The 144,179-nt window shown below is 41.6% G+C and overlaps 1 protein-coding gene and 1 non-coding gene across 3 annotated transcripts; one reads left to right on the top strand and one right to left on the bottom strand.

Moving 5' to 3' along the window:
• The first annotated feature begins 52,484 nt into the window (after positions 1-52,484).
• Nab1 (NGFI-A binding protein 1) lies at positions 52,485-102,509 on the top strand. 2 transcript variants are annotated; one of them, XM_045147895.1, is made up of 9 exons: positions 52,485-52,562; positions 52,880-52,983; positions 64,167-65,004; positions 79,085-79,218; positions 80,843-80,894; positions 90,603-90,692; positions 92,287-92,446; positions 94,944-95,060; positions 100,005-102,509. In XM_045147895.1, the coding sequence occupies exons 3-9, from the start codon at positions 64,186-64,188 to the stop codon at positions 100,091-100,093; spliced, it is 1,461 nt and encodes a 486-aa protein (XP_045003830.1). In that variant the 5' UTR covers positions 52,485-52,562; positions 52,880-52,983; positions 64,167-64,185; the 3' UTR covers positions 100,094-102,509. The 2 variants fall into 2 exon arrangements, with proteins under 2 accessions (XP_045003830.1, XP_045003831.1); XM_045147896.1 differs by lacking the exon at positions 52,880-52,983 and having other exon boundaries at positions 52,488-52,562.
• Positions 102,510-105,561: 3,052 nt separating this feature from the next.
• LOC123460417 lies at positions 105,562-105,664 on the bottom strand. Its single transcript, XR_006636982.1, has one exon. It is a non-coding gene; the product is annotated as a U6 spliceosomal RNA (small nuclear RNA).
• Between the last annotated feature and the right edge of the window lie 38,515 nt (positions 105,665-144,179).

Here is a 144,179-nt window from a genome sequence, read left to right as displayed (position 1 = left end):
CCCACCACACAGGGTGATGTCCCCCTCCACTATGGCTGATTGACAGCAGTCTCCTTTCGATTTCCCCCAGGGCTATGCAGGGGCTCACTGCTGCTGACACTCTTACAGGGTATGGTTTTCTGTTCCTGTGTCATCAGTCAGCTTTGGCCACAAGACTGTGGTCCTTGGAAGCAACCCATTTCATCTTTCTGCATGTCTGAACCGAATGCAGTCTGACATCGTTTATCACAAAAGTCATTCCATAATGGACCCAACGTCTAGGTGTTTGATGAACGTTTTGTGCTTCCCATGGATAAGTGATACTGCAGAGGCTGATGCTGGCCTTCTGAATGATATTTCCAGTTCTCCTCCCCTGACCTCCTCCTCATCCTCACACCTTAGTAAGACAACTCGATCACTGAACACAACGCTATGCAGAGTGGAGTCATTTGCTCTCCATCGCCTTCTGCATGATGATTGGGTGTAAAGTTGTAAAGACCTACTTGAAAATTCAGATCTCTACTCAAGCCAGTCCTAGGCATGATGCTTGGAGGTCCCCCCCACCCCCGACGGCAATGCCATGCCATCCTGGATGATGTGCTTCCTGTCACTGTGAGTTATGAGCCACGGTTTGTCCTTAGGCTTTCTATGTGCTTGTTTTTTTTTCCTCTGGAATCCACAGGATATCACACTCTTCACAATTCTTGACATAATCCCCACACTGAAAAATAGTCGGTGTAAAACAAGTGCAGTACAGAGCCCTACAGAAAGCTTTTTTCGTTTGTATCTGATCTTTGTGCCAGTGCTGTGGAAACCAATAGCGATAACTATGATGCTACGGACTCAGCAAGGGGAGACCAAAGACATTTTTTTGTAAAAGGGAAAAAGTTTGGCTAAGTGACTGTGGCCATCAAATTTGCCTCTAAATATTTATGTTTATGCCCATAGATTAGTGCTACCTTTGGTCAGAGAAACTTCTCTTTGCAGATGGTGGTGACTATCAGAGAGACTCAAAATTTCACCAAAATGCTGAGAATAAGTGACTGCTAAGTGATCAGTGCTAAAGGAGGCATCTTTATCACACTCTCCAAGGCTCAGGGAAAATTGTAGAAGAAGCAGAGGAAGGAATATAAGAGTTAAAAGATGGGGTGGAGTGCTCTGGAATGCTGTCTAGACACAAAATAGCCACAGCAGTTGTTACCTGCACTAGACCTGCATAACTTTGGTCCAGCAACATTTATTCAAAAATGATAGAGGATGAAAGAAGAGGAGGAAGAGGAAAAAAAAGGGGTTCAGTGGAAGGGGTAAGGGAAGGGAGAACAAAAGAAGGCAATGAGAAGGGATTATGATCTGAATAATTATATTTATAAAAATTATCCATAAAAAGCTGAATAAAAAAGAGAGAGGTGTCTTAGTGGCTAAGGCAATTCCATAAAAGCCAAAGGACCTCAGTTCGATTCCCCAATACCCACGTAAGCCAGATGTACAAGGTGGGGCATACATCTGGAGTTCATTTGCAGTGACTGGAAGTCCCGGCACGTGCTCTTGCACATGCATTCTCTCTCTCTCTCTCTCTCCCCCCTCTCATATAAAGAAATAAAAATATTTTTTTTTTTAAAAAAGAGAGAGGCAAAGAAAACTAGGGATGGATTTACTTACTTATTTTATTTTTTTTTACAATATCAATATCTTTCCTTACTCTTTACCTGCAGTATTTAAAATGGTATGGCACTCTTCCCTTAACTCTGAATTCCTAAATTCCTTTTTATCAATTTCAATTACCTGTGGTCCACCACAGTCTGGAACTATTATGTGAAAAATTCCAGAAATAAACAAGTCATGAACTTGTTTAAAAAATAAATAAATAAAGGAAAGGAAATGAGTAGGATTGAGGCACTATTCACTCCCGTTGCATTACCACGCAGGGGAAGAAATTTTGTAGTTTCTTTGTCAGTTGCTATCATAAGGCAAAAGGTCCAGGGTGTGATTACCTGTGGGAGAGTGTGCCTCCTAATGACCTTTCCTTAGTAGTGACACAATGTGTACAACAAAGAAACTAATTACAGTAAAGATTATATGCGGCCCAAATCAGTGTTGCCTAATTGAATCCAGTATTGTTGCTGATAGCTATGAATATATTTAAAGAATTTGTTGTGAAAGCTGCTCTCATGTTTACTATTGTGATTCAGCCTCCATGCAGGGAGATTACAAGCCAGGAAGTTCCTGGTACTATAGGGATAATGTTAGCTTAAAGAGTGTGTGTGTGTGTGTGTGTGTGTGTGTGTGTGTGTGTGTGTGTACATGCTTTCTGAGCCTTTTCATGCACTCAACCCCAGGCAGAGTGAAAGAGCTGTTTTCTTATTTAATAACAAAGCTTTCTGTGGTTGCTATAAAGCACAACCCCCAAAGGTCTTCCTTTATTCTAGTTGATGTGTGATCTTTCTAATATATAGGGGTTTTGTTGTTGTTGTTTTGCTTTGAGATGGAGTCTCACTCTGTAGCCCGTACTGGCTTTGAACTTTCAATTCTTCTGCCTCAGCCTCTCAAGTGCTGGGATTCTGGGCCTAGGCCAATATCCTCAGCTTTAACATAGAATTTTACTCTTGTCTTCACAAACCTATGACAGCTTATGGAAACTGAAGAGGTTTAGGGTCTGGAGACTGAAGACAGCTCAAAGATATACCTAGAAATCGCCATGACTAACTGCTCAGCAACTATATTTTGACTGTTTTTAGGGAATTTGTGGATGATTTAGTAAATATTTGTTGAGTGCCTACTATCTGCATGGATTATTCTAGACACTAAGGATGCACAGAGGCAAAAATATTTGCTCACAAAAAAACCCAACCACCTGGTGACAGGAAACCTCAAATAGGCCAATATACCAATAATTATTCTCTATGAGGTAATGTATATAAAATATAAAATGTTAATTGGGAATACACTGAGGGAAATGATTAATTTTCCTTAAAATTCAAAAGACTAAAAAGTTGAATATAATTTTGGTATTCACTATCATGTGCAAGAATGCTGCACATAACTCTATAGTCTATGCACCATGAAGCTCAGACTTCCCCAGAGGTGTTCCACGGGGAAGGGCAAGCTTCAGTGTTCTACCCTACAACGTAGATTCCAGCTCTTCCTTCAGTAACCATTTACCAGTTCCGTGACTGAGCAAAGTTGAAAGCCAAATAATTGCTCGAGTACAGGAAAAGGAGAAAGTAACAATTACAGGTTTTGCTGAATGCTTTACATGTGTTCTCTTTGTGTGTGTGTGAAGGAGGGTTATGGGTGTATGTGTGGGCATGCATGTGAACGTGGGGGTCAGAGGATGCTCTGTTGTTCCTTTGACATCATCCACCTTAGGCACGGTGGTGGTTTGAATCAGGTGCCCTCCATAAACTTATGTGTTCTGAATGCTTGTTTCTCAGCTGATGGCAATTTGGGAGGTGTAGTCCTACTGGAGGAGGTGTGTTATTGGGGTGATCTTGTGGGTGTTCTAGCCAGCTTCTCCTTGCACGAACTTGATTCATTCCCCTGCTACTGTTCCCACCTGCTGGGGCTGAGGTGCTATCCAGCCCCGCTCGTGCCCGGCTTTCCCCTGCGGTCAGGGAGCTTCCCCTGGAGGCTGCAAGCCCAAGTAAACGGACTTTTTCCCCATCAGCTGCTTTGGGTTGGGTGACTGTGTCTGCAAAAATGAGAAGACAACTATAACAGACACCTGCCCTTGCTCATTTCTCACTACTCAGAACTGGGAAATAACTTCACTCCTCATCACAAGGTAAGCTGGGAATGTGTCTAGCTAGAGCTCCAGGAGTTCTGTTTTAGACATAAGCATGAATAGGCACCGAGAGACAGATGCCATCAGCAGCACTCCTGGACGGAAAGGGAACCATAGTTGCACATAGACAAATGGAACACTCCCCCTCCCCCAGGAGTCAAATTTCTGAGCTTCATGTTTAGTATTTTCTCATCAGCCTTCCCTTTCTTTGGGGGGGGGGTTCAAGATAGGGTCTCACTGTAGCTCAGGCTGACCTGGAATTCACTATGTAGTCTCAGGTGGCCTCGAACTCATGGTGATCCTCCTACCTCTGCATCCCAAGTGCTGGGATTAAAGGTGTGTGACACCACACCCTTCTTATTTAGCAGCTCTGGACATACCTTCAGACACAGCCTGATTTTTGTTCCTGTCTTTGTCTCCCGCAACCTGCCATTAACTCAGAGTCAGCAGGACCTTTACTAAGTGTAAACTGAGCTCCATCACTTAGTAATGACTTCTCACTGATGGGGACCAGCACCAAACCTACACTCCCCCATGGCCTTGGGCTTCTTTCCCTTTTCTCCTACTGTCTTCGTTGACCTTTCTTCCTAGCATATACTCAGATGGTTCTCATCTAGGTTACTCCCTCTGTGGACATACATTTTACAACACTGGTATATCATGCATGCAGCTTTAATAGTTAATTTGCCAAGTATACTTGCCAAGGAATAATACTTATCTTAAAGTATAAAGAACATTGAAATAAACTAGGCTTGCACTTTCCTTACATATTTTAGGTGGTGATTATGGAAAGCACAGAATAAGGTTTGCATAGAGATGATCTCTCACCAGCTGCAGCGATGCCCTGTGCCAGGGACCGTCAGCACAGTGTGCGGGGAGAGGAGGGGAGATTCTCTAGAAAAGCTTATCAAGCCTGAAATGCTCTTATTTTTATTTAGGTCATCATTTCCATAGAAAAGCATAAATTGCTTCTTGTCTATCTTTTTTAGAAAAGCATGATTATTACTGGAAGGAAGCTATTAACATATATATTTTTACCTGTGCCGTAAGCATGTGCACACACACACACCTCATGATGGAATTGTGTGGTTATGGCTAGGCAGTCAAGATGTCAGAGCTGCATCTGTCTTTCTGGGTGGTGAGGGGAAAACCTGGATTTGGAAGTCTGGCATATATGTATAGGAATATACAAATGACAGTGACAGAGTCCAACATGCTCATGAATACACAGAGTTGGCATTTTCGCAAAATTTTAATGCTGTGAGCACTTACAACTTTTATTTTTTTGAAGAAATAGTGTTTACATTTCAAAAAAAGAGTCTCCTAATTCCCAAACAGTACTTGGTTAAGGAGTTAGAATCTTTCTTTCTGGCTTCAGACCCCACCCTGCTATCTGTGATCCGCTGCTACGACTCTTCCTAATAAAGTTCACATCCTCACAGGCATTTCACCTCAGCACCTCTTATCAAACCAGCCTACTCCCCTCCCTCTCCTTACGTATCTACCAGGGGCCATGAGCCCATTCAGTCTGCAGCTTTGGCAGGTGGGACAGGGGACTGTATGGGGAACTGACATACACCTTGTGATTTTTTTTAATTAATTAATTTATTTATTTGAGAGCGACAGACATAGAGAGAAAGACAGATAGAGGGAGAGAGAGAGAATGGGCGCGCCAGGGCTTCCAGCCTCTGCAAAGGAACTCCAGACGCGTGCGCCCCCTTGTGCATCTGGCTAACGTGAGACCTGGGGAACCGAGCTTCGAACAGGGGTCCTTAGGCTTCTCAGGCAAGCGCTGAACCGCTAAGCCATCTCTCCAGCCCCACCTTGTGATTTTTAAGACAGAAAAAAGTATTTGCCCAAACTGTGGTGGTATGTGAAAATAAACTTTTTCTGAAGTCCCTTGGAGCCCAGGAATGAGAGAGATTCATTGTCATCCTCAAAACAGAATTAATGAAAGGGAAAAACATTACCTGAAAAATATCTGCTATCCAGAATAAGGACCTGGAGAGTGAGAGAGAAAAAAGTAAAACCAAACAAACAATAAAAAACAGTTGTGGAGTCTGGAGAGATGGCTCCAGTGGTTAAGGCATTTGCCTACAAAGCCAAAGGACCCAGGTTTGATTCCCCAGGACCTACATAAGCCAGATGCACAAAGTAGCAAATGCATCTGGAGTTTGTTTGCAGCAGCTGAAGGCCCTGGCATGACCATTTTCTCTTTCTCCCTCTCTGTCTCTCTCTCTCTCCCTCTCTCTGCTTGCAAATAAATAAATGAATTTTTAAAAAATTAAATAATACACAGAACTTTTGAGGACCATGGGAAAAACTCACAGAAGTGCCTGACAGAGTCACCAAGAGCCCCAGATCAAGGTAACCCTACTTGGAAAACCCTTAGGATAAAATAAACAATCCCTTGATTATTTACCACAATACCTTGTACGACTTTACTTGAGATGGCTTGGGGAATGAATCAAACCCTGTCTGAGCTTTCCTCATATGTCCAATCTGAAAGCTGAATTTCTTTATTGGAACTGCAGATCTGTAGGGCTGCTGGGGATCACTTATGAAAATGTTCTATTTGTTTGTGTGCCAAGACACCCCTTTCCCATTTATTCCACTAGGCCAGCATTTCTCCACTTCTGCACTGTTGCTATTCGTCCACATGACTCTGTCATGGCCCCCTGTGTGTGAAGAATGTTCAGCAGCCTCGCTGGCCTCACCTGGACTCACTACAAGCCAGTAGTGCCTTGCCCCTCACCCTCTCCTCCCATGGGACAGTAATGCCGGTGGACATTGCCGAATGTCTCCTGAGGCCCAAATCACCCTCCAGATGAAAAACAGGGCTTCAGGATGAGATGAGGAGCCTTCATTGAGGGAAGGAGGAACAAGAGGTTTTTCTCTAGAATTCAGACATTTATTCTCCAAACCACTCTTTTTATGGAAGCTATTCAAAGACACTGGCAAGTTTGTAGGAAATTGATCTTATTCTTAGGTAAGTCAATATTACACATATTGTTTTAATCTGTGTATTATAGCCACTTGTCTACAGAATAGCCCTACCACCAAGAGTGAGCCAGAGCCTGTCGTTTTCATCGCCTCTGAGAAGTGCAGCAGAATGTGTGGCGTCATCACTCAGACCTTGCAAAGCATTCTGATACATGGGTTGGAGACAAGTTTAGTAGATAAGCTGTGTTTTGCTGTGATTCTCAGACCAAAGGGACCACCTTTTCTAGTGAGAGTAACAACTTTTTGCTCTTTTTTTAATTTTACAACTTCCATAATTGTAAACAATATTCCATGGTAATTCCCTCCCTTCCCCTCTTTCCCCTTTGAAACTCCACTCTCCATCATATCCCCTCCCCTCTCAATCACTCTCTCCTTTATTTTGATGTGATGATCTTTTCCTCTTTTTATAATGGTCTTGTGTAGGTAGTGTCAGGGACTGTGAGGTCATGGTTATGCAGGCCATTTTGTGTCTGGAGGAGCACGTAGTAAGGAGTCCTTTGGCTCTTACATTCTTTCTGCCACCTCTTCCGCAATGGACCCTGAGCCTTGGAAGGTGTGATAGAGATATTGCAGTGCTGAACACTCCTCTGTCACTTCTTCTCAGCAAACTATTTTTAAATGTAATCAACAGTTGACTGGATCCACTTTATCACTCTGCCACATAAGCTTAAAATGTTTTGCTACCTGACAAATTGTAATTTGCACACAATATTGTCTTTGCCAAATAACCTTATGACCAAATCTGATATCTTAAGAGAGATTAAAAATTAGTATACCTTGATCTGAAACTTACAAAGACACCTTATAGAGTTGATGCAGTCAGGTTCAAATTGCTGACAGAAATCACCCAACCAAGAGCAGCATTTTGGGGAAAAAAGGGTTTATTTTGGCCTTCAGGCTCAAGGGGAAGCTCCATGATGGTAGGGGGAAACGATGGCATGATCAGAGGGTGGACATCACCCCCTGGCCAACATAAGGTGGACAATAGCAACAGGAGAGTGTGCCAACCACTGGCATGGGGACACTGGCTATAATACCCATAAGCCCACCCCCAACAATACACTCCCTCCATCAGATGGGAATTTAGCATTCAGAACACCTAAGTTTATGGGGGACACCTGAATCAAACCAGCACAAGGGTTTATATCTTATCTTGATATTTTGCAAACTTTCAGATAGTAGAGAAACAGTACAAATGGTGAGTCGTTATGTTTTGTTTTTAGGACTGCTCTAAGCCTCACATTTCTACAATTTATCTTAGCTGATAGTTATTGAACATCATATGGCCGAGGCCATGGACCTATTTTAAGCGGATTTTTATTTTTATATTAAAAACAGATATATAGTTCTAATAATCATGCTACAACTTATATTTTCTCTATTATTTTGGTTTTAATGGAGATTATTATTGACTCCTCCCTTGATACATGCAGGCCAGAAGTAAGAGATAGAGAGGAAAGTCACAAAGGCTGGATTTTTTTTTTTTAAAGCTAAGCATTTAGCTTATATGATTCAAATATGCAATGAGATGTCTATTTCCCATCTCGTGACTATTTGGCATAAGGTAGAACAAATACAAAAAGCTAGGGCTGGGTTCTAGAGAGATGGCTCAGAGGTTAAAGGTGCCAACTTGTAAAGCCTAACAGCTTAGGTTTAATTCCCCAGTACCCACGCAAAGCCAGATGCACAAAGTAGTTTGTGCTTCTGGAGTCCCTTTGTAGGAGCAAGAGGCTCTGGCGCACCCATTTCTCCCCTCCCTTCCCCCTCCCCCACTTGAAAATGAGTACATAATTTTTTGGCTTGAAAATTTTTTTACTTGTTACAACAGGTTAGACTCTTATCTCCTCGTCCCTGCTCCCATTGCCCTAGTAACCCTCATCAGTGGGGTGATGGTCTTCACTGTGGGGTTATGAAGGCTCTGATCAGTCCCTGTGAGGTAGCAGAGGAGAGGGATACATTCCTCAGGGTATTCCTACCCACTCTGTGGCTCTTACAATCTTTCCATCCCCTCTTTTGCAATGTTCCTTGAACCATGGCAGGCCTGTTGGCAGTCTGATTTCATGATAAGTTCTCTGTAGCCTCTGGATCTCTGCTTTGATGGGTTTTGATTGATCACTGTGTCTGTCATCATTGCCCTGGAGCTGATTGTTAGGCTAGCAGTGAGAGCAGTATTCATGTTGACACTTGCTCTGCAATTTCTCCCGGGCCCTGGCAGATGTGGTAGAGGTGGTGCATCTCACGATGAGCAGCCAGCTATCTTCTTGTCTTATTGATGAATCTTGGCCCGCCTCTGTTTTCTCTGACATCTTCATATTTTGAGAAATTCTTGAAAATAAATATGTAAATATATGTTTGGGGTGTTGGAGAGATTGCTCACTGGTTAAGGCACTTGTTTGCAAAGCCTAAGGACCAGAGTTTGATTCCCTAGTACCCACATAAAGCCAGATACACAAGGTGGTGGGGCATGCATCTGGAATTTGTTTGCAGTGGCTGGAGGCACTGAAGCACCCATTTTTCTTCTATTTCTCTCTCTCTCTCTCTGCTTGCAAATAAAAATTTAAAAAATATATTTTATAAAGCTAAGGCTTTTTGGCTTACCTTTTCTTATTCAATGGATTCAGGCATAGAGAAAGAGGCCACAGGTAAACTCCTGGGAGGTCTGTCATTTCAGATCAGATCTGTACAAAACATATTCTTTCTGATCCACTATATTCACTACATTTTATATTTTTCTGAATTTGTTACTGAATCCTTAATACCAGGTATCTGTCAGTAGTGATATGCTACTATTGCCAAGACATTTATTTATTTTTTAAATTTTAACTTGGAATCTTCCTTGCTTTTAGATTCTGTGTCTTTTATGCTAGGTGCTGGGCCTCTGATCTGGTATTGATTTACTTGGCTGTGTGGGTGTTATGTAAAACTACCCAGATGATATAAGCCAGGTGTTCACAGATCTTCATGCATCAGGGACTGTGCTGGAAGCATTCCAAGAGTGGGTGTGTGTGACCTATAGCAAGCATGGCAAAGATAACACATGTCCCTCAGGCATGTTGTCTCCACACACTCCCTCACCTCCTCACACTGCCCCATCCTCTCCATCCTGACCACTCCCTCTCCTCACTTACCTGGGGGACTCTCTTTGTTTGGCAAGAATGAGACCTGAGGGCTAGAGAGATGGCTTAGTGGCTAAAGCATTTGTCTGTTAAGCCAAAGACCCAGATTCAATTCCCCAGAACCTATGTAAGCCAGATGCACAAGATAGTACATGCACCTGGAGTTCATTTGCAGTGGCTGGAGGCCCTTGTGCACCCATTCTCCCCACCCCCACCTCTTTCTGTCTCTCTCACACAAATTTAAATAAATACATAAAATGAATGAGATCTGATTCACAGAGTTCACAGCAGCATGGTGTTCCTCATGTTCTCTGCGGCGTGTCATCTTGGCTAAGTAGAACAAAGCAACTAGAACCTGAGGAAATCACCTTCTATGGCTTAGCTCTACATGTCACAGGAAATAATACATTTGTCATTTTTAAGAAAAAACAAATTTCTTTTTACTTATTTGAAAGAGGCAGAGAGAAAGAAAGAATGGGCATGTCAGGGCCTCTGGCTTCTGGTAATGAACTGAGACACATGCATCACATTGTGTATCTGGCTTACATGTGTACTGAGGAATCAAACCTGGGTCCTTTGACTTTGCAGGCAAGTGCCTTAACCACTAAGCCATCTCTCCAGCCCCACATTTGTCATTTTCTTTTTTTTGTTGTTGCTGTTTATTTTTATTTATTTATTTGAAAGTGACAGACAGAGAGAGAAAGGGAGAGAGAAAGAGAGAGAATGAGCACACCAGGGCCTCCAGCCACTGCAAATGAACTCCAGATGTATGCGCCCCCTTGTGCATCTGGCTTATGTGGGTCCTAGGGAACTGAGCCTTGAAGCGGGGTCCTTAGGCTTCACAGGCAAGAGCCTAACCACTAAGCCATCTCTCCAGCCCCACATTTGTCATTTTCAACAGTGCTATTTTAAAAATAGCACTGCTTTTTACTTTATTTTTTTAAAAAGTGTGTGTGTGTGTGTGTGTGTGTGTGTGTGTGTGTGTGTGTGTGTTCAGGCCAATGAACAACCTTGGGTGTCATTCCTCAGAAATTTGCCTATTTTTTTTTTTAGACAGATCTTTCTCATTGGCCTTGAGCTCACCAGTATAGCTAGAGTGGTTAGACAGCCACAGGGATCCCTACCTCCCCCTCCCCAGACTGGGCACACAGGTGCACACCACTAACCTGGCTTTCTGAAGTGGGATCAGGGAATTCAGCTCAGGTCCTCATGGCCGCAGGGAAAGCACTTTTCCAATGACCTGACTGCGCTTCTTCCTTGCATTTTCTGTTGTTTCTAGTTCGTGTGTCTTAGTTATATGGTCTTCACGAAGGCAGAATAAATAAGCTAAACACCAACTAGAAAATACTGGTGAAGGAAAGGGGACTCACTAGAGAAAGGTAGGAAGCGGGGTGGCATCAGCACCAGCCTTGGAACTTGCTGGCACAGGAATGCGCAGCAACAGTCTCGGAGCAGAGCCATGGCAGGATCTCAGCAGCATGCTCCCTTGATCTGGAAGCCAGCACACCCTCCCTCCCGTCACTCACAGCTCTGGGCTTCCTGTGAATGTTGTTTGGGATGTTGTAGAATTACTAGCACTTGTTAGGAGTTGTATTGTCTCTAATCAAAGTTCATGTTAAAGTCCTGCCTTGAGTATCCCAGAAGGTGTTTTATTATTTGGAAATAGGATCAATGAAAATGCAATTACATAAGATGTAGCTATGCTGTAGCTGTGTAGGCCAGTAATCCAATATTACTGCTGTCCCTACAGAAAATGGAATTTGTAGATAGCCACATTGTATTAGTAATGTTTGACGTCATTAGGAGCACATTCCTGACAGAAACAACTTAAAGGAGAGATTTATTTGTGTTTGTGGTTTCAGCCCAGGGTCCTTGGTTCCCTGGATTCTGAGCAGCATGACAGCAGAAGTGTGTGGCAGAAGCTATTCATCTGTGGCAGACAGGAAGCAGACAAAGGGACAGGAAGGGACCAGGGACAAGATAACTCCAAGGACTTGTCTCAGTGACCCCTTTCCTCTGGCTAGGAGTCACCTTCTAAAGTTCTCAGAGCCTCCCAAGATAATGCCCCCAGCATGAGGCTGTGGGGGACATTACACATCAAACCCTAACTTGTGCACAGAGAATACCATAGAAGTGTGTTTTGAATTAGAGTTACGTTGCCACAAGCAAGGCATCACCAGAAATCAGGAGAAAGGCTTAGAAACGACATTCCTGTAATCTTTCAGAGGAGGTATGGTCTTGGGTTTCTAGCATCCTGAACTGTGGTGCAATAGATTTCTGTTGTCTTCAGAGTGCCAGGGATGGGTCTGTGAGGGTCATGATGAAAGAGTCCAGAAGAGCCCTAGTTTGATGAAGCTAATGACACCCGTGCATACTTATAATAGAAATATGCACATAAGGACATTAGTACAAACATATTGGGGCTGGAGAGATGCCTCAGCAGTCAAGGGACTTGCCTGTAAAGTCTAAAAACCTGAGTCAGATTCCCTAGTACTCACATAAACCAGATGCACAAAGTGGCACGTGAATCTGGAGTTTGTTTGCAAGGGCTGGAGGTCTTGGCATGCCCATTCTCTCTGTCTGTCTGTCTCTCTTTTATCTCTTTCTCTCTGCTTGCAAATAGGTAAATTAAAATATTTTAAAAATATATACTTCAAGGAATTCTATACTACATACTGTTACACTTAGTCCAAACAAAGAACATCTATTGGGCTTCATCAGTGTCAAGGGATCTATATCTCCAAACAGAAGTGTAATTCCAATCATGGGATATTCCAGGTCCTACCCTTCTAAAGTTGAACTAATCCAACATTAATTATCCTAGCCAAGTACCCAGAGTTCTAAGCAATGGCTATAGAAGGTACCCGACACACTCCATGCTTTCAAGTACTTTGTGATGTAGTAACAAATAGTGACGGCAGGGCTTTGGGAGACTCCTTCACTTATTAGACTATAGGGATCCACTCATGCTCAGACCCGTCTAAGACACTTTAGTAATTGCTTATTGTATTAGTTCAGATGCTAGCACTGCATGTGCTGTGCATATTCTGATTTTAGTAAAATAAAGAGTTGAACTGCAAAAAAAAAAAAAGAAGACACTTTAATTTCAGACTGGCTAAACGAACACACAGATAAAATGCTGGGTACTCCAAGGATGAAAATATGGAATATGTCTAGTGTATTAGTCAGGGTTCTCTAGAGAAATGGAATCACTAACAGAGGGAAAGTTAGGACAGGTGAGAGAGAGAGAGAAAGGAAGACAGAAACACACAGAGAAAGACAGTCTTAAAGCATCGGGAACACACCTGTCATCCCCTTTCTACTGTGCTTCTTCCTTGGCAGAGGCTGTGACTGACATGCCTGAACCAACCAATTGCAATGGCCAAGAGAATGGGGAGAAGAGATGTGTTAGATAAGAGATACTGTTCGTTAAAAGGAGCCCACTAACCAGAGGCAGAGGGTGGTGGGGAGAGTGGACTTTCTGTCTGTGTGTATGTGAGTGCATGTGTGTGTAGAAGCCAGAAGACAATCTTGAGTATTGTCGCTTCAGGTGCATACATCCTTTTTTAAATTTTATTTAACTGTCAACATTGCTAATGTTGCTTTAAAGGCCCCACTGTGCTGATTTCTTGCAGTTTCCACTGGAGAAGGAAAACTGAGGCAGGAGGGTAGATGACAGAGACATGGGGAACTCAAGGAAAGGTGAGGAGGGGCAGAGGGAAGGAGGGGCAGAAGGGTGGGGTGGTATGCAATGGTGGATTCTGGATAGACACCCACCCCACGCAGAGGCGAAGACCATGGACGCTGATCTCTGCTTCCATTCAGCGGCCACAGGATCATCGAGGAAAGACCATGGGCCTGGTAGACATTTCGGTCTTTCCTGTCATGAAGCAGCTGCCAAGGGGGTCCCGCCAATGAAGGCCTGGGGACTCTGACTTCGGGGTTCACTGGCACTGAGCCAGGGCGACTTGAATGGCAGCAAATAGCTTCCAAAACTTGCTCTCGGTGTCCACAAAGCCATCACCTTCCTTCATGGAGTGAACCAACTTCCCAGCTACCACCAGTTCAAAGAACCTGGTTCTTTGGGGAGTCCCTTAGCCACAGATGTCCAGGAACCCCAGGAACTCACTTTCTAGCTTACAGCCTCAAGCATCACAATACATGACTGGGATGGCGGGATGGCGGCTGCAGACGCACGACCCCGCCAGCTCTGCTAACCGCCCATACATTCTTTCCTTCTTCCTTCCTTCCTTCCTTCCTTCCTTCCTTCCTTCCTTCCTTCCTTCCTTCCTTCCTTCCTCCTTCCCTCCCTCCCTCCCTCCTTCCCTCCCTTCCTCCCTCCCTGCCTGCCTGCCTGCCTGCCTGCCTTCTTTTTTTTCTCTCTATATCTCTTTTTCTTTCTTTCTTTCTTTCTTTCTTTCTTTCTTTCTTTCTTTCTTTCTTTCTTTCTTTCTTTCTTTCTTTTGAGGGAGAGGGAGAGAGACTTTGGGCATGCCAGGGCCTTTAGCCATTGCAAACAAACTCCAGACGCATGCACCACCTTAGGCATCTGGCTTACATGGGTCCTGGGGAATCAAACCTGGGTCTTCTGGCTTTGCAGGCAAATGCCTGAGCCATCTCTCCATCTCCATACATCCTTTTCTTGAGACAGGGTCTCTCACTGGCCTGGAGCTCACCAAGTAGGGTAGACTGGCTGCTGACTTGCCTCCATGTGTGACTTTTTCACATGGGCTATGGGGATCAAATGCAGGTCCTCAAGCTCACACTTTACTGACTGAGGTATCTCCCCAGCTCTGGAGTATAGTTTTATAGGAAACAAAAACATGTTGTGGAAAATGCAGCCTTGGGTACTTAACAGTAGGAAGGAGGAGGAAGGAAGGAAAGATGTGGAGAAACATGTTCTTGCTAGAATATTCCATATACTCCTGCCACTGGAAGCTGTAAAGATATCATCAGACAGCTCCAGGGAACACATGTAAACAAATGGGTTTGCAGCCATTAGGTTGATCTAAATCATCGTTGAATTTCATGAAATTCTCCTTTGAGGAAAATTAATCTTTCTCATTGATTTGAAGTCAGTAATTTCTGTTCTTCCAAGTGTAGAATTGCTTTTAATAATAAATGCATGACATTTAAAAATTATTTAAATACAAATATTTTTATACTGAGGGGTGTGGAATGTGGGGTGTGGGATGTGAGGATGGAGGCAATAAATTTTTTTTCCCTGTGCAAAAAACCCTGCTCGAAAATATTTTCCCTTAGTCATCGTTCTGAAAGTCATCCCTCTCAGGCATGCTTGTTATTTAAAATCAAAAGGAATTGGCATTTGGGGCTGTTTGAATAATTCAGCTGGACTTGTTTCAGAGATTACATAAACTGCAAACAGGTCAAGGCCCCAGTTATTTGGGGAAATAAATAAGGATGCCTACTTTCGTGGCTATTGTGCATCTTCCCCCCCCACACACACACTTCCCGCCACCCCGTCTTCTAAAGGCACATGCACTGGAAGGCCGTCCTGGAAGACAGGGCTGCCTCTGGTCCATCTTACTCCTGGTGTGGTGTCTGGCATCTTGATCAGACACATCACTGGGCACTGAACTGCACCGAACGTGGGTGTTTGGAAGGTCGGGGCTTCTGGAGCAGTGCTGCCGATTCCCAGGAAATGACGCTCACTGGGAACAAAGCAGCATAAGCTTTACTAACTTCTAGATGTATGCCCACCACTCTGGGCAGCCACACACAGCAAAGTCTTCCATCATCCCTGTGGAGGGAAGGTATATGTGGATAGATTTCTCTGAATGGGCAAAAGATATAAAGATGCTTATATCCCAATAAATGCTCGTCCAAAGGTGACCTCATCAGAGGATGACTTTAATAATTAAGTAGATAGGCTGACCATTCTGTGGATAGTAGTCAACCTCTTTCCTCAGCCATTCCTGTCATTGCCCAGTGGACCCATGAATAAAGTGGCCATGGCAGTAGAGATGCATGAGCCCTACAATACGGACTTCTACTTACTAAGGCTGACCTGGCTATGGCTGCTGCTAGTGCCAAATTGGCCAGCAGCTGAGACCAGCTCTGAGCTTCTAATATGACAGCTTTTCTCAGCGTGACCAGTCAGCAATCTGGTAGTAGGTTAACTACATTGGACACCTTCTATCATGGTAAGGGCCATGTTTTATCCTTATTGGAAATAGATACTTATTCTGGGTATGGAGTTGACTTTCTTGTATGCAGTGCTTCTGCCAAAACTACTAACTATTGATGCCTTGGGCCCACCATCCTGGTATTCTGCACAGCACTGCTTCTAACCAAGAAATTCACTGCCCAGCCAAGGAAGTGTGGTCATGGGTTCATGTTCATGCTCATGATTATGGAATTCATTGATCTTATCACGTGCCCCACCATCCTGCATCGGCTGGCTTGATAGAATGGTAGAATAATCTCTTAAAGAAACTGTTACAGTGCCAAGTATGTTGCAATAGTCTGGAGGGCTAGGTTAGAGTTCACCAGAATTCTAGACAGGCTCTCAATCAGTGACCTGTATATGGTATTGTTTCTCCTATAGCTAAGAGACATGAGTCCAGAAACCAAGGGGTAGAGATGGTACCACTTACCATCACCACAGGTGACCCATTAGCCAAATGTTTGCTTCCTGTCCCCACAACCTTATGCTTTGCTGGCCAGAGGTCTTCTTGGTTCCAGGAGTGCTTTTGCCAGGAGGAACCAAAAACATCCCATCAACCTGGAAGCTAAGACATACCCCTAGCCATATTTAGGTCCCTGATGCCCTTGAATGAACAGGCAAAAAAAGGAGTTATACTTTTAGCAGGGTTGATTGATCCAGACTACGGGGGAAATTGAACAGCTCCTCTACAGTGGAGATAAGGAAGAGTATGTCTGGAGTTCAGGAGATCTTTCAGGGTGCCTCTTAGTGTTAACATGTACTGTGGTGATAATCAAAGAGAAACTACAACAACCAAATCAAGGCAGTATGATAAATGGCCCAGACCCTTCAGGAATGAAGGTATGAATAACCCCTCCAGGTAAAGAACCAAGAGCAACTGAGGAGCTTGCTATGGGTAGAGGAAATACAGAATGGGTAGTAGAAGAAGGTACTTACAAACACCAGCTAAGGCCACATGACCAGTAACAGAAATGAGACTTATAATTGCCATGACTGTTTCCATCCTACTTTGTTAAGAGTATATGTTCATATTATGCAAATATTAAGATGCCTTTATTTCTTTCTTATACTTCTCTATTATGCAATTAATATTGATTAAGATTATATCAATAATTGTGGTTATTCAAATACTTTATTTATTTGAGAAGAAAGGAGGGAGAGAGAATGGACCCTCCAGGGCTTCTAGCCACTGCAAGCTCCAGATGCATGTGCCATCTTGTGCATCTGGCTTATGTGGGTACTGGAGAATTGAACCTGGGTCCATAGGTTTTGCCAGCAAATGCTAAGCCATCTCCCCCGCCCATTAGTAGTTGAAGTATTTTTGAAATTTTATTTACATTATTGGATATTAGAGACTAAGCATTCCTCAAGGGGCCTTGCTGTGTGTTTGTGGGGAAAGAGTGTGCATATCTGGTTGTATGTGGGGTAGTTACATCATGTTAGGGGGAATTGTGACCTTGTTATTGTCTTCACTTGAAAATTAAGCATGGTACAAGGAACTATGATTTGGTGTCAAGCTGATAAGGTGTGGATTTGTGATTGCTAAAGTCTGTCGTCAACTTGATCAGATTAGGAATCCATCAGCTTTCCCTTAAGTGGGTCTCTGAGGCTGCTTCCAGGAAGGAGTGCCTGGAGGAGGAAGTCCTTCCTCTACAGTGGGTGGTCCTTCTGGTGGTGGGCAATTCATCATCCAATAAGTTTCCTTTTTAATATCAGTTCATTATATCCATTCCATTCCTCTAGAGAATCCTAATTAATACACAACATAAGGTGACCGAGAAGACCAGCTCTACCCCTATGCATAGTGATTTCAATCTCTTAGGGTGCCATAGAAATCTTCCTCTTTCCAATGTTCCTTTGCCCTTCTACCTTCCACCCTAGGATGGAACAGCAAGAAGGGGCCTTAACTATGGTCTTTGGAACTAAAGTAGACTTCCATTTTTTTAAAGAGAGTTGCTAATTTTCTTTGCTTTTTTAAAATATTTTATTATTTATTTATGTATTTGATAGAAAAAGGAGAGAAAGAGAGAATGGAAGTGCCAGAGCCTCCAGACATTACAAATGAATTCCAGACATGTGCACCCCCTTGTGTATCTGGCTAATGTGAGTCCTGGGGAATCGAACCTGGGTCCTTTGGTTTTGCAAGCAAAGGCCTTAACTGTTAAGCCAGCCCCCCAGCCCGACTCCCATTTTTTAATATCAATGTTTCCACCTCAGAGCTGTGTAATGCAGCCCAGGACAGACTGTGCCCTGCCATGACTCTGGCTTCCTGGTAGGTTCCCAACTTAGTAGTCTGAGCTTCTGCAACACTGAATTGTTTAGTTTCTTTTTTTGAGTGGACATCTGTTCACACACTGAGGCCAGGTTCAAATGGCAGTTCCACTGTAAAACTTTGGTGACTTTTCTGGAGAATTAGTTAATACTTCTACAGATTTTTTTTTAATTTTTTTTTTTTTTTTAATTTGAGAGAGACAGACACAGAGAGAAAGACAGGTAGAGGGAGAGAGAGAGAGCGCCAGGGCTTCCAGCCTCTGAAAACGAACTCCAGATGCGTGCACCCCCTTGTGCATCTGGCTAATGTGGGACCTGGGGAACTGAGCCTTGAACCGGGGTCCTTAGGCTTCACAGGCAAGCGCTTAACCGCTAAGCCATCTCTCCAGCCCACTTCTACAGATTTTAACAGATACTTGGGTGATAAGAACATGTGCCATTGTGTTTGGAGTGTCTGCTGGGGGCGTTCCTGTCATCACCTCTAGAGTCGGAGCCTGATGGGAGGATATTGTACTTCGTCTGTGACTGGAATTCTGAGACATCTTGCACTGTTTCTGGCCTCCACAGCCCGTCAGCAGTAACTATCCAGTTGAATGTAGTTGAAATGGATCTGAAGAACAGGAATTTTCTAGTGTCCTCCTTCCAGCCTTGTGCTTGTGATCTTGGTGCCCACTCACAGGCAAGCTGAGGCCTGAGTAAAATAGGAAGACTGCAAAGTTTTTCTTTTCTGCCTCTGCCCTTTTCTTCTTTTCCTTCATTTTCTCGTGTTTGGGTTCTAGTGCCCTCTTCCATTTGGGCCTTGTGCCCTCACCAAAATTGAGAAAGTTCTAGAAAGTTCTATCCCTGTCCCATGTTCAGCTCTATTGCACACTGGCTGTGGTCCCAGGCAAGTTCTTGACCTGCCTACAAGGATTTCCCCATGCTGAACATGCAGGTGATAACACCTGCCTCTCAGGGCTGTTGTGAGATCCCTCCTTTCTTCTCAAATAAAAACTCCAGGGGAAGCATTAGCACAGCCTGGAATATAATAATGACTCAATTCACATTTTTCTCTCCTTTCTTTTTATTTTGTATGTGTGTGTGGTGTGCATGATATTTGTATGTATGTGGGCACACGTGTACTGGAAGGTGTCAAGGCAGAGAAGTGTCTTCCTCAATTGCTTGTCTTATTTATTTTTTATGTTCAAAAAAATATTACATTTATTTATGTATTTGAGAGAGAGGGGGGCAGAGAGAGAAAATGGATGCACCAGAGCCTCTAGTCACTGCAAATTAACTCCAGACTCATGTCTGCATCTGGTTTATGTGGGTCCTAGGGAATTAGGCTTGGCAGGAAAGAGCCTTAACCTCTAAGCCATCTATCCAGCTCCATCTTATTTTTTGAGACTGGCTCACTCACTGAACCTGGAGCTCGCCCATTCAGCTATATGAGATTTGTTGTGAGCCCCAGAGATCCCATCTCCACCTCCCCTGAACTGAGATGAGAGGCACACACTACCTAACTGACAACTTTATCAGAGCCTGGCCTTCTACCTTGTATCAGGAAGGTATGGCTGAAGATCCCCTCTATGTTGGCAAGTGCACAGATCTACAGAGCCCAAAGCACAGGGGCTTCCCCATGGAGTGCGTAGAGTTCAGGGCAGACACCTGTGACCTGTGTTGAGGGCAAGTTTCCCAAGAAGGCTGTGCTACGGCTGGAATCCAGGAGAGGAGGGCAGTTTTGTCAGAGGAAAATAAATCAACCGAGGGACAGAAGTCAGACCAGGTTTGATAGAAGAGAGTGACATGTCATTTGGTTCAGCCTAGCTCGGCTGTGTGTAGGAGGAGAGAGTCAGAAAGCTGAGGCTAGAGAGATAAGTGGGGTCCAATTCTCAGTGGCAACAACAAGTGGGTGGAGAAGGTATGAGCTACATTCTTCCAGCTGCTGAATCTCAACTGTTTGCATGTCCCTGTAAGTGGGGAGCTTTTCAAAATCCCAAGTCGTGGATAACCAAATAGGAATTTCTAAGTGATTTCTTTGAAAAATGGAAGTAAAGAGCTTCCTGCCTTGTTGTAATGTGCAAACAATATTGACAACTGCTATAATTTAATCCTTGAAGTTATATTAATCCATATGAAGACACTCAACATAATTATGGACTTTTAGGGAAAAAAATGGGCTGATGAGATGACATCACGAGTAACATGCTTATCCCCAAGCATGAGGACCTACATTCAGATCCCCAGCACCCATGGAAAGCCCTGTGTGGTGACAAATCATCTGTAGTCACAGTGCCGTGAAGCAGAGAGCAGAGGATTCCTGGGCCTTGCTGGCTGGCTAGTTTAGCAGAATCCGTGAGTTCCAGGTTCAATGAGTGACCCTTTCTCAACAGATAAGGTAGAGAGCAATCGAGGAAGCTGCTTGACACTTTCCTCTGCCTGCACGAGCACACACATGCATGTGTACATGCCACGCACACTCACACCACACACAAGCATGCAAACTTTAAACATTTGGGGAGAAAATGGAAAGCCCATCTCATTTTACTCTTGTACTTTTTAAGTTTAAAAAATATGTGACATGAAAGTGAACCTCTTGATTCTAAGTGTGCAGTGCAGGGGCATTGAGTGTGCTCACATCATTGTACAAACATCAACAGCCCATTTTCAAAGCTTGTCATTATCTCCAACTAGAAGTCCATTCCCACGGAACACTAGGCATTCTCTTCTCCCCGGCCCAAGGCAGGCATCATTCTACTTCCTGTTTCTACACATTCGACTTTTCTAGATAGCTCATACAATTACAATCACACACTGTTTATCATTTGGTGGTTAACCTAAATGATTCTCTTAGCCTACTATCTTCAGGGTTGAATATATTGCAGCATGTGCCAGAAGTTCCTCCCTTCCTGAGGCTGAATAATATTCCACTGTATGTACCTATTATATCTTGTTTATCCATTCATCTGTCAATGGACGTTTGAGCTATTTCTGTCTGTTGATATCACAAATAATTTTATTGTGAAATTAATATACAAGTATCTGTTTTAGACTCTCTTTTATTGTTTTAGTATTTTTATTGATTTACTTGAGAGAGAGGAGAGAGAATGTGTGTGTATGGGCACATCAGGGCCTCCTACCATTGCAAACAAACTCCACACACTTGCACTACTTTGTGCATCTGGTTTTATGTGAGTCCTGGGGAATTAAACCAGGTCATTAGGCTTTGCAAGACATGACTTTAACTGATGAATCATCTCTCCAGTCCTTTCCCTATTTTAAATATTTATTTTAATTTTTTATTTATTTATTTGAGAGAGAGGGGGAGAGAGAGAGTGAGAGAGAATGGGCATGCTATGGCCTTCTGCCTCGGCAAACAAATTCCAGATGCATGTGCATCTGGGTTACATGGGGGAATTGAACCTGGGTTCTTTGGCTCTGGGTCAAGCACATTGACCACTAAGCCATCTCTACATCCTGAAGCTTGTCCCTACTTTAAATTCTTTGGGTTAATATATCCAGAAATAGAATTGCTAGATGATTTAGTAATTCTGATTTTTGTCTTGTAGAGCTTTCATATTGTAGTAGCTGCATTATTTTACATTCCTAACACATGAACAAGAGTTCCAATTTCTCCATATCCTCACCAATGTTTATTTTCTGGCTATTTCTATGGATATGATTGCTATGTCTTAGGGCTTTATGTTACACTTCCCTAGTGCTTAGTGATCTTTTTATGTGCTGACGGACATATTGTATATTTTATTTGGAAAAATGGACTATTCAAGTCTTTTTTGTCCATTTTTAAGTGGGTGATTTTTCTATTGCTGAGTTTCAAGAGTTCTTCATATATTCTGGATATTATTCTCTTATCAGATATATGGTGCAGTGGTTTCCATGTAAAATGTCCCCCATAGCCTCATGTGTCTTTGATTAATCACTAGCCAGCAATGCCTTAGGGAGGTGGAGCCTTGGTGGAGGAGGTATGTCACTGGGGTTGGGCCTTGGGATCTTATAGCCCAGTGCCATTTGCAGAACTTAGCTTGCTGTCTCTCCTTCCTCCATGTGGATGAGAAGATATGATGCCCAGCTGTATGCTCCTGCCATGTTTTCCCACCAGGATGAGACTTTCCATTGAAATTGTAAGCTAGAAATAAACCCACTCCTTCCATAAGCTGTTTCTGGTTTGATGTTTTTCTCCCAGTCTCTGGCTTGCCGTTTTGTTTTGTTGATAGTGTCCATTGGTGTACAAAGGTGTTTGTTTGTTTGTTTGTTTGTTTTGAAGACCAATCCACATATTGTTATAGGTATATTCTCTCCTGCTATCATTTAAACACCAGACACAGGCTGGAGAGATTGCTTAGTGTTTAAGGCATTTGCCTGCAAAGCCAAAGGATCCCGGTTCAATTCTCCAGGACCCACGTAAGCCAGATGCATAAAGTAGCAAATGCATCTGTGTCAGAGACCATGACCTGATCGCCCTAGGACAAAAGAAGAACTAACAGCCTTCATATGGCCCCTCACTGCCCTGGGGACAAAAGAGAACTAGCAGCCCCCATGCAGCCCTTCCCCCGAGAACAAACAGCTGCTCTGGGAGACGTCACAAGAGAGATTCTGAGAAGATGCTCCAGAAGATTACAGCCAGGTGGCCCTACTTCCTCCTTCCTTGTACCCCCTTCCCCCTTTTCCCCCCCTTATTACCCTACCTGCTGGTTGATTATAAAAGAGCTAAAAAATCCAACATTAAACGAGACCTTGACTAAACCTCCGCTTGGTCTCCTTCTTCTTTCCTGCCCGTTCTTTCAGGTTGCAGCCCTCCTCGACCACCCCGCGTAACATCGGCCCCGCAGGTTGGGGGCACATCTGGAGTTTGTTTGCAGTGGCTGGAGGCCTTGGTGCTCCTATTCTCTCCCTCTCTCTCTCTCTGCCTCTTTCTCTCTCAAATAAATAAATAAATTATATTTTTAAAACTTTAAACATGAGACACTTCTGGTCACCAAAATATCTGGGTCTTCTTTTTCCCCAATGGACCAATTATAGGGCCAATTGGTTATCTTCATTTTAACTCTTTTTTTTTTTTTCACCCAAGGTATGGTCTCCTTCTAGCCCAGCACCTGGAATTCACTATGTAGTCTCAGTCTAGCCTGTAACTCAAGGCAATCCTCCTACTTCTGCCCCCCGAATGCTGGGATTAAAGGTGTGAGCCAACTATACCCAGCTTGACCCAGTTTTGACACTAACTTGACTCTATGGGTCAAGGACTCAGTTCTACAAGACTTCCCTGCACTTTAGATGCTAGTCACCATGCTCAGGCTGCCATCGTGCTTTGGCAGAGGCTCCCGACACCCCTCCTTGGGTTTAGTTTTTTACCATGATGACTTACAGAGGGTACTTACTTGTTCACATGTTTACTAGGGAAACTGTTGTGTTGAGTGTTATAAAACACACTGCAGGGCTGTAGAGATGGCTTAGCCGTTAAGGTGCTTGCCTGCAAAGCCAAAGGACCCAGGTTAGATTCCCTAATACCCATGTAAGCCTGATGCACAAGGTGGCACATGCTTCTGGAGTTTGTTTGCAGTGGCTGGAAGCCCTGGCATGCCCATTCCTTCTTTGCCTCTTTCCCTCTCTCAAATAAATAAATAATAAAATATTTTTAAAAATAATAAAAACACACGACAAAAAATACAGACCAGGGCTGGAGAGATGGCCTAGTGGTCAAGGCATTTGCCTGTGAAACCTAAGGAACCAGGTTCCATTCCCCAGTACCCATGTAAGTCAGATGCACAATAGGGTATGTAGAGTTTGTTTGCAGTGGCTAGAGGCCCTCGTGTGCACATTCTCTCCCTCTCTCTTTCTCCCCTTTCCTCTCTCTCTGCCTCTTTCTGTCTCAAATAAATAAAGAAAAAATATGTTTTAGAAAAGATACAGATCAGCGGGCATCTAGAAGTGATGACTAGTGCAGGCGTGGAGGGGGTCATGAAGCTTGTTTGCCCTCTTGGGTGTGCCAGCTTCCCAGCTCTTCATGAAGCTCTCCAGATAATCCTTTTGGGGTTTTATTAAGACTTCCTTACATAGGCATGGTTGACTAAGTCACTAACATAGTGACTAGCTCCACCTTTACTCTTAATCCTTTCTCCATGAGGGAGGCCAAAGATTATCCATCCTTCTAATCACAGAGTTGATTCTTCTGGCAATCAAACCCCACCCAGAGTTTATCAATAAGACGCTAGCAATCAGTCATCTCTTGCTTTGGTCTCCTGAAGCTGGGGGGCTTTAAGGGCATGTCCATAATTTGGAGAGGAATAAGTTCTCCATGTGCCAATCTATTCTCTCCAGATCCACTTCCCACTTCACTTCCCCTTTGCACCCCATCTCTCTTACCCATCCACAACTTTGCACTCTTACTCTTGGCTCTCTATTGAAGTTTGCGACCTTACTTTGTGCTCCAGAGTTTTAGCCACCTTTCTTGCATTACCCAAATCACAATGAGCAGAATGAGGGCAGAAAGGAAATGCTGAAGGCTTCAAGGGTGGGTAGCTTGGGTGAGATGAAGTAGTGGGCTATTGGGGTAAAATTTGCAGACAGAAAGCCCCAGCCCGAGAGTACAGGTTCAGGAATGAAGGGGAGTTGTAGTCAGCTTCATGTTGCTGTGATGGACCTCCAGACCAGACACAGTTTATAGGAGGAAGGAATTTATTTGAAGCTTACAGATCCAGGGGAAGTTCCATAATTGTAAAAAAGAGAAAACCCACCACTGAAAGCAAGAGCAAAAGCCATCAGTCAAACAGGGAACCCAGGTGGAACTCCGGATCTGCTCCAAATGCACCTTAGGGCTGGACCCCAGGATCTACCCACACTGACACCTCCTCCAAGTTACAAGCTTGAGTAAAACTTCTGGATCTATTGGGGAACATAGATTCAAATTACCAGGAGGGACAGGCACTGATTCATGTGCATGATAAGGATCTGGGTCCAGCCCCACAACATCAGAGAAAAATCAGAGAAATGTATCCTCTTTTGAATAGAGGAAAACTGCACTTTTAGATCCATCTTGTTCTCCTTGGAGCTTAAAGATCTAGAATACATATTCTAAGTTTCCATCCTAAACTCTGAGTCTTGGTTATCATAAAAACTTCTTGCTACTAATTGTAATAGTGTACTATAAATATAAATATAAATAAATAAATATATATATATATGTATTTTCAAGGTAGGGTCTCACTCTAGCCAAGGCTAATGGCTAACTGTAATTCATTATGTAGTCTCACTCTCCAGTGCTGGGATTAAAGGTATGTACCACCAAGCCCAGCTGTAATTATATTTGGTGCCATTTATTCCTAAATATGTTTCCTAAAAATACAATTAAATATAAGTATTTAATTCATTGCACTTATAAACACCTTTATTCCTCACCCTTAAGAAGACTATGAATGTTCAGTTTTGATATGTACACTACCTAAGGATACTCCCATGTCATCTGAAGTCAGGCTCTACTAGGGGAATGAGTAATCTTTTCTTCTGAAAAGCAATTTTCTATTTGGAAATGGTTTCAGATATAAGCATTTTTCTTTTGCCTCCATCCTTCCCTACCCCAATTCTATTCCTACCTCAAATTAAATTATGTTGGAGAGATGAGAAATGTTCACTGAGCTGAAAAAATTTGCTTCCCGGCCCTATCTCATCTCTGAGCATCATTTCCAAGTCTTTCTTCTTTATACTCTCTGCATCTCCAGACACTTCTCTACGGAAATGTAGCCAGAAACAAAAAAGCACAGTCATTAAAAATAACTTAAAAATATAAGCTTGACCTTTCCTTTGGGCCAGGACCGCACTTCTCCTAGGACAGCCATGGCCATGAGATGATTGTCTCAGTGGTGTTGGCTCCATCCTCATCATCATCCTCATCACCACTGTGAAGCATTTCACTTACATTCTTATGATTCAGTATTGGAACTGGTTTTCAGAGCTATGTGACCATTTCCTTAATTGCTTCTTTTTTCAGGCTTTTACTACATTAGCTTCTGCTCCTTCTTTAAACTAACTGAAAATTAGGATCTGAATTGTATTGTCAAGTAGCTAAGCCAAAAATTCCTTCCTACGATTGTTAGGAGGGTGCAAGAAGTACCTTGGAGGATGTGCTGCCCTGTCATAGAGCTACCTCAAAACCCATGGCCCAAGCAGGTTCTGCACTTGGCTCACATCTGTCCAGGATAACACTCATCAAGCCCTTAGGGGGAAAAAATAATCACACTGTCTTGGCTTGCTTGCTTCATTGGTGGGCACAGATCAAATGGTAGGTCTCATCTCAGCTCCTGTGGTGCTGTGAGTCAGTTCCAATCACTTCTGTTCCCCCATTCCTTTCCCCCTCCTTCACTTTCTCTTTCCTTCCTTCCAGCAGTAATTAATATCTAGGGATAACTAATACCATCTTTGGGCAAAGAAGATGATTCCCAATGCCCTAACTTTTGTTGTTGTTGTTTTTCCAGTTAGGGTCTAGCTCTTGCCTATGGCCTGTAATTTACTATACAGTTTCCAGGTGGCTTCAAACTCATGGAGATCCTTCTGCCTCTGCCTCCTGAGTGCTGGGATTAAAGGCGTGCACCACCACACCCTGCATGCCTTAACTTTTAATTTACTCTGCATGGTGGTTTGAACATAAAATGTCCTTCATAGGCTTCTGTGTTTAAATGCTTGGTCCCCAGCTGGTGGTGCTATGTGATAAGTTTCTGGAGCCTTTAGAAGGTGGAGCTTTGTTGGAAGAAGTGCGTCATTGGAGGCGGACTATGAGGTGTTATAGTCCAGCCCTGCTTGGTGCTCTCTAGACTTTCTACTTCTTCCATGCTGCTGTGAAGATATGATGCCAGCTGCCTGCTCCTACCACGCTAGGAACTTCCCCTTGAAACCTAAGCCAAAACAAATCCTTTTCTTCCATAACATTCTTTTGGTTGGGTATTTTGTCCCAGCAATGAGAAAGTAACTACTGTAGTCTGTTATTGAATTATAGTTTCATCTGAAATAAGGAAGCTTTATTTTCATCCCTACAATTCTTGACTGGAACATAGGAATTGGTGGAATGGAAATAAGCAGAGAATAGTTTCTCTTCTACCATACCCAGCAGTGTCAGTCTCAATTCAAAGAACAAAGCAAGGCTTGCTATTATGACTCACAGCAACCCATGAATTCTTGGCTTTGAAATCACATAAGATGGACTTTTAAAAGATTTTTATAAATGTGGTTCACTTGTCGAATTGAGATTGTCATACACAAATAACACAAGGCAGAGCAGAGCTGAACCTGCAGTGTACAGAGGGCTAGTTCCTGAAAAAAGGAGTCATGTTGTGTTTTTATTCTGCCATCTAAGGGAGAGATTCATGGGCAGCCAGGAGCAGCATTCATTGGTCTCTGGGCTTTACATAAAACTGCAAGCAAAGTGTTGAAAGTTGAGAGTGGGAGATGAATACAGGCTGCTGGGGAAAATGGCATGCTGATGGCACTAGTGAATTGGAAAATAGTCAACAAAGCCATTCAACTAATTCTGCCATGCTGTGGTTTTCTTGGCTAGAACTGTTTTTACCTGACTGGTCAGGCTGCCTGATTGGCTCTTGGGTCTTAGCTTCTTAAAGGTAATACTTAGTACCTGAGAGCTCTTATTCTATAAACTGATGCATCATCACCATCATCATCATTTCATCAATTCTGTCTTCCAGAATTCAGACCAACTCCTAGAGAGCCAGATGTCCCAGGAACTAAGCTCTCAGTTGGATTTAGTAAATGTCTTCCTTTTACAAATTTGTTGAAATTATTTTCTGGAGTTGACACCTTTAGTGACTTCCTGAAGCATGTTTTATGGAACAGCAATGGCACAGGTGCTATAAAAATTCATGCACAGCCCACAAGCACAGAGCTAGCACAGAAAGATGCTTTGGTACTTACCTAGCATAGTTGCTTATGCTTTCATCTAGGTACACAATTGGGAGAATACTTGGAGATGGGAAAAGAGAGAAAGGGAGAAGTTCCTTTTGCAATAGTCAATCTTTTCAGCAAAAGAGAGGAAGGAAGAGGGAAAGACAGAACTTATTTCTAGTTGGCATTTTTTCCAATTTTATTAGAAATAATAAGAGAAAATGAAGTCCCAAGAGAACTTTCTTATCACATATGTCCACTACCCCTTAGCTCAGTCAACCAATGGTATTTCAAAAGAACCATACAGGAAAACTTTATAAAATTCCCACTCTTGACATCATGCCAATGATGGAAGACTAGATTCTTCTTGTGAGAAAAAAAAGACAAAGACGTCCGTACTTGACACTGCAGTGGAGGCTCTAGATGGAACAATTTAGACAATAGAAAGAAATAAAATTCGTCTTGACTGGGGAAAAAAGTAAGCATATGTTAGAAGCCAACATGACCCTGTATGTAGAAACTGCTAAGGCATCCCTTTAAAGCTACTAGAACTAATAAATTCATAAAAGATACATAAAATAAATTCAGTGTGCAAATACCATACTTCTATGTATTTCTATGTGAAAGGAAACATAAAAGGGAACTTTTAAAAAATTTCATTTATAGTTGAATGAAAAAATAAAATAAGAGTGCATTTAACACACCAAGTGACAGATTTTCACATTGAGAATCGTAAAAATGTCACTGGAAGAAATTCAAGTAGATCTAAATTAACAGAAAGACATCTAATGTTCATGGATTGGAAGGCATAAGAGGGTAGTACTATTTAAATTAGTCTATAGATTTATTGCAATATGCATCAATGCCCCAGGTGACATTTTTTTTTTTTATAAAAACTTGTTCACATTTCTCAATTTAAAAACTTACTACAAAGCTATAGTAATCAAGACAGTGTGGTAGTGACAGACAGCTAAATACATAGACCAGGGAAACATACTGAGGATCTGAAAATAAATCCTCACATTTCTAGTCAGCTGATTTTGTATAAGGATCTAGTAAGGACAGATGGAGTAGAAAGAGTAGGCTGTTTAGCAAGTGGTGTGGGTATTTACATGCAAAAGAAAAAAAGTAGGATCCTGATTGGATATTCTATAGGAAAATAAACCGAAAATGAATTAAAGACTTAAAAAATGAGAGCTCAGTGACAAAACTCCATATATGAAAATATTAGTGTCAACCTTTGTGGCCTTGGAGTGGGCAGTGACTTCTCAGATACAGTAGCGAAGAATAGGCACCGTCAACATTAAACATGTTTGCACTTCACCTCAAGAAAGTGACAAGACAAACCACAGAATGTGACAAAATACTTGTAAATCAAATCTGATAAGAAAGCTATCTAAGAACATACGAAGAATTCTTATAATTCAAAACTAAAAAGAAGCAAACTAGCTAAAAACAAAGGGTTTGAGTATGCATGTATTCAAATAGAGTGCATGTATGACTAATAGTCCCATGAAAAGATAATCAGTAATTAGAGAAATGCAAATCAAAAGTATGAGCCAGACTAAGAAGATGGCTCAGTGGTTAAAAGCACTTGCTTGCCAAGCCTGCCAGCCTAGGTTCAATTCCACAAAGTGTGTATGCATCTGAGTTCATTTTCAGTGGTGAGATGCCCTGGCATTCCCATACACACTCATTCTCTGTCTCCATCACTCACTATCTCTGCTCACAAATAAATTTAAAAAAAAATTAAAAACCTATGAGTTACCATGTAATATCTACTAGAATGGCTGTCACCAAAAAGATGGGTAAGGGTGTGGAAGAATTTGAACCTCGTTCATCACTGGGGAGACTGAAAAATGATGAGCACCTTTGGAAAGTGTTTGGCAATTCCTTGAAAAGGTAAACACTGAGTTGTCAGATGACTTAGCCATGCTAGTTCTTGCTAAATACACAAGAGAACTAAAGCATGTCTACACAAAAAGTTATACACTCATGTCCATAGCAACTTATTCATAGTAGCTAAATGTGAAAATAAAGCAAGTGTTTATGAACTGATAACTGGAGAAGTGTTGTGTAGTGAACACATACACAAGAATAACAGAAAAGAATGAAGATGGCAGAAGCCATGTATGATCTCTTTTATATGAATTGTCCATGATAGGCAAATTGATAGAGCCAGAAAGTAGGGGTCAGGGAGGGTAAATGGAGTGAATGCTAACAAGCATGGGTTTCTTGCAGGACGGGTGGGGGTGGGGAGCACGACAAGAAAGTTCTAGAATTAGTGCTGATGGTTGTATGATTTTGTGGGTTTATACCACGTCTCTGAACTCAGTATTTGAAATGGGGTATTTTCATATGTGAATTATATCTAGCATTATTTTAGTTAAAATGTTTTATTGCCTTAGAACAGAGTAATAAACTCAATGGATGTTCCTTTACAGTTTCTTCCCTTTGATAAAAATAAACCTTGACCCAATAAAGTGCCCAAATATAGCTCCTGATTTATTAACCTTTAAATGCCAAAAGACAAAACAGATTTTGTTCATACTTAACATGGTTAAAAGAAAGAAAAAAAAAAAAGAATGAAAGCAACATCGAGGGAGGGTAAGAGAGCTATATCAAGTTATCTATATAGTCTACTTAAAAAAAAAAAAGTCTTTGTGTATGGTGTTTGTGTTTGTGTGTGTTCATGTGTGCATGAACACATGTGAACATATATCACAGTGCATGTGGGACAGATGACAACCTGAAGTATCAGTCCTTATCTTACAGCTTGTTTGAGGCAAGTTTTTTGTTAGTCACTATGTATGCCTGGCTAGCTGGTCAGTGAGCTCCCTGGGATTCTCCCGTGTTTGCCTTCCATCTCGCCATATGTATCCTGGGATAACAAACACATGCTCTCATGTCAGGCTTCCTGAAGCCTGTGCTCAGGTCCCCAGGTTTAATAAACACTGTGACCTATTGAACCATCTGCCCAGTCTGGTTTAGGACGCTTTAAATGCTGTCGGGGACGGACTTGTGTTGATTAGCTGGGGCTTGATTGTATCCCCACTTTCACCTCTTTCTTTCTTGGCTTTAAAACAAGTCATCAAGCCAAATAGATCCTCACACAGTGTTTTGACATTTTCAATTCCATGGTCCAGTGATCTAGACTCAGATAGGAGGTCATAAACAAATTTATTTAGTCATAAATTAACAGAGGGCCTTTAGAAGCCCAAATACCTCCCTAAAAATGTATTATTTATTAAATAATAAATAGAGAACTAATTAAATAGCATCAGTTCCTTCTTAAAACATAGTGACTTGCTCCATTTGGACCAGTACAACAAAAATACTATAGATTGTGTAGCCTATAAACTTAGTTGTTTCTCTCATTTTTTTGAATAAACTACTTTTCCTGTGTTTTGTTTGCCTTGATCTTTCTTTGCATGTTGCTACCTCTAAGTCCAAGATCAAAGCCAGAAGAGTTGGCATTTGGTGAGGACCCACTTCCTAGTTAGACTACATTCTTCTTACTCTCCGGATGAGGTGGGGAGGGGTCAGTGAGTTTCCTGGGGACTCTTACAAGATCACTGACCCCATTTACGAAAGTTCTCCTACATGACCAAGTACCCACCTACTAACACCATCAACTTGGGAGTTAGGATTTTACATATGAATTGGAAAACGTCAAATGCAGACCACAGTCATGACATGTAAGTATTAAAGTGATACGAGGTGCCTGTTTGTGGCAAGTTAAGTTCCTGGAAATAATCATTTTAAAGTTAGTGAATAACAAATGGAATTAAACACATAAATTTAAATGAACTATGTGGAATGTCCTTTTATATTACCATATTAAGAGTATACAAAAAAAAAAGCTGCACCTGTGGGTGTATGATGATTTGGTACTTAAGCAGCACCCTTCTTTTGAAGGGTTCGCAATGGTTTACAGCCTTTACCTCAGCATTTGTCACAACACCTTTGTGGGTGTGGGTGGCGGGCACTGTGCTTCCACACAGCACAGCTCAGGCCCAACAGCAGGGCACGTCGTTATCATGCGCACTGGAGCACAGGTGGGCGCGAACCCCCGATGGCCCGTGTACTGATGCTTCAGTCACATCCGCTGCAGAGGCTAGTCTGAGCACTCATAACCTCTCTGAAGGATCATAGTTCCAGTTCCCATTATTCTGGGTTTTCCAAGAGTGTCTGCCTTCGCTGAAACAGATGGTCACTATCACACAATACAACTGCTTTTGATGGTAATAGGAATCACATGGCTAACACTTCCTGAGAAAAACTGGATTAGTTATTGAAAATTGGACCTCAGCTTTTGAACACTTTTATTTGGCTTCCTGTTTCATTTCCAGAAAAACATAGAAATACTGGGATGGATTTCTGAGCCCATAATGTCTATATTTGTTATGACATATAATTTGAAAACTTTAACCTGTAAGATAAGAAATGATTGATTCTTTTTTTAAAAAAAATTAATTTATTTATTTGAGAGCGACAGACACAGAAAGAAAGACAGATAGAGGGAGAGAGAGAGAATGGGCGCGCCAGGGCTTCCAGCCTCTGCAAACGAACTCCAGACGCGTGCACCCCCTTGTGCATCTGGCTAACGTGGGACCTGGGGAACTGAGCCTCGAACCAGGGTCCTTAGGCTTCACAGGCAAGCGCTTAACCACTAAGCCATCTCTCCAGCCCATGATTGATTCTTGCAAAGAGCAAAGGCCAAGCTAGCTATGTCTCTTCAGTATTGTAGGTTTCTCATTCCTTCAGTGTAAAGAAAAGGTTCAGACCAATGGATCTCTTATGCCCATTCATCTACTTAATTTGGTGATTATATTTTCCCTGCTCAACTCAGAGCTTGGGTAAGAACACATGTGCAGTTACAGGATCCATTTTCCTTAATGGTATTTTATTTCCTGTGCTTAACACCTTGCCAGCCACATAGTATGTGCTCAAAAACATTTGTTGAATAAATGAATGTCTTGATATTTTGCTTCATAAGATTTTTTTTTTCTTTGACTATCTGGTTCTAAAGTTGAACTTCAGTTTATCATAACAACCCCTCTTAGGAATATGTGTGTCATGTTGGTACTGTATTTTTATTTTCTCAGGTTTATTAGCATTTGTAATTTACTCTTAGTAGTGACTTACAAAGGGATATTAAGGTTTTAAGATTTCCAAATAACTCTGACAACAATTCTAATTGTCATGTGACTTTTTCAAGTATTCACATGTTTTCTAAAATTCAAAAGGCTATTTATATCTGCTGTATTTTTTTGGAATTTAACAAATAACATTCATATTGCACCCACACTTTATTGTTTTTCCTTTTTTTGCATAATTTTGATATTCTTCCTGAATCTCCTCCGCCACTAGTCTCAATGTGGAATATTTGTTGCCAGTATTCCTCCTGCAGACTTCCCGGAGATGACCTGTTTGTCCTTGATCTTGCAAAGATGTGCCAGCCTAGAACAGAAAACCAGAGAATGCATACGCTTTAGGGCCATCTGTCTCTGTCTTTAACTTCACAAAAATAAATAATAAAGCTATGTGTTTCCTTCACACATTTAAAAGCCAGGAATAGATGAGAGGCGTACATTTTTCAATCTGTGTGCCAGGCTAATAGGCAGAGCGCAGAAGACTGCAAGGAGCCAGGCGAGCCTCCGCCCTTACAAGCTACTCTCCTTGTGCCTGCCTCCTCTGACTGTGCGGGGCTACTGCAGCCCTTCAGGGTCACCAGCTGTTCCCGCAGCTGCTCACAGGACCTGTGCAGCCCATGATGTTCCTTGGTGTCATGCAAACCATAGAGCCACAGTGATTAAGAGCGGAAGGATTTTGGCCTGCATTCTTGGTCCCCCCACCCCAATTTCTGCTGAAGATTTCCTTAGGTTCACAGGATGTCTGGAGCAGGCCCTGGGACCATCAGGCTGCTATGCTGCAAAATCTTGGGTCTATAAGGGAGCTGTTCTTGAAGCAGAGGTCAGTGAGAAGCCGTCTGTGTGTTCAAGGGCACAGCCTGGGAGGATCCCTGTGTCGGCTGCTGTAGCTTTAAGGAAGGAAACCTGAGACTTCAGAGAACACTAAATGATATTAACCAGCAGCATATGCAGCCCACAAAATCAGTTCTGGAGAGCCTGCACCCCACAAACGATGGAGTGAGGAGTGTGGAGACACATGCTCACCTTGGTCTGTCCTGCTTTCTCCACCACACTTGAGGCTGCTTCCCACCCTAGACTGAAAAAAATTCTCTCCTGAGATATTGACTACACAATATTTTTTCTAAAACCACATTAAGTTAATAATAATCATTTCATGAGTTTCTCCAAAATTTTAAGAATCTGTACAGTTAAGAAACATAAGCAATGAGATAACATTTAACGGAGACTCTGGTTTTGTTCGAGGATGCTACAGAACATCATGCTTAGCTTCGCCTGTCCCTGCCATCTCCTCCTCAGGCCAATAATAATTCGTCAGACAGGCATGGGGTAGCAGCTGTCTTCCTCCTAAATATTGACGTTCAGGGTCACATGATGATGTCTTCTAAACCTTCAAAATGAGCCCTATGCCCTAGTTATTTGCAATCTAGTGGACAACAGAAGCAAGTCACCTTTCCCTATTATATCCCAGTCAGCAAACATGGCCCTCTTTAACATTATTCTCCATTTAAACCACAATGTTGGTTCAGAAATGATAATACCTGTTTGCAATTTTTGTTTGCTTAATATTTCAAGAGTCCAACCATGACCATGAGCTACAAAAATTCTTATAATTTTTAACCCATGATGAGCTTGAATTGTGTTGAAGATATTGGGTGAGGGCTACAAATATCTAGAGAATAAAGAAGTGTCTTCCAAGATGCGTACATATTCAACCAGCTGAGGCAGATTGGAGCACAGCAGGCCTATCAAGCTATCCAGATTCACCCTACTGACTGTGTAGAACTGATCCTACAGAACAATATGAGCTTTAATACACCCCATCATGTTGAACGATTGACCAACGTACTGATGTTGACAGTACAACAAAGTCCTTTTGTCCAGAAAAACAAACCTTGACTTAGACAATGACTGAGACCAGGTATAAGTGGCTTTATAAGATTAATGTATTGAAATCGTCATGTTTTCTCCTCATAGCTGTCATGGTTTATTTTTTATTTTTATTTATTTATTTGAAAGAGATAGAAATGGGCAGATAGGGAGAGAGAGAGGACAAAATGGGTGCACCAGGGCCTTTAGCCAATGCAAATGAACTCCAGACGCATGTGCCACCTTGTGCATCTGACTTACATGGGTCCTGGGGAATCAAATCTGGGTCTTTTGGCTTTGCAGGCAAGTGCCTTAACTGCTAGGTCATCTATCTCTAGCCCTCATATTGATTATTAAATAGTAATATTTACATTCGAAAACAAGATTTGTAATATGCATATTACATGCAAAGCTCTAGGTATTGAATTTATTATTTTACAGTTTCTTTAAATTAGTTTGAAAAGTTCAGATTCACAACACTTATAAGGAATAAAGAGCCAGGTTGGTGGCACACGCCTTTAAGCCCAGCAGTTGGGGGGCAGAAGTAGGAGGATCACTGTAAGTTGGAGGCCAGCCTGAGACTACATAATGAATTCCATGTCAGCCTAGTCCTACCTTAAAAAACAAACAACAGGGCTGAAGAGATGGCTTAGCGGTTAAGTGCTTGCCTGTGAAGCCTAAGGACCCTGGTTCGAGGCTCGACTCCCCAGGACCCACGTTAGCCAGATGCACAAGGGGGCGCACGCGTCTGGAGTTCGTTTGCAGTGGCTGGAAGCCCTGGCGTGCCCATTCTCTCTCCCTCTCTCTATCTGCGTCTTTCTGTCCCTCTCTGTGTCTCTCAAATAAATAAACAAAAATAACAAAAAAATATTAAAAAAAAACAAAAAAAGCAAATGCCTACATACTCACCATCCATATTAAGAAATAACATATTACCCATAAATGTAAAGGCCCATGTACTCCATTTTGAACATACCCCTTTCTGTTTCTACCACAGCCAAATTTTAAAGACTTTCAAAACATTTATTTGAATTATACTTCCCAGTCACTTACAATATATGTTGAATGTTTAAAGACTATTTAATTGTACTATAGGGAATAAGAATTGAAGTAAGCCTATTTAATAGGCAAATGCTTAAACTATGAGAAATGAGAGTAAGTTAGGTATATGAGGCATGTAGACATGTACAGAGGGAGTCCCTGTGCATGCAACAGAATTATAATGGGATGGAAAAAACAACAAACATGTAATAGTCATGACACACTAAATGTACGAGTGCCTGATTCGTCAAGTTTCATGACACACGGAAAATACGTCAGGCACATGAAGCAGGCTCTTCATTCTCCAGCTATTGGCTCCTCACCTTTTCTGCACAGGAATGTAAATCATCACCAGGCTTGAGATGGGATGATGGCAGGGTGGGAAGAAATGACTATTACTCACTGGCTGAGAATGCACTGATGCTTTTCTTTTTTCTAGAAAGTTGTTTGTTGTCCCAGCCTATCTACCCTAAGGGTTTGCTCTATACCTAAATTCAGTCACTGGAAATTAATGCATTTGCATAAAATATTTCCAATGTTTAAGATCATTCCAAACTTCTCAGAAAATAAATTTGGTACTTAAATGTCATTAGCACTTTATGTGATCTTTTCCAAACCTGCCAGTGCTAATGCGAGAAGAGGAAGGCCATCCTCAACTTCTTCCTCTCCCTCTATCCTGCACGCGTGTGCTTGAACAGCTGGCCGACATCTTTTTGGTGGCTCCCAATAAGCCTAGGAGTGTTCTCAAAGTGTGAGCTAGCGGGTCTGTCTGGCTTCACATCCCCCTCAGGTTTTTAAAAATGCAGCTTCCTAGACAGATGTGGTTGCACATACCTGTGGTCCCAGCCCTCAGGAGGCTAAACATTCAAATTCAAGTCTAGCCCAGGTAACATAGTGAGATCAAGTCTCAAAAACAAAACAAAGGAAACAGAAAAGGCAGATGTCTGGGCCCCAGCCTAGGCTTACTCAATCAGTGTGTCTGCTAGCGGGGCCCTAGAACTCGTATTTCCAACAAATTGCCTACGTATTTTCTTAGCTTTCTTTCTTTTTTTTCTGCTTTTTCTTCTTCGTGTGTGTGTGTGTGTGTGTGTACATATGTATGACAGTTATGTGTACAACTGTGTGCATATGAAGGCTAGGGGACAACCTCACGTGTTGTTCCTGGGGTGATGTCATATATATATATATAGTCTCTGACTGGCCCAGGAACTTGCTAAGTAGGCTAGACTGGCTGGCCAACAAGCCCCAGAGATCTGCCAGTCTCCGCCTCCCCAACCAACCCTAGAATTGTAAGCATGGGCCACCATGCCTGGGCTTTATTTCTTTTTTAACATGGATTCTGAGGATTAAACTCATGTTTGAAAGGCAGATGCTTTATTGACTCACCTATATCTCCAGACCCTCTTATTTTTGCAATAATGGAGAAGTATAGCACACAATACAAAAAGCCCAGAAAACTTAAGTGTGCAGCTCAATGCATGACGACCCAGCGAACAGAGAAGTCCTGCCACATCCAGCAGGAGAGCGCTGCCAGTGCTTTGAAGCCTCGGTGCTGCCTTCCAATCACTCCTCTCTTCCTACTGTACCCCGAGGCTGATGTCAGTGCACCTGGGCCTGGGAGGGGGAGACGCGGCCGCAGCGCGAAGCCCCCGCTGCTGACTCCACCAGATGAGGCGCCGCAGAATCTGGCCTCTGCAACCGCATCTTTTGCCCTCTTCACATCTCATTCTCAGGTCATTTAGAACCAGCCACGTCTCATTTTGCAATTGTCTTCCTAACTCACTGCTCATGTTGTTTCACTGCCTAGGTGCCCCTGTAGCTGCTGGGGGACACCTTCCCTTCCCTTCCCGAGTTTATTAAATCTATCCTTCAGAACCTGTCCCAGGGTGGCTTTCCTGGGAGACTTGGATGACTTTCACCCCTCGGCCCCACCCATCAGAACCATCCCTGTTGGTGACTAAGCACATCTTATAATGTGTACAACTGCTCATTTACATGTCAATTCCTCTCTCTCAAGCAGGCATTAGGAAAGAGAACTGTGTTTTTGTTTTTGTTTTTTAATTCTCTTATGTATGTACACGTAGTGTGCGTGCCCCTCAGATGGTATGATAACCTCTAGGTAGAAACATCTTTGGAAAAGCAGTGTGGAGCAACCCCGGCACCGCAGGGTTTATTTAGATCAGATCATGTTCTTCCTTGTCAGGAAACAAAGCAGACATGAGGAGAACACCAGGTGCCCGAGAGGGTGAAAGCAAGCGAAGGGAGAGCACGGTGCTGCCGAGCTGCCCACGGCTCTGCGGCCCGGAGACAGGCAGCGGCGGTGCCCCAGGCTGCTCTGGGCGCTTCCTTCTGGCCCGAGAGAACTCCCACTTGCAGGCTGCTGAGCTGAGTGGGAAGATTCTGATGTTTTCCTGCCTTTCACGGTCCTGGCATGCATCTGCTCCCCTGAGTATCCTTTCTTGCCTGAGAAATGCTACCCTGTAAGTCATCAGTGACCTGCCTATTTCCTGATCCACAGTATGTGTTGTGAGGAGCAGGGGAAGGTGACATTGTGCCCGCAGAGGATCCGAGCACGTGGGCATCCTGCCATGAGAAACTGTAGCAATAGCCACAGTGCAGACACCAGTGAACCTAGGCGGCTGGGCAGAACAAGAGGTTGGAGGGCCAGAAATGAGAAGAACGGCTAGAAACTGATTGAAGCCAGAAAAGATACTGTCAAAACCGAAATCTATCAACAAATGGTTGGTAAATGTAGACCCTTCTACTGTGCAAGTCTGAAAGCCATCTCTGGCGGCTTAACCCAGAGTTCGTTGTGGGGGCAGCTTGGGGTCTGGGGATCAGGGCAGGACCGGGCCAGCACTCACGGGAGATGGGCGCACTTGTGACGTGAAAGAGCTGCTGAGCTTGCAAGCTGTAGTCTTCATGGAGGAAGTGGCTGCTCTGTCTTCCCCAGAACAACAGTGGCCCCGAAACCAGGCCTGGGCACACATACCCAATTCTGTGGGTTCTGCTTTCAAGCAGGGCAAGAAATAGGGAGATTACAGCCTAGCCAGAGGCCACTTCTGTCACTGCAAGGGTAAGAATGCTCACCCAGTGTCATTTTGCACAATGTAAAAGCCTTGGGATTGCACAGGGGTTTTGAGGGGTCGGTATAGTCAAAGGAGACAGACACAAGCCGGTACATGCTCCAGTGACTAATGAAAGAAAAAAAAAAAAAAAAAAGACTGTTTCTGGCAACAGAGTAAAGCTTTACGACCAAGCAGTGTGTGTGTGTGTGTGTGTGTGTGTGTGTGTGTGTGTGTGTGTGAACACCTGACCTATGGTACAAGTTCAAGACTGATTAAGTACTCAGTATATAGTCTTAGAGGAAGCAGATTTCTATCATCCTTTTTAAATAAATCAACATATATGTTATGTTTCTATTTTCACTGTAAGCTACTTCTGAACCAAAATCTTTGTTTAAAACATTTAAAATTTCCCTATTTTTAAAAGTAATATATTGTTAGCATTGAAATTTTGAAAAATTGACAATATTCAAAGGATCAACTGATCAACAATGCCATGGCCCATGTAACTGTTTCTAATGTTTGGTAATTTTCCCTTATTAGTCATCATTGATGTAAAGAGATTATAGGTTGTTTTTCTTTCTTCTAGTTTCACCTGTAATATTATGAATATTTAATATAGTGTAGTAATATTACTTGAATAGTTTTTGTTACATAGATATAACTGATTTAACCAATTTATTCTCCAGGAAATTTTTTTTGTTTTTGTTTTTGTTTTTCAAGGTAGGGTCTCACTCTAGCTCAGGCTGACCTGGAATTCACTCTGCATTCTCAGGGTGGCCTCAAACTCAAAGATCCTCCTACCTCTGCCTCCTGAGTGCTGGGATTAAAGGCATGCACCACTGCACCTGGCTTCTTCAGGAAATTTTTTTGAAATGAATATCCTCTTTTTAAATGTTTATAAACTTAGGGTAATATCCTAGGAGTTGATTTGTTGGATCAAATCCTATGAACACTTTGACAAACTAGGCTTAGTTTGCCAAACAATACCCTTATAGAGGGTATTGACCTTTTGTAAGCAATGAGAAATTCCTAACCTCACCAGCATGAGCACAATTTGTAACATCTTATTTAGGAAATATATTATAGTAGACAGCTTTAGTCATCAAGATGAACTTCCAAACCAGGCAGAGGGATGAGAGGGAAGAAATTTATTTGAAGCTTCCAGATCCAGGGGAAGTTTCATAATGGCAGGAGAAGTTGGCCCCTTATCACAGGACCAAGCAAAGAGAGAAAAACCAAAAGCCACACTAACACTGCAAACAAACACACTTCAGGAACTCCAGACCAAACTAAGCTGCTTTGCCTATCTTTAGACTGAAATTCCAACTCCACCACCACATCTTAGGGCTGGACCCTAAGACCCACCCGGTGACATCTCCTCTAGTCAGGTGGCTGCAGATCTAAATTACCAATGTTAATAAAATCATGAATATATTGGGGGCCACCCATTTAAACCACCACATATATATTCCATTATCAGATTTTTGTTCCTTTAAGAAGTAAAGACTACAGCAATACATAATCAGCAAAGAAATCTAAGTCCTTAATTTTTTTCACTAGTGGTTGGTACATGCCTATAACCCCAGTACTTGGGAGAGAGGTAGGAAGACCACCACAAATTGGAGGCCAGCCTGGTCTACATAATGAGGCCATCCTGGGCTACACAGTGAAAGAATATCTCAACCCACACACTCACAGACGTATGCACACATGCACACACACACACCCCACCCCACATTTCTGACTAACATACTGCTGCACAGAAATTTTCTCTGAGTTAGAAACATCATCTTGGAGGGAAAAAGCTGCCCGGGCACAAGAAGTAAACTAGGCTGACTACTGAAACTTCCAAGATTCACAAGGCTATACCAGGAGTAAGAACTGCTTGGGAAGCGAGACCAGAGAAACTGCCACCTCCAAGTCCCGCAGTGAACTTCGGGGAGCAGCTTCCTTGAGCCACCACCTATGCTGGGGTGGGCTTGTTCATGATGCAGCTGTCTTTGACTTGTCCATGATCCTGTAGGTAACCCAATAAACTTGCTGGTTCACTAAGCTATTCTTGGATGAGATCATTTCTTTGGTCTGTTGGCCCTATCTGGGGATAAAAGACACTTGTTTATATCTCGGATGCAAAGTTTAATGGAACACACATACTATTGCCAATCATAGGTAAGTGGTAAGCATAACAGCATGGTTCAAACTGCAAAAATGTACCTACAATATGTGAACAGATTCTGTTTGATACTCCCTTATTTCAGTTACTTGAGATCTGCTATCATAGACTGTGTGCATTGTCTTGTCCTGTTAAAGTGTCTGCTCCTAGTTAGTGCTGAGTAAATTGCTGTGACAATTAACCCAACTCATCTGTGAGAGTGCTCTCGATTTCTTGGTGGCTGGGGTGAGAAGATAATGCTGACGGGATCTACGCCCGCACAGTGTAGAGCAGGGCTACGCGTCCCTGACTCAAGTCTGTGCTCAATGCACACTCACACCAAAGCATAACCCGCCTTGCCCAGTCCAGCTAGCAGAAAAGAGAGGTGAAGAAAGTGGATGATCTGGTGTTTTTCTCTTCCTCTCCCTGGGGTTCTGTCCATTCTCTATCCCCTGTCCCAGGCCAAGAGCACACCTTTGTGGTCAGCTCAGAGGAACTGAAGTAAGGGTGACTTTAGTCTGTTTGACCTTCACCAAGTAAGAAATGAACATGGTACTTCTTTGCTTTTTCACTCCTCTCTCTAGAGCCACATTGGCTTTGGCCAGCTTCACTTGAGTATAGGTCCTGGTCCATTCCCTTTCCCCCGCCTTCCTCAACCCCTGCTCACTAACTCCACGAAAGCCTCTGCCTTTTCATGCCCTTGCTCAATTTCCTTGGTCATTTTGTGAAGCAGAAAAAGCCCCATATTTGGCTGTCGAGTGGCACACCTTGTCTCAAGGAAACAGAATCTTCCCCCACCCTTACACGCAGCTTGTCAAAGGGGGAACACCGAAGTCCCCATGTGGTGCCTCATGCCTGCAATTCCAGCCCTGGGGGTGGGGGTGCTGAAGCAGGAGGATCTGCTGCTGGTTCAAGGCCAGCCTAATATACATTACAAGTTCCAGGCCAGCCACAATAATGAGAGAGCCTGTCTCAAAAAGCCCAAGATAAAAAAAAAAAAAAAGAAAAAGAAAAAGCGGTGTAGATTCTTCAGCTGGTATGCCCTTGGCCTCAGTCTGTTGCATGCATCCCAGAGTTAGAAGCTTAGAAACTGGACTGAGAGAGCGAGCACAGGCTGTCAATCTCAGCAAATTGGGAAGAGAAGGCTAATGCCAAATGTGGCTTCTTGAAGAATAAGAAAGCAAAGACCGAAGTGCACGAGGAAGATGCTGGAATAAATCCCACCGATGGGATTTACTGTTCATGCACTTAGACATCTGGTTGTACTTACTGCCTAATATTATGTTTTTCTGCTCTTTATATAGGAATGTATTAGCATGTAAATTTCCTTACCCATACAGATGAGATGAGTTCTAAGAGCTTATCTAGTTGACCAAGGTCTATAATAGAATCCTTTCCCTAGCACATGAGAAGCTTTTGCAGTCTTCTGATCCTGGGAATCTGAGCATTTCATTAATTTTTTAAAATTATTATTTAGGAAAATTATTATTATTATTATTATTATTATTAAATTAAATTATTAAAATTATTATTACTTACTAGCCATCTCTCCAACCCTATTGGTTTTTATATTCCATCTGGCATTGCATTATAAGTTCAAAATTACCGATTTGTTAGCAATAATCATGCCTTGGATCAACCTCATCAGCTGTGATACTGCCACTGCACAAAGCTGAAAATGACCGATTTATAAATAAACTACAGGTCACCCAGTTACTTCTTTGTTCAATTTCTACAAAGTATTTAAATGTATTTTGAATACACAGAGAAGGCTGCACTAGCAGAATGTTATAATCCTTTGCTCCTTGTAATATAATGCAATGTATTGCAACTTGCTTCGTTTTGTTTAGAAGAGCAGCTATTTTAAAAAATATATTTATTTATTTGCTGCTGCAAAAGAACTCCAGACACATGTGCCGCCTTGTGCATCTGGCTTATGTAGGTCCTGGGGAATTGAACCTGCGTCCTTTGGTTTTGCAGGCAAGCACCTTAACCTCTAAGCCATCTCTCCACCCCAGCCGCTATTTTTGAAGCAATGGTTCTGAAATTTATCAACTGTTATATATACCTATTAGTTTACCTGGAAGAAATTCTTTTGTAATCTCCATATATTTGAATGATACTCAATTTTACAAAAATATATTTAATCTTCAATATACTTTCAAAGCTTTAAATTTCATATTACAAAAGAAAGGAAATTTAATTATATTTTGATAGTTTAAATACTGTAAATAACTGTTAATTGCAAGGTCACCATCACATGGAGTGGAGAATTTGTCAAGCAATAATAGATTATAAGGAGAGAATTATATTGCATCTTAGATCATGCAGGTCATCAGCTGCAATTTTATTCTTTCCTTCAGGGACATTTAAAATCTATTCTGTTTCCTTTGGTTTTAAATCACTGAAGAAAACTTTCTAAAGTAAGAAATTAATGCTCTTTCAGAATATCTGCATTAAAACCTTTTTTAAAAAAATTATTATTAGGGCTGGAGAGATGGCTTAGCGGTTAAGTGCTTGCCTGTGAAGCCTAAGGACCCTGGTTCAAGGCTCGACTCCCCAGGACCCACGTTAGCCAGATGCACAAGGGGGCGCATCTGGAGTTCATTTGCAGTGGCTAGAAGCCCTGGCACACCCATTCTCTCTCCCTCCCTCTCTCTCTCTGTCTATCTCTCTCAAATAAATAAAAATAAACAAAAAAGATATTTAAAAAAAATATTATTAGTATTAACATATTTCATATGGATACATCATGTGTTGGTATCCTCTTTGCCTTCGTCCCTTCCCCAATTCCATTCGGGACACTCCTTAATGGGATTGCAGGTATTCCCCATGGGGTTGTGGCTTATATGTGTGGGAACAGCAGTCAGTTATTTTGTGGGGGAGGGAGTGCCTCTGGGCATGAGGTCTCAACCTGTGGCCCTTACAATTTTTCTGCCCCCTCTACCACAAAAATCCCTGAGTGTGGTGAGTGAATTTTATGTGTACTTCAGAGATGAGCTCTTAGGAACCTCTGCATCTCTCCTTTGTAAGTGTTGAGTACGCTCAGGGTCTGTCTCCTACCCCCTGGTGCTGATGATCAGGTTCAGCATGGAAACAGCACTCATGATGTCTCCCCAGTTCCTCTGTGATTTCAATTGTGGCTTGGCTGAGGCGCTAGGGCTGGTTTATCTTCTCTGGTCTTGCAATCTTTGGGACCATGGAGCCCATTAAAAACTTTTCGGGGGCTGGAGAGATGGCTTAGCGGTTAAGCGCTTGCCTGTGAAGCCTAAGGACCCCGGTTTGAGGCTCGGTCCCCCAGGTCCCACGTTAGCCAGATGCACAAGGGGTAGCACACATCTGGAGTTCGTTTGCAGAGGCTGGAAGCCCTGGCGCGCCCATTCTCTATCTCTCCCTCTAGCTGTCTTTCTCTCTGTGTCTGTCGCTCTCAAATAAATAAATAAATTAATTTAAAAAAAAAAAAAAACTTTTCGGGTCTGGAGAGATGGTTTAGTGGTTAAGGTGCTTGCCTGCGAAGCCTAAGGACCCAGGTTCCACGTAAATTCTTTTGCAGTAAGTAGTTGGAGGCCATGGTGTGCCCATTCTCTGTTTCTGCCTTTTTCTCTCTCAAATAAATTGAAAAGAATAAAATATAGTTTAAAACCTTTTTGTTTTACAATTGAATTTTTTGTCAAAAGAATTCCTTAGTTTAGAAAGTGCACTAAAGTATTTTTAATATATTTTTTTTAAATCCTGTTAACTGTATGCTCACTGAGCTCATGAATCCATAGGTCCTCTCCAAATGGGCCTATATTATATTTAGGAAGCTGAACACCAATCAGCAAATAAAAATTCATTAATAACTATGAACCTTCTGTACCGGGGGGCCAATAGCTACGTGTACTAGGAATGGAGTAGGCAGAGGCCATGGAGGGTCATGCTGGCCAAAGATGCTACAGTTGGAATCTCAAAGACAGGAGCAATATGAACCAGGATTTCTGAAGCCTCCTCTATTAACATGACATTTTGGGTCCAGTGGTATAGTAGGACAGAGTTCCTGGTCTTGCAGATCTTCCTTGTGACTTATGCAGTACTTTCGTACTCTACATTTAAGTCTGCAAATATCCCTAAGAAGTTACGTGAACAGTAGTATATGTTTTATAGTGCTGTAATAAGGATCAAATGAATTTACACTTACAAAGTGCTGCAGCATGTGGTGGGTCCTCAAATGTTGTTGTACTGAACCACTAACACAATATTTACTTAATGGTTTTTAAATTGACATAACACCTCTAGTATGTAGGATGTTTTGAAGTATAGTATATGTATACTGTGGAATGGCCAAATCTAGCTGACATATATACAACTCCACAGTTAACCACTTTTTGTGGAATACTTTGTCTACCCTTATGATATTTTTCAAGATTATAATGTATTGCTAACTACAGCCACCAAGTTGTAAAGCAGATCTCCCAGACTTCTCCTCTTACCTAACTGCAATGCAGTATTCTTTGACCAATGTCTCCTTGGCCACCCACAACCATCCCAGGTCTTGTTGACCTTCACTGTACTCTCTCCTTCCTTCTGTGGAGTCAATTTTTCTAGATTCCACAGGAATGAGACCACCTGCTATTTGTCTTTCTGGGTCTGGCTTACTTTGCTAACCCTAAGTCCTCCAGATTCATCCATGTTGTTGTAAATGACAGGATCTTGTTCCTTTTACTGTCAGCATAGTGTTTTATTGTCTATACAACCCACATTTTTTTTTTATGTATGCATGGGCAAACACTTGGGCTGACTCCATACCTTGGCTATTAAAAATAGTCCTGCAGGAAACATGAATGCAGGCATCTGTCTGACAATCAACTTCAATATTTTTAATATTTTATTTTTATTTATTTTTTTATTTGACAGAGAAAGAGGAGGGGAAGAGAGAGAGAAAGAATAGGCACGCCAGGGCTTCCAGTCACTGTAAATGAACTCCAGATGTGTGTGCCCCCTTGTGTATCTGGCTAACGTTGGTCCTGGGGAATCAAACCTGGGTCCTTTGGCTTTGCAGGCAAATGCCCTAACCACTAGGCCATCCCTCCAGTCCAGCTTCAATTCTTTTTTTTGTTTTTTCGAGGTAGGGTCTCACTCTAGTCCAGGCTGACCTGGAATTAACTCTGTAGTCTCAGGGTGGCCTTGAACTCACAGCGATCCTCCTACCTCTGCCTCCCGAGTGCTGGGATTAAAGGCATGCGCCACCACGCCCGGCCAATTCTTTTGAATATATACCCTGCAATATACACTAAGTACTGCTGGATCATATGGCAATTCTATTTTTGAAATTTTGAAGAAACTTTGTATTTTTTTTATAATTTATATTTCATCATTTACAAGTTTCATGAATTACATCCACACCTTAGCAGTTTTCTTTTAAGCACTGATTTATTTTACTTAAACAAGTGTATTTGTGTGTGTGTGTGTGTGTGTGTGTAGTGTTGTGGTGTGATGTGGTATGAGGAATGTGCATGCGTGCATACGGACATGCCCTGTGCACATGCAGAGGTCAGAGAATGCCAGGTATTCCCTCCTGTTCTTATTCTCAAGTTTCTTTGAGACAGTATCTCTGATTCTGGAGCTTAATATTTTTGTGAGTCCAGCAATTCTCTAGTCCCTACTCCCCATAAGACTTGGGTTACTGATGTGTGTGGCCATGCCCACCTGTTTATAAAGGTGCTAGTAAATTGAACTCAAGTGGTCTTAGGCCCTATGCTTGGGCAGGAAGCTCCCTTACCTACTGAGCTATCTCTCCAGCCTGCAAACAAGTCTATGTAAGAGGTGTTTGATAGGGCTGGAGAGATGGCTTAGCGGTTAAGCGCTTGCCTGTGAAGCCTATGGACCCCGGTTTGAGGCTCGGTTCCCCAGGTCCCACGTTAGCCAGATGCACAAGGGGGCGCACGCGTCTGGAGTTCGTTTGCAGAGGCTGGAGGCCCTGGGGCGCCCATTCTCTCTCTCTCCCTCTATCTGTCTTTCTCTCTGTGTCTGTCGCTCTCAAATAAATAAATAAATAAATAAGAGGTGTTTGATATCATTATTCCAAATGGATAATGAATTTTATTTTACTCAATAGGATATAATCTGCAAAGTAAATACAAGGGGAAAAACACTATTAAATTCTAGCTATATACTGAGGTCTGCCAAAGGCTATGAGTGAAGTGTGGCATCTCTTGGTAAAAAATCATCAACAACAACAACAAAAAACCCAGAATCCAGCAAGTTTAAGAAGATTTGAGACAGATTGGCACACGTTGAAATCTGAGAATTTAACAGGCATAATTTGTTCAGTATGTGATTTACTGCTATTTAGTGCCATCATCCACTTCCACCTTGAATCATCCTAGCATGCTTCCCACGCTTTGGAGAGCCAACTAGAAGACAGAGGCAAGAAGACTGCTCATTTACTACTGACCAGTCTTGTTTTTAAAGGTGTGTCATATGTACTGTTGTGTTTCAGTGGCACACATATGTTCTGTTCTATTGTCTATCTCTAATCTTTTTTATTTTTATTTATTTCTTTATTTGACAGAGAAAGAGGGAAGGGAGAGAGAGAGAGAGGGAGAGAGAGAGAGAGAGAAAGAAAGAAAGGGCATGACCACTACAAACAAAATCCAGACCTGTGTGTACCCTTGTGCATCTGGCTAACGTGGGTCCTGAGGAATTGAACCTGGGTCCTTTGGCTTTGCAGGCAAACGCCTTGACACTAAGCCATCCCTCCAGCCCCCACCTCTAATTTTTTCTTTTTAAAAATATATTTCATTTATTTATTTGAGAGAGAAAGAGGTAGGGATGAGAAAGACAGAGGGAGGGCGAGTGCGGGCGAGCATGGGTGCACCAGGACCTCCAGCCACTGCAAGCGAACTCCATACGTATGCCTCTTTGTGTATTTGGCTTATGTTAGTCCTGGGGACTTGAACTGGGGTCCTTCGGCTTTGCAGGCAAATGCTTTAACTGCTAAGCCATCTTCTCCAGCCTCCATCTCTAATCTTTAAACTCTAGAAAATTTGGTTTCCTCAGAAGAGGAATAATATCAGATTTGGTTGCATACTATGACACTCCACATTATTAAGAGTTATAAAATGAGCTTTTCCCAAATCCATCTTTATCAGGTAAAAACAAAAAACCAAAATAACTGCTTGGAAGAGGGCTTTCATTTTTTAAAAAGTGTTTTGAAGATTGAGAAGAGACAAAGAAGATCTTAGTTACCAGAAGTAGCTCTACATTACCCCAGTCTTGGAAGATGAGGAACTACACTTCAGGTCTTATTGGCAAGTGGTAAGAATAAACACAAATTAATAATGATGGGATACTATTATATATACTCCTTTGGCCACTTTCCAAATATCATTAGACCCAGAAAATTGGTGAATTTATTAACCTGTTGTAATTTTTTTAAAAAGAAATTTGTACCTGAAAATATAATATGAATTATTCTAGCATTCTAAAATTACTTTTAATTTATTTTATACTTTCCCAGTTAGTTAAACACTCTTATTCAATATTTTGCTGGAAGTCTTAAATTCACACATTTTAGAACTTTCCATTAGGAAATACAATTCATATTAAGAACAACTACAGGGGCTGGAGAGATGCGGTTAAGCGCTTGCCTGTGAGGCCTAAGGACCCCGGTTCAAGGCTCAATTCCCCAGGACCCACGTTAGCCAGATGCACAAGGGGGCGCACGCATCTGGAGTTCGTCTGCAGCGGCTGGAGGCCCTGGCAAGCCCATTCTTTCTCTCTCTCTCTATCTGCTTCTTTCTCTCTGTGTCACTCTCAAATAAATAAATAAAAACAATAAACAAAAAAATTAAAAAAAGAACAACTACAAACCTCCATTTGCTGGTAAGTTCATATTTCGCATTTCATTCAGTTATTCAACACACATTTATTGACTAGTATGTGTCAGCCACTGTTCAGATACAGGGTTGAACAGAAGATCACAATAGGCAAAAACATCTGCTCGCTTAGTAAGGAGGTCTAACATCCTTTAAGCTCCTATTAAAACATACAATGAGAAATGATGCATCCATCTTTGAGAAAATTACTTGTATTATATCATGACTTGGATGCAAGGGAGTGTTACAAGAACACTGTTGTCTTCCTGTTCAGTCATCAACAGTTTGTATATTCATCTTTGTATGTATATAAAAATGCAGAACCATAAAAGGAAACAGAGGACATTTTCTTTTTGCCTTTAAACTTTCTTTTGTTCTCATTTTCATTGTCCTGTACAAAAGCCCTGGGAACATGGGACCATGACTTATATTTATATGTCTTATATGTCTTGGTGTCCAGAAAGTCAGCCTCAAACCTGGTACTTAAACAACGCTGGATCGATAAGAGGTTTAAGTATGCAGTATGTATGGGAAAAGCAAACCAAGAGAAAGTGGTCATATGGCTCTTCCTAACAAAAGATACCTAAATGGTGTGAATAAGAACTATTTATACTACCATGTTACACCTGTCAGGGACTGTCTCCAAAAACACTGCAACTGTTTGAAATCCACCCAGAGGGCCTTCCGAGAATAATCAGTGTTAACTCACGAGGTGCATCTCTTCTATTCCCCTTAGCAAATCACTAGGACCTGGGAGTGGTAGACGTTTGTGTGTACTGGGACCAAGGAGGTGCTGTTTATCTGTGGCTGGGTGACAGCATGGTGAGGTATAAAACAAGATCCTTTTTCACCCACAGCATTTCACATACAGGTGAATGCGTCAAGTTCTTTCGGAGCAGTGATGTTGACTATAGCGCTGTCACACAGGCATGCAGACGTGTATGTATAAAAGATTCAAGTGTTCTCCTTCTTTCATTTTCCTTCCTCCTCCTGCCTCCCCCAGTAGCACAGGGCATTTAAGCAAACGAAGTGGGCCCAAAATGCCATTCTTAACGTGGGAAGAATACACTATCTACATGTGCCCAGAAAACAAGGAAGGAGTCCCGCGTTCAACTGCAGAAACCACAAGCTACAAGTCACATTTCCTATGCAGCAGCGCGTTCAGACGATGAAGCACAAACTTGGGGAGAGAATTCCATGCCCTTTCTTTCATGTCTGAAAACAGTTCCAGGGAGGGCTCCACAGTGCAGGTTAGACCATGCGTTTTGTGAGCCATCAATCATTGACTGCACCTCTCTACCGAAGAATGGTGTTTTTGCTTTTCCTTCAGCTGTTGACAAAGTTTGTAAAAGATCATGATTCCCAAAGGAACTAAAAGACAACTTCGCAGATTTCACTGCCTGACCATTCATTAACCTCTCTCTACCTCTTCTGACCAGCCAAGAAACTGTCTCCGTATCTTTACTGCACTACAACCAACCTGTTAATTTTTTCCTTTAGCAGAACAGGCTCCACAGCTGTGTAAATGAGACTAAGAGAAACTTCCAGCAGCAATTTCCTCTGCTGAGGAAGGATTTGAGGAAGTAAGCACACTTTTGAAATATCAATTTATGTATCCCAGACAGACCCTGCCACTAACAGTGAAGAGATTTCACTTTTGCGATATTCCATTGACATTATTCATTCCTATAACATGTTTTTACAACAAGAAAAAAGGTCAGTTTAATAAGGTCTTTTTCTTTCACTATTACCATCATCTGGTCCATTGTTGCAACATAAAGATGTGGTTTAAAGAATTTCTCATCTCAAAGAATGCCTTGTATCCCCAAGTAGGCACACTCTGGGAGGCCAGCCAGGATGTGGGAATGGCCTCCTATATTAAACTGGATTTTTATGTGTGCGTTAAAACAGGATTCTACCTGTATTGCATGCAGTAAGAACACAATATTAAAACTTGTATTCAACCGTCCACCCCCCCTTTGTGAAAGAAACATTTAAAGAGTTTTCTAGATTTTTGGCAAGGGTTTGAGTACATTTTTGGAGATGCTTTAATACTTTCATTCGTCAGAAAAGTTTATGTAAACCAAGCTGAAAAATTCTATATTGTGCCCTGGGAATTCTATTTTGACAGCCTCCAAGACAGTACTAGCGTGACGGCTTTCTACCATACAAAGACAAAACATTAACCAGTAAAAAACTAAACATTAAATAAATTAATTAAATTACAAGGCGGGTTTTCAGAAGGTGGAAAGGTTGGAAATTCAGTGACCCAGCCAGGGAGACACCGGTCAAAGCTGCACACGGGTTTGGGCTAGCCTTCTCTTTCCACCCCTCCTCTTTGACTGCCAGCGCCCGGGCCGAGTGGGCGGGTGACTCGGAGGCCGCGGTGTCCCCAGCCTGCGGGTCGGGGGTTGGGGGGGAGCCTGCCGGGGATGGGGGTGCGGGGCGTGTTGGCGGGGGGTGGGAAGGATGCTCTCCGAAACACTGCAGGGCGCCCCACACTTCCTCGGTCTCTTTGCTAATTGCAAACCTCCCCGATCCCCTCCTGCGGGGGGAGGACAGGCCCCAAGGCGGCGCCCGCGGCTTCCCTGCGGGCCGGGGACGCGCGGGGGGCCCGGGCTCCTCGGGTCTGCGGGCTGCGGGCTGCGGGCGGCGGCGATCGTGGGAAGGGGCCTGGGGCGCGGCGCCGCGCGGAGGCGGCGAGGAAGAGGCCGAGCCCCGGCTCCCAGGCCCCCGGCCCGCGGCGGCCCACGCCGGGATCTGCGTCACTCGGCCGCGCGTGGGCGGGAGCCGGAGCGGCGAATGGAGCAAGAGCGGAATCTCCCAATGTGACAGCGCGGGGGGCGGGGGCGGCGGGGGCGGCGGGAGGGAGCGGGGCGCGCGGGGGCGGGCGGCGGGAGGGGGACGGCCTCCGAGCGCCGCCGCCGCCCACGCCCCTCCGCCTCCGCCTCTGCCTCCGCCTCCGCCTCCGCCTCCGCGGCCCAGCGAGCGCCGTCGGGGCGGGCGGGCGGCGGCGCTGCGGGGACCGCCGCGGGAGGAGCGCGCCCACCTCGTCCCTTCCCCCCTCGATGGGCGCGGGGGCGTCCCGGCCGCCGCAGCCGCCGCCTGACGAGGGAGAGCCGGGGGCCGGCGCTCGGGACTTGGGCTGAGCGGTCCTCGCCGAGCGCGCCGGGGACAGCCACGCCGCAGCCGCCGGCCCAGGAGGTACCGGGCGGGCGGGCGGGCGGGCGGGCGCCGGGGGCGGCGGGCGCGGCCCGAGCGGGCGACTCCGGGGAGCGCAGCCGAGGCCCCCCCACTCCCGGGCCGGTGCGGGGCTCCCGGGGACCGCGGGGCTCCCGGGGCCGGGGTCGGGGCCGGGTCTTTGGGTCTGTTTACTTTATGAGAGTGCTGCACGCCCGTGATCATTTTCTTCCCCGGTATCTTGCTCTTCTTAATGTGGTTTTTGTTTGTTGTTGTTGTTTTTGTTTCAAGGCGGAAGGAGAGTTTTGCTTGGAACTGGCTCTTTTTTTTTTTCCTCCCAGAAACTTGGCACAGAGGTGCGGGGAAGCGAGACTCTCATTGTGCCTGTAAAGGCTGAGCGGGGATGTGCACACACACGTAAGACACCGAAGCCTCGCGTGCAGAGGTGTGTGACCTGAGCCGGGCAGACACGGAATAGTACCACTTACTCACGATCCGCAATCCCGAGGGTCACACGACCTGAAGACCCTGGCAGTTTGGGGACTGCTGCTGGTGGTGGTGGTGGTGGGGGACAGTTGAGTTGGAATATGCATTTGTTGGTTTTTTGCAGTCCAAGTTTTGCAGCAAGTGATTAGGTACCCTGGGGTTCCAGAGGCTTGGGAAATTCGGGGGTGGCTGTTAATTTATAATTTCACTCGGAAAAAAAAATGCCGATTTGGAGTAACTTGTCAGTACTAATTGGTTTGCTGGTGACGTATCTCCCAACCTCAAGGAGTGCAAAGATCAGAAGCTCAGAGGGAAATTCTCAGCTCTTGTTTAAAAATATTTTGGCAGTTTTTAATAGATAATATTAGATTGCATAGGAGCAGAGGAACCGAATTTAAAATAGGTTAGTCACGTACGAAATGCTTAGCTGTTTTGTACACGCAGTGAATTACATTATTAGATTTTCACTTTTTGAAATTTCTTTCTTTGTAGAACATCACCAGTTATGACATTTATAATTCGTCTGCTGGTTTTAAGAACTATTGGAGAGAGGGTGCATAGGGCTGTGCATTCAGTCTGTTTTGGGTGGAGGCTGTCTTCCTGAAGACCTGAAAGAGCTGTTTCTCATCCAACTCAAGTGGCAGAAAAAGTGACTGAGATTCAAGGGTGCACCTTTGTCCTACACATTTGTGTCATTGGAGACATTTCATACCGTTCCTTTGAAGAGATTTTGTCCTCATAGAGATTAGCATGCGAATACGGATGCTGTTGAGAACTTGTAGATGTCTGACCAGGGCTGCCTTTTTTTCAAAGCGTAGATAATGCAGCAGCAGGTCTTGAAGGAATTTAAAGAAACCTTGGGGAGGTTTTCTGCTTTAATTTTTTTAATGCTAAACATCTTTTTGCTAAAGTTAACATGCCATTCCAGCATTAGCACTACTTTGTATTTCCCAGATCTTGGAGAGTCCTGCTGCATAGGAGTGTATCAGTGTAATAATGACAGTAAGAACAAAACAAAGAGACATAGGCAGTGGAGCTTTTTAGTTCATTTGGTGTCTTGACTGAATGTAATTCAAATGGCAGACCTTGGGATTGCTATAGCTGATTTAAGGAAATTTTAATGAACTTGTATGTCTAATGGCTAACTTGCATCTATTTGCTATTTACACTTTATTTACGGCCTGTATTTGAAAATCAATACATTAGCATAACCTTAGCTAAACTAAAAATTTTCTGGTTTTGTTAGTAGCTAGTAACAACTACTGGCCTGTAGGAAAGTTAGATTTTTTTCCCCCTCCTTGTTATTTAGACAGTCAGCTATGGTATTAGATACTTTCTTGTACATACATGTTAAGAACATATTGGTTTGTTAAAAATTAGGTGTTTTGTACTGCAGATGGCATTGAGAAAAGAAATTATGAAGTAGAGAAGACCTTTGAAGCAATTTTGCATGAATTGTAGACTTAAAGATGGTTGGACGGAAACAAGTATGTCAGATTTTTGTGTCTGGTGACTTGAGTTCTGTCCTCAGACCTCGTCTGTTTCATTATAATGCACCTGAGGGTTTTGTTTTTTTTTTTTAAATCATGACATTTTTGGAACTGAAAGCCCTGCACTTAATGTCTTGAAACTACCTAATGGGTTCCAGATATATCTGTGTTAGTTTCATGGAAGGGGTCAATTTTAGGAACAGATAATATTAGCTTATAATCATTTTGTCTGTGCATTTTCAATGTGGAACTTGGTAAATATACTACAGACAAGTAATACCTACGAGCATAATGTGGGGTTGCTGGTACAATGCAAATTTCCTTTCTGATCTGACATGTTCAGTAACTTGTACAATAGAAGAATGTATACTCCTATAAACTCAATAATGGAACAAGTGGGAAATTTAAGAAGTTGGTGCTGGGAAAAAGGCCTTAATTCTCATCTTGTGAGAATTCTCACAGTGAAAACATCATTAGGTTTTCAAGTAGTTTGTCATTTCTTAATACCTTGTGTGTAAGGGGCTGCACATTAATTTGCATGGTATGTTAGTAATTTTTACATAGAAACTTGTGAAAAGACACACACACACACACACACACACACACACACACACACACACACATTGTCTACAAATTCTGTACTCAGAGTGCTCTTAATGCTGGTTGAATGATGACTTGACTGTTGGTTGATTAAAGAATTCCCAGCCATCATTATATGAAATGCTAGTATTTGTCTGCTAGTGTTAAAGTGATGCAGAATTATTGCTTATTAGCCAAGTAAATCTGATTTACCCTTTTCCAATTTTGCTAAATGCATTTATACTTACCCATTGAATATTTGGGCTAAATTTTACAGGAGTATCAAATTTTCTAGATCCAATCACAATTAAAGAAAAATGGATATAATAATTGAAATTTTCCAAATTGCCATTAATTCATTCAGTGCTAAATGTTTAGTTTATAGCTATGAAAGCAATAAGACCTGAAATTATCTTCATAAGACATGACTGAAATGTGTATTGAGCATGCTTGGGGTCCTGGGTTCAGTCTCCAGTACCAGAAAACATCTCCAAACAAACAACAAGATGGTATATCTCTCTATGCTTCCTAGTAAGTGTGCCTAGGAAAAAGTTTTAGAACTTGAAACATATGTGTGAGAATTAGTATCTAGGCCAACTTTGCAGTCTAAAGTCACTCATGAAATGAAATTCAACCACATTTAATCATTTTTAGTTTGAGTTCTGGGTTGTAGGACTAGACATGAGAAGAATTCATTTCCAACAGGGTCATCCTTTTCCAATCTAAATTACCTTTAATTCTAGCACTTGGGAGGCTGATGTAGGAGGATCACCATGTGTTTGAGGCTACCCTGAGACTACAGAGTGAATTTGAGGTCAGCCTGAGCTAGAGGGAGAACCTACCTCAAAAAGACCAATATATCTATCATCTACCTATCTATCTATCTTTCTAAAACTTTTCACTTTCAACCTTTATTTTACCCATTGCACGGTTCTCTATTCTCCCCTCTTCTAATTGGGGCCATACTTGAGAAGTGTTGACAGTCTCTGTGTTCATATTTACAGTTTTCTTTGTCTCCTGTTTCCCATCTCAGTCTTTGATTCCATTAGTGTGCAGCAGACCTCATTCAGACAGTAAGAGAAAAATAGGCTGGTGGAACTAATTCACCTTAATCTGTGACTCATGAGAGCTCAACTGAGGGTTTTCACACTTTTTCTAAGTCTGAAATATGTTGCTATTAATTCACATAGTTTTCAAGTTAAAACTTCAGGCTGCTTGAAGGGAGGGAAGAATTTATTATCCTCTGTAGAAATAAGAAAAGTCTTATTGAAATTTTGCTTTTGCATTCTCCCGACTCGATGAAGAACCTGTCTTCCTTGTAGTACCATAGATTGCATAAAAATGTATGTAATGTATATGCACATGTACTAAATGCATATATCTATCCACAATTCCTGTAGCACAGAGAATCCATCTTAATGTAATAATGATCTGTAAGATATTTATTTGTAATATTACATTTAATTTTTTGGAACAAAGTCTTAGGATATCTTGTGATTGAACTTGAATTGCAGATTTCACACCTAATGTGTATTTGAATTCTGACCCTGTGTAGTTACTGTATTTGGGAGCACATCCCTTGCTCTCTTGGGAAAATAACCATGTAATGAGTCTGCTACATAGCCCTCTAAAGAAGTTTTGAGGATGAAAGAAGGCAAAAGATCGTAGATAAAGCACAGGATGCAACAGAACGCCCTGTTGGTGGATGTGGGATTTACTGGAACACCAGTTAACTGTGAGCGTGTCTCTTAAGACAGATGCAAGGAAGCTTCTGCTCTGATTCTTACTCGAGCTTTGCGTTCACTGAGCAGCAACCTTTTAGAAATGTTCTACACAGAACACTTCACTAGGAAGAAAGGTGAATAAAAGATTAATGAGACCTAATTCCTCTTCCTAGGATGCTTATAACCAAACAATAACTAACATGTTTTCAGAGCCAGGTTAATTCCTTTGTTCTGTGGCTCCTAAAACATAACACATTGCACTCCATTTATCACAGTACTTAAAAATATTTTTTTTTGTTTATTTTTATTTATTTATTTGAGAGGGACAGAGAGAGAGAGAGAAGGGGCTCACCAGGGCCTCCAGCCACTGCAAACGAACACCAGATACGTGTGCCCCTTTGTGCATCTGGCTAACATGAGTCCTGGGGAATCAAGCCTCGAACCAGGGTCCTTGGGCTTCACAGGCAAGTACCTATCTGCTAAACCAATTCTCCAGCCCTATCACAGTACTTTTAAGCATCTCTTAACAGGTTGGTCATGAGGGACCATCTTTCCTCAGTATCCTTAGAACTGGCTCAGTACTTGCTGTATTGGAATAAGTGATAAAATTGGGGAGGCTTGGGAACAAAAACATGGAAAGCATTGTGGTGGTTCTAAGAAGTGTGAGGATACCTATGACCAAGCTGTGTTCTTTTAAAATACTTTATTTTTATGTATTTGAGAGAGGTAGAGAGAGACACCCACTGCAAACAAACTCCAGACACATGTAGCAACTTGTGCATATGGCTTACATGGGTCCTGGGGAGTTGAACCTGGGTCCTTTGGCTTTGCAGGCAAGTGCCTTAACTGCTAAGCCATTTCTTCAGCCCCCAAGCTGTGTTTTATGGGAAACACATGGAGGATGCCAGGATAGGATCATGTCAGGGAACAAAGAGAAGGCTTGAAAGGTAGGTTGGGAGGCTGGAGAGATGGCTTAGCGGTTAAGTGCTTGCCTGTGAAGCCTAAGGACCCCGGTTCGAGGCTCGGTTCCCCAGGTCCCACGTTAGTCAGATGCACAAGGGGGCGCACGCGTCTGGAGTTCGTTTGCAGAGGCTGGAAGCCCTGGCACGCCCACACTCTCTCTCTCCCTCTATCTGTCTTTCTCTCTGTGTCTGTCGCTCTCAAATAAATAAATAAAAATATTTTTTAAAAAAAAGGTAGGTTGGGAATGGGTGTCCATGTGTAGTTCAAGTTGGTTCCTTTAAGTAGGGAGGAAATTGCTCAGAAGAGCCAAGAGTCACACATGCCCTTTAGGAAGATGAAGCAATGCATTGCAATGCAGGATGTACGGGAGGTAAGGAAGTTGTCAAAGTTGGGATAAGAAGCAATAAAGACTGGAATTGGATGCTTTAGGACAAAGAAGAAGGGTGATGTGGTTTAAGGACATGTAAATTAGAAAAAGGAGGAAAGTATAGAAGCTCACGTTTTATTAAATAAAGGAAGCAGGAAAAACAATGATGTAACTGAAATGATTGAGAGAGTTGCAAAAAGTGGATTTGGGAATCTAGATGATAAAGAGGCACCTACTTTGTTTTGGGCATACTAAAGCTTTTGACAGTCCCAGGTGCAATGCTTAATTATAGTTCAGAAGAAAAAGTAAATTTTTTTTTTTTTTTTTTTTTTTTTTGGTTTTTTGAGGTAGGGTCTTGCTTTAGCCCATGTTGATCTAGAATTCACTATGTAGTTTCAGGCTGGCCTCGAACTCACAACAATCCTCCTACCTCTGCCTCCCAAGTACTGAGATTAAAGGCATGCTCCACCACATATTTGTATCTATCTATTTAGTCATAAAAGGGCTTATTTACTTTCACTTATAAATCCTTTTTCCTCAGTAGCTAAAGCTTGGTGTGTACATCTGGTTTTGATACAGTTTTGTAATGATGCCATAGTTCCCTGCTCATGAACAACTGGCCTGGGCCACAGGTTTTTAAACTATGGGTCATGACCCCATATGGGTCATGGAACTGAATGTGGAGGTTGTAAAAAATGTGGCAACAACAAAAGGTTTCTGAATATACAACCACCACAAATAACTCAAAATTAAGCGGTCATAGTGAGGCCACAGGGTTTCTGGCAGCTCTCGCCTGTGTTGCCTCGCACATCTTCACAGCTTTCGTTCTGATGCGCGGCATGGACAGTTTGCGCTGAGCTTGCCTTCCCGGCGTCCAGCACCAGAGTGCCTCAGCCACCTCAGGAGCACAAACCTGAGACTTGTGTGTTTGGAATTGCAGCATTTCTCTTGCACATAGGAAGTTTTCTGCTCCATGGAAAGAATAGTTTAATTATGGAAAACAAAGACTTTCAATGTTTTCTTGCTATCATTACTTAGCATGTAAGTGTAAAATTATTATATCTTGGAATTGGATTGTGTTTGAATATGTGATTCAAAAATTGTTTGGGTTTCTGACTTGAGTTTAATGTTTTTAGAAAGTCAGTTTGGGTTTGGGATTATGACAGAATTTCTAGCAATTTCTGAAATGCCCTTGAGCATACTACTGCCATTTTTGTATACATATATATGCAAAATGGTGTTCTCAGCATCAATGTTTGTACAACCCAAATACTGATCAACTGCAAAATATACTGAAGATGTTCTGTGTCCTCCAGTAACAGATATTCAGGCAAGATTTAATTCTTTTTGTAAAAGTAAATAAGGACATCTGTTTCATTAGTAAGCAAATCAGCTTTTATTTTTAATGTAATGTCATGTGTTTACCAAAGAATTATTTTAAAATAAATTTCTATATGATTTATTTTCAGTAAATGTTTGATTTGGAAACCTATTTTATATAACTATGTATTCAGGGCCTCATAACTTTCTCAGGCACATTGGAGTCATGTGAGGGGGAAAAAAGTTTTAAGAAGTGCTGGTCTGGGCTGGAGAGTTTGCTTAGTGGTTAAGGTGCTTGCCTGCGAAGCCTAAGGAGCCAGGCTCAATTCTCCAAGTCCCACTTAAGTCAGATGCACATGCTCTGAAGTTCGCTTGCAGTGGCTAGAGACCCTGGCACACTCATTCATTCTCTCCCCCCCCCCACTTCCATCTCTGATAAACTTTTTTTTTTTTTTAATGTGCTGGTCTGTCATAAATACAGATTTGGAAAGCACTGCCTGTAATGTCCTTTGATGCCTAGGAGTAGAAGATATCATTAAGAAACAATATGGGGTTGGAGAGATGGCTTAACTTGGTTAAGGCACTTGCCTCCAAAGCCTAAGAACCCATATTTGAATCTCCAGGTCTCACATAAGGCAGATGCCCAGTGATGCAAGCATGCAGTGTCACACATGCGCACAAGGGGGCACGTGGAGTTCACAGCAGCTAAAGGTTTTGGCACACCTATTCTCTCCCTCTCTTTCTTAAGCAAATAAATAAATAAGAGACAATATGGACAGACAGCAGAAAAGATGTACTATAAACCCTGCAAGCCATACATGTAATCCTAGCATCAGGAGGTTGAGGCCAGAGTATTACTTGAGATCAACCTTGCTAACTTCGTGAGCCCTCCCCTGCCCATCCTCATTCCCACCCTACAGCAAACCACAATGATGCATAAAACCCCAGAGAGTTCTTGAAATTAGAATATAGTGGGGAACGATAAAGGGAAATGATGTGATACTACCAAAGTCAAATGGCCTTCAAGGAGTGATGCTAGAGAGAGGTCAATGAGAAGCCCTGGGGAGGACGTGGTTAGTGTGATGGAGCCCAAAACACTGCGCTGAGACAGCATTGAAGGGGTGATGCTTCTTTCTCCTGGAGACCATGAAAGGCCTCTGTTTTACCTGAAATATTCAGATCTAGGCATGGGAAATATCCGGAAAATTTTGTTTCCCATAGAAAATTGATCTGTAAAGTTTTCTAGAACAGACAGGTCCTCATTTCACTTAGTGTAGTTTGGGCCTGGTAGATGACCCATGCTTCTGTAAGGAGCCAAAGTGAAGTATCTTTTTGTAAGGTTTTTGGATGTAATAAATGCCACTTAAAATAGTGGAAAACAACAAGTGGTCTTAGACTAATCTATTTTTAAATTCCTCTTTGTAATACTGTGATTTTTTTTTAATGGACTGACCAAGATGTGGAATACGGAAATTAGTGTGAAGAGAGATTTGCTGTATAGTGGCAGGAAGACCACAGGTTATCTGTTAAACATAATAAGAATGAGAATTGTTCTCTCAACTGGTCTTTATGAAAAGTTCAGGGTCAGCATGGTGTTCAAAATAGCTTGGAAAGACATACTGAAAGTTACCTGCATACAGTATTGTATCAAGACCCTTTTTATATTTTGTTCAGATTAGAGAGGCGCAGGTAGAGCTTGTTTTCAACTTATTTGACCTTTATGTTGAAGCATGAATGGTTGCAGATTTTGTGAAAACAGAAAGTCTCATAAGAATTTTCTTTTAAGTCAAATTGAGTTAGTGTATAAAGTGGTGGGTGTTTAAATGATCTCAGCAGGTTTTGGAAGTAAACGGAAACATTTTTCTCTGGCAAAATCTTAGAGAGAAAAATCTCCTTTTCTAGCAGTGAGTGTAGCCCTTTAGAAACCTCTTGGGACCCTGAACAGGCTGGCCCTGCCATTCTTTGTATCCATAACTTCTTGCCAGTCCAGGAAGTCTTCCTCTTAAGAACTTGATTTTCTGCTTTTCTTGATAAAGGAGAAAGGATAAAACTTGAAAGTTACTATTTTCTAAAAATTATTGCCTTATATCGGAAGACTAAAACTCTAAGTATGGGCCTTTTTATTCTGAAGTTTTTATTTCATATTTGCCTCATATTATTTTTACTTATTATTCATACAATAGTCAAAAATTCTATTATGCTAGATTTTTTCTCATACTGCTTCATCTATATATGTGGTCTGTGGAATAAATATGGTGAAATAATTGGTCACTCAATAAACCCTGTAAAATTACAGTCCTTTTACGAAAAAAATGCATATGTATGTGTTTGTTTGTGTATGCTTAGGTCTATCATGAGAAAGTTTCCTTTCTATCTTATATACACTCCAGAAACACTTCTCTTTGGTACAGTGTAGTTTAGTACAGATCTAGACTCCAGCCTGTAACACCCCTGGGCTGTTTTCTGGGCTAGTGACTAACTACATGATAGGCTGTCCAGAAGAATGGTAAGGCATTCTAATAACAGGAGACTAGAGGCACCAGTGATCCAGACCTGATCCTGCACAGCTCCTGTTGCTCCAAGATCATACTGCGTAGGGGTCTTATGCAATTTGTCTTATGTGCCAGACCCTGGGTGTGAGATACAGTTTGGGAACTGCAGAACCTGTCTTATTCAAAAGCACCTGGGCTGATTTCCTGGGTGCCACAGAAGCTGTGGATGCAAATCCTTTTTTTTTTTTTTTTTTTTTAATTTGTTGGAAAGCATCAAGCCATGCCTGTACTAACCCATACGAATTAAGAACCGTGACATTTAAGGAGATTACTTGTTGATCAAAATGGATTGTGGATAATACAGAGGTTCCAGGGGATGGGGCTTCCCTGTAGTTAGTGCTTGAGTGAGAGGGAGACCCATTCTCCTTAACCGGGGTAACGGAGAGGAGACTAGAGCTTATGTAGCATTCTAGTTGGTGTCTTTTGAACACAAGTCAGGTTTGGAGACCTTCGGGCTTTCGGGGGTGTTCCTAATATCCCCATGCTGACGTCTCTGGTTAATTATTGCTGCGTACCATTAGAGCTGAGAGCATTCTTCACTTTCCTCCAGCATTTCTATCAGTTTGCTCTTCTATGATTTTTCTCTCGAGTGGGCTCCAGAGACAGAATTAGGCAGTTGTGTTGGTTACAAGGTTGTTTCTCTTAATGGAAGAACTTGACCAACTCTTTTTAGTATATGTGAGCTCTCCAGGCAACCTCAGATAGTTTCTCAAGGCTGCTAAGATAAAAGTGCCTTGCTGAATCTTGTGTCTTTATTATTATTATTTTTTTGTTTTTGGTTTTTCGAGGTAGGGTCTCACTCTAGCCCAAGCTGACCTGGAACTCACTATGGAGTCTCAGGCTGGCCTCGAATTCACGGCAATCCTCCTACCTCTGTCTCCCGAGTGCTGGGATTAAAGGCGTGTGCCACCACGCCTGGCTAAATCTTGTGTCTTTAAACACAAGCTTCTCTGCCTTGCTTGGGCTCAGGCTTGGCTTTGGGCTCTGCTCTGTTCTACAGGGTTCTCATCCTGGGCCTTGCGTCCTCTGTCTCTGATGCATACTTAGGCTCCAATCTGCTACTTTGCATGGAGCGAAGTTCTGCACAAGCCCTCTAACCTAGGACGCCTTCAGGTGCCATTCCGCCAGTGCGAATCCCATTGTCCTGACTGTCTCATGACTGTCATTAATTCTAGACTTTTACATATGTGACCTCACCGATACCCACAAATCTTTCTGAAGTCAAAGAAGGTGTTAGTAAACGATAACTATATCCTGTTCTTTATCATTTATACCTAAGTGATCACTTGTTTGAATTTTCACTGCCTCTGTTTGTTCCTGCTGCCTAAATATGCCCCCCACACCTCCAGTTTATACCGAAATCTACCTTTTTCTTGCTAGACCAACTTTGCTTATTTTTCCTTATGAAATAGGAAAAAGAAAGCTTATTTCGAAGGGGCTTTGTGCGGATTAGACACAGTGTGATGCAGCATTTATCATGTTGTCTGGCTCAGAATCAGTTTTCAATGAATGGTGGATACTAACTTACTTCTTGTTAATTTTGATTGTCTTCACTTCACCACTGTGTCTGCACAAAGAAGCAGAAAAGCATGTAGTTGAAAATACAGAATATAAAGCCCTGTGAACTGTCTGCATCCGCAGTCTCCTCTTAAAGCAGATATTTTCCTTTAGAAAGACAAATCAGTTTAGTTCCTGACTTTTTGGGTTGTTTGAAGTACAAGCTAAGATGGGTCAGCGCGCAGGGTGCATAGGAAGAACGCTTTCCAACCCTCATCTGTGCAGATGCGGCTGGTGCTGCTCTTCCTATACTGCGCCTGTATGTAAATCCTGTGGTGTCCAAACTACTTAGTTTAAGAAGTGTGGGCTGGGAAGATGGCTTAGCGGTTAAGCGCTTACCTGTGAAGCCTAAGGACGCAGGTTCGAGGCTCAATTTCCCAGGACCCACGTTAGCCAGATGCACAAGGGGGCACACGCATCTGTAGTTCGTTTGCAGTGGCTGGAGGCCCTGGCGCGCCCATTCCCTCTATCTGCCTCTTTCTCTCTTCTGTCGCTCTCAAATAAATAAATAAAAATAAACAAAAAAAAATTTTTAAAAAAAAAGAAGTGTGAGTCAGGTGTAGTGAGTTTCTCCTCTCTTCTTTTTGTAGGTCCAACCCAGCCACAGTAATGGCCACGGCCTTACCGAGGACCCTGGGCGAGTTGCAGCTGTACAGAATCTTGCAAAAAGCCAATCTGCTGTCTTACTTTGATGCCTTTATCCAGCAAGGTGGTGATGATGTCCAGCAACTGTGCGAAGCTGGAGAAGAGGAATTTTTGGAAATCATGGCTCTTGTGGGCATGGCTAGCAAGCCCCTTCATGTTCGAAGGTTGCAGAAGGCCTTGAGAGACTGGGTTACAAACCCTGGCCTTTTCAATCAGCCGCTGACTTCCCTTCCTGTGAGTAGCATACCCATCTATAAGTTACCGGAGGGATCACCGACGTGGCTGGGGATATCTTGCAGTAGCTATGAGAGGAACAGCAGTGCCCGGGAGCCTCATCTCAAAATCCCCAAATGTGCTGCCACCACGTGTGTGCAGAGCCTGGGACAGGGGAAGTCAGACCTGGTGGGGAGCTTGGCGCTGCAGAGTGTGGCGGAGTCCAGGCTGTGGCAAGGACACCACGCCACCGAGAGCGAGCACAGCCTGTCCCCGGCGGACCTGGGCTCGCCCGCCTCCCCGAAGGAGAGCAGCGAGGCGCTGGACGCGGCCGCCGCCCTCTCGGTGGCCGAGTGCGTGGAGCGGATGGCCCCCACGCTGCCCAAAAGCGACTTGAACGAAGTCAGAGAACTGCTGAAGAACAACAAGAAGCTGGCCAAAATGATCGGTCACATCTTCGAGATGAGCGACGAGGATCCCCATAAGGAGGAGGAGATTCGAAAATACAGCGCCATCTACGGCAGGTTTGACTCCAAGAGGAAGGACGGGAAGCACCTGACTCTTCACGAGGTAAGCCCGGCCCGCGCCTGCCTGGGTGACCGTGTGCCACGTGGCTCTGCCTGAAGGGTAAGCTTGGTCATGGTTGTTCCAGAGGAAAGCACTTCCTGGAAGCAGTACTAAAAATGTACAAATGTTAGCAAAGTGTAAGTGTTGAAAGAACTCTATATTTTGTTAGAGAATTGCCTTTGTAGAGCTATAGTGTAAGGTGCTGTTTATCAAAATGTCAGAATTTAAGCAGGGAAAGCACATACTCTTCACATCTGTAAAATAATTTTTAGTTAAATAAAGTAGCATTATAAAGCTAGACACTTGTTTTAAAGACCTTTCTTTTTTTTCTTTCCCTCTGTAAGAAAAAGCATCTTGTAAAAACAGGCAGAATATAAAGCAGTTTCCAGCAAGTGCAGAAGACAAAATTAGATTAGGTGAATGTTCGAAGAATTACAATAGCTTTGAGTATTGTTTTGGTAGAGCTTTGCAGTAAAGAAATCTCATTGTGTGCCAGGTATGGTGGCATGTGCTTTTAATCCCAGCACTTGGGAGGCCAAGGAGGAGGATCTCTGTGAGTTTGAGACCAGCCTGAGACTCCATAATGAATTTTAGGTCAGCCTTGGCTAGAGCAAGATCCTACTTCGAAAAACAAAAACAAAAACAAAAATCATTTTTATAGCACTGTATCCAGAAACACTATTTAAACATATATATGCATGTGCTTATGTTTGTATATGAATATGGTATATGCATACCTTGTGTGTAGAAACCATCATACATACTTTCTCTTCTTGTCTATATGGGCAACATCTGCAAACTTTAGCTAGAGCATAAGCTTGAGTTTTTTCTCTTATATTTTCCTCCAAATAGAATAACCTGTCTTCCTTTTACTTCCTACATCTACTGTGTCACAGAAACTTCAGAACACTATTGTACTTATTGATTTGTATCCATCCTGTCTGCATCCTGCAGTATAATGTCTTTTTCTTTTATCTCCAGAGTCCAATGTATCCAGTAAGTCAGTGAAAATAAATGCACTGGCATAAAGGAAAAAGGCTTTCATAGCTAGCTCTTTAAGTAACCATGTATCCTTCAGTGTGCATGTGTGTATGTGTGCACTCTTGTGGATGCAGGCCCACCCACAGTTCAGAGGATGATCTCAGGTGTAAGTTCTGGCCCTCTGTCTTCTTTGAGGCAAGGTCTCTTGCTCACTGCTCCACTGGCCAGGCTGGCTGGCTCCTGGGTTTCCCAGGGATTCTCCTGTCTCTGCCTCCCATTTTGTAGGTGCGCTGGCTTTCCATGTGATTGCGCTAGGCGTGCAGCTGTACATGGGTTCTGGGAATCAAACTCAGGTACTCACTCTTGCACGTCAAGCGCTCTGTTCACTGAGCCGTCCTCCTAGCCCTATAACTATGTGTCCTTTACAAGAAGGAATAAACCCGCAGAAAATAATGTTCAGCCTTGTACTTTAACATGAAAAAGATCATTGTTCACTGTGAAAGTATTTCAGTCATAAAAGGATCTAGATGACTGAGTTTTCAAATGCTCAGACTTGCTTTCACTGGTATAACTGTGGGATCGGGTTTTGGGCATTCCTCCCCGCATTTACCTGTAATGAGACAGCGGGCCCATGGACAGAGCTGCCTGGTTCAGTGACAGATCGCACTGTGTGCTGTAGTGTGCATGGACCGTGATCAGCTTACTGTCCACTCATGTTATTTACATTGTTGCCTGGTTTTCATTTTTAATTGAAATTCGCTTATTATGGTGTGTGAACATTGTAATCCACATACACTTTTACCATCTTGTGTATGTTTCTTCTGCAGAATGGATTCCAACAACTGAGTTGTGGGATCAAGGAGTATGCCTTATAATGTTTCAATATACTGCTAAATGTATACCTTAATTATGTTATAACATTTTTCCAGATTATCGTTTGTCCTTTGACCTTTCACTGTTTACCATGTGCAAGTTTAATTTTACATAAATTATCTATTGATTTTGTCATGTATGGTCTTAATCTAATTTTGTATTATTTCTCCAGAATACACTTATTTTAATTGCTGTAGCTTTATAATGTAGTTTATAATCTATAAAGACAAGTATTCCTTAATTAGTCTTCTTTTACAGTTTTCCTGTTTATTTATTATTGGTAATTTTATGCACTTTTCCTTTCAGACAAAATTTTAGATGCATTTGTCAAGTTACTCAAATTTTGTTATTTTGTTTAAAGATGCTTTTTCAAAATATTTTTTTAACTTTTTTGCAAGCAGAGGGAGAGAGGGAGGAGAGAAAGAGAAGATGGTCATGCCAGGACCTCTTGTCCCTGCACACAAACCCTAGATACATGCACCATTTTGTGCATCTGTCTCTACTTGGGCACTGAGGAATCAAACCTAGGCATTCAGGCCTGGTGTGGTGGCTCATGCCTTTAATCCCAGTACTTGGGAGGCAGAGGTAGAATGATTGCCATGAGTTCAAGGCCACCATGAGACTACATGGTAAATTCCAGGCCAGCCTGGCCTAGAGCAAGACCCTACCTAAAAAAAAAAAAAAAAAGAAAAAGAAAGAAAGAAAGAAAGAGAGGGGAAAAAAAACTTAGGCATTCAGACTGTGCAAGCAAGTGCTTTTAATCACTGAACCATCTTTCCAAAATTTCTCTGACTTAACTAGGATTTACAAATAGATATAAAAGAGATATAATTATAAATGAGATCTTTTTCCTCACTAATTTTTTTCATGTCTACCACTGGCTGTGTTTGTATGTTAATCTTGTTTTTAGCCATTTTTCCATTTGGTCTTTTCAATAAATGATTGCAAATATGAATCCTTGTGCTTATGTTCACAGGCTTGGTTAGCAAGTAAGCCTGTGACTTTGTGTTTTAGAATGACTGCATACGGTTGTTACACTTCACTGTTGCCACAGCATAACTGCCTCATAGGAAGCCAAGGGCAATGCTGCTAGCATGGTGATGCTTTCTTATCCCTGTGTGTCGTATCAGCTCCACACCGCTGGGATGAACCTCCCCACCAGGCACAGTGTGTGAGAGGGATGGCATTTATTTCAGGCTTGCAGATCCAGGGGAAGTTCGTTAATGGCGGGAGAAGCTGATCTCCTTTACCAAGTCCACCCGGAGAGAAAAACCACCACCGGCACCACAAGCAAGCACGCTCTGGGAACTGCAGGCCGAGCTCCAGCACTCTGCATGCATAGGCTGACAACAGATTGGCCCCCATCCTAGGGATGGATCCCAGGATCCACCCACAGTGACATCTCCTCCAGCCAGGTTTCTGGAAATCCAAGTTATAAGCTTTAATAAAACATTTGAGTCTACTGGGGGGACATAAATTCAAACTACCATAATGTTGGCCATAGAGGAGTTCAGTTAAAAGGCCAGATGGTTGTGTTATGGGGAAGAAAAAGAAAAAGACAAAACATGGTGGTAATTTTAGCTTCTTGCTTTAATCTAGTTTTCATGTAATTTTTATAATAGATGAAGCACAAAATTGAGTCAAATGACTCATATTTTGTTAAAGTGATTTGAAAAGATTACTTACTTTAATAAGCCAAATCACCCCCACCATATAGAAAATTCTTCCCTGTTTTTAAAAAATTCAAAAGAAGTTTAAAAAATTAATTTATTTTATATGAGAGAGAGAGATTGGTTGGTTGGTTGGTTGATTGAGAATTGGTACGCTAGGGCCTGTGTCCACTGCAGTCCAACTCCAGACATGTGTGCTGCCTTGTGCATGTGTGTCACTTTGTGTGTCTGGCTTATGTGGGTTCTGGGGAGGTGAACCTGGGTCCTAGGCTCTTCAGGCAAATGCCTTAACTGCTAGGCAATCTCCCCAGCCCCAAAAGAAGTGTTTTTTTAAATTTTTTTTTAAATTTTAATTTGTTTATTTGAGAGCAACAGAGAGAAAGAGCCAGATAGAGAGAGAGAGAGAGAATGGGCATACCAGAGCCTCCAGCCACTGCAGACAAACTCCAGATGTATGTGCCCCCTTGTGCATCTGGCTATTGTGGGTCCTGAGAAATCAAGCCTTGAACCGGGGTCCTAGGCTTCATAGGCAAGCGCTTTTCTGCTAAGCCATCTCTCCAGCCCAGAAGTGTCTTTATACTTAGCTTCTGCTACAGAGTTCTTTGCTTCTCTAGATAAATAGGTACAGGCGGTATTTAAGTAACAAGACTATCCTAAGTGTCCCATAATAAAAGAACACTCAAAATGAATGCCAGTACACTTAGATGTGGGGGCAGGGCTTTGGAAAATGTGGCTTGGGTTTCTGTTTGTTTTTTTGTCTGTTTGTTTTTTAGGTAGGGTTTTGCTCTAGCCGAGGCTGACCTGGAATTCACTATGTAGTTTCAGGGTAGCCTTGAACTCATGGTGATCCTCCTACCTCGGCCTCCCAAGTGCTGGGATTCAAGGTGTATGTCACCATGTCCAGCTGGGTTTCTGAAATTTAATCTCAATCATTTATTACCTGCAACTCAAGTTTTTGATCTAGGTTAGCAATATGGATTAAAGTAAAAGCTAATGAATCAAGAAGCTTTCTTCAAACCTTCCTCCCCATTTCTCTAGTTCTATCCTAGTTCCATGTGTGTCCTCCTGAGGCTTGCTACTGCTTACACTCATCTTGAGTTGTTCCTGGTTAGGAACCACATATGAGAGAGAACACGTAGTATTTGTCTTTCTGAGTCTGTGTGACCTTGCTTCGTATCAGTTTTTTCCATGTCTATCCATTTTCCTGAAATTGCATTATTTCATTTTTCTTTACCACTAAATAGAATTCCACTGTGTATATATTTCCTAACTTCATTAACCATTCATCTGTTGATGGGCATCCAGTTCCTAGCTATTGTGAATAAAGCAATGATGAATATGGTTGAGCAAATGTCTCTGTAGTAAAGAGTAGAGTCTTTGAAGTATATGCTCGGGAGTGGTGGAGCTGGATATAGTGGTAGATAGATGTATCTTCAGCTTGTTGAGGAGTCTCCATACTGATGCAGTGGCTATACAATTTGCACTCCCACCGGCAGTGGAGGAGAGTTTCTCTTTCCCCACATCCCTGCCAGGATTTAGTGCCATTTGATATTTTGATGATTACCATTCTGACTGGTATGAGATGAAATCACAGAGTCATTTTAGTTTGCATTTTTCTGATGATTAAAGATGTTGAACATTATTTGAGGTGTTGATTGGCCATTTGTATTTCTTCTTTTGAGAACTCTTTCTGTTCAGTTCTTTGCCTCATTTTTTTTTAAAGTTGGTCACTTTTTATTGTTTAAGTTTTTTTGAGTTATTTGTAGATTGTGGTTCTTAAATCTCTGTCAGTTATATAGCTGGTGAATAATTTCTTCCATTTAGTACATTGTTTATTGACTGTGTTGATGGTTTGCTTTTCTGTACAATAGATTTTTAGTTTCATGAGGTTCCAGGGGTTGAGGGTTTGCCTAATTCCCTGGGTTAGTTGGAGTCTTATTCAGTCTTTTCTTACGCTTGTATCTTGGAGTGTTTTCCCTACTTTTTGTTTTAGAGTTTCAGGTCTTATATTGAGGTCCTTGATTCACTTGGAGTTGTTTTTTGTGCATGGTGAGAGAAGAGGCTCCAATTTCATTCTTGGCTACCCAGTTTCTCCAGCACATTTGTTGAAGATACTGCCTTTTATCCAGTGAGCATTTTTGGCCCCTTTGTCAAAGATCAGCCATACCTGCTTGTTTTTTTCATTTCCATTTGCTTGAATTATCTTTTTCCATCCTTTCAACATAAGGTTGTGTTTTATCTTTATTGGTAAGGTAGGTTGGTTTATTTTTCTAATCTAGTTTTTTAGCTTGTGTCTTTCGATTAGAGATTTGAGTCCACTGATGTTTAGAGTTGTAACTGTAAGGTGAGTTAATCCCTGTGGAGTTGAAGGTTTTAGTGGAATTTGGTGGTATTTTGACCTTTATATGTTTCAATGTCTGATCTACTTTTGATTGTTACTTTCTTCCTTCCTGTTGCCTCATGAGTATGTTTGTCTCTTCAGTGTGGATTATTCTATCCAGTATTCTCTGTAGGATTGGATTAATTCTTATATAATCATATAACAGCCTTTTATCATAGAAAGTTTTTCTTTGGCCTTCTAATGTGAGGAATATTTTTGCTGGGTATAGTAGTTTGGGTTGGAAGCCATGATCTTTTAGAATTTGTAATGCTCCATTCCAAGCCTTTCTGGCTTTGAAGAATTTCCATTGAAAGTTCAGAGGTAATTCTGATGGGTTTACCTTTGTATGCAATGTGCTCTTTTTCTCTTGCTACTTTCAGTGTTCTTTCTTTGTGTTCAGTGTGGAGAGTTTTAACTACAATGTAATGTAGGGATTTTATACTCTGGTCCTGGCTGTTTGGTGTTCTGTGAGTCTTTTGTGGGTGTTTGTGGGTTTCTCCTTTGGAACATAGAAAAATTTTCTTCAGTAATTTTGTTGAAGATGTTCTCTATGCCTTTGGCCTATATTTCTTCCCCTTATTGTATGCCTATGATTCAAATGTTTGGCCTTTTAAAAAACATGTTAAAAATATTTTATTTAGCTGGGTGTGGTGGCACACACCTTTAATCCCAGCACTCGGGAGGCAGAGGTAGGAGGATCACTGTGAGTTCATGGCCATCCTGAGACTACACAGTGAATTCCATCCTGGGCTAGATAGAGTGAGACCCTACCTCAAAACCCACCCCCACCAAAAAAAATATATTTATTTATGTGCAAGGAGAGAGAGAGGGGGGAGGGGGAAAAAGAAAATACACCAGGGCCTCTTGCTAGTGCAAACAAATTCCTGGTGCCTATGCCACTTTGTGCATATGGCGTTACGTGGGTGCTGGGGAATTGGACCCAGTTTGTTAGGCTTTGCAAGTAAGAACCTTAAACTGTTGAGCCATCTCTCCATCCCTATTTGGCTTTCTTAAGATATCCCACATTTCCCACATATGCTGTTCACATTTTTTTTTTTTTTTAGCTTATTGTTTTTTGGACTGCTGGTCAATTTCTTCTGTCTTATCATTGAGTTCTGAGATTCTGTCCTCCACATGGTCTATTCTATTGGTGAGGTTCTCTTGGGAGCCTTTTAAGAGATATTTTACTTTTGTTTTCCATTATGTTTTTCTTCAGCATCTCCATCTCATTGTGGAATCCAATTTTATTTCTTGGAATTCGTTCCTGCATGTGATTATGTCTTCATTTCAATTTTACTGAGGCATGAATTGAGTTCTTTTTGTTGATTTGTCTCCATTTCCTTCAGCCATGTTTGGAGTTTAGTTTTGAATTCTTTTTGGGATTTTCTTCATTCAGCCATGCTTTAAATTCTTTTGTGAATTGTTTGTTGATTCTCATCGATTTCTTCCAGCCTTTTGCTCATGGTCTCTTGAGGGTTTTTTTGTTTGTTTGTTTTTTGTTTTAATATTTTTAACGTAAGTTCCTTTTGGGATTCTATGAATGGGCTTTCTTCTAGGTTTTCAGTAGAGTTTTCAATTATGGGAGTTGTCATTCTTTTTTTTTTTAATACTATTTTATTTATTTATTTAAGAGAGTGAGAGAAAGAGGTAGATCAGGAGAGAGAGAATGTGTACCCCAGGGCCTGTTGTCACTGCAAATGAACTGCAGACACATGCCCCCCCTTGTGCATCTGGCTTTACACGAATACTGGGGAGTCAAACCTGCGTCCTTTGGCTTTGCAGGTAAGCGCCTTAACTCCTAAGCCATCTCTCCAGCTTAGGACTTGGTATTCTTTTTTTTTATTTTTATTTTTTTAATTTTATTTATTTATTTATTCGAGAGTGACAGACACAGAGAGAAAGACAGATAGAGGGAGAGAGAGAATGGGTGCGCCAGGGCTTCCAGCCTCTGCAAACGAACTCCAGACGCGTGCGCCCCCTTGTGCATCTGGCTAACGTGGGACCTGGAGAACCGGGCCTCGAACCGGGGTCCTTAGGCTTCACAGGCAAGCGCTTAACCCCTAAGCCATCTCTCCAGCCCAGGACTTGGTATTCTTGATGGGATCTCTTGGCTTGATTATTTGCTTTGTATTAGTGTTTGCCCACCATCATTTTTTTCTAAGAATGTTGCAATTAGTGCTCTTCCAGGTCCCGCATCGACTGTCCTATTCAGGTTTGATCAGGTGGGAGTGGGATGGTGGTGTAATCCACAGGTTTTGCCTAGGTATACTGGAGCCTGAGGAGGGTCTTCTTTGTATGTGCAGTCTCCTAGAGATTCTGGGTGAGACCCTGAGACCTGGCCAATCTAGTGACTAAGTACAGTTCTTTTCTCCCTATACTACTGACATCCTAGTCCGTGGTATTGGAATGGGCTGTTACTACTGGTGGCTGGCAGACCAGGGAAGAGGGTCCTGCTATTGAGGCTAGACCCCTTAATCACAGTGTTTTGGGGGCCTATTTATGACATAAAATTTGTTTTGTTTCCTATTAATATGAGTCTCTTTTTATTAGTAATTGTTATATCTTCCATCATTCTTTTTAATTTTATTTTTTCCAGCCCAATTTTTAAATTATTGACAACTTCCATAATTGTAGACAATAAACCATGATAATTACCTTCTTCCTTTCCCCTTCACAACCCTTCATCATATCCCCTCCCCCTCTCTGTCTTCCATCATTTCTTTATAGTTAGTGTTTCTAAAGTTACGTTTTCTATAGATTTCTTGTACATAACTGTGGTTGAATTTCAAAGAATTCAGTCTGAAATTCTTAGTCTTTTACCTTAATAGAATATTAGTCTATTTAGCTTCATTATTATTATTACTAATATTTTAGGTTAATTTCTGTATTTGTTTTTATTCCCCTTCCCATGCATGTCCTTCATATTTCATATCTGTCCTTTGTCAGAAGTGCATCATTCATAATTTCCTTAACAAAGGCCTATTGGTAGAAAACTCTGGTATTTCTTACCCTACCACAAAATATATCTATTTTACCCACAATCTTAATTGTTATTTTTAGGATTAAATTTCTGTCTACTATTTTCTTAGTAATTAAAGGTATCATTTTATTGTCTTTTGTCATGTTTTCAAGGTAGTTGACATTCTGCTGTCTGCTTTTTCAGATTTCTATTTGGTTTTGCTGTAATTCTCTTCTTTCAACATTCCTTTGTCATTTTTACTGTATTGCTTTTTATTTTAGTCAAGTTTTCATATTCCATTGTTTTTTAAATGCCATTTTGTGTTTGATTCTGCTCTCTGTTTCTGTTATTTATCACTTTTGATGCCTAAGTTCTTTGCCTTATACTCCTATTTCTTAGAATTTGAGCCATGAGAATATTTAGAGGCCAGAAAGAAAGTGCATTTTCCTAGAATTTAAATTGGCTTTGCTTCTACAAGGCAATTGGAGACACTAAAAGCCTGGACCTGATGAAAATAGATTCTCAGCCCACTTAATATGAGTGCATCAGGGCTGAAGGACTATGTGAAGATAGATTGGGGTTATGAAATCTCAAGAGCTCATCTTCTGTTCTCTTCCACTTAGCTTCAAGGGTCTTGTAATCCCCTGGGGAAACTGATTTCTAATATACATTTCTAATTCCTAACTTTTGGAGGGCCCTAAGCTCTTTTTCCTTTCCTACACTTTCTGGCTTCCTAAGACTAGGAAGATCAAAGTTCAAATTCATCCAATTTAGCAATTATATCTTTAACTTATTACTTTGAGATATTCCTTACTGTCTGTTCAGCTCATTGATCATTTCAGATAATGTTTTTACTTTACTCAACCTTTTCTGTTGTTTATTGTTTGTTTTTATTTTGGTTGGTTATTTGTAGGGGACGGGTGTGAGGACAGTCATCATATCTTGTCCTCTTGTCCTCTTGCATGCAAAAATGAAAAATCCAGATCATCTTTTGTGTGTCTGTATCATACTGCATTTACGTAGTGTTTTATTTGAAAGTTTCAGTCATTTGATTGCTAAATATTAACAGTTTAACTGCCAATAAAGAAAAAAATTTCATAGAATCAGTTTATAGTTTTTAAGCCTACTCATAATAATAGAAATCTAACTTTTTAGAAATCTTTTGAAGATGTGAATAGAATATTAGTATTTTTGGCCATGAAAAGTGGCTGAAAGCAGCTAATGGGAGGAAGGGGTTTATTCCAGTTATAGTCTTAAGGGGAAGTTTGAGCAACGCAAGGAAAGGATGATAGAGCATAAGCTGGACATTGCATATTGCCATAGCATCTCACAGAAAGCAGCAAGAGTGAGCTGAGCGCTGACAAGGTTGAAGCTGGGCTGTAATACCTCAAAGCCACAGACCTCCTCCAGCAAGGCCCATTGTGACAAGCTGCCACCAGCTGGGGACCAAGTATTCAAACCACATGAGGCTGAGGGACACTCCACGTCCACACCACAGAGCCTGTCTTATTACTTTGTACTTAAATCAAGGCAGAATACTGGCCTTTTTAAAGTTAACATAGTGTTGGAGCTAGTGACTACATTTTTGGAGTGTTTTTGCCATTTTTCTTTAAATATATAATAGTCAGGAGTCACTGTCTTTGCTGATTATTAGCAACGAGTGGCTAAGAACTGTAGATAATAGATTTCATAAAACTGCTTTTGTTTTTTTCTTCAAGGTAGGGTTTCACTCTAGCTCAAGCTGACCTGGAGTTCACTCTGTATTCTCAGGGTGGCCTCGACCTCATGACGATCCTCCTACCTCTGCCTCCTCGGTGCTGGGATTAAAGGTGTGCGCCACCACGTCCGGCATAAAACTGCTTTTCATTATAACTTAGAGTGAGTTAAAATTATTTCTCCAGCCTTAATTTTCTGTAGGAAGGTTTCCTGAGAACAGGGACAGTTCACTCTCCTTTTTGAGTTTATTGGGGTCTGAATCCAATGATAGCAAATGTGTTTTCCATGTTTTTCTTTTCTTTTTCTTTTTAATAAGTTTCAGTAAGCTCAATTGATGCTGAAATTATTTTCTGTACACAAACTGGCACTTCTAAAATGTCTTTAATTCAGATATCTTAACTGATAATCAGAGGTTTCCCATGGTAATTTAGATTTATAAATACAAAAAAGAAATAATTACTTAAAAAGAAATTTGAGAAGAGTCTTCAGGGTCATTGCAGCTTAATGATGTTGAAATTGTTTACTGAGGATATTATCTTTGGAGTAAATTATTTCACTTTTAATCTCATTAACATTTTGCCTTTCAAAAGCACTTTGGAGTTGGGCTCTGTAGCACTCATCCGTAATCCCAGCACGTGGAGATGGGGTGATAAGGGGCAGGAGAACCCTGAGTTCATGGACACAGAGTTCAAAGCCATCCTGGGCAACAAGAAACCCTGTCCTAAAAATCATAAAATAGCATAAACAAAATAAAATAAGCACTTTGAGAAGCAATAGCTCTTTGATAATTGTGGTAGTTTGAATGGATGGCCTCCATTATATTCAGGAGTCTATTAAAGATTGTAATTTAGATCTGTAGCCTCCTGGCTGGAGGAGGTGTCACTGTGGGCAGATCCTAGGGTCCAGCCCTAAGGAGGACCTAAATTCCAGCCCAAGATATGCAAAGAGCCTGAATTTTGCCTGGGTTCTCTGAGGCTTGGCTGCCAGTTGGCTGTTGCTTTTTGGTGGTGCCTTTTTTCTCTATGCATGGGCCTGTTAAATCGGGCCAGCTTCTTCTGCCATTATGGAGCTTCCCCTCGTTCTGTAAAGTTCAGTAAATATCCCTTCTCTCATAACTGTGCCTGGTCTGGAAGTTCATCTCAGTGACCTAAAGCTGTCTACTATAATAATTCTTCAGGAAGAAGAAAGAAGAATGATAAATTCTTCCTTCAGGGACATTTTTGTATGCAGCTGTAAGTTTAAGTTAGGAGAACAGAGCTTATAATTTTGATGTCAGTAGTGGAATTGTCTCAGAACAAGTACTATAAACTACAGCTGGAAATTTGGGGAGGAAGATGTTAGATCTGTGCATTACACAATATACTATAACACATTCTAGGTGGATTAAATACCAAAGTGGAAAGTTAAATGATTGGGTTCCAATATGGGGAAGCATTTATGTCTTAGCTGGGCAGGAAGAATATATGCATGGCACCCGAAGAGCTAATGCCACAGGGTGGCTGTGCACTGCACGTGGTGGAGAGTTAGTCCTCAACACCTGCTAAGTACCTGAAGTCCTTGGGATGGTGAAACTCAAAGTAGAAGAACTGAAAAGTCCCACGAGCAAGTAGATGTTAATAACTCAGATTAAACATAACAAAAATGTTATTTTATGATGAGATAAATGAATATTGTAACCATGTGTCATTTAAAATATATGAAGTTGATACAGCTTTTACAAGAGCAGAACAGCTGGGCAGGAGTCTAGGAAATGGACTTTGATATCACTGTCAGTGAAGTTCGTATCTGGAGCAACTTATATAAAGGGCAACTTGGTGGGACATAAAGCCTTCTTAAAATTATCATAGGCTTCCCTAATGAGTCTATTTGTTGGGAGTTATGTGAAAGAAGGAATTAGATATGTGTGCAAAGATGCACATTTAAGAATGCACTTTTCCAGTGGGTGGGTAGTACATGAAAAACTGGCACCATGAGAGTAAGGCTGGTTTACAGAATATGTTGCTCTTCATTATAATAGTATGATGCGATAAAGGATTTTTCAATTCATCAGCCCATAATATTTATTGAGCAGATAATCCATGCTAATGTAAATAGGCCAAAGCTGCCTTAATTCATAGTAAAAAGACACAGCATATAGAGGGAAAAGGATGACAGAGGTATGTTTATGTGTACAGAAAACTACAGTATTTTAATCTATACTAAAATAGTAGTAGTCATTCTGAATGCAAGTATTACCTGCTGGGTTTATTTGTCTCTACTTTTAAAATATTTTACTGGGAAAAATTGTGATCAATAAAGAGTGAGATACCTGGGTAGGGACAAAAGCTGAATGCCTGACTTTTATTATGAAAATGAAACAAGAACTAACATTAACAATGACTTTATGCCATGTGTATCTCCTCATTTACTTCCTGTTAGAGGCCTTTGAGGTAGGGTTCATTTTCCATTTGCTTCTTAGAGAACTAAGGCTCTGAAAAGCTTTTTTTTTTTTTTTTGGCCAAAGTCAAACATGGCGTGATGGAACGGGACTTCCTCTCAGCACTGGCTTACTCTATCATCACTTTGTTTCTGCCATTGGCCATGCAACGATGGAGTAGAATTTTTGCTTTATAAAAAAGTCTAATATGTCTGTTGGCAGTTTCTCACATCTACTTAAGATGACAGAATTACAAGGAAACACAGATTTATTAGATAGTTATAGGCTTGAAGTTTAGGATGATACTTGGTATTTTAAATTTCAGTACAAGATGTTTGATCAACTAACAATTCTATATTGGCAGCATTTTACAATTATTGAGTCATGAAAAGTAAAAATTAGTCCCCAAGGTGTTGATTTTCCAGTATGGCCTTAACTTGTTATAATTTTGTTGTTTAAGTGATTTCATAAATAAAATCTAAAATAATCTTTAAGAATTTTTATGTTAGTTCACACTGAAAAAAACTGGCAGACCATTATGCTCATTTTTATTTAGGAAAATAGTGTCACCATTTTATATAATAATATCTTTTTTTGTTTTGTTTTTTGAAGTAGGGTGTTACTCTAGCCCTGGCTGACCTGGAATTCACTATGTAGTCTCAGGGTGCCTCGAACTCATGGCAATCCTCCTACCTCTGCCTCCTGAGTGCTGGGATTAAAGGCATGCACAACCACGCCCAGCCTAATAATATCTTTTTTTATAAGGGAAATGAGATGTAGAATGCTGTTTACTTTTTATTTTTCTTATTGTTCATGAACTCTGCTATCTAACAAAAAATAATGAGTAAATATAAAATAGTTGAAACCAAGATAATTATTTTGAGTCATTTGGGCTCTGCAGATGGTAAATGAATTGACTTCTAGAATTTGACCTGAGGAACAATTAGGAGGAGAAGCCATCCTGGTTTTTATGAATAATCATTTCGTTCTATTAGAATATGAAATGTTTACATTAAGTGTGGCATTTTATCATTTGATGAGATAAAAATGTCTATAATAATTTTCAAGTCCTGACTTTGGGTTTGTAGCTCACTGTTAACGAGGCAGCTGCTCAACTCTGTGTGAAGGATAATGCCCTGCTGACAAGAAGAGATGAACTTTTTGCCCTAGCAAGGCAGATTTCTCGAGAAGTCACCTATAAGTATACCTACAGAACTACCAAGTAAGTGTTAGATCAGCAATATTTTTGTATTGTTGGATCAAAGAGTAGTTTGAAACATCATTCATTGGTAGCATGTAAGCATTTTTGAAAAGGTGGTTATAGCTCTGTAAACTTACCAGTATATTGAGTTTTCAAAGCATTATTGTTCATAGTGATTTTTATAATTAACGTTTTAACTGCATATATTAATGTGTACCATGTGATATTTTGATACAAACATATATTGTATACTGTTTAAATCAGGTTAAATATGTCTGCTTAAGCATTTATCATTTGTTTATGGTGAAAACATTTGGCATCCTGTCTGTAGGTTTTGGAAATACACAGTATGTAATCTATCTAGACAGCCCACTATGCTGTGCACACCAGAACGTCTCACTCCTAACACAGATCTGCATTGTTTTCATACTTCTACTCTTGTCTCCTGTTGTTTGAAAGACATAACTTCCTAGTACTGCAGCATAGACATAACTTCCTAGTACTGTAGCATTCCCAAAGTGGTTTAGACACTGTCTCAGGCAGACTCTGGTTTTGAATATGATGATGGGATTTAGACAACTATTATAAATACATGTGGGTACCTACTAGCTGCATGAACCTGATGTACTCTGTGAGGAAACACAGTGGTTCCTTTTGCAAGAAGTTGGCCATCTGAGACTAGCTAACTATGTAAAAAGACTGTGGTTCAATTGGCCCACTTCTCTTTGGTGGATTTTTCAGTTGCTTTTAGTCTTTTTGTTATTGGAAATAATGCCACAATAAATAATATCATACATATTGCATCATTTCTTGATTCCATAAAATACTTCTTAAAATATTTCTTATTTATTTGTTAGAGAGAAAGAAGCAGAGTGGGAGAGGGAGAGGAAGAGAGAGAGAGAGAGAGAAAGAAATAGAGAATGAACGGGTATGCCAGGGCCTGTAGCTACTGCAAACAAACTCCAGACACGCATCTGGTTTTATGTGGGTACTGGGGAATCAAACTTGGGTCCTTTGGCTTTGCCAGCAAGTGCCCTAACTGCTAAGCCATCTGTCTAGACCAGTAAATATTGAATAATAAATTAGAATTGACTTCTCATAATTTAGTTAGCAAGAATACATCAAAATGGTGCCTGAAATAATTGAATGTTCTGGAATTCATAGAGTGCCTTTCATAGATATGAATTGATATATTGATTACCAGAAAAAAGACATCTTGAATCAATAGTAAGTGTATCTGTAATTTTGGTTGATAGGCATATACATCTTAATTTTATATATCCTTAAGCATTCATTTTAAATGGTATTTTTGTCGTTATATCTTAAGTTTTTCATGCTGAACTACAACGAAATATATGCCTACTGGTTTCTTTTTTGTTATAAAATAATGAAATATTTATTGAATGCATTTTCTGTGTAGAGATCTTAAGTTATTGTCCTTTTAAAATGTGTAATACAGTATATACATTTCCTTAATGTTAATTTGGAAATGATTTAAAATCTCTTCCATTTTCTCAATGCCAATTATAAGTAAGTCATTTCTTATGTTGTATTTCAGTGTTGTATATTTTGGAGAAAGGTTATAAACTGAAATGTTTAGTATAAAATTTGTTACTTTTGACAGTTTTTCTTCTTTTCCCTTTAGGTCAAAGTGTGGTGAAAGAGATGAATTATCTCCAAAAAGGATTAAAGTAGAGGTATGGTCATGTGTAATCTTTTCTTTTGCTAATTAATTTTGCTTTTGTATAAGATCATTAAAAAGAGAATAAGATCTTTCTAGTTTAGAAAAAAGGAATGGTACCATAAGCTAGTGAAAAATGAATTGTAGAATTTTTAAAGCAATATAGAGTCTTGTTACTCTTAAATATCTGTAGGACTTTCAACTAGTGAACCAAAGAAATTCTGGAAAGTAAACTATTGACTAGTTGATGTCTACTTTATCTAAGGGGAATTTGCTAATTAGTGTGTTTCATAGATTCCAGAGTATTTACTGGTTAAAAAATTAATTTTATAATCTTCCATGATTAGTCTTCAAATACATTCAGATAAGCTAACTTAGTTTCTCTATATTAATTACCTGAGGGAAATGACAGTTTAGTAGCTGCATTCTGTGGAAATTTTACTGTAATAAAAACACCTCTCACGACCATGGTTGAGAATGTTCTTGGGATATTACCTGGGCAAGGCAAGTGTGCCTAGGGGTCTTAGGAGAATCCATGGCTTCAGAGCTGAAAAAGAGGTGTTGTGCTTAGGGTTGTCTGAAGTGTACAAGGTGTCAGAACTACTGTCCCTTCATTTGGATTGAATACTTTTTTTTGAAAATGGTGGTCTGTAGCAGAGTGAAAATTCCAAGTCAGATGGCTTATTCTTTTTTTTTTTTTTTTTTCTTTTCTGCTGGGCCAGGGTTTTGGCACAGAGTTTGTATTCTTTGAACCATCCCATTTTTTAGTTTCATGTTTTACCATGTAAGCTATTCTTGATTTCCCTGAATTTCTATCATCACATTGTACTCACTAAGTACCTATTGATAATGGCAATGTCCTTTATTCACACCAAACCAAATGTATCTTATAAAAACATGAATCTTTCTTGCTTGAAGCTTTATAGTACAGTCTGTTCCTGACATAAAATCTAAGCTTTTCTTAGGGCATCTCAGACTCTCCATGACTCCAGAATGTTTCTCTTACCTCTTTTGCTACAGCGCATTCCTGTCTTCACTGTGGTCTGTCTACATTGCCTGGCCGAGTTCTTTTGCAGTACCTTGCTGAGTTCACTGTCCCTTGGCCAGCATTCACCACATATTCATTCCTTTTCCTGGGCACTTTTCTCTAGGTCAATGGATTTCTGTGACTCCCTTGCCTCTTTCTGAGGGGGCTTTCTGACTCATGATGTTTACCACGACCTGGAACTGGTAGATGCTTGTGTTTGATTTGGTATCTGTCTGCACCAGTAGGGGAGTCCACAACTGCTATGTTCCCTGAGTTCATAAGAGCACCTTGCATTTAATAGGCACTTAATTAAAAAAAAAATCTGTTGGGTAAAATAGTGAATGGCTGTAAATAAGCATCTTTGATTTCTAAACACTTTACCCTGAAGTAATACTTCTCAAAGAAAAGTATTTTGTCCTTTAAAAGGCAAATCTTTTTTTTTTCTGTTTTTTTTTTGCAAGAAAATATTCTAATATTTGTTAATCTACTTAATACAAAGGGCCTCATAAATAAAATGAGAAACTACTTTTACTCTCATTTTGTTTTAATTTGATCCTGTAGTTATCAATGCATTTTTTATTTTTAAATAATGTAAAAATAAGCTTACAAAAGAGTTCTAATTACTTAGGCCCAAATTAATGTGACAATTACTTCTCTTCCTTTTCTTATTTTTTTCAAAATTTGGTCCAACAACCAATAAACACACATGCCAAATTGCACACATATTTGTATCTTTAAAAGGCTATTTTGGGGTCTAGAGGGATGGCTTAGCAGTTAAGGTGCTTGCCTGCAGAGCTTAAGAACCCAAGTTTGATTCCCCAGTGCCCACATAAGCCAGATAAACAAGGTGGCCTATGCATCTGGAGTTCGTTTGTAGGGGCTGGAGGCCCTGGCATGCCCATTCTCTCTCCCTTTCAAATAAATGAATACATAAATAAAATGTTTTTAAAAAGATATTTTTGCAAGAAACACAGTATCCAGTAAATAAAATAAAAATGACATCAACATAGTTTATGCCAAGGAAAGAATCATGCCCTTGCTGGCCATTACCATGTGTTAGAGCGCACCAGGGAAAGCAGACTGCATTCCAGGTCACTAGGAGTTTCTCTTCCTGTTGAAGGCTGAGTGCCCCTGACCTGCACATGAACAGTTGAGTGGAATAGATTTTAAATGCTTGTCTGACTTCTCTCCCTGGAAATCACATAGTAGTTTGTGCTCCAATAAGGACTGTTAGGTGCAATTAGATTATAAAAATAGTAATCAATATATACATTGTATAGAAGTACTGTTATCTTTAAATAGTGCTTCTCCTTACAGGGTATGTTAGACATTAAAATATCTAGCAATTTTGAAGCTATCTTCTTTAGTTCCCAGAGTAAATGAGAGAACCACCTAGAAAAGGCCTGCCAGCTTGGATGGGCCATAGAAAACTCACCCCTTGGACCTGAGGAGAGAAAGGGCCCAGCACACTTCACCCGGGCCCCAGCTGAAGCCACAGAGGAACTGGGGAAATGATCAAGAGTGCTGCTTTCTTGGTGAACCTGCTATCAGCACAAGGGTGAAGGAGATAAGACACCAAGAATACTCAACACCTATCAAAGCAGAGATCCAGAGGCTCCTAAGTGCCTTTCACTGAAGTAGACTTAAAATGCACCCAGCATGGCTCAGGGAATTTTGTGGAAGAGGGGGAGGAAAGATTGTTAGAGCCACAAGCTGGGACATTGTGCACTGAGACATTACCTCTCCCCCATAACTGATTAGTGCCCCTACAGTGCATGGCCCACAATCCCCATGGGCTTGACCTGCATTCCCAACGAGGAAGGCCTCTTTGGAAAAGGGGCAGGGAGGAGGGAAAGGATGGTACCAACATGCGTTGTGTCCATACTAAGTATGTCCATAGCTAATAAAAATAAATTTTAAAAAAGAGTAAAGAAAAACTACCCCCTTGGAAGGGGCACCTCCGGGAAGGCTCCTCCTAAGCCGTGCACGCTAGTGAGTAAAACTTGGTAGCACTTCTGCGGGAACTAGACAAGCAGCTGCCGCACGCTGGGAACGAAGTGTGCGTGTTCTCCTTTCTCTCTAGAGACTGCAGATTATCTAGCCATGGGGCACTTGTGAAAGCAAAAGCTGCTTCTGTGTGTCAGCCCCTGCGAAGTATTTGGAATTCTTCATCACAGATTTTCTTGCCCACCCTGTTTAAAAGCTTTATGATTTCCATTTCACAGCTAAGGCAGACCCAGAAAGGCCCAGTCATTTGTCATCTCACTGTTTATTGACAGACCAAGGATTTCTAATCTAGGTCTTCTCTCTAAGCTTCAAAGCAGCACTACCTTTCTGGGTGTTAATGAGCACTCACAGAGCACCTTAGGTGCAGAACAAACAAACAACACCCACTGTTGGGTTTAGGACTTTCTTCCTGCTCCTGTGGTGTGCAGGGCCTGGTCTCCCTGAGGGAGCAGGAGAATGGCAGATACTATCTTCTAAAGCAAGGTAGCTTGTCAAATAAACAGCTATAAGCTTTGAGTTGAAAATATAGCAGTGGACGGGGGGCATAGCTCAGAAGTAGGCATTTGGCTGCAGAAAATTAACAATGGCAGTTACTACACCCATACACACACATATGAGATGGACATATGATTTGCTACTTGCTTAGATAGGTATATTGTGAAGATAAAGTATATGGAGAAAAGTTAGTTTGGTTTTGTATACCCTACTTACGACAGTTCTTATGATGTTCTTAGATGGCTTGACAGCTAAAGGACATGAAAAATGGTCCTCTGCTATCTTTTCTTCTCTTAAAAATTTAAAACTGGGCTGGAGAGATGGCTTAGCAGTTAAGCGCTTGCCTGTGAAGCCTAAGGACCACGATTCGAGGCTTGATTCCCCAGGACCCATGTTAGCCAGACACACAAGGGGCCACACGCGTCTGGAGTTCGTTTGCAGTGGCTGGAAGCCCTAGTGCGCCCATTCTCTCTCTCTCTCTCTCTCTCTCTCTCACACACACACACTAAAAAAATAAATAAATAAATAAAAATGAACAAAACATTTTGAAAAAAATTAAAACAAAAAAAACAGGAAAACTTCTAGTTAAAAGTGGGTTCAGGGGACTGGGGAAATGGCTTAGCAGTTACAGCATTTGCCTGTGAAGCCTAAGGATCCAAGTTTGATTCCCCAGGACCCACATAAGCCAGATGCACAAGGGGGCACATGTGTCTGGAGTTCCTATGCAGTGGCTGGAGGCCCTGACATGCCCATTCTCTGTCTCTCTCTTTCCTCTCATAAATTATATGTGTGTGTGTGTGTGTGTGTGTGTGTGTATGTGTGTGTGTGTGTGTGTGTGTGTGTGTATATTTTTGTTTGTTTGTTTGTTTGTTTTGTTTTTTCAAGGTAGGGTCTTACTCTAGTCCAGGCTGACCTGGAATTCACTATGTAGTCTCAGGCTATCCTCGAGCTCACAGCACTCCTCCTACCTCTGCCTGCTAAATAGTGAGATTAAAGGCATGCACCACCACGCCTGGCAATAAAATATTTTTTTAAAGTGGTTTCAGTTGGTAACTTCTGTTTTTCATTAAGCATACATCGGGCTTTTTCAACAAACTGTCATTCCTTCCAGTGTTGTCAAGAGATTCTTAGAAGGGAAGAAGGCTGTAAAGCTACCAGGTTTGGGCCTGGTGATAGCAGTTGACTACATAGAGGGACTTATGCTCTGTGTGTCTTACCTCTAAGTTTTCTGTACTCACTAGTGCTGCTGGAAGTAGGGCAGAAATGGGAGGTGTTAACATTCTTGACCTGTAGGATAAAGGGTACAAAGAAAACTAGATGAAAGATATGAATATTGTTAATAGAGCCTAGAAAAGTGAGAAAAATGGATTTGTAACAGAAAGACTGAGAAGAAACATCTGCCAGCAGTTCCTGGGCGTAGGGGGAGGAGAGGGAAGGTCAGGATGTCCACCCACGCTGTTACTAAGCTTGCTGAAAAGAAAGCTGCTCTGATTTGATGTAGATTCTTCTCCTCTAGATCAGAAAAACAGAAACATTACATCCGCTCTTCATATAGTGAGTGTGAGTAGAAAAGATGAAAATGAACATGTGAGATTGAGATTGACCACATCTGCTGTGATCAATCACTTAACAATGCTAAGCAGTGACTTTAAAACTGCTTGCTGGTGTTGGGTGGAAAGGATGGGGAAGAATGAGGGTGGAGACCAAAGGGTGAGACTAATTCAGTCGTGAGTAGTATCCCACCCTATGCATTTGATTTTCTCAGTGTTGAGAGCTAGAGACTCATCAGTAAGGGAACACTGTGATTAATGGCAGCAGCCAAGAATGTGACACGGAGATTTATTGCTCATAGCATAATACAGCTGGTATCTAGAAAAAAAAAAGGCAGAAACATAAAACAAAATCCTGTATCAAATGCAATGTGAAAATGACCAGTATTTTGATAGTGTCTCACTTTTATTTTTCAGTCATAAGTTCGGAATATCTTAAAGCCTATCTTGGGCACCGATAGCTACTCAGTGCTGTGGTTTTCCTATCCACAGCGAACTGTCCAGACTGTGGGAGAAAATCCCAATGAATGCTCATGTGTAGAGAGAACACTGGTCACTTGGATATTGTTATTACTTACCGCAGACTCTTGCTTCACATGCCGAGTGTGAGTCCCCGTTCCTGGCTCTTCAGTGTGCTCACGGTTGAATAGTCCTTGTGGTGCTCACACTGGACAAGATTTGCCATTTGTATTACTTCATGTAATGCCCACAAATCTCCTTTGGGCAGATACAGCAGGTGATGTAATCTCCATTAAACAATCAGAGACACTGGAAATAATGAGGTTAACTTTGTTTCCTGAGACCACACATCTGGTTCCTAGCATGAGAAGACTAGCTAATTCCTTTCTTCTTTCGCAAGCCTGTAAAAACAGCTTTGAGATAGTGAGGCATCTGGGGATTTTGACTGGCAGCCTCCACCTGCTCACGAGCTGATGGTTGTGATCTGCCTCCAGCCCCTGTTTTGTCCTGTTTCTCCACCCAGTGCACCATCTTACTGGTGCATGTACAGGGTAGGCTCACTTGCCTATACACAACATGTCTCCAGCTGAATTTTCTAGCCAGGCTTTAACTCTCAGTTGCTTTAGCCTCGGTTCATTTGTTGCTGTTACATCTGCAGCTGTCCAGAGTCACCATTCCTTGTCCCCCTCACATCCTTTGACAACTCTCTCCACTACTGTCCTTGACTCTCACCTGGCACTGTATATGTGACAAGATTTGTTATTTCCATTACTTCATGTAATACCCATAAATCTCCAATGGGCAGCTAAAGCCTATTAAACAATCAGAGGTACTGAAAATAATGTGATTATTGACTTGCTAAAACTGAAATTTGCTCATTCTCTTCTCTAAGACCTTCAATTCTTTGCATTTGAGATAAAGTCCAGAGTTCTTATTGTCTATAAGGTCTCATTTCTGCCTCCTCTCACCACTCACTCTTCCTGAGGGAATAATTACTTTAACTGTATTAAATCTACTCTGAAGCATATCCTGAGAACAAGAGGCACTCTGCCCTCAGGCCTTGGAAGAAGCTGCTTCCTTTTCCTAGAGAACTCCTCCTCCAGGCCTCAGCCTACACATGGCCTCTGGGAGCCTCGCTGTGTCCTGGATCTCTGTCTACACCCCCCCATCCCCCACCACCACCCCCCTCCCCGCACCAACCCACCATGGGCTGTGTCAGGAGGGCAGTAGGCAGGCCTCTCTTGATTGCCGTTTTATCTGTATGTGTACTGTGTTCAGACTAGTTAGGTAACATTTTTGATGAATGAATAAAACACTAGAATTCCATGTGCTTTTCACCATGATATTTCCCTATATATTAAATATTTTCTTACTGGTAATAGTTTGAAATATCTAGTTCCTAGTCATTCTAATATGTCTCTGCTATGTAAATATCCCTAAAATTTATTTTTACCTCAATGTAATTAAAGGTATAGTGTTATTTGTAGCATACTTGTTGTTATACTAAGAATTTTCCATGCGCTTTTTCTTTCCCCAAAATGGAGTAAGTTAGCTCCGAGCTACTGTAACCCATCTACTAGATGAGAGCACATCCACAAAGGTAAAACACTTTGCTCCACATCGCAGAATGAGTAGTAGACTTGAATTTCAAATTCAGTGCAAATCGTAGGGTTAAAGTCAATTCTCATGAAAAAGAATTATAAGAGAAATGCTTCTACTTATTGTTAAAAGTTCCCAAAAGATAATCACTTGGGGGTTTTATGGATTTAGCCTAGGCTTCGGAGTTAGTGTTTGTAACTGTAAAACAAAGGAAGCTTAAGGTTGTTTTTGGAGAGAATTAAATAGATAATGTATGTGGATATATAGGAATCCATGTATTTTGGCTCCTGAAAACCAGTGAGAAAGTTGATAGATGCTCGTCCTGCTGTTTGTTCTATGTTCTGTCAGTTTACCTCACTAAAGTTGAGAACTTACAGGAGAGTGTGCTGAAGGCTAAAGTGGATTTTCAGGAGCAAATGCATTCTTAGAAGAAAAACATGGCATAATTTCAGACTGTGTGTATTCTCATTGGTATGGACTGCATGCTCTGTGAAGTTCATTCTCGCTCACCTAGTGGTGGTATGCACCTGGTATCCCAGCACTGAGGAGGCCAGCGTGGGAAAGCTGGCAGTTCAAGGCCAGCCTTGGCTATGTAGCAAACTCTAGGCCACTTGGGCTGCAGGGTGGAACCCTACCTGAAAACACTAATTAAAAAAAATTAAAATACAGTTATTTTTTAGGGAATTAATTATGGTAGATGAAATATTTAAAAGAATGGCACAAAAAGTTTTTAAAACAACCCTAATGAGGAAAAATCTTGAACCAATATCTTGTATCTCAAATAAGGTGAGAGATTTTGTTGTTTTATTATTACCTCTTTTTCTGCTAGGTTATTGTAAAACCTTTAGTTTTTAATGATTAACCCTCTGTTAAAAATGCACATCTTATCTGGCTGGAGAGATGGCTTAGCAGTTAAGGCACCTGCCTGAGAAGACTAAGATTGCATGTTTAGGGCTTGAGAGATTGCTTAGTGGTTAAGGCTTTTGCCTGCAAAGCCAAAGGATCCTGGATCCGTTCTCCAGGACCTGCATAAGCCAGATGCACAAGGGGCTGTATGCATCTGGAGTTTTGTTTGCATGGGTTAGAGGCCCTGGTGCACCCATTCTCTCTCTCTCTCTCTACCTCTTTCTCAATATCAAGTAAATAAATATATTAAAAAATTAAAAATTCATGTTCATATCTCCAGGTCCCACATAGCCAGACACACAGTGATACAAACATGCAATGTTACACATGCACACAAGGGGCCACATACATCTTGAGTTTGTTCACAATGGCTGAGAGGCCCTGGCGTGCCCATTCTCTCCCTCTTTCTCTATCTCTATTTTTCTGCCTCTATCTCTAAAAAAATTTTAAAAATTAAAAATGTACAGCTTATCAAGGAAGGAAATGTATGTTTTTGAATTAATAGTTAATGACAGTTTCTGTAAGGATACCTTTAGCTTTCCTGAAGTTATCACAATGTTTTGTCACTGTTATATTCTTGGGAAGTAATAGCTAGTTGATTAAAAGAAACTTGAAAGCAGTATTAGGTTGACTAGCCCAAATACATGTGAAGCATGAAACAGAAATAATGTGAGCTGAAGGGTTCCCCAAGACCAGAATCCCCCCAAAATAGACCCTATCTAATATAAGAATTCAGTGTTACTGCTGTTTTTACTTAGATTCATATGCTAAAGGCATGGTCTCATCTGCTTATGCATAGCAGCTCTAATGGGTTGGGTCTTGTAACTTCATTTTTCTTGTGAAGAAACAGTATTCAGGAAGGTTACGTTGTTGTCCAGTGTCACAGCGCTGGTGAGTGGTGGAACTGGAGTACACGGGCCAGTCTGCAATTCCAAAGGGCCATTGCCTGTCTAGGCTATGACTTAAAGGATATTGGGTCTTTACCATGTTATAATGTAACAAAGGAAGTTTTAGGTAGATTAAAACTTTACATTAAAAAAAAAGCTTTATAAAAACTGGAGATTTGGGTGCATATCAAATCTCTAAAGCATACTTCCTTTTGAAACTTTAGAGCAGTACTGTCACAATGTAAAATACAAGTTAATACAACTGTTGTATATGGAATTAATTTTTGAGTGTCAAAAATTGAAAATAAAAAAGCAGTGTCCAGTATTAATAGGGAAGCTGCTTGTGTCATGATAAAGCAGTAGAAACTCTTCAGAAAAATGTACTAGAAGAAAAGTGATATCTCTTTGTAGTATTTGTACTTCAAGAAATTTTCTGTACTGGATAATATTATTTCCATGAGAATATTTGTAGTTTTTCATGAGCCCAGAAACTAGAAAAAGAATTGAAAATATCCAGTATGAAGATAGTGATTAGTGGAGCCACTGGCTGAAACATTCTGTAACCAATTCTTGTCAGTATTCATAAAGCTTATTGACTATAGTATAAAATAATGGGAATGATTGCATTTTCCATCTTCTTCATTTAATGGTCTTACTATAGAAAATAACGTATGTGTTCCATAAAAGTCTGAGATGAGATGCTGTACATTTCAATCTTGACAGTTTATTTGGGTAGTGAAGTCAATGCTTTGATCACACTGTCTACATGTAAAGGCCTTCTTATCTGACAACAGGATGGCTTTCCAGATTTCCAGGACTCTGTGCAGACTCTGTTCCAGCAGGCCAGGGCGAAGAGCGAGGAACTGGCAGCTCTGAGTTCACAGGTAACACGCTTACGATTTTCTCATGGTCATATCGGAGGCAAAAATGGAAAACAGCTGCTTCAAGTGCTTTGCTTTGGATCCGCCCCAGACTGAGTCTGTTCCTGCTTGCTTTTCAAATGTTGCCTGCCCCATGGCTGTGTCCATGAGGTAGAAGTCACAATGTGATTTGGTTCAGTTCATGGCACTACTCATTGATCCTTTGGAGCTTTGTAGGACGTGAGACAGACTGTTCGTTTCCTCAGGGATACTTGAGGGACAGAGTTTAGTATCAGGAGAGCAGCCATGGTGGTGGTGGCTATGCATACCCTAACTCTGAGGTCAAATCACACTGGTTCTCAATATCATGTCAAGAGCTAGAGCTAATTATTGTTAGCTCATTTAACATTATACTGAAAAATTGTTCAATTAACATATAATTTATTACATTAACTGCATATATACACTGAAGTGAACATCCATACGTCCTTTTGCTGACATCTTCTATTAGAAAGCACTGCAAGTTTTATTTCTGCTGAGTTCTTCCTTACAGACTTCCTTTTCTTCAAATTTAGTGCTGCCACACTTTGTTTGTCTCATAAGAAAATGAAAAATACCTCTCCCCCTCAGAAATGCTTATTGAGATGTCAACGGTTAATTAGTTCATCATTCAAATGAAGTTATCCTCACTTTTGATCTTGTTTGTGCACGTTTCGAAAGGCAATGAGTATACACCATGTTTATTCAATGAGTTATGTTCCATCTATTGATTTTCAGTAGTTTGAGTTATGGCTGTTACCACTTTACGTAGCACCTTTATTATGGTGCTTTTGTATAACATAGTAATGACTCATATCTGTACATGTGACTGTTACTTCCTAAGCCCAGTATCACATAATGCTACTTTGACTATCACATGCAGATAGATTAGAGCAGTGCATAGAGAAGGGGCTTATAAAATGCATGCAGAGATACATTTATATCTAAAATATAGGCAGAGATGCATTTACATGTCAGCTCACTAACTTTGTATTTAACACCATGATCGGCCGGGGTTACTGCCGCTTCATCCTGGGAGGAAGACAGATCCTTGTCGGCATCGATGCTTCTCTGCATAATTTGCATTGTTTCATTTTAGTGGGAGGTGCGTCTGTCTTGTTCTTCTAGACAGCACTTTTATACCTTTTCTCCTCCAAACATGCTGTCAACATATCAGAGTCTGAGTAGTGCCAATCCTAAAATGAGAGTACCAGCCTCTCACCCTGAATGCCAGCTGCAATTGATAGCAGGTGTTCAGCTCCTTTCTTCAAAAATCCTTCACAGGACTCAGTACCCTGGAAACAAAGCCAAGGTTATGTTGTCTTTCATTTGAGGTGCAATTCTGTTTATTAGATTAGGAAGTAGCCCCCCCCTTTTTAAAACAGAATCCAACATTTTATGTTTTAACATGACTTAGACACTTATTGGTATTTATGGAACTAAGTATACCACAGGAAGTGTGAACTAATTTTAATAAATACTAAATATATTTGCAAGAGTCTGAAATTGGCTTCTTTAAACCATTAAGAAATCTGGACTGTTTTAGTTACTGATTTTACATTTGCATTACTTACAACAGCCTGCAAAGGTGATGGCGAAACAGATGGAGTTCCTGTGCACCCAGGCTGGCTATGAGAGACTGCAGCATGCAGAGAGGAGGCTGGCGGTCGGGCTGTGCAGGCAGAGCTCCGAAGAGCACAGCCCCAACGGCCGGCCTTCCGAAGGCTCCGACGGACAAGGTACGGTTCAGTGAGCTGCCCTCAGAGCCACTACTGTGAGCACCTCGAGAAACTAGAAAAGATGGGTGATTTTTTAATCTGAGGCTTCCCATAGATTAATCCCTATGTAAAGAATTCATCCTGGGTTGGAGAGATGGCTTAGCGGTTAAGCGCTTGCCTGTGAAGCCTAAGGACCCCGGTTCGAGGCTCGGTTCCCCAGGTCCCACGTTAGCCAGATGCACAAGGGGGCACATGCGTCTGGAGTTCGTTTGCAGAGGCTGGAAGCCCTGGCGCACCCATTCTCTTTCTCTCCCTCTATCTGTCTTTCTCTCTGTGTCTGTCGCTCTCAAATAAATAAATAAATAGTAAAAATTTTAAAATAAAAAAAAGAATTCATCCTGCATATTTTAATTTGTAAAGTTTTAATATGTTATCATTCTTGTACAGTAGTTCTCCCATGTGCTTGATGTATTTTGTAAACATTTAAATCCAGGGAAATGTTGCCATACAAGTTATTTTTTTCCAAGAAACAGATACAAGATGTTTCTTTTTTCTTATGGAGCTTAGGGATGAACCCAGGGCTTTCCACCCATGTATATTCCTAACTTCTATATTTTTCAAAAAGATTAAAATTTTATTTTTCTTTAGACTGCAAAAATGGATTTGTCTGATATGGTATTTAATGATATGTATGACAGAATACAAGTCCTTGTGTCTCAAAGCTATGTGATTCATATTTTTATCTTCCAACTCTTTCAACTTTCTTCATGTCTTCATCATGAAGAAAACACTCAAAAGATCTTTTAAGTATTTCCTATATTCCAGGCGTGCATCCAAGCCCTGAAGACAAGCAGGAACAGCACCAGCCCCTGCTCACTTGGGGTGTACCCCTTGGGGAGGGATATGTAATATACATAAAATATTTGAAGAAAACGAGTAACTTTGTAGTGCCATATTTTTATATATTTTTGTATACTTTTCTAGAGAGAGGTTACTATTATAAAAAAAATAAGGCTTCTTTCAAAGTAAGAATGTCATCTTCTTTTACTTTGTTAAGGCCTTAAGTTAGCTACAAAGTAATGGGCTTCATCATGGCATTTTATACATACTTTGCTCTTCGTCACCCTTGCCAGGCCCCTCCTGCTGGTCACCTTCTCCCTCCAATTGCATGTTGCATATATTACATTGCCTTCTCGTTCTGTCCTTTATCCTCTCTTAAGATCTTTTCTTCTCCTCTGTAGTCCTCTTTCTCTTTCATTACTTACAGACATATTTAATCTAGGTACCATACAAGAGAAAATATGATATTTATCTTTCTGCCTAGCTTATTGCACTTAACATAATACATAGTGATTTCCAGCTCCATATGTTTTTCTCCAAGTACTGTGATTTCATTTTTCTTTATAGCTGAATAAAGTACTGTTGTGTGGGCATGAACTACCTTTTCATTATCCATTTTTCTGTTGTTGGGCATCTAGCTATTATGAATAATGCATCTATAAATGCAGATGTGCAGAGTATGTCTGTGGTGAGACTTAGAGCCTTTAGGTAAATGCATAGCAGTAGTGTAGCTGGGTCATTTGGTAGCTGTACTTTGAGTTTTCAAAAAATATTGTATTTTTATGTATGTATGTATGTATGTATGTATGTATGTATGTATGTATGTATGTATGGGGGGGAGAGAGAAAATGGGTACACCAGGGCATCTAGCCACTGCAAATGAACTCCAGATGCATGCGCCACCACCATGTGCATCTGGCTTACGTTGGTTCTGGGGAGTCAAACCTAGGTCCTTAGGCTTTGCAGGCAAGCTCCTTAACTGCTATGCCATTTCTCCAGCCCTACTTAAAGTTTTTTTAAGAACACTCCCACCAGAAGTGAATAAGAGTTTTTTTTTTTTCATGGATTTTGCTTCTTTATGTATCCATAATTGGTCCAAAGCCACTTTGGTTTCCTTTGTGATTATTATGTGGTTCATTAATGACATGCCTTGGTAAATGGTTGCACTAGTAAGAAAATACCCTACGGAGGAGATGTGCTACTACTGGTGTCGGGATGCTTACTGGAATGCTCAGGCTTTTGCTTAGATTACATTTGGCTCTTAAGAAACGTCCTAACAGAGCCAGGCACGGTGGCGCACGCCTTTAATCCCAGCACTCAGGAGGCAGAGGTAGGAGGATCGCCAAGAGTTCAAGGCCACCCTGAGACTACAGAGTGAATTCCAGGTCAGCCTGAGCTAGAGTGAGACCCTACATCGGAAAACAAAAGCAAAAAAACAAAAACAAGAAATGTCCTAACAGAATTGTATACTTTGGTGCTACCATGGAATGACCTCCCATTTTCTTCCTGAATTATTTTTCCCACTGTTATTTAAATCTTTCAGTGTCTGATGACTTTTCTTACTCACTCTTTCTAAGGAGTTCATGAAAACCTATTTTAAAGAAAAACTAGTATGTTTTATCTATTATTCTTTCTTTCTTCCTCTCCTCCCCCCCCCCCCCCCCCCACTTTCCCTTAGGAGAAAGACCTTTGAATCTTCGAATGCCTGGTTCACAAAACAGACCACCTCATCACTTTGTGGTGGATGGGGAGCTGAGCAGACTATACTCCAGTGAGGCCAGATCCCACTCATCAGGTGAGCATGTGGCACGTAAACATGTATTCACATTCTGTTTTCCTTCTACTGCTCCCCGTCCCGTGTCACTATGAACAGTTTGGGGTCAGCTTTCTCCCTTGGAAATTATGTATTGCTATTAGCTAGGCTCTTTGAGAATATAGCATTATAATAATGACAGGGAAAACTCATAAAAGTCAAAACTTATTTTGATTAGCCATTGTATGAATGTGAATGGTTACTTATACAAAAATTTAAGTGGAATAAGAACCATCTGATTTGAGGGTGATTGCATATCTGCCCTCTTCTGGCACTAGCAGCCTATGAAGTGGAGAGGCTTTATGTTTGCTCTCACGCTGGGTGCCTTGTATGCCAAAATCTATATTTTTCATGCTGATACATTTTAGGGATAATGTTCATATTTCAGGACTTACTCCATAAAAGGACAAGCAGTTCCTAGTTAGATTTTGTTTTGCATTGCTTCATTCATGTAAGTTGAATTAGACATCGTTGAAGTATGGGAAATCAGCACTGTTCAGAAGAACTGTCATTCAATCTTTGAAACCCTGGGAGTCACTTAATCAGAGTCACTGATTGTGTTGATGAGAAAGCTGAGACCATATCAAAGAACTGACTAAATGTGACCAGTCAAATTTGATAAGTAGGAAAATAACACTAGGCTCAAATGTGTCATCACAGCCAAGAATGAGTTGTATATTTACTGGGAAAAAAGTTGTAAGAATCTGTTTTTTGTTTCTGTTCCTGTTCCCAGTAGCATAAGCTAAGAAGGCCAGAGTCCTGAGTGATAGTCTGTGATGTGACTCAATTCAGCTCTTTCATACTGGATGCAGCTGCTTTCAGACTGTGGAAGAGAGGGCTGGGGAGATGGCTTAGTCAGGAAAGTGCCTACAATGTAAACATGAGGACCTGAGTTTGAATCCCTAGCACCAACTTAAAAAGCCGGGCATGCAGTGTGGATCTGCAACCCCATGCGAGGAGGTGGAGACAGGAGGACAGCTGGGCTTGCTGACCAACTAGTTTAGTCATCAGTGAGTTGCTACAGGTCAAGTGAGAGACCCTTGCCTCAAAACTAAGACAGGAACAACTGAGGAAGCCACCCAATATTGACCTTTAGTCTTCACATGCCCAGGTGCACATGTGCATGCACATGAACATGTGTGTACACATACCCAACTATTGCAGTCAAGTTCACATTGCTGGCAGAAATCACCTGACTAAGAGCAGCTTGTGGGCAGAAAGGTTTATCTTGGCTTACAGATTCAAGGGGAAGTTCCACAATGGCAGGGGAAAATGATGGCATGAGCAGAGGGTCACCCCCTGCCCAACATAAGTTGGACAATAGCAACAGGAGAGCATGCCAAACACTGGCATGGGGAAACTGGCTATGATACCCATAAGCCTGCCCCCAACAATACGCTGCTCCTAGGAGGTATTAATTTTCAAATCTCCATCAGCTGGCAACCTAGTATTCAGAACACCAAAGTTTATGGGGGACACCTGAATCAAACCACCACATTCTGCCCCTGGTCCCTATAAAAATACACTAGGTCAAACTTTCAAAGTCCCAACATTTTTTTATCAATCCTAATAAAGTTCAAACATCCCCATAATCCAAGGTCTTCTAACTGAGCCATAATACCAAAAAAAAAAAAAAAAAAAAAAAACCCTCAAAACCCGTAATGGCACAAAATACACATCCACACTGCAAAAGATGGCATTGAGCATAGCAAAGAAATATTCAACCAATACAAGATTTAAAACAGTGCAAACATCAAACTCTGTAGTTCCAAGTCCATCAACTCTAGCCAGTGACAAATCTCCAAGTCCAATAATTCTAACCAGCAATAAGTGTCTGGAATTCCAATTCCACCTTCAGTTAGGCTACTCACAGTTCTGGAAAACTTCAGTATCTCTCTCCACTGGGTCTCCACTGCAACCCACGGTTCTTCCTCATGATGTCCTTGGGTATCCATGCAGGCATCCAGCAAACCTGCTTCATACCATGGCTGTTTCCAAAACACAAGACCTCAATGCAAACTCAATGACCCTCTTTCCTGCATTTCTTATACTCCATAATGCCAGGTGGGGTGCCAGTTTGTTAATCCAGGGGGGAATAAAGCGGATTATGAAGGACAGGACACTCCTTGAGCATTCAGGCCCCTTCAAGACTCTATATTCTTCCTGTTGCTCCAGTTTAGGTCAGCTGGCCCAGTCTCAAAGGTCGTAATCTCTCAATTGCAGCTGAATGGGCAGCAGTTCACTCAAATTTTTTTTTTTTTTTCTGTGCCATATCCTTCTGCTCATACCAGTCTGTTTCTGCGCAAAGCAACCCTGCACAACTTTTCAGGACATGGCCAGAACAGCAAGCCTCTCATACAAACTGCCAGCCCAGTCTAAGCAAAGCTCCTTCCACCCTCATAAGCCAAACCTCACAGTTCATGGTTCTTACTGCATTCAGGTCTCTTAGTTCTAACCAAAATAGTCCATCAAGCTGTACTTACAGCACTAAAAGGCATCTCTTAGGCCAGGCTTTCAAATATTTCCACATTCCTCTTGAAAATCAGCTCCAAAAGGCCAAAGCCACACAGTCAGGTGTCTAGCAGCAACATTACCAACTTTACTGTTGCAGTCAGGTTCATATTGCTGGCAGAAATCACCCAACCAAGGGCAGCTTGTGGGGAAAAAAGGTTTATTTTGGTTTACAGACTCAAAGGGAGCTCCATAATGGCAGGGGAAATGCTGGCATGAGCAGAGGGTGGGCATCATCCCCTGGCCAACATAAGGTGGGCAGTAGAGTGTGCCAAACGCTGGAATGGGGAAGCTGGCTATAACACCCATAAGCCCACCCCCAACAATATACTGCCTCCAGGAGGCGTTAATTCCCAAATCTCCATCAGCTGGGAACCTAGCATTCAGAACAGCTAAGATTATGGGGGACCCCTGAATCAAAGCACCACACCAATGTAATACACAAAGACTGTCAAAGTGATTAAGAAGTTTAAATGAGTGGCTGGATGTAATGACGCATGACTTTAATTCCTGCACTCCTGAGGTGACGTAAGAACTGCAGAGTGAGCTCCAGGTCAGCTTGCACTACAGTGAGACCCTGCTTCAAACAACAACAACAACAACAAAATCTTAAGTCATCCTAAAATGTTAGCATTTTGGTCTCATGTTTTCTGCATCATGATAATCTATTCTTTGAAGCTATTCAAACACACTAAATGCTTTCCACCAATTTATATTGCACTAAAGACCTTATATACACGGAGACTGCAACCACATTGATTGTGTATGTCTCTCGAGAGTGACACTCGGTTATCTGTACAACACCAAGATTTAGTTGAGCTATGGATTTATGTAGAGTAGAAACAAGGAATGCCTGAAGAAACCATTTTCTTTCTTTTTTAAAAAAATTGATTAAAAAGTAATGTTGCTGGAGAGATGGCTTAGCGGTTAAGCGCTTGCCTGTGAGGCCTAAGGACCCTGGTTCAAGGCTCGATTCCCCAGGTCCCACGTTAGTCAGATGCACAGGGGGTGCATGCATCTGGAGTTCATTAGTAGTGGCTGGAAGCCCTGGCGCGCCCATTCATTCTCTCTGTCTTTCTCTCTCTCTGTCTGTCGCTGTCAAATAAATAAATTAAAATTATTTTAAAAAAAAGTAATGAAGATTCCATATAGTGCAAGCCTGGGTCCCGATCTCAGCACTGGTATTTGACTAAATGACCCTAAGTTGCTTAATTACCCCACTCCTCTATTACTTCATCTGTAAAATAGATTCCCCATAGGTGGTTACAAGGATTAAACAAGATAATGTAGATGCATTATACACGTGGCTTACAAGATTTCAATAAATGGTAGCTTCTATTCTTATTACTCTAAGTGTAATTTTAAAACCCTTCCTGTGTGGAGCCAGTGCATTCATAAATTGAGTTACCCCACACAAAGAGCCCTATAGTTTAGAAAGACTAGGAATTTTGGTTACCTTTATGGACTCCTTTAAGGCCATATGTGGCATGGGACATACGTGTGTACATACTAGCCCACACGATTACATGTATGTGTATATATCTCAAGTCCATGAGGTAATTTTTTATGAAAGTAGACTTTTCATTCTTTTTTGCTTATATATATGTAGTGTATATGGTGGTGGTGATGGTGGAGTGTGTGTTGTGTTTGTATAGTACGTGTGTGTGTGCACAGATGCATGTATGTCCTTTGTACACATGTGTGGAGGTCTGAAGAGAATGTCATATGTCCTCTACTGCACTTTCATGTCATTCCCTTGGGACAGAGTCTTTCTTTGAACCTGGAGCTTCCATTTTCACACTGGCTAACCAGCCCCAGTGGTCCTCCTGTTTCCCCCCCTTCCCCACGGGACTTGGTGACCAGAGCGCATGGCCACTCGCAGCTCTGTTTACAAGGATGCTGGGGATTGAACTGAGATCCTCTCAGGCCTTCGTGTTTATATGGCAAGCACTCTTACAACTGAACCATACCCCCAATCCCATATTTTTATTCTTTTATCTCTTCTTTCCTATACTTTAGTATATCATGGCTACAGTAATTTTTAGAAATAGTTCCATATTTAAGCACTGAGGATGTTTTTCTGTCTTATTTCTTCTTTGTAGTTCAGTATTTCAGCCAGTGGTGTATATGAGTAATTAGTTCTGTTCTATGTGCCTACAAGGCCTTGCTGTGTAGCCCAGTTGGGGCAGCCCTTCTGCATCAGCCTCCTCATTGCTGTGGTTACGGGTGTTCACCATCGCCAAATCAGCTAGAATCCATGCTTTCAACCACAACTTGGTGAACAAAATTGTATATGGAATTTCAGAATTATGACTAGTAATACTGTTTGCTGTGCCATTTTGGGCCTAATAACTTTGATGTTTTTAGCCCACTTATTTAAAATATCCATATTCCTCTGTGTTTGTTTTTATGTAGAAAGCCTTGGGATTTTAAAAGACTACCCCCACTCAGCTTTTACCCTGGAAAAGAAAGTCATCAAAACAGAGCCTGAAGATTCAAGATAGCTGTGATCCTCCCCATCCTTTGGAAGTGGCATCAGATTTAGGGAGAATGCACCACCGTAGATATAAGCCTTAATAACCAACGTTGCCTCATTCAGCTCAACAGATTTCATAGCCAAAGCCTAAGGACTCCTAAAGTAGTTTGTGGAAACAGGAAGACAAAACAGCAGCCACAAAGGAGAGAATCAAGAGAGTGTTGCCATTTGCGACACTAGTGATCACTGGCATTCCTGTGTAAGTTGTTTTCTGTGGAAGGGCTTACATCAGTATGTAAGCTCTCTTTATTTAAGAATGTACCATGTATCTGTGTAACTTATAGAAATGGAAGCTCAATGTTGAGACTCATTTGGTCGAATAGATGTGGATCCAGTTTATTTTACTTGAAATTTTGTTGTCTACTTTAATGTATTTAGCATAAATATTATTATATGTCAAAGATTGGAATTTTGTTGTCATAAAAACGCAAGCTTAAGTGATAGTTATTGGCAAGGTGGCAATGACTATAGGAAAGTGAACAGCCAATATTCAACTTAAGCCAAGGAAAATACTGTGTACTTCATACTTGATACACTTGATTTTGTTTAATAGGAAATGTGTAGATGTTGTTGGATGTTGTCATTTTCACTGGTTTATCTGCACAATTCATAGATGTTGGATGAAAGTTTAAAAGGTGAGCAATAGGTTAGGAATTATCTCTTACCCACTTTGCACAGACTGCATTATACAGTAGTTACTTGTGGTGTAACAAAGACAGGAGGCTGTTACTTGGACCAAGAAATTGAAACAAAAAATAGTCTAAGGTGTAAGAGCCTTGTTGTAAACATTGAGACTTCAGAATTTGTTAAATGTATTGAAACTCAGCACCTTAACCCTAAATGGGATAAAGATGGTGACGAACAAAGCCTGCAGTTGACAGTCTATAAAGTATGTTTGATACTAAGAAATTCTGCATGTGGGGGAGTCAGAGAGACTAGATAGCCTCACTAGGGAATGTCTCCCCAGCCGCCAGCAGTGTGGACAGTCCTGTGTCCAGTGTGCAGGCCGATTCCTGTGGAAGTTGAGTGGACAGCTACAGTCATTATTTATTTTACGACTTCATTTTTGTACAGCATTCAAAATTTTTGAATGCAGTCTGTTTGTAAAATTCATTTTAACTTGAAGGTATGTTTTTAATCCTCCCTATTTAACTAATGGACAGTGTGCATGTATGTATATGTGTGTATATACACATGAGGTATATGCACATGCTAATAATGTACTGGCATACTTATGAGAATCTCACATTGGAATCCATAATGGTTTAAAACAATTCAATATCTAGGATATACTTTTTCTGCTGGTTTATGAGAAGAGATTTGACAGTTTGTACTCCCTACAGACTTACCTAAACACATACTGTCGACACGTGTGTATTGACATGGAGTGTGTCTTTTTGTCTTTTGTTTTGCTTTGATCAAAACTGTGTAATGAATATTGTCATAATCTGTCATACTGAAATTTGTCAGCTAAGTGTTAGATGAAATGTCTGCACTGTAGATCACTGTCATGTGTAAAATTGCTTTCCCATCTTAATTTGTAGAAGAGCTTTACAGTGGAAACACCAGTAAACAACTTTTATACTATTAAAAGGCTTTTTCCCCTTCCAACATGTTATGATTGTACCATAGTATTTTGCCTACTGGAGAAGTTTCTTATAGACCTTGCAACTTTGTTGCTGACTTGAGGCCTCTGATTGTGGTTGTAATGTTTCACTGTCTGTAGCAGTACCGTGAGTAGGATTTACATAGAATATTCTGTTCTTAATATTAGCCATAGCACTGGTTAGTATCTCAGTAGTTTCATGAAACATTTCCTGTATTCTGATCTATTTTGAGAAATTTTTGTGGTCTTTTTTTAAAATCATGTCTTACAGTTTAAGTCTGTAGATTTTAACACTCAAGTTTTAAAGATGCAGTAATTGTCCAGTACTTACCTGTCGTTCATGAACCCAGAACCTGCATCTTTAAATCTATAGGTAGGTTTCCATAAGTATCATACTTTTCTGATCTCCCAAGCTTAGTGATAAGGAGGAAGCACAAAAGAATTTCCGTAGAATACAGTTTTTATTTTGTAAACACTAATGTATTAAACTTGCTATACATTAAAGCAAATAATATATATTTTTATTTGAATTGTACATATGAATTAGATGTTACAACTAGTTGATTTTTATTTTGTTGTGTTCAAGTTATTTTCACTGAATAAGGTCAATTGGTTACCTCAGTATTACAACCAATATAGTCCAAGGGACCATTTCTCCCCCAAATCGGTGTTAACTTTATTGTATAAAGTCTGCATTTTGTGATTCTTAAAACTGACAGTGAGATGGGATGAGTGCACTTGCTTCTTGTGGCAATAAAGATTTTCTGTGCCTCCCAAATTTATGTTTATAGCACTTTGTGTAGGTATTTTGCTTCCCTTTTAGGCTGATTTGGCTCAGGTTTGGATGTTGAGGACAGAGGGTATTTTGTCTGTGTGATGGGTTGATTTTTGTTTTTTTTTTCTGGTGCTGGGTATGAAACCTAGAGCCCCACAGAGGCTAACAGGCAAGGGATGTGCCTCTGGGCTATGCCAGCCTTGCTTTCACTTTTTATTTTGAGACAGGATCTCACTGAGTTGCTCAGGCAGGCCTTGAACTCATGACATCCTCGAGCATTCCTTCCCAAGTAGCCAGGATTTCAGCCTGTTTTGCTTGTTTGCTTTGCTGCTGCTGCTTCTCCTTCTTCTTCTTCTCCTTCTTCTTTTTCTTCTTCTCCTTCTCCTTTCTTCTTCTTCTTCTTCTTCTTCTTCTTCTTCTTCTTCTTCTTCTTCTCCTTCTCCTTCTCCTTCTCCTTCTCCTTCTCCTTCTCCTTCTCCTTCTCCTTCTCCTTCTCCTTCTCCTTCTCCTTCTCCTTCTCCTTCTCCTTCTTCTCCTTCTCCTTCTCCTTCTTCTCCTTCTTCTTTTTTGTTGTTGTTCTTGTTGTTTTGTTTGTTCTTTGAGGTAGGTCTTATTCTAGCCCAGGCTGACCTGGGACTCACTTTGAGCTCAGACTGGCCTTGAACTCACAGTGATCCTCCTGTCCCAGCCTCCCAAGGACTGGGATGAAAGGTTGACCACCATGCCCAGCTCTGCAATGAAGTTTTAGTTGATGAATTTTATCACTTAATCTTTAAGAAAGAGTTTCAGGGCTGAAGATATGATTTAGCAGTTAAGGCACATGCCCACAAAGCCTAAGGACCTAGGTTCAACTCCCCAGAACCCATATAAGCTAGGTGCACATGGTGGCGCATGCGTCAAAGGTCCTGGTATGCACATTCTCTCCTCTCTCATTAATAAAATACTTAAAAAAATTCACTGTGACAAGCACTATCTCAGATGCCAGGGGTAAGATGAAGACGAGAGAAAGAAATGTCTGGTATAATCTTTGCTTTTTATTTACTCATAACCTAGTTGAATGGAAATTGTCACAACTCTCATAAAACCCAAAATTTAGGGTTGCAAACTTGGGATGGATATGAAGTTGACCTCTACAAAGTGTTTTTCAGGTGAGTGAAACCACAGTGTGTGAGATGCAGAAGAGATTGTCCAGAACAGAAATGGTTAAAGAAGTGGGCTGGTAAGAAAGCCTTAGTAACAATCCATTTCCTGTTATGGCCACATGTTGTGGTGAAGACATCTCTTTCTTGTCCTTCATTAATGAAAATACTTGGGAAAAATCCAGAATTTGCGAATTTTGAGGCCCGTAGCAGCTAGTGTACCTTTACAGTTATGGCTGACAGTACTTGCAGCCAAAAACCTATATAGAAGTGTGAGGATTCCCAGCTCATGGCCCACTCCGCTGGCTCTTCCGTGGTTAAGCATTTTCAACACAGCACCCATTTTGTCTGTGACTTCTGCAGAGCTCTAGCAGCCAGAGCATTTGCCTACTGAAAGCAGGTCTCTCCATCTCTTCTAGAAAATGAATTCAGTTACTAAGTAGCTGAAGTTGGAATTGAGCAAACATTTTTGTGTGTCTAACAGCTCAAAGGATATGACCAAATATGATAGCTGACATTTAACTACAGCCCACCTTATGATCCAGCTAAGCCTGTTTATTTGTTGTTGTCTGTGGGTGTCTTCATAAGTGGGCCTCCAAAGTTAATAAAAGAATGATTCAGTGTCCTGAGATTGTGATTGCAAATACAAATTAACCCCAAATCTTTGATGTTAACTATTTCCGCAAGTTGCCCTGTGAGACAAGTTTTATTTCGCACAGGAGTGGTCAAATGCTAAACACTAGAGCTAGGCTTTTTCTTTCTGTGCATGCAGTGCTAAATCTAAAACTTATGTGGCTTCTGTTTCTACTTGTGTATAAAAGTAAAGCAAAGAAATCACCTGGATGGCATCTTTGATTTTTGTGCAGAAAATGCTAATCCAAAATTTAAGTTCAAAATCAGCCTGCTACAGTTGGAATCCTAAAAGGCTGTGTGGCTGTAAATTCTGCTCATACATATTTCTGTCTGTTTAACAAATGTTTAACCACCACTCCTTGAGGAACTCTGGAGTAACTGTTACAAAACTGGTTCATTACGCCCCTTTGTTCTTCTGTATTTTCCCCATCTGTTAGGGCCATGCAGTTCTTAAGTAGTAAAAAGATATTGTTAAAGGTATGCTTTCTGCCAGTTCAACTAAGGAGATGTTCGGCATTTTTGTAGCAGTTAGATCTTCAAACAAGTTGCTGCCAAAATGAAGCACCAAAGACCCATCTTAGTGTGTTTTAGTTCCCATGGCCTTAGGAAAGGATTAATTGCCATCATTTGCCCATTGTCTTCTCTCTCTCTCACCTCTCTTTCTTTTTTAATTTTTTTTTTTTTTTTTTTTTTTTGAGGTAGGTTCTCACTGTAGCCCAGACTGACCTGGCATTCACTATGTAGTCTCAGCGTAGCCTTGAACTCATGGCAATCCTCCTACCCCTCCTGAGTGCTGGGATTAAAGGCATGAGCCACCAGGCCCGTTCATTGTTTTCTCTTTCAGTTCAAGATATTTAATTGGGCCAGGATGGTACATGCCTGTAATTCCAGCCTTTGGGTGGGTGAGGCAGAAGGATCATGAGTGTGAGGCCAGCCTGGGCTACTTAGTAAGTTCAAGGCCAGCATAGGAAGACACTGGCTTTAAAGGCAAGACTTTTTTTGGGGGGGGGGGAGGAGGGATTTTCTTTGTTCTATATTTTTTATCTGTGTGTGTGTGAGAAAGAGAGAGAGAGTATGTGAAGAGTACAGTTACACACATGTGTACCAGGCAACAACCATGGCTATCAGACCTCATCTTCCCCCTTGTTTGAGGCAGACCCTTGGTTTGCTACTGCCTACACCAGGCTAGCTGGCTCATCAGCCTTTGGATTGTCCTGTCTCTACCTTCCATCTGGCTGTAAGAGAGCTGGGATTATAGACATATGTGCTACTGTGTCTAGCTTAAAAATAAAGAATGCTTCGTGAGTTTGCATGCCATGCTTGCCCAGGAGCCATGCTCATCTTCTCTGTGTTGTTCCAATTTTAGTATATGTGCAAAGCTAGCACTGTCTGGTGTTTTGAGAGAGGGTCTCATATAGCCTGGGCTGGCCTCAAACTCACTGTATGATCTTGAACTCTCCTGATCCTCTTAGCTCTACTTCCCAAGAGGAAGTTACAGGTGAGTGCCACCAAGCCTGGCTTAAAGTTTTTTAATTGGTAAATAAAGATTGTCTGTAGTCCTGTGCAACATAATTATTTGATTTATATATGCCGAGTACCACAAATTACAATAGCTCAGTGAAAACCATTTCTTTCATATAGAAAATTATTTCTTTACATTATTTATATGTATATTTTACAGTGCTAGGGATCAAACCCAGGGGACTAGGTAAGTGCTCTACCAGTGAGCTATATCCCCAGCCATTTTTGTTTTCTTACTTTATAACTGCCTTCTATTTAAGTTTGTCATTGTGCCTTTACAGAAGAATCAACTTACCTCTTCACAGTCTCTGAGAAATACTAGCTGCATGTTGCCGTGTGATGTGATGTTGCGTATAGCTGCTGAGTATGTAGCATCCCTTTGAGATGGTGTTAGCCAGCCATGCCTTGCCCACACCTTACCCCAGCACTTGAGAGAGACGTAGGATTGCTGTTGAATTCAAGGCCAGCCCGGCACTACAGAGTGAGTTCCAGGTCAGCCTGGGCTAGAGTGAGACCCTACTTCAAGAAAACCAAAAAATTAAAATTAAAAAAAAAAGATGGCAGTGCTACATGAATGTTAAAAATCACAAGCCCAACTGTTAACACTTTCAAAAAATATGAAGTCAACAGCCCAGTACTTTTCCCTGTCAGCTTATTAAGAGTGTCACAGTTTGTAAGTTTCTTGGTAATATAATTAAATATATTTCCTGCTAATATAAATAGTCCAAATAATTTGATAATCAACTCCGGCTAGTCTGGCTGTGGGTGAGACCCAGTGAGGTGGTAAGTTAGATTGTACTTCATATTTACACATTCTGAAACCTTATGAGTCACCTTTGCATAGAAAGTTTGCACCTCATAAATTTACGTTTAAAGTGCCATGTTCAACACCCACAAGCAAGCAAGGCCAATCTTACAACTGTCACTGACACCCTTTATTAGTAGGTTACTTGGGCTTCGGTATGCAGGAAGATATTTAAGTGATGCAGAAGTAGGTGGAATCTTGACGGTTACCCACTTAGCAAAGGCATTTAGTAATTTTCTGTGGCTACCTCCCATCCTCAACTGTCAACCAAACGTCTGTGGTTTGGGGTCAGGCCGGTGCTTAGCCCTCCCAGACAAACATTTCTTTGGTAAAAATGTTCTCACACATTGGCTCTCCCAAGGTTCATCATTTTAGCTGTATTTCCCCCTAAAATACATACCTTGCACCCTCAGGTCCCTGACAGTATATAGGCTGGTTTCCATCAATAGGTAGAGTTTTATCAGCCATCCTTTCCCTTTCAAAATTGAACTAATCTGTCATCAGAACATGTTCATGTATTGATTGGACCAGTTCTTTCTGACTTTTATTGGTAAGAAGGTAACATTGTATTATGAGACAGGCACGGTCCAGCTACAGCTAAGTACTTACCTCCAGTTAATTCTTAAGGAATGAAAAAGCATTTTCCACTTAAAATTAACATTGAAGGGAAAACCATGCGGATGTTACCCAATTTACTAAAAAAAATGAATATATTTGTCATAAAAGTATAGTTTGCCTGCACGTGTGTATGTGTGCGGGTACACATGTGTGCAAATCAGAGACTGGTCTTGATTGTCATCTTCAGAAATGCCTTCCACCTCTTTTTAGACATAGTCTGTCACTGACCTGGAGTTCACTGAGTAGTCTAGACTGGATGACCACTGAGCCCAAGGAATTCTCCTGTTTCTGTTGCCCCAACACTGGGATTCCAGGCACATGCCACCACACCTGGCATTTTATGTGGATTCTAAGGATCCAGCTCAGGTCCTCACACAAGTCTGACTAGTACTTGACCAACAGAACTATGTTCCTAGCCCAGTATTGTCATATTTTAACATGAGAGAAGAGGAGACATCATTCCCCAAGACTGAGCTTTCATACATTTGGCATAGAAGAGAAATGGTCACTCTTTTCCAAGGTCTCTTATTAGAAGGCAGACTGAGTTCTGCCTGGGGAAGCAAATGATCTCAAACAGTAGCAATGGTAGTAGTGCCGTATATCAAATCTGCCCTTTCCTAGCACAGCACTAACAGGTTGAAATTAAGCATTAGCAACTTCAGGGGGGTAAGGGATCACCCCCCCCCCCCAGTTTTCATTTTTCAAATGAGGAAATGGACACCTCAAAGAGAATACTAACAGGAGGAACTTGGGCCGGTGCAACTGACTGATGCCAATGTCTGCTTATACCATGAACAGCTATCCCTTAAACCAACCACTTACATTGCAGTGAATATTTTTACACAGTAAGCACTTCAAACAATGAAGCTTAAATATCCACACCTGTGGAAACAGCTAGAGCATATGTGAAGATAATCATATTCATAAATGAGCTTTGACCAGCTGGTTAATTGTCAGTGGCGTCCAGATTCCAGTGGAGGCTTCCCAAAGGAAAAGCAAGTTTTTCTGAGGTGAGGGCTGAAGCAAGAAGTGAACAACCCCATGCTGCTTCAGAATTAACATGGTGGAACTGAAACAAAATGGGAATAAAAACTAAGACATAAAACGTCTAAAAAGGAGGAAGTTTACTATGTTAAATCCTTGGAAATGGTACACAGAGTTCTCATTTATTTGGGAAGCAATTAGAAGTGTTTTAAGAGGGAGAATAAAACAGAGCAAAAATATCTGAAACATAATCTCCAAATAACACAAACTGGGTTCTTAATATCTGCTGTATCCAAGAACTTCCCCAGGGCTTGACTGGGCCTGTGACACACGGGAGGAGAGAGTGGCTCGGAGGCTGTTGGGGTTCTCCAGACTTCAGCTCGCACTGACTTCACACGGCACAGTGCCATGGTTCAAGGGAAACTAGAATGGAGGGTGTGCAGTTATTTAGTCATTCAGCAAACATGTGAGGCCACTTGCCTAAAAACATCCCGGCACAGAGTTGGAAGTGGGGACACAGAGATTCAGACACATCCGTGTCTTAAAGGACCCCTGCTCCCTGGCAGGGGAAGGCAGCAATTGATGATGGAGGGATTTTGTAGATGGAATGTCCAGCTCGTGAGAAAGGAACATGCTGACCAACTAGGTAAAAGTTAGCCATGATTGTGAGCCTAAGAAAGGGAAAGCATTTCCAAACGGGGATTCATGAAGGCAAGTTTGGTATTCAGTATTTTGTGTGGGGTAGTTCTACTTTGGGGCTGTTCATATATGTGGGAAAGGCTACACTGTGGACATCAAGAAATAATGAACCAATAAAAGTGTACAAGATCAGGCTGGAGAGATGGCTTAGCAGTTAAGGCGTTTGCTCACAAAGCCGAAGGATCCTGGTTCAATTCTCCAGGACCCACGTAAGCCAGATGCACAAGGGGGCACATGTATATGGAGTTCATTTGCAGTGGCTGGAGGCCCTGGCATGCCCATTCTCTCTCTTTCTATCTATCTCCCTTTCTCTCTCTCTCTCTCTCTCTCTCTATCTCCCTCTCTCTCTCTCCCTGCCTCTTTCTCTTTCTCAAATAAATAAGATATATTTTAAAATAATTATTTTTTTAAAAGTGTTCAAGATCTAAACTGAATTTTTGAAAAATTGAGCTATTTTCTTAGAAAGACACCACGTGACAAAGGAAGTTATAGATGAACCAGTAATCCTTGAGCAAGCCTTAGAGAAGCAGTCATTGGAAGTGAGGAGTGTTTTGTGTGTGTTGACGAGGGGGTGGGGCTAGAGGATTCAAAAAAGGGAACAAGTTAGCTACATTTCAAACCTTTGCTCATTTTAACCTCATTTCCATCTCCAGATTACAAAAGGGAAAAGTTAATTTTACCATCCTCTACTCGAGGCTTTCCTGCACTGAGTGAAAGATTCTAGAAACACATTTACTTAAAGCTTGCAAGGTTACCATTGGCATTACAATTGCGACCTAAATAATGCAACATATGAACCAGTAAACAGCATTATTTTCTTCATTTTATCAAAGGAAAACCTGCCAGGAGATTTTGGAACTAATGGGGACTGAGAGAAAGAACTCGCTCTCCTACGGCATATTGTTTCTGTACTGATTTTAGCTGCAATGAGGAAGGAAACTCAGACTGTTTAAAGAGCACAGGTGGCCACTAGCTCCTGAATGCGGCCAGGCAGAGAGCGTCCCTGAGCTAGCTGTGCAAGAGTTGGTGGGAGGGGGGGGACTGGAACACATACCGATGGCTTCAGAAAAATTCAAACCCAAATATAAATGCTGTTCTTCACTTGATTCTTAAATAGCGGGCTTTTTCTTAAAATGAAGAAATATTATGTTGTTTTGTGAAGACAGTTTTTAAGGATTGGGGAGAGAGCCCAGTGGGCAAGAGCATTTACCACACAAGCACGAGGACCCAAGTTTGAGCCTCAGCACCCAGGGAAAAAGCTGGGCCTGGCCACACACGCCTGCAACCCACGCCCTGTCAAGGCAGAGACCAGAGGATCGCTGGGCTCGCTGCTCAGCTAGTCTGACCAAAAAAAGAAAGAAAAAAGCTCCAGGTTCAGTGAGTGACTCCATCTTAAAGAAGCAAGACATGATAGAGGAGGACTTCTGATGTTCTCTGGCCTTAGCACACGTGCTCATCATCTCTCACACACACACCCCAAAGGTAAACATTTTTTAAAACAAAGGGCACAACAAAAATTCATCACCAATAGTTTTTAGACCCACCAAAGATGAGAACATGCGAACAAATGAAGGTATGATTCTTGTGCTAAAAACATTTATGATCTAAACCTGCAGTATTATGAGCAAATGCAAAGATTAATAATTAGAAATGAGGGGCTGGAGAGATGGTTTAGCAGTTAAGTGCTTGTGTGAAACCTAAGGCTCCATTCCCCAGGACCCATGTAAGCCAGATGCAGAAAGTGGTGCATGCATCTGGAGTTCATCTGCAGTGGCTGGAGGCCATTGCACACCCATTCTCTCTCTCTCTCTCTCCCTCCCTCTTTCTCTGTTGCTCTCAAATAAAAATAAATAAACAAAATTAATAAATAAACAAATAAATAAAATAAAATAAAAAAGAATTAGAAATGATGCTGGACACCCTGGCCCCGTCTCTGCTTTGACTCACAGCTTTGATGCTGCCTTCCACAGTGGGGTCGGTAAGGTGCTCTGTTCAGAGCGGGTACAACCTGAGAATCTGGTGGGTTATCATAGTGGAGTTACTTCAGGTTTATTTGGAAACAGTAGCCCAGAGCTCAGGTCAAGACTGAAGTCTTAAGTTTGGGAGTTGTCAGAATCTCATAAGTGGCAGTGGAAGCCAGAGAGTGACTGAGAGAATGTGAAATAGGAAAGGACTGAGGACAGAACCCTGGGAAATCTGAACACCCACGGGGCAAGTGGAGTGACGAGCAGAAACCCTCGACCACACTGGAGAAGGGCGAAGACAAACAAGGAGAATGACTTTCTGGCAGCGAGGGAGGGCCGGTCATGGGTACTGTCTCTCTAGGTGAGATGCGGGTAGGGAGCTGATTGTTACAGAGGCCTTTGTGGACTTTCAGAGAGGGCCAACCAAACAGAGTCACCAGAAAGAATAATTACTGCAGTGTTGAATGGAATTTGCTAATGTAAAACAAGCACTGTTGATAAGGTAAACAGTATGAGCAACAATAGTCCTTGATCTGAGGACTTCTTACCCAAACCTAAGGGTAACTAAGTCCCCGATTAACACCCCTCCTGCCTTCTTTCACAACTGGAAAGTCACTTAGAGCTACTCTTGACTCTGCACCCCAGGAGTCAGGGCACCTAGAGCCTTAACTCCCCTCATATCAGTCTCTGTCACATGGTAGAAAGGTCTGTAGAATGACTGATTAGGCACACCTCAGGCTTCAAAGCAGAGCAGATTCATGTAAAAGAAAATGTTTGGCTTGGGTCTTTCGGTGTTTGCTTTAGTAAAATAACATTTAAACTGCAAAATAATGATTATTCACCTAAGAGCCAAGCCACCCTCCCAGACGTCCAGCTGTTCATAAAAACTTGGTTGCTTGCATTTGAAACCTTTGTTTTGTATCTGCTCATGGGGTTGTTATGGTTTCAAAGTAGGTAGTAAGCTATCAGGGTCAACATCATAAAAAACTGAAGGACCATAGAATGTTGAGATTTCCAAGTCCCTGAAATGAACCCAGGCTCAGTTGTTAAAGGACTTGATATAGGGCTTACAGTCAACAAATGGTGAGATCCCAGGTCTCTGTCGCCCTAGCCCAGGGCTTGTTCTCCAATACCACCTTTGCTGTCCACTAAGTGAGATTTTTGTAACTTACACAACAGTGACTACTAACAATGATGTGCTGGGGCGATGGCTTATCGGCTGAAGGTGCTAGCTTGCAAAGCCTCCAACCTGGTTTCAGTTCCCAGACCCGCGTAAAGCCAGAGGTGAAATGTGCCACATACATCTACAGATCGTTTTAATATCAAGAGGCCCTGGTGTACCCATACTTTGTCTATCTCCCATAAATAAATAAATAAATAAAATTTTAAAAAGTAACAATGACAATTTTTATTACTACAGGCTTAAAAAGTTGAGGAAATGTGACTCATTTACCATGTGTCTTACTGCCACCAAGAAGTGTTTCTCTCTCCAAATCTGTCGCTGTGCTTCCCTTGTCCCCAGAGGTACACTTTGGTAGTCCAGAGCCGTGCACTGTTGATCAAAGAACTGGGGTTAGATATGCCTCTGTCTTACAGCTGGCTTCATCTTCGGGGGATGGGACTTTTAAGCAGGCTATCAGTGCCTTTTGAACTTCAGTTTTCTTGTTTATTGATTTATAAGTGGTGCTCTCCAAATCTAGCATTGTGGTGGGACCAAGGCTTATAAAAGAACATAAAGATACTCTGAGACGGTTACAGGCTTTCAGAATATGTTAGTACTTTCTTACCTGACTGCATGAAATTACTAGAACCCAGACTTAAAAGGCGTAACAGATGTTCCATATTCAAATAATTGCTAGTATTCACTGAGAAAACCCTTTCCTGGCATCTACAAATCTTTCTCTTCCATTAATAAGCAGACTTTGCTTATTTGTTGTGAACTTACTTTAAGGGGGCTTTTATTCAAATAGTAAGGAAGGGTAATTGTGCAGTCAAGGAACATTGGTTAAGGATCCCAGGCACCTGGATTCCCGTCTCTGGTTCTGTCACTGTCTAATGACTAAGTCCCATTGCTTATTTGTTTATTTACTTACTTAGATATGACTTAGGTGTTTTGTTTCTTTGTTTGGAGAACGTCTTGCTGTATAGCCAAGGTTGGTCTTGAATTCAGGATCCTCTTGCCTCAGTGTTCCAAGTGCTGGGGCTAAAAGTATGTACCACCATTCCTAGCCTTACCCTAAGGGCAAGCTGAGCAAACATGTTGAACCTCTCCATATAACAAAGCACCTTGGCGACTTCAGGCTTTGCATGAATTTCAGTGGGCTCACAGCCTCACTCACTATACAATGAACCCTGGGTTAATAAGCCCTAACGTAGTTGGTCTGTTCTAACTTTACTGGGTAGGAATTCTATACCTGGGCTATCTCTATTTATTTTTGACAAGGATGGCATTCCATGTTTAGTGAGCCTTTAAACAAAATCTTTATGATTTTTATTATCAGCATATTTCATATGGGCATATCATGTGTTTGTACCCTCATTTCCCTCATCCCTGCCCTCATCCCACTGGGGACCCTTTAGTGAGATTTTTTATTTATTAAAGTTCAACTGAAATTCTATAAAAACTTATGCTAAGCCTACATTCATCCCACAAATAGTTGAAATTGGTGATAAGGGATGATGGCCCTAATATTTAAAATGACAACCACTAATCTTTCTCCTAGTTTCTTAAAGATACCATTCTTTGGTTGTCACATCTAGATTTACAACTAAAATACAATGCTATTTTGTAAAATGAATTCCCAAATCTCTAATCATATTAAAAAAAATCTTTGGAGACTGGAGGGATGGCTTAGCGGTTAAGGCATTTGCCTGCAAAGCCAAAGGACCTAGGTTCCATTCCCCAGGACCCACATTAGTGAGATGCACAAAAGGAGTTCATGTGCACTGGCTGGAGGCCCTGGTGCACCCATTCTGTCTCTCTCCCTCTTTCTCTGTCAAATAAATACATATAAATTATATATATTTTTAAAAAACTTTGGGGCTTGGGGAGAGATGTCTCAGTGGGTAAAAGTGCTTCTGTTAAAGAACAAGAGAATGAGAGGGCATGAGTCACCCTGAGTTCAATTCCCCAGAACTGATGTAAGTGGCTAGACATAACTACCCACTCCTGTAATCCAATTCTATGGGGAGCAGAGACCAGAGACTCACTGGGGTTCCCTGGTCAGCAAATCTGACTTAAAACTCTGAGTTCAGTGAAAGACTGTGTGTCAAGGAAGCACACAAATTAGCAATAGAGGACATTCAACCTTCTTCACATGAGCACACATGGGGCAGGCACATCTGCCCAGCATGTGCACATGCCACACGCAACACCCAGCACATATCACAGAGGGAGAGAAGAGAAAAAAGAACAGAATAGAAAATGCAACTTCAAGGAATTGAAATGCCCTTTTCTGCTCTGAAAGGGTACCTGGAAAGGGAGGAAATAAAATTAGTATATCTTATTTTCATCATACTACATGTTTTGAGAATCAAGTGAATGGGCAACAGGCTCCATTCTGTCTCAGTTAATGACTGGTGCTATAGGGACTAAAGGATTGACCAGTGGACCGCAGAGAGTGCATTCAAATTAGTTCAGCCCAGGGGGAATTTTCAGGAAAATATAAGGACACGAGGAACCTAAGGACAGGAAGTACAACCCAGCTTTAGGAGCAGCTAAAACCCTAAGAGATGGGTGCTTCAGAGGAGCAGTTCTCCCAGCAATGGCTCCCTCCCCCGCACTCTCTGACGCTGCATCGCCCTCACCCCCTTCTGTCTGCATGCCAGCCTTGTCTTGGGCCAGCAGTGTATGGCCGAGATGTGCGTGTTGCTAGGCTCAGCCCAGTAACGACTGTTTGGACCAAACACTGACTGAAGTCTCTGAAACACAATTCCGAATGTCCCCCAGACAATGCAATTGCTCCTGCTTAGGGCAGAACATGTTACAGTGAGCTGGAGAGAGATGGATCATACGACTGCCTGCTTAGTACTTCAAAGAGGGGCTGGCACATTTTTCAAACTATAGTGCAAGATCAGAGTGAAAATAATAGGGAAGAAAATCCTTCATCTCTCAGAATGGCATATTTTAAAGCAAGGCCAAGGAGTCAGAGTATCAGGAAAGTCGTGGTGGGCAGCCTAGCCTGGAGCTCTGACACTCACTGCCATGGTCTACCCCTTAGCCTGGAGGTGGCCTACTATCTTGGCCATTGCTCCTTCCAGATGGATGCCAGCACTGAAGACCTGAAGCTGTCACTGCATCCTGAACTCACCCAGGAAGTGTGAACTCCAGAGAGGCAATGAGTAACATAGATTTTCATAATGAAAGTCATTGGACCATTAAACTACTTGTGATGCTAATCTCTCTAGTTTTCCAAGACATTTGGAGAAATGGAGCTTAGCTTAAAAACTATACGACTGTATTAATTAGCACTGTGTTGCTTGCTAAAAATATAAACTCACTTAAGCTGGCTTAAGAAAAGAAAGTGACAGATTTATTTTAAAACTGCAGGGGTGTTTAAGGGCATGAGGCGAAATGGGCATCTTTACTTGGGCTACAACTGAGACTCTAAAGCACTGGAAGTCCAGAGATCCCTTCTCCACCTGCTTCCTTGCATGTCATTGTGACTTTTCCTCATTGTCATCTTGTAAACTGGGTTTTACCTGCTCCCCAGTTACCTGCCACCAGTTCACAAGGTAGAACATGATTTCCAACGAGAGTGAATTTACCCATTTAGCAAGGTAATTTGTGGCATATTAATTTGTGTGTTTGTGTGTCTGTCTGTCTTATACATTATCCTTCTGTTCACCTAGAGCCATCCACACTGACTAAAGGAGGCACAGTTGGTTCTAGCCCATATGCAGAGATAGAAATAGTTGATGCTTTTAAAAATTGTTTCATTTTATGGGCTGGAGAGATGGCTTAGCGGTTAAGCGCTTGCCTGTGAAGCCTAAGGACCCCGGTTCGAGGCTCGGTTCCCCAGGTCCCACGTTAGCCAGATGCACAAGGGGGCGCACGCATCTGGAGTTCGTTTGCAGAGGCTGGAAGCCCTGGCGCGCCCATTCTCTCTCTCTCCCTCTATCTGTCTTTCCCTCTGTGTCTGTCGCTCTCAAATAAATAAAATTAAAAAAAAATTGTTTCATTTTATTATTATTATGAGAGAAAAAGAGCAAGAGACAGCTGCAGATAGAGAGACAGAGAGAATGGGTGCTCCAGGGCCTTTAGCCACTGTAACTGAGCTCCAGACACATGCACCACCTTGTGCATCTGGCTTACGTGGGTCCTGGGGAATTGAATCTGAGTCCTCTGGCTTTGTAGGCAAGTGCCTTAATGGCTAAGCCATGTCTCCAGCCCCACAGTGTATGCATTTTAGTTTTGCTTTTCTATTTATAAAATGGACTCTTTTTTAAAGCCCATTAGAAACAATAGTTCTGAAAGCCAAAACTTTTGAATTAAGGGAGCTAGGATTTGTCAAGAGGGAAACAATTGATTTTTAGAGTTCAAATGAAAGACCTTGAAGAAATAAGCATTGAGTTTTTGTCCAAATAATATATTGAAAAGAAGCCAAGAAGACCCACGCTGTGATCACCCTGTCCCCAGCAAGGGAGGAAGTGAGGCAAGCAGAGGCTGCAGGAGAGCAGCCAGGAAAGCAGAGGTTACAGAGGAAAGGGAGAAACTGAGGACTTTACTAACTGAGGGTGGGGGCCACACAGGGGAGCCTGGCCTGCAGGGTGTGGGCCACCAGTGCAGTGAACCCCCATGTCCCCGGTCCTTAGTGCCAACAGCCACAATGAACTGGGTAAAAGTTTTGCTACCCAGAAGCCCTTCCATGGATAGCACCCGCGTATCATCTTGGCAGGTGCAGCAAATAGAGGCTTTGGGAAAGCTCTGTACTTCTACCTGATCTGTCAGTGTGAACAATCAGCCTTTCCATCAGGGCAAGAAATTCCTGAAGATTTGGTTCTGACTCCGATGTGGGTGTAGAAGTAGTAAGGAGAAGATGTGACTACCCTGTCCTTGGACACTACTGTACAGTGAGGAACTTAAGATCATACAACATATTGTTGCTTTCACTACCTAAAATCTAAGTCCCCAAGGAAGGGACTCTGTGACTTAAGTGTGGGTTAGGTTAGGTGTCCAGTTCAGGACAATGAGTAGAGGTTCATCTATTTCAAAGGGTAGGAGGCTTAAGGGAGATGATCTGAACTGTGCAGACCTTCCAAAATGGGTTCAGGTGGAACTCTTCATAACACTAATTCATGGGATCAAATCATCAGAAATTAATTATGTATTATTACATCACCTTGTACACAATGTTTCTTTTTTATTTATTTATTTATTTATTTATTTATTTATTTTGAGGGCGACAGACAGAGAGAGAAAGAGGCAGATAGAGAGAATGGGCGCACCGGGACCCCCAGCCACTGCAAATGTACTCCAGATGCATGTGCCCCCTTGTGCATCTGGCTAACGTGGGCCCTGGGAAATTGAGCCTAGAACCGGAATCCTTAGGCTTCACAGGCAAGCACTTAACCGCTAAGCCATCTCTCCAGCCCCAATGTTTCTTTATTTTTAAAAAGTATTTATTTATTTGAAAGCAGGGAGATACAGAGAGAGAGAACGGGAGCACCGGGGCCTCCAACTTCTGTAAATGAACTCCAAATGCATGTGCCACTTTGTGCATCTGGCTTTATGTGAATACTGAGGAGTCCAACCCCAGTCATTAGGCTCGTAGGCAAGTGTCTTAACTGCTGGATAACTTTTTCAGTCCTCTGTTTCTTTTCTTTTTTTCTTTAAAGAATATTTATTTATTTATTTATTTGCAAGCAGAGAGAGAGAGAGAGAGAATAGGTGCCCAGGGTCTCTAGCCAGTGCAAATGAAATCCAGGTACATGTGCCACTTTGTGCATCTGGTTTTATGTGGGTACTGGGGAATCAAACCCTGGTCTTTAGGACTTGCAGGCAAGCACCTTAACAGCTGAGCCTTCTCTGCAGCCCTGTACACAATGTTTCTGGTGCCTTATAGCTTTACTTAAACATTAATGATACTGGGATGTATACCAATATTTTCATAACTTAAGATTCTATGATTCTCTTTATTATGTATCTGTAGACAGCAAAGGAGTTAAAAATATGCCACTCTGGCATATTGACTCTTGTATTTAAAGCACTTGAAAAATAGCAGGTTTGTAAGATCATTCTGACCTATTTTCTCAAATGCAGGAGATGAAACTTCCATATGAAAGATACTTTTCCATAGCAGAAGGAAGAGAAATATTCTTATTACCATAGATCAGAAATCAAAATAGAGAAAAGGTTATAGAGACCTTTTAAAATAATTCATCCCTTAAACCTCCCCCACATAATTTAGTTGCTTCCTCAAAACTTGTTCTCTGTCCGATTCTGTCTATAAGTAACTGGCTCTATCTGCTCCTCTGGGTCTTCATTTCTTTATGCCTTGTGGGATGGTTAAGTTCTGTTGTTAGTTTAATCAGATTATGAATTAAGTAAGAGACAAATCTCTTGAGTTGTGTCTGAGGATATTTCTAGCAAGGATTGATGGAGGGAGGAAGACCTTCTCCCAGAGGTGGTGGACTATATGTATAAAGGCTGTGAGGAAACTTCCAGTAAAGACAGTGTCCATGTAACCATGCTTCAGCTCTGAGGAAATACCAGACAGGAGCAGGACCCTAGAAGATAAACTACGCCTCATACTGAGACGAGCAAGAGTGCTGTTTCCATGGAAAGCTTGACAAGTAGCGCAGGGTGAAGGAGACACACCCCAAGGACACTCAACACCTACGAAAGCAGAGATCCAGAGGCTCCTGAGAGCCCATCACTGAAGTAGACTTAAACACACCCAACATGGCTCAGGGGCTTTTGCAGAAGAGGGGCAGAAAGATTGTAAGAGCCACAAATTGGGGCATTGTGCTCAGAGGCATTGCCTCTCCCCAATAACTGACTGATGCATCCACAACACACGCACATGGCCCACAATCCCCATGTGGACGACCTGGGACCCCGATGAGGAGGACCCCTGCAGAAAAGGGGCAGGGATGAGGGAAAAGGATAGTACCGACATGTGTTGTTTCCATACGAAGTATGTCCATAACTGATAAAAAATAAATTTAATAATTAAAAAAAATGAAAACCTCAAACAAATAGCAGTCAATCAATCTATAAATACAAATAATAATAAAACTCAAAAACAAAATTAAACTGGGTGTGGTGACATACACCTTTAATCCCAGCACTCAGGAGGCAGAGGTAGGAGAATTGCTGTGAGTTCGAGGCCACCCTGAGACTCCATAGTGAATTCCAGGTCAGCTAGAGTGAGACCCTGCCTCGAAAAAACCAAAACAGAAAAACAAAATTAAATAAAGGATCTCAGTGAACACAAGGCCTTTCTTGTGGCTGCCTGTGCTTCTCTTGCAGCTGATTGCATCTATTCTCCCTGTGGCTGCAAACATCCAAACAAACTTCATTAGTTTCCAACGTCGACTAAACACCAGGGACTCTCCACGAATCCTCCAGGCCTGCACTGTTGAGGCATACAGCCTAACGGACTAGTAGCTACTGGGTCCTCAAATTCTCTAACCTACACATAGCTATTGTTGGACTGCCCTGCTTGTATCCTATAAGCTAATGTAACAAAACACATTCATAATGCCTATTCGTTCTATCAGTTCTGGTCTTCTCGACAGCCCTGACTAGTGCACCGTGGAACGCTTTCTTGAGATGATTTTGCGTGCTCTTCTCCTGTTGCTCAGTGTTGCTCAGTGCAGATGAAAAGAAGGCTTGCTCCCCTGCAATGGCTACAAGTGGATCATTCAGACAGGGGGTATCTAAAAACTACCAGACTCTGTCCTAAAATAACCAATACTTCTTGCTTCTATACATTCCAACATCCCACACACTTCCCTGCTACCTACGCAGCCTATCCCACCCCTCAACATCCCACACACATTCATATAGCAGATGCTACTTGTCTCCATTCTTTAGGACTGAAGTTCCTATCTTAAAAGTGTTGGAAGGAAGAGGACATTCTTTAGGGTTCTTGGGATAAGGTAAGAAAAAGCTATAGGGGTCTCTCCTCCAAATCCCATAGACATGTTTGGGGTCCTAGGTACAGTGGTGGGTCTTGAGCACAGGGAGAGCTGTTTCAGAAGTCCACATGGCTGTGCCTCCAAGGACTGGCTGCTGAGACAAAGATCCTGGTGGTCTCACAGGCTTGCAGACACGATGCGCCTTCTCCTAGCAGCCTTGTGAAGAGTCAATGAACAAAGCTGGAGCTGGAGAAAAGAAACAGAAAAGGACAGTGAATGTGCATACATGTAGTGCTCAGATGCTTTCTACACTACATGGGACTCAATTTTCCTGGGAGGCTGAGGTTCTATAATAATTGAAATAGGAGCTAATAGTCAGTGAATATTTAAGGTCCATAAGACTTCATCTACAGATACTATAGAATGAAATCGTGTCCTCAAAACTCACATAATGAAGCCCTCACCTCCAGCAACCTCAGAATGGGACTGCATAGTAGTTTTCTATAAGTTTTTCCTTTCCATAATTTCAGTTTCCTATGAGTCCAAACATATTAAGTGGAAAATTCCAGAAATAAGTAATTCACAAACTTTATTGATTTTGTTACACTATATTGTCACAATTGTTTTCTTTTCAATAGCTTATTTTCATTTTGTAAAAAAAAAAAACAAAACAAAAAAAAAACTGTATCACAGGCATAGGTGTCCTAGGACAAACAGTATATATGTGTAGGATTTGGGATTATCCATGATTTCACCCATCCACTGGGGATTTTCAAATGCATCCTGGGATAAGGGTTAGTTTAGTTACTTTCCTTGTTGTGTCTGCAGTCAGAAAGAAGAGAGAAAGAGAGAGAGAGAGAGAGGGGTGCTGGTACTAAAGCCCACTTCCTCTTTTCTCTTTATATTTAGTCCATTATATTCAGCAACTCATGGTTCATCATGCAATCGCCTCCTGGGGTCTCCATGCAGAGATTTCAATTCTGCCTCACATTGCCACATCTTAGAGGCTCTGGAAATCCTGACTGTACTTCAGGACCTTCTTTCCTGCATTTCTCATGCTTCCATAACCAGTACCAGGGGGACTGCACCACCAAGTCTATAAAACCAGGGGGAATAAAGCTGGATTTGGGAAGCAGAAAACCCTTAGGTACTCCTTTTCTCAAGTCTTGTCCTTTCAAAAGAAATTTCCATTCCTGTTAGCTAGACCCTTCTATAGGTCAGGTTTCACCCTCAGGGTGTTGTTTCCATCCTCTCAATGCAGCACAGATGGCCTGTCTTCCCCACCCCACCCCCCAGGTAGCATCTCTCTCTGTAGCCCAGGCTGACCTTGAATTCACCATGTAGTCTCAGGCTGACCTTGAATTAACAGCCATCCTCCCGCTTCTGCTTCCCAAGTGCTGGGATTAAAAGTGTGTGCCACCACACCGGCCATTTGGTCCATCTTTAATGGTGATAACCTCTTTAGCAATTTCAGTTTATGTAGCATAAAACAAGGCTCTAATGCCTGTACCTTTCACTTGCTTACATTCCTTTCTGTGTCAGCTTTATATTTTTCATATCTTTTGGATCTATACATACTTTCTTCAAACATTCTAATCCATTACTTCTAAATTCAACTTTGCTCAAATTCTCAGGACATAGGCAGAATTCAGCCAGCCTTTTTGCCAGTAATCAAGTTCCAACAATGTTCTTTCCTTGCCCTCTGTAACTTTATAAGCCAAGGTTTCACAGTTCACACTTCTGTCTTTATTTACTTCTCACCAGAAAGGGTCATCAAACACTGCAAGGATTCCCTAGTCCCAAGTCTCAACACCACAAACAAGTTCCCAGCTGATCAAAACCCACAGAATCAGATTTATTGCTGCAACAATGTCGCTCTTCCCATCAGTGCCCCTCCCGTTCACTGCCTTTGAGGTTGGGCCTGAAACTCGTGTTGCAGGTCAGGCAATCTTAAATGAGGGCTGTCCTTTGATTTTCTGTAGCTTGAGCCATATGGCTGCTGGAGAGAAGCCTTCCAGGGCACTTTTAGGCACTTTTTAAGATTTTCTTTATTTGCGGGGTGGGGGGGGGGTAGAGAGAGTATGGGGACACCAGGAAGAAGAGGGTCCATCTGCAAGCTGAGGAAGGAGGCCTGTAACGAACCCATCCCTTGCAGCCCTCATTGGATCAGTAGAATTGTGAGAAAAACTGTTCTTTAAGCCACTTAATCCATGGGTGTTGTTTTTGTTTTGTTTTATTTTGTTTGGGTTTTCAGCAGACCCAGCAAACTAATACCCCAGACATTTTTTTTTTTACAAAGGAACTTCCTTGACTTTTGTATTTTATGGATTTCCTAATGTCAAGGATGAAAAGATTCATTGAGGAATAACTGTCATTAGTTTGGAACACAGAAAGATTAATACATCCATAGAAAGGTAAGCCCATCACTACAAAAAAAAAAAAAAAAAGAAAAGAAAAAAAAGAAAGAGAAGAGAATGCCATATCTTTAGCCCATCTGGGGACCCTCACAACGACCAGTGATTTTATAGCAGTAGTCTCTGAGACAAACTGCCACAAATGATTGGCAAGGGGTTCTTTTGCTGTATCTGGAGAGAAATTGTAGGTAAGTGATAAGCAACTCCCTTAGTGTTGGTGGCTTTGATCTCCAGAGCCTCACAGGCTGTTTCCAAGCTGGGTGATTTATTGCTGTAAGCCATGAGAACTAGGGGGCAATGCCTACCTCGCGAAGGCCAGGCCCGCGTCTTATTGCTCACTGTTGCTTCTGGAGGCCAAGGCTAATTGCAGCCACAGTTACATCCTCCAAGCTTTGGGCGTCAGAACCTTCTCGGCTCTCTAGACAGCTTCTAGTGGTTAGGCTTGCAGTCCTCACAGTTCCCCTGCCCACCTTTGGCTGTTCACAGCCTTGCATCTGCCCTGGTCTCTGCTGCTCTGAGGTTTCTTGCCTTCTTGATTCTTGCGCCATCCCTCTTGCAGTCCCTGCCCTTGGCCTTCCTTTGGAACTCGTTAGCCACTTGCTTGCTGCCGTGCTGGTACAGGGGCTGCCTCTCTGGACTTGTGTCTGTTCAAGCAGCTAAGTCCACTCTGTATAGGTCATAAGCAGGCAAAAGATTATTCAGAAGGAGCCTTTATTGAGGCTCCATGTTGCAATACCAGAGAGAGGGAGAGGACTCCAGAGACAAGCGTTACAGACCAACCAAAAAATAGTGGACTAGAGAGAAGAGGGGCATGCATTCCTGTTCCTGAGTTCTAACTCCATCATGCTGATCTGTGGGTTGTAATTCCATTAGTCCTGGCTGTCTGTGCATGCTTTCTAGTTGCACCCATCACTAGCCTTATGCACCAATCATAAGCCTCACTCTGCACTAATCACAAGCTTTTTGCTGAGTCCCTGAAGAGGAGAGTCCTCTTTCTTCCTAAGAATTGCAGCAGTTCACCAGGGTTTGTCTTGCCCAGAATAGGCCCTCAAAGCCTGAGTAAGTTGCCTGAAGGGACTATGACTAGAGCCAGGCTTCCTGATGCAACCAAGGCTTCAGCATAGTTTCTTCAAGGTATCTGTGAGATGTTAAAGCATCCAGAAGCCATGATGACAATCTGGCCACTACATGAAGGGTTGCTTGGTTGACAGCTCCCTTCTGAAGGCAGCATTAAGCAAGAGAAGGAGATCTATCATCTTCCAATTGAAAGATAAAATTGGCACAGCCCCCAACAACCTAGTTAACTCGAGGGAAAAGTAAACATAAAAGGGTACTTATAGAGCTGGAGAGATGGCTTAGTGGTTAAGCGCTTGCCTGTGCCTAAGGACCCCGGTTCAAGGCTCGATTCCTCAGGACCCACGTTAGCCAGATGCACAAGGGGGTTCATGCGTCTGGAGTTCATTTTCAGTGGCTGGAGGCCCTGGCGTGCCCATTCTCTCTCTCTCTCTCTCTCTCTCTCTATCTATCTCTCTATCTGCCTCTTTCTCTCTCTGTCACTCTCAACTAACTAAATAAAAATGAACAAAAAAATTATTTTTAAAGGGGTACTTATAATTAAGACCTGTTACTAACATTATTCAATAGTACTTATCTTATAGTCAAATATCTTTAAGGAGAGTTGGGTCCTGTCATCTGTCTCAAAAGCAACTAACTGTTTGAGTTTTGAATTATACAGACTGCTCCCTAAAGAAATTATTTTAAGTCCAGGGCTGCTTTCAAAGGAAAAGAGATCCTTCACATTCTTGGAACTCCAATTTGTGGACAAATTGTGGATATTATGACAACTAACTAACTCCTTGCAAAATGGGCTAAATGTAATTTGTTCTCCCCTTGTGTTCTTGAGTGGAAATATTGACAAAAATCTCTGGAGACTATCATGCAACATACAAGTGCATGTTTCACACTGCAATTATAGGTGGAGTGCAACTCTTCTGATCCGTTGAGAGTTTTCTGAAGTCCCAATCAGATAAAATTATGACAGTACTATTTACTAGAAACAAGTGACTTGCTTCATTGTTCAAATCTTTTTTACTCAGCATTCTACAGTGCATATAGTTGTATTTCACTGAATTTCAGTTTGTATTACCCTTATGATTAGCTTTTCATATATCGGTTTACCATTCATATATCCTTTAAAATTTTTGATTGGCTCATTAAGAAACCAGAAATATGAGAATTTCAAATGTGAATAAAGACATCTTAAAAGGTCAAAGTGAAGAAACGCTGAACTGATCTTTAACCAGTACACAAAGAATCACTCACTATCTAAATCTTCAACATTTTTATTATCTTTTTTGTTTTTGTTTTTCGAGGTAGGGTCTCACTCTGGTCCAGGCTGATCTGAAATTCACTATGGAGTCTCAGGGTGGCCTTGAACTCATGGTGATCCTCCTACCTCTGCCTCCTGAGTGCTGGGATTAAAGGCGTGCACCACCATGCCAGGCTAAATCTTCAACATTTTTAAAATTTAGTTTTACTTGACACATTGAGAGAGGGAGGGAGAAAGAAAGAAAAAATGGGCATGCAGGACCTCTATCCACTACAATTGAACATATGCACTACCTTGTACATCTGGTTTATGTGGGACCTAGAGTATCGAACCCGGGCCCTTAGGCTTTGCAGGCAAGCACCTTAACTGCTGAGCCATCTCTCCAGCCCCAAATCTTCAAATTTTTTGTTGTTGTTGTTGTTTATTTTTATTTATTTATTTATTTTATTTTTTAAATTTTATTTTATTTTTTATCTTTTCACAATTTTTATTAACATTTTCCATGATTATAAAAAATATCCCATGGTAATACCCTCCCCCCCAAATCTTCAACTTTTTAAAAAAATTTATTTATTGATTTTCAAGAAAAGAGATTGGAGACAGACAGAGAGAGAATGGGCATGCCAGGGCCCCATTCACTGCAAATGAACTCCAGACACATGCAGCCCTTCTGTATCTGGCTTATGTGGGTCCTAATGAATAGAGCCTGGGTCCTTTGGCTTTGCAGGCAAGCTCCTTAACCGCTAAGCTATCTCTCCAGCCCCTAAATCTTCAACTCTTAATAATACTTCCAAGAAGATTACAATTTCAATAAAATGCCAATGAAAACTAAAGACAGAGAGGAAAAATCCATAGAAAAATAAGATATTTTTCTCAATTATTTTCAATCTTAACTTCAGGCTACAGAAGTAAAGCTGGAAATAAACACATCTTTTTACCTGTTTCTTTGTGTGTCCTACACAGGATAGGTTTAATTTTCTGATTTGATATAGAAAAATTAGAATAGTTTCAGGGTCTGTTGGGTCAGATAATTGCCTTGAAGATTCTGTCACTGAAAGCAGATTGAAATTGGAAAACTTTTCTTTTTGAAATGGAATAATTATCAGTGGATTCAACAAAAGAAACATTTGACCAATATTATTGACATGAGTAATGGGAAATCTGAGATGTGAAATGTCATGCTATTTCTGGTCTTGTAATACATCAGTTCTTATGAACATAAAGGGATAGACAATGTTCTAAACTGGCAAGTTGAGTCGGGAAGATGGCTCAGTAGAAAATGCTCCTGCTGCACAGCCTGAATTAGATCCGATCCCCAGTCTCCATATAAAAGCCAATGTATGGACCCTCCAACTGAACACAAGTTTAATCCCAGCACTCGAGAGAGGCTGAGGTAAGAGGATCCCTGTGAGTTTCAGGCCAGTCTCAAGGGAAGCTTCATGATGGCAGGGGAAAGCATGGCATAAGCAGAGGCTGGGGAGATCAAAGTGTGTGCTCTGACTCAGGGCATCCCACCTGGCACTTCCCATCTTTCATTCTATACATCATCACCAGGTTACTCACTGGCCTCTTTAGATTGATAGTTTGGGAACCTGATTGATTTGGGATTGAGAGTCTGAAGAGGTGTTTTGGGGATCCAACTTCACATACTGAAGCTGATGACATTCTCTTGACAAATTTGCTCTGAGAAGCAACACTTTGGCCCTTACTAGTAGGAAAAGGCTGAGGTAGCCTTTAATAACTCTTCAACATGGCATCCACATGTGTTTTTTAATCTTCTCTCTATATATAAATATTTCTTTTATCATAGAGTCCACCTATAGTACTTTCAAATTCCTACCCTCCTTACCTAATCTCCCATCTCTGATAGTCTGAGGGAAAATTCCTTCATCACAATTCCTATAGTGCATCACCAGAGAAAGATGAGGCCACCGCTGCTTGATTCAAGGCTGTTCTCTCCACTGTATGGTAGCCATCTCTATGCTGCATGGTATTTCTGTCTTCGTGGGCTCTGCCTGTTATTACCCAGGACCACTCCTAGTAATTCACTTGGGATCCTGATCACATCCAACTCTGTCTTTGCCTGACCCAGCAGCCTGCCAATTTCCACCTGAGCAAACAAATAGCGAAAATAGGGAATGTATTTTGTTTGTTTTCAATGAGAGAGTTGAAGCTCTGGGTAGTCAGCAATGTGAAAGAAACATTGGTTGTTTCTCATTTGGAGATTTAAGATAGCAGCCTGGATATTGTTTTCATTTGCTCCTCAGCATTGTGCTCATGTAGCAATTGTATAACTTCTCTTTCACAACTTACAAATGGGAGACATGTGCAGATTGTATTTTTTTCAATGCACATAAATAGAATGCTATGGATATTAAAGTATGCAAGCTAATGAGCAACATGACTATATCATCAACTGGTAATGATATGCAAAATGAAGTCAGTACCTTAATAGGTTAGAAATGATGGAAAGATGTTTTGATAGGAAGGGTTAATTTTGATCAGAAAAAGTTACTTGGGAGTATCATTTTGAATTCTTCAATGTGAATAGGTTTTCATGCAGGGACAAGAAATTTAGCATTAAGTGATATAACATAAGAAAGGCCTAGAGTGCTGGAGAATATAGTATCTTGGGGGGTGGGAATCAATATAGGAAGCAACCAAGCAAGGGATTTCTGACTTTGTTATGAAACCAGAAAAAATATATTTTTTAGTTTTGAAGAATTATCTTTAGGGCTTTAGAGATAGCTCAGCAGTTAAGACACTTGCCTGAAAAGCCAAACAACCTGTGTTTGATTCCGCAGTTCCACATAAAGCCAGTGCATGCATCTGGGGTTCTTTAGCAGCAGCTGGAGGTCCTGGAATGTCCATTCTCTCTGACTGTTTCTCTTTTCTCTATCTCTCTCTCCTTGAAAATAAGTAAAAATAAAAAGAATTATCTCCATCTAATCTTGGTGGAGAAAAACAACTTTAGTGAGAAGACTGGAGTGTACAAGCTTATCAAATGCTTACTTTGTATGCATTTGTATGGTGCCTGATAGAAGCTGTGTGTATGCATGCTTGTGTGAATGTGTGTGCTGTGTGTGCACGTGTGTGTGTAGGCCAGTGTGTGATATTGGGTATCTTCCCTGGTCATTCTCTCTTATTTACTGTGGCATATGTTTTGCTGCCTCTCACTTGAAGCCAGGGAGCTTTCCAATTCGGCAAGTCTAAGCAGCCACCTGGCCTGGTCTCCGCCTCCCAAGTGGTGGGATCATAGGCAAGCCTCCACCACTTCCGCCTGGCACTTTATATGGATGCTGGGGTCTGAACTCTGGTTCTCGCCCTTGCAGGGCAAGCAGTGTATCTACTATCCATCTTCCTCAGTCTCTTGTAGCTTTCTTTTTTAAAGAAAAAATTATTTATTTATTTGAAGGAGAGAGAGAAAAGTAGGGAAAAAGAGCATGGGTACTCCAGGGCCTCCTGCCACTGCAAATAAACTCCAGATGCAGGCAACACTTCGTGCATTTGGTTTTATATGGGTACTGAACAATTGAACCTGGGCCATTAGGCTTTGTAAGCAAGTGCCTTTAACCACTGAGTAATCTCTCCACCTTCTTAATAGGGCAAGCAAGCATTACTTGGACACAGCATGCTTCCATGAGGCCAAATGACACTGGTACATACCCAGTGTTAACATTTCATTTCTTATGCTTTGAAGAGTCTTCTTTGTTGCTTGGAAACTGCATCTCTTCCATCAATGTCATTAACCAGTGTTTTAGTAATCCATAGTGTGAGTCAAAACTCCTCTTTGTATTATACTAACAATGCCCTTAAATTATTTACTATAAGATATGCCAGTATTTCAAGACTAAATAAAACACTAATAAAGCAAATTTAGCATGTGCTAATAGGACTTCAGTATTTAACTTTATTATTCATGGTGGTTCTTATGTATGTTGGAAGATCCATACAATCAATTTTCTGCCCACTGGGGAATAAATGAACTATTTAAAACTGCAGTCCCACAAACAAATCCCCCGAGGTGCTTAAGAGCACATTTCCTTCCTGTGATCACCCACAATTAAAGCAGGTTCTTTCAGATACATAAATTAAAGCAGTAAAATGAGGTAGTTAAAAATAGCAGTGCTGTTCACACTGAAGGAACTGAGCTGTACACTACAAATCCTTGCCCAAAATAACTTTGTTCTGTAGTTGCAAACACTGATAAGAATAGGTTATGGAATCACCAGATGGGAAGAAATTCTATTCTAGTGCAGATCTTTTCTTCCAAAATGGATTGGACCCAATCTCCCACAGGGATAAGCATCTGTCCTTTGACCACCTACATCAATGAGTATTCACAGATGACACTGAAAAGAAGGGAGAATCCCTGTGCGGATCCCTCACAAGTCATACCTACACAGTGTCCAGTTAGTTACTTTTCATAGGGGTGGCAATGCATCTCAGAAAACAAATTTAGGGAGGAAGGTTTTATTTGGGTTCACAGTGTTACAAGTTCTACCCATGGTTCTTGGCTCTATTGCTCCTGGACCTGAGCATGGTGGGGCAGAAGGCATGGGAGGGGCATTTGATGGAACAAAATGGCTCACCTCATGATGAACAAGAGGCGAAGAGAAAGTGAAAAGGTAGGGACAAAAATTATCCTTCTAGAGCATGGTGCCCTGGTGACCTGCTTCCCCCAACTAGGTCAAAGCTCTTGGTTCCCAGTACCTCCCAATGACACTTTGAAATTATGGCTCCTTCATAGACTAATTGATTGATGAAGTTAGCATTCTCATGAACTATTCCCTCACAAGCACATTATCAGCTGTGGGCCAAGCCTGCAATTCCTGAGCTTTTTGAAGGAATGCTTCCTACTGAAACCTTATCATATCCATCCTTGAAGTGGTAGGAACAAGATGAGGCTGGAAGACCTCATGTGCTATAATGAGTTCTCAGAACTGAGCATCTCTTCTTCTCCATGGTTAGATGTTTGAGGACAAAGTGTAGGACCTGAGAACTTTCTCCTGAAGACCCTTCTGAGATGTTAAGTCAAAAATCAGATGAAAATCTGAAGGTCTAAGAGCATAATGAGGAGCAAAGTGTGGAACTTTGTATGTATGGAAGTATGGGCAATCACTGAAAATTGGAGATTCTGAAGGGCTTGGGTGGATGGCCCTTTAAATGATTTGGAGTGAGATGGACTATATTTCTACTCACAGATATTTAATAGAGGCATTTCTTCCTCAGAACTATTTTACTATGGAAACTTTTTTTTTTTTTTTTAACCAGAATAAGGCTTTGCTGTAGGCCAGGCTGACCTGGAATTCACTGTGTAGTTTCAAGGCAGCTTCAAACTCTCAGCAATCCTCCTACCTCTACCTCCCAAGTGCTGGGATTAAAGGCATGTGCCACCACACCTGGTTACTCCTCAGAACAATTGTTGAAGCATGAATTTCTTGAGAGACAATTGGACAATTAGGAACATGATTTACACAACACTGATTTCTTTGATTATAACAATTATCATATGAAAGATCCTCAAAATAAAAAGAAAAGACCATGGCTCAAATATCTGACTGTTCACTAACTCCTTTGGAGGATTATCTCTTATAATAAATTTGTGGGGTTTTTTGTAATATTAATAAAGTGACAATTGTGTAGGAAACTCTTCAGATTCTAGCCCATTAGCTATGGAAATAATTATGTTCAGAGTGACACTTGAATGAGGCGAGCTCTTCCCAGAGTACTACTGTTGCACCATGGCAGAGTGTCATCTGCATTCATGCTACTTTACTTTAAATTTAATAGTGCTCATTTAAAAAATCTAGAAGGGGCTGGGGTGATTGCACAGTCTGTAAAGCCTAAGGACCTGTGTTCAATTCCACAATACCCATACCCACATAAAGCTAGATGCACATGTCTCATGCATCTAGAGTTTGTTTGCAGAGGCTCGAGGCCCTGGCTTGCCCATGCTCTGTGTCTCTATTGTCTATTTCTCTATTTGCAAATAAATAAATATCTGGAAAATGACAGGAAGTGAATCTGGAAAGGCATGTGCTCAAGAACTTTAAGATCCAGTTCTTTAGCCATTCAATCATTTATCCTTTTCTCAAGAAGCATTTTTTCCCACACTTGAACCCAGGCCTCACATATAGTAGGCATTCCACCACTGCATTTTATCTCTGGTCTTCTTTTACTGTTTAGTGTGAAACAGGACTTACTAATTTACTCAGACTGGTCGTGAATTCATTCTGTAGTCCAGGTTTGAACTGATGATCTACCCACTTCAGCTACCTGTGTAGCTGCATTACTGGCCTGCACCACCAGGTCCAGCTCAAGAAGCTACTTTTATTAAACTTTCATTTACAAAAAATATTTTTCTTTATTTAGTTGAGAGAGAGAGAGACCACACCAGGGTTCCTTGCCACTGCAAACAAACTCCAGATGAATGTGCCACTTTGTGTGTCTGACTTTACATGGGTGCAGAGGAATTAAACCTGTATCGGCAGGCTTTGCAAGCAAGTTCCTTTAAGTGCTGAGCCATCTCACTAATCCAGAAGCTACACTTTAAAAATTATGTTTTAGAATTATCAAGTCTTAAGGATAAAACAGACTTGGAAACCATCTAGTTCTAGTTATCTTTATCTCAGTTTTTGTTTTTTTATTACTTTTTAAAACTTATTGACATTTTCCATATAGGTAGACCATATGACGTGATCATAATCCTTTTCTACCACTTAAACTTTTCCTTCTCCAAATTCTCCCCTCTACTGAATCTCTTCTTTCCAACTAGTCTGACTTCTATTTTGATATCAGCATTTTTCCCTCCTATTATGCAGTTCTTGTATAGGTAGCATCAGCCACTGGGAGGTCATGAGTATCAACGTCACTTTTTGTCTTAAAGTATCTTAAGTACTCCTCCCCTTCCTTTAGCTCTTACAGTCTTTCTGCCACCTCTTCTGCAATGGTTCCTAAGCCTTGGAGGGTGTGATACAGATGTCTCGGTGCAGAACATTCCACTGTCAAATCTGAGCACCATGATGACTTCTGAGTCATCTCAGTGGTTACTACCCTCTGAAAAAAGAAGCTTCTCTAACCAAAAGTTAGAATAGAAATAATATATGGGCATATACATAAGTATTTAGAGGAAAGTTTTGTTGGCATAATGTATCCATTTAGCCAGACAATATTAGTAGTTTCTCCCTTAGGGCTTATGCCCTCCCAAGTCACAAGCTTTTCATGACCAGGTGTGTATTCCCTCCCATGGAGTGGGCCTCAAGTCCAATCAGAAAACAGCTGGTTTTTCCCATAACAGACATGCCACCATTAGACAGTTGGTACATTTCACCTGGCTGGCCAGCTGTCCATCTGGCTGACAGATACTTCTGTCCAAACTCTCTCTCTCTCTTTTAACCTATATATTATAGCCAGCAAAGAAGTCAGTTTCCATGTGGCTTATTCATAATATCTTTAAGTTTGGTTAACCATCTTTCCACTCGCTCCTCTCTTACATCCCAGGACCCCACTTAGATTATTTTACCCCAAGTATACCACCCTCCACTTACACATCTACTACATCCCCCTTTAGTTCTTCCTTCTCCTCCTCCTTCCTGGCCTTGACTTTTACTCCAAATCCCATACAAATTTAAACATTTGAAGATAGGATTCACATATGAAAGAGAACAAGTGACATTTGACTTTCTGAGCCTGGGTTACCTCATTTAGTATAATATTTTCCAGATCCATCCATTTCCCTGAAAACTTCATAATTTCATTTTTCTTTATAGCCAAAGAGACCTCATTGTGTAAATGTGCCACACCTTCTTTATCTACTTACCTTCTAATATATCTTTAGAATCATGATAGCAGCCAGAGGGGTTATAAAGTGTGAGAAATCATGAGGGGAGGGAATGGCAAGAAGACATTCCAACAGGAATTGCCAACATTGTTCAAGATGTGGCACTTAAAAGATGAGGAAGAGCCGTCTTGATTGTTTGTTGATGTGATAGAGAAGGCTTTCTTTACCACTTCAAAGAGCGAGCAGGCAGAAGTTATGACTGTCAGAAGAAACCCTCTCACCAACATCATGTGTTACTGCCATTTCCTTCAATGATGTGCTTTTATAGCTTTCATTGTCACACAGCCCTTTGAGAAATGTGTCAGTATACTTCTAATGGCCTTAATATTTGATGGAGTATAACATCAATTATGCATGTTATCTGTGGAAAAGGCTTTATTTCCATGAACTGCACTAAAAAAATGAAGCATATTAGCTTTTGATCTTGGAATCATAACTGTATGTAAACTATATATTCAGGTATGTTTTGATCTGAGACAGTAGCAATTTCATACAACAAACTTACAAGGTGTGGATTACCTTAGAAAAGACTGGGGAACTCAGCATGTGTAAGGGATCTTCCTATGGAGAAAGCAGCCAGACACTTCCTAAGCAAGGATTTAAACCAGATCAAACTGACAACAAAGTTCAGAAAAAATTCATGCAGAGATACTTGTTCTCCAAACTTATCTTAAGAGATATTTTACTTATTTATTCTCACAGCTTTTCAGTAGAGTTCTCAGGATCTTCAAGAAGAAACCCTGGGAAGGAAATCTAATTATCTTTTCTAAATTGAAATTCAGTATTGCTGTTGTTTCAATATCATCTAGAGAGAGTTTTATATAAAAAACTACAAAGATAGAACATCTATAAAATGTAATTTAATCTTTTTTTCTGTTAAAGGACAATAGTAATTCTATTAATTTAATCATTTTGACATTTCAAAATATGAATCATTAATTTTTTCATTATAACGCAATATAGCAAGATTATAGATTCTCAAAATATAGATACCAGAAAGGAAAGAAATTAACTATAATCTCAGCTTTTAAAAAGCAATCATTTTCATGCTGATGTGATTATTATATTTCTCATTACACATTTCTTATGAATTTTTTAAATTGAGAATATTATAAATGCAGAATGCTTCCCTTCACTCTTTAGATACTGCAAGTATGACTAGAAAAAGATGGATAGAAGAAAACAAAGAGGCTGGGCATTGGTAGTGTACACCTTTACGACCAGCACTTGGGAGGCAGAGGTAGGAGGGTTGCTGTGAGTTGAAGGCCAACCTGAGACTACATAGTTAATTCCGGGTCAGCCTGGGATAGACCCTATCTCATAAAATCAAAAAGAAAAAAAAAAGAAAGAAAGAAAGAAAACAAATAAGAAGAATAAGCAAAAGCTTGGTTAAGTTCTAATTTTTGTTGGTGCATTATGTGTTGTGAGTGTTTGTAGCATAAACACGTCTGTGCAGATATGCATGCCCCAGGTATGCACATGTGGTAGAGGCCAGAGGAGCACATTGAATGTCCTCCTCCCTCACTCTTCAGCCTTATTTCCCAGAAACAGTCTCTTATTGAATTGGAGCATTCTGGTTTTTGGCTAGATTGGGTGACCATTAAGGCCCAGATACCCTCTGTCTCTGCTTCTCTTAGTGCTAAGGTTGCAGGCATGTGGTCATATCCCACTTCTTAGATGGGTGCTGAAGATTGAATTCAGGGCCTCACATCTCCCCATACCATAAATTCTAAGTTTTTCTTAAGGCTTTATCCCTTTTTAAGTATTGTAAAAGTCAATATGATGAGCAAATTTGATGGTGAAAATCCTGCCAGTATAAGCTGAGATCAAAAACACTCTATTAAGTAAAATAAAGGGCTGTTGTCATGAGGTGAGCAGTGAGCTGGGTAGGGAGGACAGGCAACAGTCACAGTCATGGCACTTCCAAATTCACATTGCCATCATCCCTGTCTGGCTTGAGGGAACCCTTAGAAAAATAGTATAAAAATAGTATCTGAGTGACTAAGAAGGTCACCCCTCATCTTCCCTTTTGGAAGTCAATACAGACATTCTCACTGCATGTTTAAGGGCTGATTTTTATTGTTTATTTATTTATTTATTTGAGGGAGAGATAATGGGTGCAACAGAGCCTTCAGCCATTGCAAATCAACTCCAAACACATGTGCCACCTTGTGCATCTGGCTTATGTGGGTCCTGGAGAATTGAACCTGGGTCTTGTGACTTTACAGGCAAATGCCTTAACTACTAAGCCATCTCTCCAGCCCTAAGGGTTCATTTCCAATGCCAATTTCTAATTGGCTAACAGTGGCCACCCACCCAGAACACTGGATTAAGGAGAATTACCGTCTGGTTTTGGATCAGAGTACTTCAGTGCCTGATTAATGAGTACTGTCTGCAGTGAATATGGGATGGAAGTATGGAGGACTACTGTGAACTGGCTGTCTTAAGCTTAAGTTTATAACTATTGAGCACATTTCAGAAAGACCCTTCCAAAGAGGTGACGGCATGTAGGAAAGCTGGCTGAAGGGAGAACAGAATGCACCAGAGCCAGAATCAGGAAGAGCTTGACTATTCCATGGTCTCAGAGTGAGCAGATCATCAATGCCCTGAAAAAATCAGAGGAGAACCAGTGTCTTTCTCTAAGTGGAAATTAGTGGGTATTTGAAGAGCCCTGAAGCAGAAGGTGATTGAGGTTCATGGGGGTAATCGGTGAGGGCAGATAGCTAGAACAGTAATTGCTCATCACAGAGCCACATAGCATTGTGGGAGGAGACTAAGAAGCCGAACTTCAGTCTACTTCAGTGGTCCTCAATGCCCCCTACACAACAGACTGTTTTACAGTGAATGTTTATAACTGAGTATACAGTATAAAATAGTGCTAGAAAAAGAACAGTAAATATATAAATCACTAACATAGTTGTTTGTCGTTATCAAGTGTTGTGACCTGCAAATCATTGTATGTGCTCTGGTAGAGCAATAGGCTTGTTTATGGGAACATTGCCATAGACGTATGAGTAAAGCCTTGCCCTGTAATTTTACAATAGCTATGGTCTCACCAGGAGATGGGAATGATCGGCTGCATTATAATCTTATGGGAGCTATATTAATTTCCTTTCTCAATGCTGTGACAAAATATTTGACAAAAGAAACCTAAGGAAGGGGCTGGAGAGATGGCTTAGCGGTTAAGCGCTTGCCTGTGAAGCCTAAGGACCCCGGTTCGAGGCTCGGTTCCCCAGGTCCCACGTTAGCCAGATGCACAAGGGGGTGCACGTGTCTGGAGTTCATTTGCAGGGGCTGGAAGCCCTGGCGCGCCCATTCTCTCCCTCTTCCTCTGTCTTTCTCTCTGTCTGTCGCTCTCAAATAAATAAATAAAAAATGACCAAGAAAATATTAAAAAAAAAAAAGAAACCTAAGGAAGGAAGGGAGAGAGGAGGGAGGGAAGGAGGGAGGAAGGAAGGATTCCTTTTGGTCGACACTTCAAGGTTACAGTCCATCACAGCAGTGAAGGCACGGCATCAGGAGCAGGCAGCAGCTGATCACATTGCGCCCACAGTCGGGAATTGGAGAGATAGAGACATGAATGCTGCTGCTCAGCTTGCTTTCTCCTATAAATTCAATCCGGGGACCCCAGCCCAGGGGATGGTGCTGTCCACAGAGTGGGTCCTTCCTCCTGAACAACCTGAACTGAGAAAATTCCTCAGAGACATCACCAGGTATTTCTTTCCATGATGAATTTAAATCCTATAAGGTTGACAACCAGAAATCAGCTTGACCAAAGCATTGCTATTCGGTGTATATTTGTAATATATGAGCAGGGACCAGTATCCCTTTCAGGCCTTGTCAAGACATAGCTGACCTGGTATCATATCTCCAACCTTTAAGGTACCACCTGCTCTGATCCACATAAGCAGATGGGAGCTTGGAAGAGAGAACTCTGGGAAGTCATCTGCATCTATAACATGATTCAGGTGATATGTTTGGCCTGCTCCCTCCTCATCAGCTATATAGATGGCCTGGTCGCCTCTGTCAATCTGACAGGTGAAGAAGAGAATTAGGAAGGAAAGAAAAAGCTGAGTGCCACATATTCTAAGTCTACCATTGAGTAGTTGATGATAGGGGTTTTTTTTTTTTTGTATTTTTATTTGTTTATTTGAGAGTGACAGACAGCGAGAGAAAGAGGGGGAGAGAGAGAATGGGTGCACCAGGGCTTCCAGCCACTTCAGAGGAACTCCAGACGCGTGCACCCCCTTGTGCATCTGGTTAACATGGGTCCTGGGGAATCGAGCCTTGAACCAGGGTCATTAGGCTTCACAGGCAAGGGCTTAACCGCTAAGCCATCTCTCCAGCCCTGGTGAGAGATTTTTACTGTGGCTCAAAGAGATGCCGTGGAAGGCAGCCAGCCTTGAGCCTGTCTTGCCAGTATCCCACCCTAGAGAAGCGGACCCCAGTAGAAACAACAGCGACAACAACAAAAAGCAGTAAGCCACCAAGGATTGGGACAGTTGGGAACAGCTGTAAGGAGGGAGACCCCCCCCCCCGCCCATGGGACACCTGGAAAATTCATGTATGTACAAATGAGGAAGCCAGTATTTGGGTGTCTGCCACAAAGAAGACACCAATGTCCAGCCAGCATTGTCCAGAGAGGCCACATCCCATCAGCCATGTCAGAAACACTCACCTGTCTCTCCTATCCTCTTCCAAGCCTCCAGAGAGAGGAGAAGCACATCGACAGATAAGGATGTCCCCGGATGAGGTCCATACTCTAAGGATGGGGGTGAGAACATGGTCGCTGCATTAGATCAACATTGAAGTTTTAAAGTGAACTAGACAAGCCTGAGCTTTTCAATCCCCGAAGGAGACCAGAATGCTGGAGGTCTACCAGAGCTGTGGTCAGAGACAAAACAGGGAGGCTGTGCATATGACAGAGCTGCAGGCAAGTGTTTATAGAGAACTGAAATCATTTTGTGTTTGTACTTGCATGAGCTAGAATTGCTCAATAAACCAGATGTGGTAGCCACTATTTTCATTAAAACAAAGTGGCAACAGACAAGTCTGAAGGATGCATCTTTGGGGAAATGCACTGGTGATGAATCACTGGTGATTATAGGGTGGGGTTTCCCCTACAGAGACTGGAACAGCTTGCTGCCAGCTGTCCTCAGAAGAGGTCAGTCCTGGGGCAAGAAATCAGAATTCTGAGACCAGGAGAGTCCCAGGAAAGGAGACTCCCGAGGTCCTGGGGCACTTCTTCCTGCAGGAAACAGGGCCTAGGTTTCACCATGCAGGTTTTCTGTGTCCTGCTTCCCAGCCTCTGGCCCTGACCTTTGTTGTGACTTGATAACATCTCATGTCTTGGAGGGAATGGAGGGATATAGTGGAAGGGCGGAGAGTGGCAGCTGATGACTGAGAACTGCCTTGTCTGGTAGTGACCATCTTTTTTTTTTTTTTTAAATAAATTTGGCCAGGCCTGGTGGCACATGCCTTTATTATTATTTTTATTTATTTGAGAGCGACACAGAGAGGGAAAGAGGCAGAGAGCAAGAGAGAGAATGGGCATGCCAGGGCTTCCAGCCGCTGCAAACGAACTCCAGACACGTGCGCCCCCTTGTGCATCTGGCTAACGTGGGTCCTGGGGAATCGAGCCTCGAACCAGGGTCCTTAGGCTTCACAGGCAAGCACTTAACCGCTAAGCCAACTCTCCAGCCCGGTAGTGACCATCTTATAAGCTGATTTCATCCGTACTTGAGGGACAAGCTCCTAAGGACACCTGACACAGACCCTTGAGATTATAAAGTATACAGGGGGTACTGACAGTGGGGGGGGGAGGTACTTGGTGCAGGGTACTAATACGTGTCAATAAAACTAATGTGTGTCAAGCCATTTTTGCATTAGTTGTTCTTTAATTATCCAACAGTAGAATGAGCTCCTTGTTACTACAGTTCTTTTTTTTTTTTAATTAATTTATTTATTTGAGAGCGACAGACACAGAGAGAAAGACAGACAGAGGGAGAGAGAGAGAATGGGCGCGCCAGGGCTTCCAGCCACTGCAAACGAACTCCAGACGCGTGCGCCCCCTTGTGCATCTGGCTAACGTGGGACCTGGGGAACCGAGCCTCGAACCAGAGTCCTTAGGCTTCACAGGCAAGCGCCTAACTGCTAAGCCGTCTCTCCAGCCCGTTACTACAGTTCTTAAAGAATATTTTCTTGTTAGGGATTATTCCAAGGGTGTTCCTACAGCATACATTGACTGACTATCAAGCATTGTGCTTAGTGCTTTATGTAAAATCTTATTTAAAGACCTGTTATAGACGACAAACTTGTGGTTTAAAAATATAAATAACTTGCTACTGACAAAGAAGAGACTTGAAGAGAGTACAAGCAGCCCCTGGCAGGACGCTCAGCCCTCTGGCTTTCTGCCTCTGTGATGGTGCTTCAGCTGTGTATGTTAGTAGGAGTCTCCATTCAACTCTTCTGCTCTCATTTTCAGCTCCATACTCAATAAATCACTTGGTATATTCAACACTTTGTTATAAAATTACCTTTGTGAGATGATGTTTGCTCACCTGTAGTGTGACATTAAGAGTCCTGGACTGGTTTAAGGTAGACTAGGATAAGCTATTATGTTCAGTCAGTGGGTGTTTTAAATGCACTTTAAAAATATTTTAGTTAGTTATAAGGAGAGAGAGAGAGAGAAGAAGAAGAAGAAGAAGCAGAAGGAGGACAAGGAGGAGGAGAAGGAAGAGGAGAAGGAGAAACAGAAAGAAATGGGCACATTGGGGCATCCAGCTGCTGTAAACAAATGCCAGATGCATGTGCCACTTTGTGCCTCTGGTTTTATGTGGATAGTGTGGAATTAAACCAGGATTAACAGACTTTGCGCCTTAACCACTGAGCAATCTCTCCAGCCCTAAATTCACGTTCGACTTACAATATTTTCAGTTTATGATGATTTCATTAGAACCAAACCCCACTGAAAGTCTAATGGAACAGGTTGACACAATTGCAGAAATAACTCATTGCTTCATTACACGTGTGAAATGTGATGGGACAGCTAACCTAGCACCAGAAGAGAGAAGGAGCGGAATGCAGGGAGTTGTCAGGGAAGGATTCCTAGAGGATGAGTCTACAACCCTGAGTTACAAATGATAAATATGAGCTTTCTTTTAAAAGTGAGGGGAGCGGGAGGGTGCACCCTGGAATAAGTGGCAGGACATAGGCATTCAAGACAAATGAGTCCACAAAGTGATTCTCATAGAGATAGTCCAGTAGATATTCACTGGGTAGTTGAATGACAGAATGAGCTTAGTCACACATAGCACTGAGTGAAGCCAGGGCTCAGAGATGCCAAGCCTGTGAGCATGAAAGGCAAGGGGCCAGGGCCAGGTAATCACTGCTGGTGAGGCTGAAGACATCCAGAGGCCGGGTGGCTAAACAGCCCCTGTAGGGGGTGGGAACCATGTTTGCAGGGTGGTTTCTGAGAGCAGCTATCAGAACCTGCTATTTCTGAAGTGGAGCAATTCCATATGGAAAGACCCATTGGCTGGCTGGGAGGACTGGCCAAGAGGAACGGGCAGTGAGGTCCATCCCAACACTTAAAGGCCAGATCAACCCTCTATAACTAAGAATCTATAATTCTCCAAATTACTAGGCTTTCTTAAAATGAATTCAGTTGTAAAATGCTCTAATATCATCACACAAAAACTGATGATCTCATTGAAAGTTGCTATTTTACTCAGCTTTTCATCAACACACTGTCAGGGTATTACAGTCAAAACCTGTAATTTTAGTAATAGTGCATAATAAGCGCTTTATGTTTGTGGTGTTGGAAGAGTGTTTGTGACTCTAACACCCCATAACCTGGCAAATGAAGACATATGAAACAAGTTCATTGCTCACTTGCAGCTGATACATCTTATATATACATATACATATACATATACATATACATATACATATACATATACATATACATATACATATACATATACATACATACATACATACATACATACATACATATATATATATATATATATATATATATATATATATATATATATATATATATATGTGCTGTATCACACACACATAGGCCCACCTGGGTTGAAGGATACATGGGTGGGCAGCTTGGTTAGAACTTTAAACTCCTTAGAGGTCACCAGAAACATCTAAGGTATTTACAAACATTGTGAAAAGCTTCCACCAGTCCCATGAATCCTCTCTAGACACCTTCCTGACAAGAAACAAGTGACATGTAAAAAGATATATCTGAACACTCAGGTTAAATGAAGTTCATGTGACCATTACACCTTGGACATGTGTGTGATTTTACCTTGAACAAAGATCCCATCAACATTTAAAACACTGTTGTTTAAAAAGGGTCACTGGGACTGAGGAGATGGCTCAGCTATTAAAGGCACTGTTTGCAATTCCTGATGGCCTGGATTTAATTCTATCGTACCCATGTAAAGCCAGATGCACAAAGTAGCGCATGCATCTGGACTTCATTTGCAGTGGCTGGAGACCCTGGCATGCCCATTCGTATTTCTCACTCTCCTTTTCTCCCCTTACAAATAAATCAATTAAAAATATATTTAAAATGGACACTGCCAAATGCAATCATCATGGCTGGGCCTTTGACTTCTCTATAGTAAATGAATAGCATAGAAATACAATTAGATACTTGAGTTAAACTGAAAAAAATACTTTTGATTATTAGCAAAATACGTGTCAGAAAGCACAGATTATGGGCTAGAGAGAGGGTTCCGTGGTTAAAGGTGCTTGTTTGCAAAGCCTGACAACCCAAGTTCAATTCCCCAATACCCATGTTAAAGCTAGGTGTAAAAAGTAGCCCTTGCAGTTTCATTCTCATTGCTGGTACAAGCACCTGACCAACACAGCTGTTGGAAGGAAAGTACTTATGTTGCCTTACAGTCTCGAGGGGTGCTGCATGATGGCCGAGAAGAGCAGGCATGAGCGGAGGCTGAACAGCACCTCTGTCACAGCAGGTGGAACACAGCAGCATGAGAGTGAGATGAGCTCTAACAGGAGAGAGCTCTCTATAAAATCCCTAAGCCTGACCCCAGCTGCACACCTCCTGGAGCAAGGCTCCTCCTCCCACATGGCCATCAGCTGGGAACCAAGCATTCAAACACACGAGTTTATGGGGGGCATCTACATCAAGCCATCACAGCGGTGCAGGCATCTGGAGTTTGTTTGCAGTGACAAGAGGCGTCGGCGTGCCCATTCCCAACCCTCCTCTCTGCTTGAACATAAATAAATAAATAAAAGTATCTTGTAAAAGAAAATAAAGATTATGATGGACAGTAGAATTGGGGACAGTCTTTGTTTACTGTTACTTGCTTTTATGGACCTTTATGACCTCTGGCAGAGAGATTGTTCTGGATTCTACAAAATATCTGTAATTTTTTATATTTCTGGACAAAACTTAAAAAAACTGTCATAAGAGATGGAATTCCAACCCACCTTCAGTCTTACATGTAGAAGATGTTTTGCATTCAGTATCTCACAGCCACATTTCTCCCCCCATTTGCTGGGAAAGGCCAATTGATCTTAATTTCATCATTTAAGGAATTAAAATTTTCCCGGCCTTAAAGAAAAACATTTCAACTTGGGGTGAATGTTTATGGTTGAATTACCAAGGGCTAAGAAAGGGAACATGAGAAGTTCAAAACAGAAATGCCACCAACTTTCTGCCCTGGCTGACAACCATCTACTCTCCTTATGTTTAAATCTCCAAGGCAAGCATGAATCTTGCACTCCAAATTCCTCAGGGATTCTTGATGGGAGAGATAGCAGAAGTGTTGACGTCACTGGAAACTTGCTTGATAAAAGATCCTTCCTAACGATTTGAAAACTGCATCTCTAGGCTCAGATGACCCTCATCAACCATCAGAGGGATGATTTCTAACCAACACGTTCTGTCAGAATGAACAAAAAGAAATAAGCCGTCTCCTTCTGTCTGACTGCTTGGGCAGACGAGCCCCTGCATGACGCAGCGTTTCTCAAGTCCTGCAGCTGTCCAGAGGCGCAGGGGATGTCCACTGTGTTCCAGGCTGCTCCAGAGGCCTCCACACTATTCCCGATGGTATTCTGCCTTCAGGCAACGTTTCTTGGAAACTTGGAATAAAAAGCTACCATTATTTGCTCTTTCAGGAAGTGATTCATGGTATTTCCAAAATCAACAGACTCTCTCAACAGTAGAGTATTTGAATTCTCCAAGCAGAAATTACAGACCTTCACGATCTCCTTGTTCATTAAATTTATATGTGTTGGTTTTTCCTTTGCTATTGATTCTGGCGTGAGGTCCCAAATAACGCAATGTGAAAGCATTATCAAAGTTTAGCTATTTTAATTAAATCCTTTTTCCTCAGTCTCCCTGAAGCACATCCAGGGCCCTGGGCCCATCCATCTGGGAGAGGGGTTTGACCATGGTGGAAGGAAACATGTGGGCAGTGGGCAGGTAAGCCCCGCTCGGCAGAGTTCAGCCCTCAGCTGCTGCTCGCCGGCAGCAGGACCCAGGATCCTGTCACTGCAAAGCCTCCACTTCCTCAATTACAAGGATGTTAACACTTCTCTGGAGCTTACACGACATCAAAACACCTAATATGTTTTTTAGACAGATGCAAATGCTGATGTCAAACCAAATAAGGCTGCTTTGAAGTGGAACACTTCCATCATCACATAAAGGACAGGGCACTGCCTGTGCTGACAGAAAGATCCTGCGCCCAGCAAAGCCACGGCAGAACGGCTGATGGGATTGCTAATAGGATGTAAGCAGACATCTGTGGTCAGTGAAACTCCTCATTTGACCTAAAAAAACAAAAAACCCATAGGTGTTCTTGAGATTCCTAGATAACATACTTTGGCAATAGTGTGCCCTATGAACTCTTATTATTTGTATTTAGACCCTGTAGAGCTTTAATTTTTTTCTATTAAAATTCCAGCATCTTCAAGGTAATTGGATCCCATTAGCAAAGAAGCAATGGAGCTATGGATGTAGCCAAGAACACTTACTTCATGATCCCCTGTGAGGTGGAAGCTGGGGCATGCTGACCACAGAACTCATCGGACCTACCTCTCTGGAAAGTTGCTCGGTTCCTGGAAATTATTTCACAAGTTGCTTCTCTCAGCTTAAGGAAGCTATTAATTCCTGGTCAGTGTAAGGGTAGGAAGGCCTGACCCTCTGGTCTCAAATTAGGATGTCTTTGGATTGCCTGAGGTGTCTGCTGCTGTAAAATGCTTCGTGTGTCAGTTGAGCCATTTTCCCTCTGTCCAGTCGTGTTTCCCTCTCTTCCTCATAATGCATGCTCCCGGGAGCGTGCTCACACAGAGACTAACTCAGCAGCTGAGCTTAAGAATGGCCCTCAGCTGGGGCCTGAAACTTGGATTTCAACGGGGTCCATAACATTTGTAGATTGATAGGAGCAGTGTTCTTAGCCTGAACTGTTTGCAAAACAACGTGGTTTATGTTGAACACCCACTTTCCCTCAGGGAGTCTGAAATTTTGGTATATTCTAGGCCAAGTCCTACATGACCAGTCCTCCTTCCAAACTTGGGACACTGAGCTGCTAATCGTTTTTGGTTTTTTTTTTTTTTTTTTTTTGTTTTTAGGTAGACAGC

This window comes from Jaculus jaculus, chromosome 4 (assembly GCF_020740685.1).
Source record: "Jaculus jaculus isolate mJacJac1 chromosome 4, mJacJac1.mat.Y.cur, whole genome shotgun sequence".
Taxonomy (NCBI): domain Eukaryota; kingdom Metazoa; phylum Chordata; class Mammalia; order Rodentia; family Dipodidae; genus Jaculus; species Jaculus jaculus.
This window is presented reverse-complemented; position numbering and strand designations above follow the sequence as displayed.

Bases quoted from the DNA above. Each gene is read 5' to 3' on its own strand.
- Nab1 (XM_045147895.1), top strand. From the start codon at position 64,186: ATGGCCACGGCCTTACCGAGGACCCTGGGCGAGTTGCAGCTGTACAGA. The intron at 79,219-80,842 runs GTAAGTGTTAGA...TTTTCCCTTTAG, and splicing joins TATACCTACAGAACTACCAA to GTCAAAGTGTGGTGAAAGAG. The intron at 80,895-90,602 runs GTATGGTCATGT...ATCTGACAACAG, and splicing joins CAAAAAGGATTAAAGTAGAG to GATGGCTTTCCAGATTTCCA.